At 39.5% G+C, this 144,179-nt stretch overlaps 1 protein-coding gene and 1 pseudogene across 2 annotated transcripts; one reads left to right on the top strand and one right to left on the bottom strand.

Moving 5' to 3' along the window:
• Positions 1-6,139: 6,139 nt before the first annotated feature.
• RAP1A (RAP1A, member of RAS oncogene family) lies at positions 6,140-99,393 on the bottom strand. 2 transcript variants are annotated; one of them, XM_036768072.1, is made up of 8 exons: positions 99,262-99,393; positions 37,847-37,930; positions 22,788-22,856; positions 21,097-21,153; positions 18,944-19,084; positions 15,857-16,000; positions 11,677-11,791; positions 6,140-7,095 (listed from the first exon to the last, which is right to left on the bottom strand). In XM_036768072.1, exons 2-7 carry the CDS (start codon positions 37,901-37,903, stop codon positions 11,705-11,707), a joined length of 555 nt encoding a protein of 184 aa, XP_036623967.1. In that variant the 5' UTR covers positions 37,904-37,930; positions 99,262-99,393; the 3' UTR covers positions 6,140-7,095; positions 11,677-11,704. The 2 variants fall into 2 exon arrangements, with proteins under 2 accessions (XP_036623967.1, XP_036623966.1); XM_036768071.1 differs by lacking the exon at positions 99,262-99,393 and adding an exon at positions 72,895-72,914.
• LOC118857382 lies at positions 51,976-53,031 on the top strand (annotated as a pseudogene).
• Positions 99,394-144,179: the final 44,786 nt, after the last annotated feature.

Genomic DNA, 144,179 nt, shown 5'->3' on the forward strand with positions numbered 1-144,179 from the left:
CATTTCACATATACAGGGTGGTCCAAGAATCTTTGTGCAGTTTTAGGCGTTTATAGCTAAACAGTGCATTCAGACTTTGGGATACCACTTATTAGCCTATTGTATTTACACCCCATGCCTATGAGGTAGGTAGTACAAACAGGATTATCTTTCTTTTACCGATGAGAGAACTAAGGCTCAGAGAAATTAAGTGACTTATTTATGAGCATACAGCTAAGAAGTATCAGAGACCGAGTCCGAACCCAGCTCTGGCCCTCTATTCACTATCACAGGGTGCTTCGCAAGTGTTTGAAGAAATGCCAGTGGAAGATGAATTAGATTAGCTCATCTTGGCTCCAGAGGGCAACGAGGACCTAATAAATGTTTCTTGAATTTTAGTCATTGAACTAGGAGCAAAGGGTGGGACGTTACAAAGACAAGTTCCAGGCTCAATGAGGCTTGATGACATGAAAAACTTACTAACAATTCAAGCTATCCCAGAAAGAAGGGGATTAGGCTGCCTCCAGAAGGGATTGGCTCTCCATTCCTGGAGGCTGGATGACCACTTGTCGGGGTTGTCTCGGAGGGATTGGTTCCACTAGATGACTGCTGAGAGGTCTAAGGTCCTTTCCATCTCTGAGACTGTGAACTGAGGTTCTCCCAAGCTAACAGCTTTATACAGCATTTAGTTGGAAGAGCTTCATTAGCATAACAACAGTGGAGCTGACAGGAGACAACAGGGGTGTGGCCTCCTTTTGCCCCTAAACCAGGCCAAAGGAAGTCTGAATGATGGGGTTTTGGTGGGAATGCTGGCACTTACCCAAAGGAGATGGAGAGAGGGAAGCTTTTTCATCAGCTTCCTCATATACAATAAGGTAGGCCTGCCCCTGGGGAAGCGACTAAAGAGCCCACTCACAAAGGGGCTGCTGCCACATTATAAGAAGTGACGCACACCTGCCAGAGAGATGTGCAAGGGAGGGTGGGAGTGGAGTAAGCCCTGTCAAACCAGTACGGAGAGAGACTCTTGGGCATTAGGGGCACAGAGTTCTCTAATCTAGCCACAGCAGTCCCTTTTAGTGGCAAATGAAGCATTTCATGCATATCCCTCCTCTTCCCTTTCTTCAAACTGGGCTTTCTATTGAGACCTCTTTAACCATGTGCCTTAACGACCACCAGTTTGAAAGGAAGGGGGAAACAGGGAAAAGACATTTAAAAGGAAGGACTCAGAGAGGAAAGCAAACAGAGGAAGGATCAGGAAGTCACTTCCACTTTCCCAGTGATCTCAGTCCTGGCTATTTTGCAAGGCCCTTAGGTAGGCAGAGACCTTTCCTTATTCTGCTGGTACAGATTTCCTAGGCTTAAAAAAAATTAAAAACTACTGATCAAAACAAGACAGTCACAGTACTGCTTAAACATGGAAGGTTTATTAAGGGCTCCCCCCAGGAGAGCGGCAGCCAATCTCCTGCCTCTTAAGAAAAGCAATTAGCACAAGATGCATGTCACACCTTGAGCCCCAACCCGCTGCAGGAGGCATCTTCTTGACAAGCCCAGAGACTGCAAATCTTCCATTCTCTTTTAAAAGCAACTGTCGGTGTCTGCAAGAACCCATGTTGCCTTCCTAGAAAACTGAACAGTTAGAGACTCAGAGAAGCATCTAGCTGCTTAAGACAGAAAGGAAAATAACCCAGCTCCTGGGACTAGACAATATTTATGCCCTAGACAGGATAACTGGAGGAAAGCTTCAACATCAATGTGGTTCTATATTCAGTTTCCAAGAATAACTTGCTTTCTTTACATTTAGGGAGGATACCTCCTAAAAAGCTTGGATGGTTAGGCCACCTCACAAAGATCACATTCATTTCCCTCCCTGCAAGAAGGGGCCTAACCAGACCCTGGCCAAACACTCCAGCCACCCTGATCTTTAGACTGGGGCTGTCAGTGAGACAGGGACTGTTCTGAAATGAGAAACACCTTGGAAGGAGTAAGACAAGGCTAACATACAACCCTAACGAATGCAAATTCGACTTCCCTGTAATTCTAGTTTTGTCATCGATACCAGCTTATCAGAGCATTTGATCTGACCCACTTTCTCATGTTCCTCTAAGTACAGAGGAAGCAGCATGGGGCAGTAGAAAGAACACCCAGGAACAGGAGTAGGGAGACCTTGCCTTTGCCAGAGACTAGCTGTGTGTGCCTCTCTTTGGTCATCTTTTTTCCATTATCTATGAGATGAGGGGCGTGGACCAGATTAAAGTCCATTCCAGTTCTAAAAGTACATGATTCTATGATTCTTGGCTCCACAATAGGTTTTTTTTGCCTTGTTTCCCTTCTCCACCCCCCCACCCCCCACTTAAGCCCATTCTGAACTTGAATCTGGCCTCAGACACTGACTAGTTGTATCACCCTGGGCAAGTCATTTAACCCTGTTTGCCTCAGTTTCCTCATCTGTAAAATGAGCTGAAGAAGGAAATGGCGAACCGCTCCAGTATCTGTGCCAAGAAAACCCCAAATGGAGTCCCAAAAAGTCAGACATGACTGAAAACAACTCAGCAACAAATTATTATTATACAATAAAACATTTGGATAATCTGTGAAGATGAAATTCAGTGGGGTTAAATGTTAACTTCTTACATTTGGGTTCAAAAAAATCAATTTCACCATTACAAAGTCAGAGAGAGAAATCAGCAATTTATCTTGAAAAAGATCTGGCGGTTTTATGGACTGCAAACTCAACAAGTCAACAGTGTAATATGCCAGTCAAGCTAACGAAATCTTAGGCTGCATTCAGGGAGACAGAGCTTCTAGGAAGGAGTTACGAGTCATATTGCAGCCCGCCCTGCTCAACTGACCACTAGAGCTATGTGTTCTTTTCTAGGCACTTCAGTTTAGAAAGGTCTTGATAAACTGAAGAATTAGCTAGAGAACAATCAGAACTGAGTAGGTCTAATCTAAGGACTAAGGACTAATTGGAGTAAATGGGGATTTTAGCTCAGAGAAGACTTACAATAGTAGCTGTCTTCAGATACTGGAAAGGTTCATAGTGTGGTTGGCTTTGAAGATGCAGGTGGGAATGACGGCTAGAAGTTCAGAGGCAGATCTAGGCTTGATCAGGAAAAACCTCCTAACAATTAGAGCTATTCCAAAGTAGAACAGGCTGCCTTAGGAAGCATTCAGCTCCCTGCTTTTGGATGTCTTCAAACACGCAGGATTACCACTAGTTGGGCGTGTTCCAGTGGGTGGACTCAATGACCTGAGGCTCCTTCTAACTCCGTGATTCTACTTGACTCTGTAGTGGCAGAACAGGTATTGGGGTCCAGGGGTCCTGAGCTCTGGCCTGTGGACAGCTCCTTACTGCGGCTGTAGATAGCTGCTTTCTTACAAGCTCAGATGGGCCCATGTTTACTCAGTCTGGTGCGGACATACTTTCATTTCTTTATAAATGGGGGAGAGGTTCATAGGTCTGGCTCACTGAACAGTTGTGCTAACTTTTTGTGTATAATTAGACTGCAAAGGAGGAAGACTGAATGTTTCTTGGTATTTTCTACCGTCCTTAGGCATCAAAACTGCTACTAAATTTAGTTTCTTTGAAGTGCTTCCATTTGAATTCCTATTGATGTATTAACTAATGCTGAAGCCCCCTCTAGTGGACCTAGTAAGAATCATAAAGCTGAAAGGGACCATCCAGGCCATCTAGTCCAAGTTGGAAGAGACCTCAGAAGCCATGTGGTCCAAACTCCTAACTTTACAGATAAGAAAACCAAGGTGGAGGTTAAGTGACCAAGTCACACAGCTCGCAACTATCAGAGGAAAGATTTGAATGCGGGTCTTCTCACCAAATCCCGTATTTTAATGTTTTGATATATGTTCCTACAGCTGGAGTACCTTCATCTATCTAGAACACTGTTTCTTCAGCGGAAACTACCATGCATACTTCATGTGATCAAAAGCCTACTGCATCGCCTCTGCAGACAGCAGAGCCCCGCTTTGCACCTTGTCATCCCTGTTCCTGTGACCTCAGAATGTTCAGGGTTGAGGGTCCTAAGACGCCGTTTAGCTTACTCCCTACCTGAACAAGAATGCCTTCTACAGTATCCCTAAGCAGTCACTCAGCCTTTGCTTCAAGTTCTTCTGAGGAGACCCTACTAAACAGGGCAGTCCATTCTCTAGCTTTGTTTGGAAATTTTCCCTTTTAACAAGTTTAAATCTGCCCCTTTTTAAAATCTACCTACTGTTCCTAGTTCTGCCCTGAGGTCAGTCTTCCCCCCATGACTACCTTCAAACATTTGACAGAACTATGCTGTTTCTCCAGACTAAACATTTCAAGTTCCTTGAACTTACTTCCTATGACATTACCTTGGATGAACCATCTGGCTCCCCTTTCTCTGGATGCTCTCATACGTCACATTCTTGTAGACTCAGCCAGTGGGGAACAGTTTTTCACATACATACATACATACACACACATACACACACATACATATACACATACACAACAATGACAAAACCTAACTGGTTTTACCCTACAGAAATCTGGATTTCGCAAGCTATTCTTTTAGCCCATTTTGTACACAACTATAGATTCTTCCAAAGATGGCACTGAATGTCTCTGACATGAGTGCATGAGTTGCTTGTGTTTAGTTCTCAATATATGTGCCCTTGGCCCCACAAAGTTCATACTTATACCCAAAAAGATCATAGAAGATGTGACCCAGGGGACCCAACTAATACTACAAATAAAAAATAATACAAATCTGAAAACTATGTAGCCCACTGAGAGCCTTAAATCCATCAGCTCACACTTTGGGTAGGTGGGTAATACAAATATTATGATTCCTTAGCTAAGCTAAGTGGCTCAGCGTGGCTGAGATGTTCCCTGGATGGCTAGTGGGGCCAGGGGGAAAGCCGAAACTCTCACCTTTGAGATGTGGGGCTCTTTCCACCCCTGATACCCTGTGCTTCCCCAAAGGGGCCTGGGGTATGGCATTGGCAGTCAAGCAGGCTGTAACCTCAAGTTATATTCTTTTTATTTAGTTACTTCCATCTAATGTGGAAGCCCATACCACCTCTAAAAAGGCATAGAACAAGGTCATCTCTTAAAAGCTTTACTCGTTTATAAGAAGGTTATTTATATTTGTATATTTAAGAATGAAATCAATAGAAGATTAGTTTTAGATGAAGACATTATGTTTCCAGAGACCTCATAAAAAATACATTCCATGCTAACTAGGAAGAACTACCTACCCCTGCTTTTTCCACTTTCCTTCTTTTGCCCCTCAACCTAAGACAAATGCATAACTGGGTCAGTGAAAGAAAGGTGCTAGGAAACTAAAGTTTTATTAGGAACTTCTGGGAAAACACCAACATTTCCAAATGGTTTTTCTAAGTCACATTTTCTCAGGTTGGTAAGAACTTACATTTCAAACCTGATTGTTACATCAATTTGGTGATCAGCGAGCTAATTACACCCCTAGAAAATACCATTTATTTTTCAGTAAAATTTCTCATAACCACTTTCAATAAAATTATAACTAGATCCCTGAGCAATGTTTTAGGTTTGCTAGGAAGTCTCCTACTGAATGTTTGGGGGATGAGGCACAGGTTGTCCTAACCCTACCCCTTGCTCCCACAGAACACCAAGTACAATTCCAACTCCAATACGCTCTGAGCCTGCTGTTGCTTCATGGAGAACACATAGGTAATACTGACATAAATTCTTATTGCACCTACTCCCTGAATTTTGCAAAACTGAAAAACATTAGGATGGGGGAAAAAGAAAAAAAATTACCTTGCTATACATCACACTAAATTTAAAAATTGGCAAATTTCCAAATGACTGTTTTTTCACCCTAAAAAATAAGAGCAGTTGGCAGTATCCATTCTCCATCTTCTGACCCTGGCCCATTCTCTCTTCCTTTCCCCTCAATAAACTCAAACTGATTACAAAGCAACTTTGAGAAACTTCCCATAACACTTCATTCCTGAGCTGATGGACCTACATATTAACGATGGTAAAAGAGAAGATTCCCCAATGAAATTACAAGTACATAAAATTAAAGATCATAGTAAAAGTCATACCCTGATATAGTATTAAATTTTTTTAACATATAAAAATAATGTACACAGGGATTATTCAGTAGAACACAATCTTTAAGACCCAAGGGAATATACAAAATGGTTTAATGTAGCCCAATGTATTTTACTGTATATTAGGATTAAATACATTAGAACAGTAAGTCTGAATATGTTCCTTGAGAAACCATTACTATTAAGGTATAAAATCAACTATTACATAGGTACTGGGCAAGGAGGGGCTATTGCTACATTTCAAACAAATCAGTCCATATTTTTTAAAAAATCCCTTATCTGTGGAACAGTAACAAAAACACACAAACCAAATGAAAATGTACTAAAATTTAATCATTCATAAAAGCTGTAATTTAATCTGTGACAGTAAAACACAAGAAGCAATATTAGAGTTGGTTTAGTATATTATATATTTTAGCTTTGAAAGCCATAGAAATCAGTTATCCCAGTTTTTTTCCTATAAAAGACCCATTTTTTCCAAAGCATTATGCACAAACAATTTTAATTAGAATATAATGGCAGAATGATATTCCATAATTTTTAAATATAAAATGAAGTCAATGACTCAAAAAAGTTATTTGCTGCAGTGAGTTTGTGGGGAAATTTCATATTCTATATCTATATCATTATAGATATAAAGTATAATGGTTCAACTTTTTAGTGCTTGATGGGGGGGTTATGATAAAAAGGTCAATATGAAATCGTTTAATTAGAGTAGCAATATCTAACATTTGAAATGCATCCATGCTCTTTTGTATAATCATATTAGAGTCAAGTATATTTATTTTCACATCTGTTATAACTGCTATTGCAAAGGAGAAATACTATTGTCTTATTTTTCCAAGAGATATAACACAGAGCAATTTTTTTCTCCAGGGAACTTGTGCAAACCATTATAAGATCTAGATTCTTCACATAATATATAAAACAGGAGAAGCCTCTTCAGGTATGTTGTTAATTAATTAATGTATTTTTTTGAAGTCTGGAATGCTGGCACTTTCCAATTAGGCAACAGTTCTTCATTCCTGTAATCTTGAATAGGAACAAAAGAAAAAGTTAATTTCTTGATACAGAGAACACAAGGACACCCAATAGTGAAACCCAATTGGGGCTGACTACCACTAGAGGGCTATAAGTACTTAGAACACACAAGACATGTGTTGCTTGTGGTAGAAGCAAGAAAACAGTAAAAGGCAAGAAGGTTATTTTAATTTCTCTCCACTATGAGTCCTTTATATGTAAATCAAACACACAGGACCAGACTGACTCCGAGAGGCCTACAAATGGCTTGTGACGTCTGGGCAGGGAGCTTGCTCCCTCCATTCTGTGGGTTGGCACCTTCTCTGAAACTGAAAGTCTTAGGAAATTGCCAGATAACTGAGAAGTTAAGGGACCTGACCAGGGTCACACAGCCAGCAGAGGTGAGAGGCAAAACCTGAACCCAGAGCTTTCTGAATTTGAGACTAGCTATGTCCCCTGGACCACGCTGTCCTCATGTTTACTGCTTCATTTTTATTTTATATCTGATGGCATCATTTGGGGAAAGAAAAAAAAGAACGTTGTTCTATACAAATTTTATTTTTACCATTATCATAGAACAGAAGAGAGAAGAGAGGTCTCCCAATTAAGGAATCCTGCCCAACTGCTAGACTTTTCATGAACAAATTTAAGATTCTGAAAAGTTCTACTAGGCATAATGAGATACAGCATACTCTTGGTAGGAATGTGAGTTTTCTTCTATCCCCACAGACCCACTACAAAAGTAACAGGTTAGACAGATGGGCTACAGCAGAGAACCCTCCCAGTGACCTGTACAAACACCCGATGGAGGGAGGATGGCACTGCTGCCCTCATGAAGTCCTTTCTGACCTAGCGTTCCTACAACCAGCCGACAACAAAAAACCATTTTGTAAACAGTGAAACTCCATTCATTCATGAAGCTTTGTGTCTGTAGATGATAGCACTACACTCTGTACATATGAATAATCAGTTACAGCAAAGCACACAACAAATAAAAGGCTTTATAGCTATGATCTGACCTAATACTTTTGTCACCAACAAGCATCTGTCACAATGTGCCGGGCAGGGTAGGGTGCTAAGTGCTACGGGGAGAAAGAAAAAATAAAAATGATCCCAGCCCCCAAGGAGCTTACATTCTAATGGAAGAGACAACATACACAGACAAGGCACATACAAAGCAGGTGTGTTTCCTGAGCCTCCACTGGGAAGTGAAAGTGGATTAACAGTAGAGTTTTCAGAGCTAAGGAAGGTGTGCCAAAGGATGGGTATCTACTCCCAAAGCTTTGGGCTCAGGTTAAAATCTTCCCTTTACAAAAAAACCAAAACAAAACCCAAAAACAAACAAAAAAAACCCCCCAATCTATGGGATCACAAGAGGCCAGCAGATGGCTCCTCTTCCACTAAAGGAAATTATATCTGCATGAAACAGACTTAAATGGAATTGGCTAATCAACTTTAAATCCACAGGCAAAGAGGGAAGGGGGAACATATATAAATTATGTATAATGTATGCATGTATATGTATGATATATACACACATATAATATATGTACGTATATATAGGAACGAAGGACCCATCCTCAACTTCCAAAAAGAAACCCCAAGATACCCACTTCTAAATGATCAATATTTAAAGTCATTAAGCTATAGTAATATCTAAGCAAGATATCTAAGGAAGAAATTATCTGCTGACTGTTGTCATCATTCAATTACGTCATTCAAAACCAGCTTAATTCTACTTCCAGAGCATCTCTTCATTCACACAGCCACCAGCCCAGTTCAGGTTCTTATCATTTCTTGCCTAGGTACCTTGTTAACAGTCAGTCCCCCAGCTTCTAATCTGCCCTTCCTTAATCCATCCTCTACACAGCCGCAGGTCTGTCTAAACACATAAGCTCCTTCCTCTCTCTCCTGCCATTCAAGAAGTGTCAGTGGCTCCCTACTGACTTTAGAATACAATACAAACTTCCCAACGTGGTAGTGAATCAATCCACAAATATCAGTTAAACATGCCAGGCACTATGCTAAACACTGAGGATATCAGAGGTGCAAAAAATGAAGCAATCTTCACTCAAAACAAACTTATGTTCCAGCTCTTCACAGGTTCACTCTCACAAGTCTGTTCACTTATCTTTTTTTTTCATGTAACAACAATCAGGTAACATTTATATAGCACCCACTATGTGCCAGGCACTGTGCTAAGTGTTTCACAACATCTCATCTGGTCTTCATCACACCCCTGCGGGGTAAATGCTATGATTTCCCCCTATTTTACAGATGAGGAAACTGGAGCAGGCAGCCTGGGGTCACCCAGCTGAGGAGTGCCTGAGGCTGGATTTGAGCTTTGAGCTCTGTGCCCTCTGGCGCCCCCTAGAATCCTTGTATTATTACACAGTACAAAGGTCTAAACGTACATCATCATCACATTTAGTTCTTGTGTACTTGAATGTTCTCATGGATGGCACAGCTAGATGTGAAGTTAGAAAGATCAGGGTCCAAACCAAACTTTGAAACTTGGTAGCTATTTGACTAGGGGGATTTCCTGATCCCTTCAGTTACAGCTTTCTTTCTTTTTATACTGTGTGTTTTATACACACATACACACATACACACTCTCTTTTTCTCTCATGTCTGTTTACATTTTATGTCTCTTAGAATGTAAACTCTCTGAGAAAACTGACCTTTTTTGTTTTTAATCTTTGTGTCACCAGTGCCCAACATACATGTTTAATAGTTATACTCAACATTAACTGAAATAACTTTTATTCGTTTTTAATTCATATGAGATAAGACCTCAGGGTGGAGTGGACAGAAGGCCACTGGGAGTCAGAAGGACCTAGCCTCCAGTTCCTCCTGGGTCGCACGCTGGCTGTGTGATGCTGGGCAAGTCCCTTCACTTTTCAGTGTCCCAGGAGGCTCTTTAAGACTATCAGTGGCCAATCTAAATGACAAAGGAAGTTTCTGCTACCAGTGTGGACAGGCCTGTCCAAAAAAAAATTCAAGCAGTATTAACATTAACTCAGAGAGCTGCTACTTGGGGCCTGAAGCAGGAATCCACTAAAAGCCATACAGTTAAGGTTTTCTGGCTAAATGCTAACTTCTCTAATAAACATGGCTAAGGAAAAGCAGCTACCATCCAGAAGATGTTATTTATTGGCCTTTTCTCCCTCCTATAAGGATTTGTGATTTTTTCTACTGACATTAGTTGAAAACCCTCAACAACTCAGAAGGCATTTTTTAAGACTTGTTGCAGTCAAAATAATCATTAATCTCTGGATAATTTGGTGATGACACTCTTTAAACTCACTGAGATGGCTTCCCTCTTTTACCTACCTCCTACCTGCTACTGGAGTTAACTGTCTACTTTCAGACAAAGGTCCCTAACCCTTTTTGTGCCATGCACCCTTCTAGCAGTCTGGTGAAGCCTACAGACCCCTTCCTTGAAGAATGTTTTTAAATGAATAAAATAAAATACATAGAATTACAATGGAAACTAATTATACCAAAATAAAGATATAATCTCCCCTTCCCACCTCCCACCCCACCAAACTCATGGATCTGAGGTTGAGAACCTGTTTTAGAAGGTTGCTCAGTGCTTAGCACAGTGGCTGGTACATAGTAGGCACTCAATAAATATTTACAGATTGATTCAGGCTTTTAGGGAATCATGTATTATTAGTTAAATTTAATTTAGTGCAGTAGAAAAGGTAATTTGCCAAATGAATCCAAGTGATCTCAAAGAGTTAGTAGAACTCTCCAGAGGGAACAATTTAGTTCCTTCTTATCAAAGAAAAATGAGGCTTAGGTGTTAATTCTCACCAAAACATTACTATTAAAATTTCTTTCCAGGCAGTGGACTTGTTTATAGTATTGATGGTGACAAATAGAATTATTCAGAGAAATGACATAAGCAATTAAAGAAAACAAGTGGGTTCACAAAACCCAAATTCTAGCTGGGTAGGCAGCCTAAATGTTGCTTCTCCTCAGAGGGCTCCCTTAAATTAGTACATGTGATGCTTAAAGTCAGAAGTAGTTCTGATATTCTTGGATAAATTTATTTGAAAGACAAACAAAATAGGCCTAACGAGATGATTTGTATAAAAATGTGTTTGATGGCTGACACTGAATGGAAAGGACTTTCAATGCCCAGGTAGGTAAAATGGTCAATGATAGGGATACTTGGAGATAAAGGGTCTCACTCTGGGGTTCCTTTCCTAATAGACCAATGCCACTGGTAAATGTGTCAATTTTGGAGAAAAGAGAACTTGTCCACTTAAAGAATATTTCAATCAAAGCTGGCTATGGTGCGTGATTCCTGGCAGCTTGTTTCAGCCTTGTCCCACCCCACCCCCCCCCCGGGAGCTACTGCTGTCTCACTTGAATGCTGCTTAATTCTCAGCCTTCCCTCTAGAATAGCAAGAACCTGCCTGAGCCTGGGGGAGATGGGTGAGAGAACCTGATATTATGGAAATCAGAAAAGACCAGCAACCCTTCACTAAGGCAGAAGGGTAGGTGCTTGCAGGTAGGGGAAAAAACAAACATGATGCTATTCACCTGTACCCACTCATCCACCTGAAAGCCCTGTGATCTTACCTGGCTCAGAGCTGCTGCATGGTGGGGTCTAAAGCAGCAGGCAGGATTTCTTTTTAGGTTTCTTCTTTTCCACTGGTGTTTTTCTATTTATTTGTCTGACCAGGTCATAAAATATCTAAAGGAAAAAAAATAAAATGGACATTTAGTCAATTAATACTTGGGAATTCGTTCCACAAAAAGAGATCCCTCTGATACGTCCCTTTCAAGGCTGTACTTTACACCACTGTTATAAAGAGGGTTGTCTCAGAAAGTGCCAAATCTTTCAGGAGACACAGTGCATACATAGCAAAACTTATGCTACAGCACAGAATATAATTCTTTGTTCTCAACGAATAAATAAATTGAGGGAACAAGGTGCTGGGAAACTAGGAAACCATTAAACTTAACTAAATGGACTTACTGAAAATTTAACAATTAAGAAACTTTATGCTATGTGGAATTTGTTAACTTTTTAAACTTCTAACGAGGCACAGGGAAGAGGCACAGAAGGACTACTACCACGTGGTTAAACACCATTTACAATTTGAAATCCTATCCAAAAAAACTCTTGTGAGCCTAATTTTCAGGTATTTCTGGTCCAGAACATAGGACTCTACTGTTTGATTTTAATTATAAAAAGCAAACGGGTGATGAGATACTAGTTAACCATCAGATTTAACGAACTGGACTGAGTTAAATGAATTCAGAAGTCCTGATTTCTTTTTCCACATATGGAATTTTAAAAACCACGACAATATTATAACAGCGTCTCCTCCTTAATTTCACAAAAGCAGAGATTTTAATTCTAATAGGCCTCAATGCCTCACCAGGGAGGGTCACATAGTGGAGAGGGACCAGTCTTGGAGTCAAGGAAGACTACTAGTTCAAGTTCTATCTCTGACACATACAATCTGTGTGACCCTGCACAAGTAATTTAACCTTTCAGTGTTCTAGGTCAGGGCTTCTTAAACCTTTTTCTCATGACCCCTTTTTGAGTTTCTGCATTGTTCCTTGGCGCTGCATGGGTGTGACAACTTGCGCAGTGCAAAGTGAGCATGTCCTGTGTTCAGAACTAAGGCTGCAGCGAAGCTGTGAGATGCAACATGGGCAACTACCAGAAACACCTTGGATTCATTACGCGCTTGATTCTGAATTAATTTTTGGTCACTGCCCATTCAGAAACCTTCTACAATTCCCAAATTTTTCACAATCCCAGTGTGCACTTAGGCAGCTCTTTAAGATGATTTGCAGAGCAGGTGCAGAGATGCATTAGATGAAGGCTTTTCTCATTAAAAGTTTCCTAAGCCAATGAAATCACAAGGCCAGTAACAGAAAAAACCCTCCATGTGGAACACAGAGCAGAGGCTCTGGTAAGTTCCTGAAGCAGCACAAGCTTTAAGTCTGAGCACGGGAATGGCCTGTTACTCCTGCTATCCCAAGGCCAGCAGGGAGAACTTCAGACATGGTCATCACTTAAGGGAGGGAGAATTTCAGCCACAGCAGCACAGGGATATCATCTACTAACAGAAAGAGGTGGGCATCAGGAGGACACATCCACACAGATAAAGTCCTGGATCATGTCAATATATATTTGTACCTGTTTATGAATTCCTCTTAAAAAAAAAATCCAAACCAAATCCAAATAAACCCAAAACCGAGACAGAGAGATAGAGAGAGAGAGAGAGAGAGATAGATAGATAGAGAGAGAGAGAGGGAGAGAGAGAGAGACAGAGACAGAGAGAGAGAGAGAGAGAGAGAGAGAGAGAGAGAGAGAGAGAGAGAGAGAGAACTGACATATCTACTCCATCCCAGGTGACTTTTCATCACACTCCCCCTTTAAATACGATTTGTTCCTTTTCTGCAGGGTTTCTTGAACAAAAAAATAACAGGGTTATTTTGTTATTTGTGTGGAGAATGGACTGGGGAGGTTACAGTTATTTGATTCTTACAACAACTCTGAGGTGGGTGGCTCATATCCAGAGAACAAGTAACAAGCTTTGAAGTATCATTCTTTCTACCTCAATGCAACAGATGGTTCAGAAAATCCATGAAGCTTTACTGGTGGGGAGATGGAGTTGAACGGTCAAGTTTAAAATTAGTGCTTTTGGAAGCATAAAATTACTTGCAATGATTTGAAGTTCCTTCTTATTGCTAATTGAAAGGATAAAAGGAAGACAGAATTGAAGTTTTGCATTTTTTCCTCTATTCCTAAATTGGGATATCTGGATTCTATTGATTATGTCAGCCTTGGGATGAAGCAGTCAGCTCTCCATAAAAGTTAGTGCGCTCCTATTTGTATAAACTGATACTCATAGCATTAGTGATACAGACTAAAAAAACAGTTTAAAGGTGTTCTTGAGGTAACTTCAATCTGCTGCCAATACATCTGTGTAGATAACATGTGAAAGAAACTATTATATGAGTATTTGCAATGTCCTTTTCCAGTTTTTAGGAAACTGGGAAGCCACACAAATTTGCTATGTATCGAATATGAGCAGAAAGCTCCAGCATCAAAGTAAAATACTCAAAACGACTCCTACATAGGATTCTTAAGTTGTAATGAGAGAAAAGAATGATAAATGGTCCAAATGATTACATTGTGAAAAACCATTAGCATGAAATTTGTGTTTCAAACAAGTTAAAATGTTTCTTAGTGTGTTTAACATGGTTAGTTCCAGGTCACATTTATTGACAACTAAAATCACTGGAACCTGAGGGAAGAAAAAATAAAAATGAGTATCAACGTATGGTTATTTGTCCTCAATAACTTTTCAATAGTCATTATATTGTAAAAACATGAGTCTGAAATGGAAGAGACTTCTTGGAGTCCATCTCCACCACTTTAGAGATGAGGAAACTCTGACCTAGGGAGGTTCAGTATCAGTTGGTGGCAGAACCATGATGATATTTTTTCTGAAGATTATTTAATAACCCTCAAGATCTCCAAACCCAAATTATTATTTTACAATAGGGAAAATCAGAGTAAATACTGAGCAGTAAATAGTATACTAGGTACAAATGAAGAAGGTAATGGGCTCCATTAATTTCCTGTTTTTTTAATTTATCATTTGTTAATGCTAGTTTTCTACAAAAGTTAAGTTTTGGTATTCACGACTCAGGAGAGAGGAATAGACAATTGGTAGAAAGCTAACTCCTTTTGCCAGCACTTGAAGAGGTCCAGGAAATTCTGGCAAGAGAAGTTAGAGTAGTAGTTATAAATTAAGGAAATCCTGGAGAGTAAAGGCAAATCAAAAGCAGTATCTAAGGCCAGAAAGAAACAGTAACCTTAACATTGGAGCCTAACCACATAAGTACACCACTCCTTTAAATGGCAATGTCATAAACAGACCCAGACATCTCAGATATCACTTTGGGCTCATTTAGCAGGACTAAGGCACACATGAGCACCACTCAAACCAAGCAGTTTACTTTGAAATCAACAAAGACAAGGAGATTCTCTCAGGTTTTTGCTTTGGTGGCCCAGAATTTACATTTATGGCACCACAGAGACACTTGAATCCATATTCATTTTTCCTGGGCCCTTGTAATTCCTCTCCTAAAGCATTAAGCTGTATCCAAGGCAGCTGTTTTAGAAACTCTTCCAACTCAACCCAGGCAATAGATAATGGACATGGCAGAATCTGGTCCTGGTACAGTATGCCTAACAAGAGCAGTCCAGACAGAGGGCAGGGACTAGAAAAGGGCTTATGCACCTGCTAGAGTCCTCCTGACTCCAGGGCTGGTGCTCTACTCACTGTGCCACCTAGCTGCCCCTCTTTCTGACTTCTTAATCAAAGAATTTATAGATGATATTTGGAAAGGAATTTATTTCAATATAAATCTTGATGGAATGGTTTTGCAGAGCATTCAGTGATAGGCTGTTTAGAGGGCATTTAGAAGAAAGGTAAACGAAAGTTTCTATGTTCTTTTCAACAAAAACTGAACCATAAATTTATGTGTTCATGTTAAGTAAGTCTTAGATAACTTTATATATAAAGGGATCCAAAGCAAAACTAAACTACAAGCACATATCTGTCAGTATGTAGTTTCTAGAAATTTACCTAGATGTTTTAAAAAATTGTTCAAATTCAGATTACTTAGAAAGAGGATTGATATTTTAAAATGCATTTTTATATTTTGGCAGTTAAGGCAAAGGAAAAAGAGAGACAAGTGTTTGCATATCTTAGCAGCTAAAGGTTACCTCGTTAACGTTGATCTTTGACTTTGCAGAAGATTCTAAAAAGGCACAGTTACACCACTGTCTTGCTAAATTCTGACCCTGTTCTTTGCCAACTACTCGCTCATCTTCCAGGTCACATTTATTGCCAACCAAAATCATGGGAACCTGAAGGAAAAAAAAACACTGAAATCAGTATCAACATATTGGCTATTTATCCTAATGCCAGACATTTTGGTAAAATTCGATAAAGCCTTGTGCTTGCCTTTTAATACATGTCAAAAAGAAAAGTGGAAGAGAGATACACACCTATTAGTTCTACACAAGGTATACTAAAATCCTCTCTTATGTGTTGTTATTGGAGTTGTTTCAGTCATATCTGACTCTTCATGACCTCATTTGGGTTTTCTTGGCAGAGGTACTGGAGTGGCTTGCCATTTCCTTCTCCAGCTCATTTTACAGATGAAGACTGAGGCAAACAGGGTGAAGTGACTTGCTCAGAGTCACACAGCTAGTAAGTGTCTGAGACTATATTTGAACTCAGGTCGTCCTGACTCCAGGCCTGGCACTCTATCCACTGTGCCATTGATAATTAAATTCTAAGCAGAAAGTCACAGGAGCTAGAAGCTTTTTTGAATTTCATTTCTTGAGATTCAAATCCCACTACCCAACCTCCACAATGGTTTAGACTCAAAAATCCAACTTTAACTATAGCTCAAAGACAAGCTTTTTGAGGTTACATACATTCACATATAAAAGAGAAAGTTTCAGTGTACTGTTTATTACTCTAGTAATTAGCTCTAATCTAGCATATTAGATCATAACCATATAAACAAATTACATATTAACATCATAAAGGGATCCAAAGCAAAACTAAACTACAAGCATATAGAATGAAAAACATCAATTTACCAAACAAAAATAGCGCTATTTTATTTATACTTTTAGGATAGTGAATGTATGCAGTTCAACATTCCACACAGTACAGTTCTTGGAATAGCTTAGCATTATTCTGGCCCAAATGTTAATTAAAAAAAAAAGCCAGCACTCAGGTTAGAGGAACTACAATCCTCACTAAATGAAGATCAAAGATGATTTAAAATGCTACTAAAATACATACCTAGAATGATGCTCTCAAAAGTAGTAATTTAAATCTTAAACTGATATTAGAAAAAATTCTAGGGATTTATTTTTCTTCCAGAGGCAATACAAACACGTAAGAGGTAAAAAAAAAAGATTAAGTGTTTAGGAATAGTCTAGACTACCCCTGAACTTACATGTGGCACGTTCATAACCTGCACTAAGCTAGATAAACTGCAAGATGACCAGCTGCAAATGCAAGAAAGCTAGAAGTAAGCAGCTCTCTCAAGCTGCTTTAGCAAACAGCCAACTATTGCTGACAAGGAGGGGAAAACACTATTAATGAAGACAGTTTAACCCCCGGGGGTTTGCGTGAATAAACAGAGAAGAAATAAATTTAATATCTACAATCAGAAATAAGCCTGACTGGGGATTAGGAACAATGTCCCACCCACTGTTCCAAGTTCTGCTCTCTGGGAACAGGCAGACCAAGTCCAACCCCATTTCCCCATGACAGCAATCATATAAATCCTCCACTAAGTCTTGTCTTATCCACGTAAATGTCCCCAGCTCAAGCATGAAGCTGTAGAAAGTGCTTAATTTGGAGTCAGAGGAATTCAACTCTAGCTTTCTTACTACTGGTGTCATCTTGGGTTCACCTAATCATTCTGGGCCTCAGTTTTCTGATCTGTAAAATGGCATTAAACGAGATTTCCTCTGGGGTCTCTTCTAATTCTAACTATGGAATTCGTCTGGCAGCCCAAATTTAAAGGCCAGATTGGGAAGATCTGCTTGTATGCAGCCTTGAGTCCCTTGTTCTTTTTACTTTAAATGACTCAGAACTTTTGATCTATTATAGTACTCACAGAATTATTCTGAGGTTCAAATGAGATAATAAAGGATAAAGCTCTTAGCACAGTACCTGGTAGTATAAGTGCTATAGTAACAATGATGGTGGTGATTATTATTATTATTATTCCTATTGTTAGTGTGAGACACAAGAATGGTATGAGATGATGGAAGCTCCCTTGAGAAAACTCTAGGGAAAAGGTTTCATCAAAAAATAAACACATTTCAGGAAACCACAATTCAACTCTCATTAAAGAAGACAAGATATTTACTCTTTCACTGCGGGACAGAGGAACAATGTTTCTAGCTTTTAACATAAGCAATGCTAATAGTGACATCTTTATATCACTACCTTATGTCAGTATAAAAACACAGGCTTGTTAAACTGCTTATGTGAATTAGCCATGAGAAAGAAGATAACTTATTCATTAGGTCATGGTTGGTTATGAGTCATATAAATTTTTTCCTCATGCAACATTACCCAAGGTTAAAGATCTGAGTAGACACATGGGGATCCTATTAATAATTACACAACATAAAACCATGGAATATAAAAAGCAAAGGTACAAACAGATTTTTATTTTCTAATTTATACCAAAGAGAAATTCTCTGTTGCTCAAAAGAGAGTTAACCTGACATGAATTTCCCTTCTGCTAAGATCTAACCAATTTATATGACAATGTGCTTAGCTATCTACCTAAAAGTTTCATTAACAGACAAAACAGCTAAAATAGTTATCATTCTGATTATAGAAAAGATAGCATGTTTAAAATTTTAAAATCTAGTTAATTAAAACCCTCAAATAACTGAGGGAGAAAGAAAAAAATAAAAATTATTCCATTACTATTAAGAGGCATTAATTATTCATCTAGTTTTGGGATTTAAACATTGACCCTTTTCATGAAACCTTCCTCAATAACTCTCGCTTATAGTAATATCTCTTTTATTCAACTGCTTTTTGTGCCCTTTAGAAGACCTATCAATTACACTAGTGCAATTATCTGCCCAGTACAATTAAGCACCTTACATAGGATGTCATCCTTCACTGCTGTGAAGGAGGGAGTCTATACTTTACACTCTTCAGAGCACCTAATACTCTGTACAATCTATTGATAGAAAGAAATTTGCTTATCTGACATGGAAGAATTTTATTGCTAAGAGGGGATATAAAGTATTACTTACGTCTTCTGTATCTTTAACTCGCAGAATCTGTTCCCTCAAGTCCTGTAAGTCATTAAACGTGGACTGAGCTGTAATAGAATATACTAGTGCAAACCCTTGGCCATTCTTCATATACAGATCTCTCATTGCTGTAAATTGCTCCTATAATAAAAAATGAAAGTGAAGACAATTAAAAAATTTGATTTATGTTAATTAACTGGAATCTTTTTCAAAATAAAAGAATTTAAGAATCATTCGGTTATTTCATGGCAAAGAAAATAAAATTTAACATACAGATTTTATAAACAAATCTTTACCTAAGTGAAAGAAATGCTTCTGTTTCCATCCATGGGACAAATCATATAACTCTAGAGACAGAAGAGTTATGTAAGATAATCCACTTCAGTCTTCCTGCTCTTACACAAGAAGTGTCAGCCAGTGATGGTTTTTTATTTTAAAAGAACAGTGCATCTCCCCATCTATACCTTCTAACCCATGCTATATAAATTCAGATCATGAACTACATTCTAAAAAATGAATTAACAATGTTTGTGAAAGTCACAGTATTTTCTGGACTGGGTCACCTTCTGAGAACTTTTCCAACTGCTGAGCTATAATCCTATGATCAATCTAAACCTTTCAAGAGAGAAGGCTATATATTCTTTTCTGTAAATCTCCATGGAGAACTGACAACCTCCTTTGGTGGCCCATACCGATGTTGAGTACCTCAACAGAGAAGAGGCTCTTACATTAAACTAAAATATCTTCTGTTTTACTTAATACCTATTTAGTTTTGTTTAGGAACAGTTTGTTAGGAACAGAGATTACAACTAGCCATATGTAAAATGAGCTAGAAAATTTTTTTTTTTAAAATAGAGATCTGTACAAAAGATATACAGGTATGTACTGCAGAATATTTGAAAATCTACATGACCTGGGAATAAGTAGTGTGGAAGTACTGCTTCGTATGTATGAACCATATGCCTTGGTGTAAGCATCACCTGTTTCTCAGATGCTCTGGCCCTTTATTTCTATATAGCTCCTTCCTTCTCAAGCCTTCCTGGGCCATCACCCTATCTCAGTTCCTATGTACTTGATTCCAGTTGGCTCTGCTTATGCCTTCTTCTCCTATACTGCCCCCCCCCCACCCCAGCCTCTGCTCTTCCTAACTCAAACATCCATTTGCTGCTCATTCTCAATCTTCAGGATTCTATAGTGTTCACTGCTTCTTTGGCTGCCACCACAGTGCATTTGTGGAAGGCACAGGTAGGAAGTACAAATTTTCTATCTTCATATTTTCTGGGTATAGATTTTTTTAAATTATATTTTATAAACTGCTGTGATATTAAAGTCAGTCAGCTTCCAACTTATTTATCATCTGGTTAACATGAAATAATTTGGTGGAAGTAATCAGTTTATTTAATTACAAATGTTAAATACTTACACCACTATGACTGAATCTTCCCTGCTATCTGGCCACAAGGCATTATTTATTTCACCACACTACTAATAGAAATTTCACCAGTACCTATAACATTATTTCTGTGGAAAAATGCATTCTGAATTCTAAGCAATTAACTCACAAAGCGCAGCAACACAAACTATTAGTAAGTTGGGGAAGTATGTGTATATGAAAAATGAACTACTGTATGAGTGGTTTGGTGATGCAAACAATACAACTAAAACTCTCTAGTTAATGCTGAAATAAAATAATTTTTCACTCAAATCCTAAAATGTTTTTGCTTTACTTGTAAATAGTTCATTGGAATTTTTTTTTGGAAATGAAGATGCTGATATTTAAAAAACAAAATTATCACCTCTTAATAAAGATGAATGATTGTGTTTCCAAGTTAGGTCTCTCTTTAAACTCATAGTAAATGTTTTCCATCTAAAGAGAAGCTCTTAGCACAATCCTCTCACATTTAACTCAATTAAACGGAAAGGAAACAACACACACATATGAGCACAACATAAAATAATATGGTGTTATATAGGAATTAAATATACCACAGAGGACTTGATAGCTTAAGAAAATTTAATCAGTCATAAATTAGGAAGATTCATTTTTAATCATAACAATGATTTTTTTCATGGTGGGATTAATCTAATGACAACTTTTATTCAACATCCAAGTTATTAATTCAAAGCTTCATAGAAAGATAAAACATCCTTACTGTCCCTGCTGTATCGAGGATTTCAAGCATACACTGTTGGCAATCAACTTCAACTTGCTAGACAGGGGAAAAAAAAAGGATGGGATGAGAATCAAGAAGCAACATCCAACTTTCCCTCCCTCCTTTACAGAGTATCTTGTTTAATTATAATTTACTAGTGGCTTAAGAGCCCCTTAAAATAAACCTCCTGTTCAGATCTATTTGACAGGTTTCATTTAAAACTGTGTGACATTATACATATCCCATCCTATTACTTTAATGACTTATAATTTACCTGTACATAAAGCATTATCCTAAATGTGCAATGGAAAGATCATTGGGCCTGGAGTCACAGAAGCTGGGTTCAGGGCCCAGTTTTACTATTTACTACTTATGGGATTTTGGGCAAGTTCACTTAACCTTTCTGGTCTCAGTTCCCTTCTCTGTAAAACAAAGGGCTGGATCAGAGGACATAAAACATCTTTTCCCAGTTCTAATTTGTGCTCTTGTAATTCTGAGATGAGGCTAATATGGGAACAGGTCTTGTGATACTCTAGACACTGCAGTACTTCAAGTAATGATGTTTCTGGGGAATTGCAGGTATTCCAGTAGCTTACTTTGCAGTCCTAAAAAAGCTTTATTATCTCCAAACACATACATACACACACAAAAATCACCAAACCTTCAGAAGTACCTACTTGCTGCCATTTTTATAGTTGGTTTTGGATCACAGCAGATCAGCGACGGATGGAAATTTAACAACACTAGCTGTTACAGGAACCCTAATGTGAATTTTGGAACCTCCTTCTTGTGGTGCTGGTGACAGGAAAGATAGCACCACAATGACCCAAGAAAGGTTCAAGTAATATATAATTAATTTATGACAGTGTGGAATTATTCCATAATTTTATCAATTTAGTGTAAAGCTTCACATATATTTTATTTTTAATGACAGATATCTACATATTGTTGTCAATTCCACTCATGGAAGATTTCATTCAGCAAAAATTATGGCACTCCACAACCATATCATGACAACTTCCCAAGGAACTTCTCCTTCTCACTTGTAGAAAAATGGTCTCTTATTTGAGCGCCGCTCTTTCTAACGATCTTTTAACACATTCTCTTTTCCCTCCTCATATTAACATGAAAACAGGAGGAAAATTGGTAAAGCTTGCCACACGACTTTATAGCTACACAGTACGGCCATTTGCCAAGACCAAACTCATAGTTCTTTGCATTTGAAAGAGGACAAGGTGATACTTCTATACTTAAGCAACAAAATAAATAAAAGGCAGTTTTATAGCCACTTAATGATTTCAAGCATGACCATTATGGAAATTTTGAACCATGAAGAAACAGGTGAAAATCAAAAGCAGATATATTGTAAAGATGCTGAAGTACTTTTTCTTCCACATAAAAATTTCTTCCAGAAAAAATGTGAATATTACCATAGTTTTAAGTTTTATCAATCTACTTAATATTTAGTTATAAGAACTTTAAAATAGGAATGGACCATTGAGAAATTGTAAGAGGGCATAGATCTATGAATTTTAGAAATGTTTAAGTATTTAAAAATATACTTATGACTCATGCAGAGAATTTGTATCTAGTTTAAAAATAACTTGTTTTTCTGTAGCAATTTTGTGTAACGAGATTTCAAGTTATAAGAAAACACTAGTGAAAATGTTGAGACAAGTTCCATAGCTTACCTTTCTGTAGGAGTCTTCTATTGTAGGGTCATATTTTTCAACAAAGATTCCTTGGACAAACTGCACTGTCTAGAAAAATTGAAGTGAAGGAAAGTTAAGCATCCAAGAATCAAACCCCTTGACAAAAGTTAATAGCTAAAAGACCACAGTGCAATTAAATCACAATTTTTGTAGTTTTTGTAGCTCTTTAAACTTCTATACTATGGCATAAATCATAATATTAGAGTAAGGCAAATCTAGTTCAAAATACAGCATGTTTCAAAAAGAGGACCATATATAAGTATTCAATGAAATCATTTAAGTCAACATATTAAATCAGGGAACTAATAATCTATTTCTTAGGAGAGAAAATTCTGGGCAAGGAGTATAGATAATTATGTACCAAACTGGACATCTATACCATCCTTAAACTCATACCTCTGCAGTACAACTCTGAATGACCAAAGGGCATCTCTGAAAATCAGAATACAGAGGGATGATAGTTACCTTCAAGCTGAATACACATCCCATAGTAAATTTAACTCGGTTTAATTCTGACCATAAAAACTAAACATCACTTCACTATTTAACAGCAGTGAAATGGTGGAAAGCCATTTAAATGATCAACAATACTGCCACATCTATTTGTGGAAACGTCTTATAGTAAAAATTTTTTTTAATATTACATGAATGAGTACATACTAGGTACATATCCAAGAAAAATGAAAAGTCACTTTTACAAATTCTCTTCCTATCACCTTATTCTTAATACACACCTATAGGACCGTCTTATCTGCTAATTTCAAAACTATTTCTCAATGAGTTAAAACCAGGGCAAAGAAGCCAATAGCCCTGTGTAAAGTGTTAGAAATATTGTGGTTTAAAAGTGAACTGCATTGCTCTTAGATTTTGCTGAAATTTCCTTTATAAGAATTATCTAGGCTGGAAACAAGGTACCTTATATCTTTTAAGTAAATGAAAAAATATATAGATTACATAAATTTCCTTAGGTAGGTTTAAGAAACTTTCCTTTTTTGAATAGGTTAGATATACTCATACCCCACCTCACCCAGAAGAATATTAACTTTCTCTTGAGGAACCATTACTTTTCAAAGGAATCTCATATATAAAATGGAAATGTCAAATAAATCTTCTTCTACCTTTCTTTGTAGCTATCTGATCATTCTTTCTCACACTCCTTCCAGGGATCATTATCCATCTCCCACCTCTTGGCATGGGTATCTTTCAAGGCTCAATTCTGGGACCTCTTCTCTCCTCTCTCTATATACTCTCTGCCTTGGTGAGCAAACAAAGTTTTACTACCTTTTTCTCTTCCAATCTGTGTGATACTGAATTGCTAGATCTCTAAGAGTAAACCACTCTTGTACTCACTCCAGATACTTTGATCTACCATGTCCCACTGAAACTCTGCCCATTGTACCTTTTGGAACTTCTGTCCCAGTTACATACTTCTCTTCATTTGAGACCTCTTTTGCTAGGGCTCTTATCATCTTTACCTGTCAGGCATACATGGCTCCCTCCAAAATGACACCACATCCTTAGCCACTCTCTCTAGCTTTCTCTGCTAAGTCCTGGAAAGTGAGTCAGTATACTCCTTGGTCCCCCAATATCACTGCCATACTTTCTTTGCTCCCACTACTCAACAATCTCTTTTGAGGTTCACTCCATTGAAATCTATCACAAAATCCAGATTTTAGTAACAGGTATCTACTGGTTCCTAAATCATTCTCCTTTCCTTCTCAAGGACTTAGGTACTTGGCTCAGTTTCCCTTTACAGCCTGCCTCCATATAATCTGATATCTGCTCAAAGACCCTAACTAACCTCTCAATCTCATACAACTCAAACTCCTACAACTTATTCTCCTGTACTTTGTCTCAGTTCCACACAGGGACAGTTAACATCCTTGACCTAGCCACGACACACAAGATCAAAAACTCCAATCACTTTATGAGATACTATTTTCTAGGATTCCCCTTCTCCCTATGTCTTTCCCTCTCTCTAAACTTGTTCTCTCTCACTAAGATCACTAATCCCTCCATCCCTCAGTACTCTCCTAGGCCATGAACCTGCTCTACGCTCACTTGTCTCTATGCTCAATCTTGTCCTTATAGTTCAATTCTGTAATGTCTTTTACTCTTGAATCCCTTGCTCTATTGTTCTATTGAGGCATACTGCAAGTGGCCTTTCTTGATGGTGAGCTGTCATCCCATCCCCCCTGCCCTCCTTTTTGCTTGAGCCTTACCCCTCAGATCACCTTAATTTACACTGCAAATATCTTGTTAGCATGTAGTTTCCCCCATCAGAACGTTTCTGCCTTTCTTTGTGCTTAGCACAGTGTCTTGTACTTAAAGCACTTAATAAATACTTGCTGACTAAGAATCCTGCCAAACCCCAACCAAACTTCCACTTTTCACCTTCCCTCCTACTCATATATTGCTGAATGGAGCTAGAAGAAATCATGAAACCAAGAGGAATAAGATCATTACAAATTTATTATTAATTTCATCTGGGACCTCACTAAAGAAAGACAATCTTTAACTCCTCCTTAATTGAGTTCTTCTTACTCCTAGGAGGTCATTCCAAACCTTTTCTTCTCTCCTCAAGCCTCCAGTTCCCCAAACTTCTGAGCTGAAGATCAAGCCTCATCCATTACTGAGAAAAGAGAGACCATTCTCTGTGGAATCTCCCTCCTCCTCATGAAAACCTCTTGACAAAATATCCCATTATCCCCTTCTTTACTTTTGTCTCTAGTAAAGAGCTGACCTTTCTCACCAGGGTCAATTTCTCCGCATTCATCTATTCTCCTTGCCCCACAAACTTTAGGTTTTTTTTTTCCTATCAACTGGCTTTTTCCCTGCTTGCTCACAAACATGCTCTAGTCTCTCCCAACCTTAAAAAACCTTCAGCAGAGTCTACCATCCCCTCAACCTATTATAGCTCTCCTTTCCTTCCCTGCTAAACTTCTGGAGAAAAGAATCAATATTCAGTGGTTCTACCACTGCTTCTCAACCCTTTGCCACCTGGTTTCAGACTTCATCATTCAACTGCTAGTGCTCTCTATACCTTACTGATGATTTAACTGCCAAGTCTGATAGCCTATCTTATCTTCAATCCTCAGCCTGCTTGACCTCTCTGCAGCATCTGACTCTAGTGACCACACTCTTCTACAAGGGAAAGGAAAAGATTAAGAGAGAAGGGTTGAGGGGAGGAGAAAATAGAGAGGGAAGAGAAAAATAATTCTTTCCTTGCTTTATTTTAAAATAATTCTTTAAAAAATTTAAAATTTAAAATTTAAAGAATTTAAAAATTCTTTAAAAATAATTCTTTTCCTTGCAGTTTCACAGCTTCCTCAGTTTCCTTGGTTGATTCATCACCCACATCATGCCCCTAACTCTAAGTGTTCCTCAAGGCATTGCCTTGGGCTCTGCTCTCTTCTTTACTCTTTCATTTGGTGCAGCAATCAACTCGCACTGGTTTAGTTATCATCTCTATCTACCGTATATTTATCCAAATACCAAATCTACTAAATCTACCGTATATTTATCCAGTCCTACTCTGGCTCAAGTTATCTACAACTGCCATCAAACTGGCTGCCCTATAGGCATTTTCAACTCAACACATTCAAAACAGAACTCATTATCTTTCTCCTTAAACCCATTTCTATTCTAAACTTCCCTATCAAGCAACATCATCCTTCAAGTCACCCAGGCTGGCAACCTTGTCATTCTATTGTCAACTACCCATTTTACCTCTTCTAACATGGCCGATCAGTTGCAAAATCCTGTTGTTTATGCCCCACAGTATATCTCACTCAACCTCTTCCCCCTACTCACACTTTCAGGTTCAGTCCTCTGGTAGTTTATGCCCTTATCACCTCTCACCCTATTTGGTGTCCTTGTTTCAAATCTCTCCCATCTCAAATCCATCTTCCACATAGATGCCAAAGTAAATTTGCTAAAATACAGGTCTAAACATTTCATTCTCCTCCTTAATAAACTCCAATAGCCCCCAAGTGTCTCTAGGATATCTTTACCACTTCATTATGTATTATTCTACTTTCTGTACTCTGTAAGTCCAGCCATACTGACATACTTATTGTTCCTCACATAACACTATCTCTGGCCTTCACGCCCTTCTCTCTTCTGCCTCTGCCTCTTGGAATCCATTTCTTTCAGGACTCTATTCAAGTGCCTCACTTTCTACACGAAACGATTCCTAATCACCCTATGTGTTAGTGCCCCCTTCAATTAACCTTGTATTTATTTATTTATACATGTGCTGTCTCTCTAACATACGCAAGCTCCTTGGCAGCAAAGACTTTCATTTTTGGCTTTCAATGCCTGATGCTTAGCCCAGTTTGGCATGTGTAGATAGGAACTTAAATGTCTGCTGATTGATGATCTCATCTATTCCTATATTTTCAACGATCAACTCTATACTGATGACTCCCCAAATTTCTTTATTCAACAGTAATGCCTCTGTAGAACTTGATTCTTACTCTTTATCTGGATATCCTTAGACATTTGGGGCCAAAACTGTTAAACACGTCCTCCCAACATCTCTATTTCCTAAGTGGTCATCTAAACTCCCCTTCCTTCTCAATGACAATGTTTAAGGCTGTCCTCTCCTAATTCACTCTCTCCCTTTACTGATACCACCAATGCCCTGAATACCTCATCCAGTCTTGTTTCCCACTTCTTCACTTTGGTGAAGAAGTTCCAGTGTAGTGTGGGATCTATAGCAGTGCTACAGTACTATGAAATGGAAAAAGAGGGAGGAGAGGAAGACACATTCTATTAATTTCTTAGCTTGTTACTCTCTCTTCTCTGGCATTCCTCTGGTTCTCCTCTCTCTATCCCCCGAGCAGTTCTGGTACAAGCAGTAGTGTCTCTATCCTCTTCTCATCAGTTCAATTCGACATAATGTATTAAGTATCTATGCATGCTTGGCACCGTGCTAGAGACACAAAGGCAAAAATGAAAGTCCTTGCCACCAAGTAGCTCATGATCTACTGGGTTATAACTATCATTTATATAGTTCTTGAAAGTTTACAAAGGACTTTACAAAACTTTTCTAATTTGATCCTCATAACAACCTTCTGAGCTAAGTGCTACAGACATTACCTTATTTTACAGATGAGGACTCAGAAGGAGAGGGGTTAAGTGACTTGTCCACGGTCACACAGAGATTTTCAGTGTCTCTGATGAGATACATTTGAGGAGTCTTTCTGGCGCTAAGTCTAGTATTCTTCCACTATGCCATGAGGTCTCTCAAACTACTTCTCCACCCCAGGCCTCTTGTGGTAAAATGCTTGGTACAACCTCCCTTTAGGAAAAAGGGAGATAGAGTCTGTTTTCCTCTGAGATATAGATAAATCTTACTTTAGAACCTGCTGTACTAAATGACTTCCCAAAACCACTTAGTGTAAGAACTAGGACAGACCCTTAAGAGATCATTTAGTCCAGTTTCCTCATTTTACAAATGAGAAAACAGAGCAAATAAGTGAAATGACTTGCCCAAGTTACTATGGTATCAAGACTGGAATTGGAGCCCAGGTCCCATGAGTCCGAATCTAGGGCTCTTTCGTACTACATAATATTATCCTTTGTCTTTCTTATGGAGTCTGAATAAAAAAACGGGAAAAGGTGGGCAAATGGGATAAAGGTGAAGATGTAATTGTAAAGAAAAATATGAAAGATGAGGGCCCAAATACAAGAGAAAGATCAAGGCTTAAATCCATTTGAGATCTAACAAACATAAGGAATAACTTTTATTACGATAGTTTGAGGTTTCTTGAAACTTTGTGACTTTTCCCCTCTGTTATTTTTAATCATTTGTTTCTCCCTAGTAGCTAGTTACAATATCCCTTAGAAAACCTCAGAATGGTTGTGTTTCTACTTCAAGGACAGGAAGCTATGGGACAAGGAATGAGAACATGTTCTAGTTCAGAAGTATCAAAGTTGCATTCTCTCGAACCACATTAAAATGTAACTGGGAAATATGTAACAAAACAAAAATACAATAGATATTAAAATAGATAATGCTAATGTGGTTTTCTAAGTCATTATATGGTCTGCAGGGATCCTTATACATGGTTTAGTGGCCCCATTTCCATTTGAGTTGGAGGCCACTGTGGTTCTAGTCCATGGTTAGCCAAAGGAGGAAAGAAAATTTGTCCAGAAGCAACATATGGTAGTAGTACGGAACGATGTAAACAGGTTAATTCTTAGACCCCCCCCAGTAAAGAAGGGTAATGATGGGAATAAACACTTAATTAAGCACGTAATATGTGCCAGGCACTGTGCTAAGCACTGTACAGATTTTTGTTTTTCAGTTGTGTCCAACTCTTTGTGACCCCATTTGGGGTTTTCTTGGCAGAAATATTGAAGTGGTTTGCCCTTCCTTCTCCAGCTCATTTTACAGATGAGGAAACTGAGGGCAAGTGACTTGCCCAGGGTCACATAGCTGTCTGAGGCCAGATCTGAACTCACGAAGATGAGTCTTCCTGACTCCAGGCCCAACACTCTATCCACGGTGCCACCTAGCAGCCCCTGTATAGATAGTACCTCAGAAGAGAAAGAGGGTGCCTAAAGGGCCTTCTTGGATCAAAAAATGTGAGGCATTAAATTAAAACAATTCTGAGGTACGACTCACACCTATCAGATTGGCTAACAATGACAGAAAGGGAAAATGACAAATGCTGGAGGGGATGTGGAAAAATCAGGACATTAATGCATTCATTGTTGGTGGAGTTGTGAACTAGTCTAACCATTCTGAAGAACAATTTGGAACTGTACCCCAAGAATTATAAAACTGCGCATACCCTTTGACTCAGCAATACCACTACTAGTCTATATCCCAAAGACGTCAAAGAAATGGGAAAAGGACCTATGTTTACAAAAATCTTTACAGTAGCTCTTTTTTGTGGTGGCAAAGAAATGGAAACTGAGGGGATGCCCATTAACTGGGGAATGGCTGAACAAACTGTGGTATATGATTGTGATGGAATACCACTGTGCTATAAGAAACGACAAGAAGGATGCTTTCAGAAAAACCTGGGAAGACTTGTATGAGCTGATGCAAAGTGAAGTGAGCAAAACCAAGAGAAACTTGTACACAGTAACAGCAATATTGTAAGTATGATCAACTGTGAAAGACTCAGCTACTCTGATCAAGCCAATGATCCAATATTGCTTGCCTTCTCAATGAGGAAGGGGAGAGCGGAAGAGAGAGAATTTGGAGCTCAAAGTTTTAAAAACAAATGTTAAAAGGCTACCCATCTCCAGAAAGAGAACTGTTGAACTGAGTGCAGATTAAAGCCTACTTTTCTTCACTTTCTTTACTTATCTTGTTTTTGTGTGCATGTGTGTTTTCTTTTGCAACATGGCTAATATGGAAATGTTTTGCTTGTATAATCCATATATTGCTTGCTTTCCCAAGGGGAGGAGGAGGGGAGGGAAAGAGGGAGAGAATTTGGAACAGAAAAATTTTTTAAAAATGAATGTTAAATTTTTTTTTACATGTAATTGGTAAAAAATAAAATAAATAAAATATATCTTTTAAAAAGAAAGAAATGTGAGGCATTATACCCAAAAATGATATCCTGATACATCCCACCACAGCTCCTCACTACTACCATTCTTGAATTTCAGACTTCCAGACTTGGAATTGACCTTGGAGCTTTTCTAGTCCAAATCATAAATGAGTAAGAACCCTCTCTACAACATACCCACATCATCTACCTTCTCTGCTTAGACTCCTGAGCTATGAATGTCAATGACAACAGTGATACCACATTGATACTTTGTTACCAAATTTCAACCGAGACTTTGCTACAGTACTGCTATTTGTTTTTTCTTGATTTTCTATCCTAATTTATCTTAGCTGTTACAAGTCTTATCAAACCCCCAAATACTTTCTCTACCCCACTTGGAAGATATTTTTAATCTCCTAATTTATTGAGAAAAGGGACATATTGACTGTCCTTCAAACACCCTAAACTTCTAGTTCCTCAGCTTACCCATTTTCCATGACCTTCTCTTCCTCTACCTCACCTCAGCCATATATACAGTCATATCCTTGATCTTGCCATCACAGATGAAGATCCCACCTCTATGTTCAAGAATTCTAAAATCCCCTATTCCAACAATAATCTATTGGCTTTTCACCTCTCCTTCTACCTTGCCCTATAAAACCCTAGTTTTTGTTTATATCAGGACCTTTAATTCTTTGACCCTTCAATTCTCTCCCAAGCTACCTGCCTGGTACTAACCACTTTCTCTTTTCTTAATCTTGACCCCATGGTGAACCAATTTAACTCTTCACTGTCTTCCTCTCTTGAATCCCTAACCCCCTATCATATTGCCAATTACGTACAGTCAAGCCTCAGTCTTGGAACACTCATCGCTCCCGCCATTTCCCACCTTCACTCCTACATACATGCTGTTAAGAAAAGATGGGAAAAAAAAATCACTCACCTGTTCTGACTGGGTCCACTACAAATTTATGTTATACAGCCTCAAGACTGGGCCCTCACTGCTGCTAGGCAATCCTACTATACCTTCCTTATCAACTCATATCCCACTCTCAAAGCAGCTCTTCCAAACCTTTTCATCCCTCCTCAAACCTTCTTTGGCTCCCCATCACCACCTTACTGAGAACCTGGCTTCATGCTTTACAGAAAAAAACTGAATGCATTAGCCATGAATTCCCTCTTCTTTCATCTATCACTTAGGTACCTTCTCTGCCACTCTTTCTTCCTTCATCCCATCTCACATGATAAAGTGATCTTACTCCTATCAAGGCTAACCCCTCTACTTGTTCAAATGATTTCATTCCCACCTGTCTCCTCTAACAGATTGCCCCCTTTGTCATACCCACTCTTGATTTATTTTCAATCTCTCCCTGTCTCCTGGCTCATTTCCTACTGCTTTTAAACATGCTCATGACTCGCCCAGCCTGCAAAAAACTCATTTGATCCTCACTGTCATCCTACATCTTTTCTGCCCATTGTAGCTAAACTTAAAAAGGTTGTCTATGATAGATGCCTCCACTTTCTCTCCTCCCAATATCTTCTTAACCCCGTATAATTCAGCTTCTAACCTCATTTCACCTAACTGCCCTCTGCAAAGTTACTAATGATCTCTTAATTGCTAAATCCAATGGCCTTTTCTCAATTCCCATTCTCTTTTACCTCTTCTGCAGTCTCTGACACTGCTGATGACTCTCTTTTCCATGATACTATCTTCTGTCTAGATTTTCAGGACACTACTCTCTCTTGGTTCTCATCCTACCTATCTGATTGCTCCTTTTCTGTCTCCTTTGCTGGATCCTCTTCCAGATCATACCCTCTAACATGAGGTATTCCACATGTTCAGTCCTCGGCCCTCTTCTCTTCTCCTATACCACTTTACTCGGTGATCTCACAAGCTCCCATGGATTTAATTATCATCTCTATGCTGATGATTCTCAAATCTAGCCATTCTGTCCCAATCTCTTTCCTGACCTCCGATCTCACATCTCTAAATTGCCTTTCAGACAACTCAAACAGGATATCCAGATATCCAGTAGACATCTTAAACTCAATATGTCTAAAAATGAATTCATTATCTTTCCAGCTAACTCCCTGCATTATCAAACCCCTTTTAATTCTAGGGCCTTTCCTCTGTTTATTATTTCCTACTTATCCTGTATAAGGCTTGCTTTTCCTGGCACACAGTAGGCACTTAATGAAAGTTTATTAATTGGGTCCTTTTCTTTTCCCCCATTCCTTAACTAAAAACCAAGCTAATTTCTACCTATCCTTTCCTGCTAACTGATGAAGTGGCCCTTCTTGCTAAGGTCGATTTCTCTACCTATGCCCTCAATTTTAATCTTTCCTCTTTATTCCAGCAACTTGTCTCACCCATCTATCATTTCACTCCCTCTAATCATCAATTTCTTACTACCGACTGGCTTTAAAGCATGCATTTTACAGATTTTTTAAAGCAGTCATTTTACAGATGAAGAAAACAGCAGAGGTAAGTGACTTGCCCAAAGTAATGAGGTAATGGAATTTGAATTTGAGCCCAGATCTATTCTCTAAAAAACAAACAAAAAATAACCTTTACTTGACCCTACCCTCCCTTCAAGCTATTTCCTCTTTCTTCCTTTCATTGTCAAACTCCTAGAAAGGATTCTCTATGCTTCTTGCACCCACTTCTTCAAGCCCAACTTCTCAACTCCTTGAGATCTGGTTTCTGGACCCACCAATTGATAGAAACTTGTCTCTAAGGTTACCAACATTCTCCTAAATATTAAATCTTATCACCTTTTTTCATTAGTCCTCATTCTCCTTGATCTATTTGTAGCTTTTTGATACTGCTGATCACTTCCTCCTTCTGACACTTTCTCTTCCTGCTTTAATGCCAATGTTCTTTCCTACTTCACCTATTTGCCTGACTTTTCCTTTTCAGGCTCTGTATTATCACCCATCTCCTCCTGCCCTTTAGGGCAGGTATATTATCAGCTCCTACTGGTTCAAGTATCACTTCAATGAAAATGACACCCACATTTATGTGGCCAGTCTTGATTCCTCCACTGAAGTCCTAAGTTCCACATCCACAGCACGTTGGCTGTCTTCCTCCCAGATGACTTAAAAGCACTTCAATCTCAATAAAACAGAAGCTATCATCTTTCCTCCTAATCTAACTGCTCCTCTTCCAAATGTCCGTATTTCTCGAGGGCATTACCATCCTCCTAATTACTTAGATTCATAACTCTGGAGTCATCCATGACCTCCTTCCTCTGCCTTATACTCACCTCAAATCTACTTCTGCAATCTATCACAGCCTTCTCTATCCTCACAAAGCCATCACTGTAACAGCCTAGGTGAGAGGTGGCAAGCCTGCGGTACGATATAATGCCTGTGTCTGTGTAGAGAAGATGATGGATGAGTGAGTCTGCTTTCTCTTTTACCTATCGTGCTCCTTCTGAATTGAATTTACTATTCTGGAACACTATTTTAGTCACATTGTTATCCCATCAATGTTCAATGGTACCTATAGGGTCACACTTGCTTCTTTCTGTTAGGATCAACAGTTCACCTTACTTATTACCCACACTCTGTGCATTATGTACAGGTATTTGCTGGCTCCCTTCTTGTAATTTACTAGCACTAGTACCATTCTGCCTCCTACATTGTAGTTATTCCATACGATATCTCACTGGTGGACATAAATGGGATTTTTTCTTCCTTCTCACTTTAAAATCTGATTATGAGTGCATCTGATAGACTTTTAGATTTGGAATCAGAAGTCCTGGATTCAAATCTCAGACACTTACTAGGTGTGTGACTCCATGAAAGTTATTTAGCCTCTCTGTGTCTCACATTCCTCATCTGAATTGAAAAGGCTGGACTTGATAACCACTAAGATCACTTTCAGCTCTCAGTCTAAGATTTTATGTTTAGATTTTTTTAGGACTACAGGCCTTAAATACTCTTAGCAGCCACTGCTGAGTCTGTCATAAACTGCTGAGAAGTTTATCATTGCTATCTTTTAAATCAAAACCACAGGTTCACAAATCTAGAGCTAAAAGGGCTTCAGAGACCACAGAGAAGGAAACTGAGGCCCAGGGAGGTTAAGAGACTTTTCTCACAGGTAGTAGGCATTAGAGATGGAATTTGAATCCAGGTCCTCACACACCAGAGTGAGTGTTCCTTCTCCTCTTGCAGCCAAGGCCAAAGAAACTGGGAGTTGAGAGTTAGGGGAAGACCTACACTTATTTGTTCAAGTTCATGGAAACAGGAGTGAAGTGGAAAGCGAACTACTGGCCCTACTACCTGGGTGTGTGGGGGGAGGGAAAGGGAAGAGCATGTTCCAGAGGTACTTTTTGGGTTAAATAGGCTAATTGTAAGTTAGCCTAAGAACCTAACTAGTAACTATCACTTATTTCTACAGGGAAATGTTTTTGAATTCCAAGCAATAGACTTCAGACAAACTTTTAGAACACAACCCATTTTGAGTTGGACTATAAATGAATGCAACACTCTCCCAGTGGAATGTCTCTAGAATAGCATTGTGATGCAGTACAAGAGGCTATGCCTCCCAAAACACATAGTAGAAGTGTCCTATGCCTTCAAGGATGCCAGAATTGAGGTAAAGGTAGCAACTTATCACCCCCAACTGCCAAGCTTTTCTATCTTTCAGTCAAAATTTTATCAAGAGTATATACTATATGTAAGACATGGTGCATAGTGCTGGATATGCAAAAACAAAAATGAAATAGTTCCTGTCCTCATCCTTGCATTCTTCAGTCTTTCTGGCATGGCTTTTCTTCTTTCCTGTGTCATGGACAATCTACTAATCTCACTTATTTTCTCTAGGCTTCTCTTCATTGCTGTCCTCTCTTCAGTCTCCTGCGGCTTCTTCCACGTTTGCAGACTTCAGTTTAAGAATGAATCGTAGACATTACCAGACAAGTGGAAACTTGCTTATTTCCATGTGATAAACTGACCAATCACACTGCATCAAGGCATCCTCCTCAGGTCTCTGGCTTTCTTCCGTGGTGCTCCTTTAGTTGCTCCAGATGTTTGGGTGTCAACTCTTTGCTATAAAAGAAGTTCTCTCTACTACACGCCAAGCCATTGAAAATATTTCAACATCCAGGTATTCCTTCCATCCTGCCTGTTCCCTAAAGATAACATACTTATTTTAAGGAAATTTTTTATGTATATACCAGATTTTAACCTATGAAGAATGAAGGTATAAAAGCAGCAATCTACTTTCTAGGACATATAACATCCTTTTTATAAAATGCCACAAAGATCATCTACTAGAACTTAATCACACTTAGGAAGAGGAAAGCAGTGCAAAACAAAAGTAGGAGACTTTCAAGGCCTTCAATTCCCATTTCTTCTACTTTAAGTTCCTATTCTGTCTTGGGACTGGAGGGCTGACCACATTCCCATGCACAATACAGAAACTCCCACTCTCTGTTGCACAAACAGTGTGAGCTCAATTGATTTCCATCACTTACTGTACTATCAGAAACGGTTACATAAAACTAATATATTTTATATAGGTGCCACTACAATCTCACCTCAAATCTATGTTGTTCATGTTCCAAGAATGATTACTAGGCATAGGGAACCTCCCACTCAAAAAACTGATCCATCATTCAGTTTAATTTATCTAGGTCTACTTGGCAAGTACCAAGAGGTAATACACCATTTATGACTACAGTTGTGAAAATGCAAAATAGCTTTCAATACCTTTATGAGTTTGTACTATATAGGAATAAAATGAGGATGTTGCTCCATAAAAACCCCAATCCCTAACTCTAACCTCATGGTTTTGTCTTTCCCTGTTTGCCTCTATGTGTTTCTCTCCCACCCCCAGTAGAGCACAGTAACATGAATTCTCTTGCAACATCACTACCTAGAATACAGCCAAGAACCAGAAAACAAGTGAAAAAGGCCTCGAGGCAGCCAAAATAAATTGAGAGGCAGCAAGGAATACTGGAAAGGGTGAATTTAAGTAAGGAAGACCAGAACTCAAATCTAGGCATGGGCCCTAACTAGCTATATGCCCTGGCAAGTTATGCCACATCTCTGAGCCTCAGTTTTCTTCCCTGTAAGATGAGCAAAATATACTGCCTATCTCATAGTTTCCTATGAAAAACATCTTATAATCTTACAACAGTATACAAAGGCCAACCACTACTGTTATGTTACAAAGTCTATGAACTAAATAGAATGTATTTTACTCACAAGGAACCCCCCCCCGCCCCCCGCCAACTCCACGGTCTATTTATTCAAACACATTTCAGATGAGCTTAGCTACCTAATTTTCCAGCCTATAGTGGGTGTCAGTCAGAAAGAGCAAAACAGCAAGATGGTGGAGAAAGATGCACTAACAGCAACAAGACATGACAGCTGACAACAAGGAAGGGAAAAACTATTTAGAAAGCCAAAAAAGGCTTTAACAATGTCAGTACTTAAAGCAATAAGCACCATGACCTTTATTTAAGCATACCTGATTCCCTAATAACACTAGTGAGCTATGCAGCATTATTGTATAGAACTGGTGTATCCATTATCTTGTTATTCTTATCGACTAGAATGTCTCACTGTATTGCTTCGCACAACAGACTCAGTCATGGAAGACTTAAACTTCTCAGCAGCTCCAGAGTTCTCCCCAGGCATGGAGCCCTGCTACCCTGATGGTGAGTGCCTCACAGGGCAGCTCCAAGCAAGCTCCATTCTAACTCTCTCACCCCCACGGATGTCTTCTAGCCAGCTGCACTGCTGCACCGCACATCCTCTCTGTCCAACCTTGCCTCTTCAAGTTCTAAACAAAACTCAAATCAATATTGCCACCGTGTCAGCTTACTCTCGACGGTTCCCTTCACCAGTCCCTGCAACTTTCCAAACCAATATGCACATCCACGACAACCGATTCCCTCTATGTGTAACATGTCTCTCTCTAGTAATAGCAGTTAGCATTTAAATAGCACTTTAAGGTTTACAAAGCACTTTGTGTGATCTCATTTGATCCTCACAACAACCCTGTTAGATAGGTCCTATTACTATCTCCATTTTACAAAAGAAGACACTGAGGCTCAAAGAGGTTAAGAGACTTGTCCCCTAATCACACAGTTAGTGTCTGAGGCAGAATTCAAATCCCAGTCTTCCAGGCTCCAAGACCCATGCTAGCTTCTGTCCCACTAGATGCTGCCATTATTAGAATGTAAGCTCCTTGAGGACAGGAACTCTTTTGCCTTTGTGCTTAGCACAGTGTTTGGCACATAAAGGTTAAACATGCTTTTTGTTCATTCATTTATTCAATAGAGATATGTGTCCCTAGCTCTTAATTTGAATTCATTTTTAAAAACTGTTATAGTGTTTGAATCATTTAGTCTACTGTAAGGTAAGAGCTCTTGGTTAAAACAACAAACAAAAACATCTTTCCCTCTTGCTTTATGGTGATCATTGTTATATAGCTATCATATATCAATGTGCATTTATAAAACTTATTTATTACCAGGGTTATGCTTTCTAGTTAGATGATTAACTCACCAAAGCAGACTTCCCCACGCCTCCTGAACCAAGGACCACTAGCTTGTACTCACGCATGATGTGGTCTGTTCAAATGCTGACAATCTGAAAAACAGGAGGAATACCTAGAATGAGCAATAAATTACAAACGGATTACTAACACATTAAGTAATGGTGCTTTCTCTTAGCAGACTAAGGGGAGAGAGAATGTGGAAGACTACACCTAGGCAGCCAGGTAGCACAGTGACTAGAGTGCTAGGACTGAAGTCAATAAGTCCTAAGTTCAAATTATGGCCTCACACTTACTAGCTGTGTGACCTTGGGCAGGTCATTTAACACATCTGCTTGGGTTTCTTCAACTGTAAAATGGGAATATTAATAATAGCACCTACCACCCAGGCTTGGGTAAGGATTAAGTGAAATAATACTTGTAAGGTGCTAAGCACAGTGCCTGGCAGACAGTAGGTGCTATATAAATGCACACTGTTATTATTATTATTGTTATATCCTTAGAACATTATGGTTAACATTAATTCATAAGAGGCCTATGAGTTACTGTTTTAAAGATCATCCATCTAACTGAAGATCATTAGTCAATTTAGCTTGTGACATGTGCAAAAATGCTCTGTCAAGCAGGACGATAAAAACCAACAAGGCCTCATCATTAACCATAGATCTAATTCTATCTAAGATAGTCACACATTTAATACATAATACAAATTATTTTTTAAATAAGTTATTCACATAACCTAGTATTTGCTAAAAATATAATCTACCAGCTTTATTTAGGATTCCTTGAAACGACTGGAAGATTATTTTGGAACTGAAATTGGAGATTGGGCAATGTAAGTGACCACTAATCAAGGCTGTTATATAGGTAATTCCTTTTGTGTATAGGTCGGAACACTTCAGCCCTGACTCTCAAATTTTGCAATTCTGTGAGATTATAGGAGATTACACTAAACTCCACTGGTAGTTATTTGTAAACTAAATAGTTGAATACATTACATCTGTTCAAAACATGAAGAAGAAAAAAAAACTACTCCAGTATGGAAAATAGTTAATATTATAATTAAGAGATTTTGGAATAGAGATTTTTAAGAAAAGCTTTCAAAAAGGGGAAAGATAACAAGAAAATTTATCATAATGTCACTTATATAGAGAAAAGCAGGATAGAATAGATTACTGGGTATGTGAACAAAGCATTATGAATGGCACCCCTTGCCAATCATCTCAATATCTAATACTATGAATGAGGCTGAAATATTTACTGATAAATGTTAACCATTTAAAGTGGAGTCTGTTATTTTGATATAGCTCTTAAACTTTCCCCAAATATTGACATATATAACATAGTGGGTAAAATGTTGGAAGATCTGAGTTTGAATTCTGTCTCAGATACTTAATAGCCGTGTAACCCTGGGCAACTCACTTAATCTGAGCCTCAGTTTCCTCATCTGTAAAGATGGGACAGTAACAGCACCTACCTTCTAGGGTAGTTGTGAGGATCAAATCAGATACATACATAGATGACAGAAATTCCTTTGCAATTCTTTTTCCCCCCAAGGGAACAGTTACTTATTGTCACACAGCTTCGTACTGTTAAGTAGTAGTATACTGTACAAAGGAGCACATTTTTGATTTACAAGACGTTAACAAAAGTCCAAGTCCAAGGTTTCTTGCAGGGCAATGCAAGCATTTCCTAATGATTGTTCATGGCTCAGCCTAAAACAGTCCCCTTTGATTTCAGAAGGAATGTAGCTAAAGACAATGCCAAATACTGATGCGCATATGGCAATAGGACTTGGTAGTTCCGCATTTCATTTCATTGGTAAGTCTGATATTACCTATAGCAGGATTTTACTGTGTACATAATGAAAAGGCACCCCTCCAGGAGTTTTCTTTTTACTATGCAGTTCTAAGAAACAAGAATTTCATAACACCCAACTTCTATTTCCAAGAAATAATGCTTGATTACATTTCACATATTAATAATCAAAGTTTGAAGGAAAAACAAGTTAAAATCTTGAGGACTAAAAAAGGTATCCTTTGGCTTCTGAAAGGGTATGGAAGATTTATTGTTTTTGGAAAGAGAGTTCATAAGTCTTAAAAAGTATTCTCTCAAGATTATAAAAGTGAAAATCGTTTATAGGAACAATCTCGGACAAGCAAAAATAGCTTTGATTTTGAAGGCCAGCCTTTGCAGCTCTTAAAAGAGTTCTGTAAATAGTAGCTATTATTATTACAACATTGGCAAAAGGTATCTTTTAAACAGTGCTGTTTAAATTATCATTACTATTTTATGAATTTTGTTCATAAATGCACATGACATTTGAGATTCCTATGAGACATTCTGATATGCATTACTGGTAGCTGATAAGGAGAGAGCAGTGGAGTTCACTTGAGTGACTGGAACTAGCTACATATCTGACAGCTGTCAACATAGAAATATTAGTTTAACTGATAAATTTACCAAGATAGTATAGCCTCTAGGCACTAGAATCAGAAGTTCCCAAAGTGGGCAATACACACCCTGGCAGGTACTGCAATGATCCAGGGCGGGTAGTAGTAGCCTTGGGTGCAACTGGGGAGGGGGGCACTGAATAAAAATAAAGCTTAAGGAAAGAAGAGAACAAAATTGAACTAAAAATAAAGCTTAAGGAAAGAATAGAACAAAATTTTGAAAACTCGTTAGTACATGCTTCATCTATCATGTAACAGAATTAAAGTTGTGGTGATTACATTATTTTCCAAATATACACACAAAATGCAAGTTATGACCAATCAGTGGTCAAGTCCTCCAACAGGTCTTAACAAGCAAGGGTTGGCAGGGAGGTTGTCGTGCATTGTCAGGAAGTCCAGCATGCATCTGCAGGAATATATGCCTATAACGACTGTTTACAATATGATACCATACAGTTTTATGACACAATATTGCATCATCAAAATTTCAATGCAGGAAAAAACCCACAAATTAACAATAAATTATTAAATTTAAGACGTCATTTAAAAAATATGTTTTATATTTTTTGAAATGCTGCGAATTTCAAAAAACTGTTGAAGGGTTAAAGAGTTCCAGAGGGGCATTGAGTAATTTTTTTGGGCAATATGCCAAATAAGTTTGCAAACCTCTGCACTAGATGATCCTTGAGGTCACTCTTAGCTCTATCTATTGCATGAGTTCTTAACCCTCTTTTTGTATAATGGATCCCTTTAGCAGTCTGGTAAAATCTATACACCGCTCCTAAGAATAACATATGTAAATGTATAAATTAAAAATACACAGAATTACAAAGAAAAACAATTTTGAGAGAAAGAGTCATCAAATTTTTAAGTTCATAGACCCCTAGATAAGAATCCCTAGACGGGGAACACCAACTCTATAGGATCAGTGTTAGCAATATTTCAGTGAATAAAGATTAAGACAGCCCTTTGGTCAACCTGTAAAGGTATACTTTTTGTATACTTCTAAGGATTATAAAGACCCTATTCTGGATCCACTGTTTCCATATTCATAGAGACTGATAAATTTTGTTTTTCTTGTAAACAAAGCCACAAGCTAAATCTTCAACTATAGCTTAAGCCTGGAAGGGGAAAGAGGAGCAAATATCTAGTCAGAGACACTTAGGGTGACACAAAAACATATAGAAAGGACAAGATAAACTATGAAGCATCAAAACACCAGAGTAGTCTGAACTGCAGAACCAAGGAAGAGAGGAGATCTGAGTCAAATTAAGTAAAGTTCTCTGAGGCCTCTATGTGCTATGAAATTTGATGAGATCTCATATATGTTCCTTAAAATGGCCAGATCTAAAATAACTCTGAAAGACTTAAGAAATCTGGGTCATTAAGACAACTAATTATCTGCCCAAAGGACATATGATGAAGCATGCTGCCCAATTCCTGACGAAAAATGTGATGGACTCAGAGTGCAAAATGAGACATATATTTTTGGACATGGCCAATTTGTTTTGCTTGAATATACATTATTTTTACAGTGGTTTTAGTCTCCCCCTGCCCCTGTTCCATTCCTTCAATGGGGCAGTGTGGGAGAATTGGGGGAAAAAGTGTTTTTTAATGGACACATTTCCCAATGTCAAACAATGTAGCAACATTTCTTAGAATGACTTGGGTACCCTGTATTTCTATGTCTTTTTTTTTTTATTGTGTCAGCTGAGTGAGAAGACCTGCTGCCAACAGATATGAAGGGAAATGTTTAAGACAGGCAGATCATCCTAGGTTCTAATCTCTTTTCAAGACTCCACTAAATCAAGGAATCGACATACTAAGCAATATACAAAAATCTATTCTCTTTAATTCATAAATGTGTATTTTCACAGAGCACACCTTGAAAGAGTTGTATTTGTACTTCTAGGGCAATAATATGTCCTGACAAAACCAATTTATTCTGAGTATTAATCTGCAATAGCAGCTTAACTCTGCCCTTCAAGTTAAATGGCAAAATATTAAGGTACCAGAGTAGTTCTTCTTTAAGAACCTAATATCATACATTTGAAACTGAAAGGAATCTTTAGAGTCTATCAAGTCAGATTCCTTTTTACAGAAGAGGAAACAGTGGCTGAGAGAGCTTACATAACTTGCCCTGGGTCACACAATGTGAGGGGCAACTCCAGACTCAAAAATCGGTAAACTGGGCCCACCTACCTGCTATATGAATGAAAGAGCATTTTAATTCAGAAAAAAACAATCAGTAAGAGCCTAATAATGTAAAGGAACCATAACAGGTTCTAATACAAAAAAAAAAAAACAACAACAACAACAAAAAAAAAAGCCCCTAACTCCCAGAGAATATAGAAGAGGGATGATATGAGGAAGGTAGTATAGTATAGTGCTGTATTTGGAGCTGGAAGACCTGACCTGGAATCTCTGCTTTGCTACTTTTAATACCTATATGACCTTGGACAAGTCACAACTCATCTAAGCCTCAATCTTCACCTATGAAAGCCAGCCAGTCAATAAACATTTATTAAATAAAGACCTACTACGAGTCAGGCACCATGCTAATAAAGGTAGAAGATTGTTCCTGCTCTTGAAAACTTACGAACTAATAGGGGATACAACATGCAAATATATATGTGCAAATAAACTCATCTATAGAATGAACTGAGAATAATCAAGAGAAGGAAGGCACTAGAATGAAGAGGGGACAGGAAAGGCTTCCTGTAGAAGGCAGATTTTAGCTGGGGCTTGAAAGAAGCCAGGAGGCAAAGACAAGGGAGAGAACCATCGGGGAAAGCCATTGAAACTGCCCTGAGTCAGGAGATGGAGTGTCTTGTTTAAGGAAAGAGGAGAGTGTTACTGGATCCAGCAAAGAGACTGATGGGTAGTATCATTAAAACCTAGAGAGAAGAAAGTAGAAGAGGGGGACCAAAAGTGTCAAAGGCTGCACAGGGCAAGAAGGATGAGAATTAAGAACAGATCACTGTATTAGCCAATCAAGAGATTGTTAGCAACTTTGGAGAGAAACTGTAGAGTTAAAAAGTGAGAGGAAAGAAGTGGATGTATTCATCATAGACAGCCTTCTCAAGGAATTCAGCCACAAAAGAAAGGAGAAGTATGGGATAAAGGGGAAAAGAGATATAGGATAGCTAATGGGGATGGATGGGTCAAGGAAGGGTTTTTGAGGATGGAGGAGACAGGTATGTTTGTAGGCAGTAGGGAAGCAACCAGTAGATAATGAGAGATTGAAGACAAATGAGAGAGTGGGAATGCTAGAGCAGGACAATATACTGGAGAAGTTGGGATGGAATAGGATCACTTGCATATATACAGGGACTTGCCTTGGCAAGGAAAGGGGCCACTTTATCATGTGAAACAGGGGCAAAGGTGTTCTAGGATACATGCCTGATTAAATTATGTATCCTAGAACAAGGGGTGAAGTCCCAACTTAATTAATATTACAACAAGGTAAATAAGAAATAACTCACTACAGCATGAAGACAGAATTTATGATTTCAAAGAGAATCATATATATGTCTGAATAGTTTAGAACCGCAGGATATAAGGAATTCTCTAAGTAGAAGGCAGAAGAATTAAAGCATTTATTCAAGCTCCAAAGTAACAGACCCATGAACCAGCGTCCCCATTTTTATATTTTGATCAAAAGCTTCCAGGCCCAATAAGTCTGCCTCACAAGAGTAACCAGGAGGCCACAGAGAAGCATGATGGTATTAAACAAAATCACATACATGCTTCCCCTCTCCGGTAAGATTACCCACTGGCCTCAAGTCCTTGCTCAGCACTCCTTGGTCTACACGTGGGCGGCTCTGCTACCGGCAGTTCCAGCTTCCTCGGCTTTATCTTCAGCTTCGGCTGTAGCTGTCTCTGGCTCTGACAGAAAAGGATCTTCAAGCTGTCTTCTCTCCTCTTACAGAGTTTTTGACATCATCAAGTCTGAATGACCACAGCTTAGGCTCTGGTGATTGGTTCTTGAGTTGGCCCCTCCCCTTAGGACCCTGGGAGGTTCACATCCTGCATAGATTAGGTTAACACCTAATAGGGCACGGCTCAGGAGTTAACACCTCCCCTTAGCCAGCCCCACCTTGAGCCCCACCCCAGTCACCAATTCACACCTACACAGGTTCCACACCTAATAGAGCTTTGGGCCTGGGGCTTAGCACCTAGTAAGGCTTAATGAAATACACTGAAGTTACTCAAAGAAAACAAAGGCCATGTTGCTTACCAACGCAGAAGGAGATGATAGAAGGCGGCATATGAGTGGTGGAGGAAGAGGAGCAGGAGAAGAGAAGTGGGAACTCTTAGCAAAAAGTTTTCTTTTTTTCAGTAAAATATGAGGCAAGGTTCTCAGCTGGGAGTGTGCGAGAAAGGGGAGCATGGAAGGTTTGAAGGATGAAAAGGTCTAGACAAGCTGCTGTGGTGAGTGGGATAGTGAATTAGAGAGGTTTAAACAGCTTGCCTTGCAATAGCTGACATCACAGTACAAAAATTTATAGTGGGCCCAGGCAGCACAGTTTCATGATTTTCTCCATCTTTGTTCAGTAGCACAAGTGTAGGAACAAAGGCAGTGGTTGGTGAGAGTAATCAAAGGCTGACACTTGGCACAACAAAATCAGCAATCTGATAAAAGGCAAGGGACTCAAGAGAAAAGGACAGTGTAGATTTTAACTGGTTCAACAAAGGGTCAAGATGAGGGAAGGAGAATGGATTTAATGCAGGGGTGATGGCCTGAGACAACTGAAGGATGGAGGGACTGAAGGGCATGGTGTGGGTGAAGAATAGAGGGAACAAAGCGGAGGGAAAGATGGAATAACAACAGGGATCAGGTGGAGATGTTACTGAATAATAGCGGTAGAGGGAGAACCTGGAAGTGGCAATGGGGAACAAGGAGTATTTCCAACTCTCCCAACATGGGAGCGGGGGGGTGGGGGGTGGTAGGTTGTGTGTGGAGTGGAATGGAAGAAAGTACAGCTAGGGTACAGATGGCCGCCATGGGGGTCTATGTCATCAAGAGGGAGCCAGGAAGCCATCTAAAGATGGAAGGAGTAGTAAAGGAAAAGACTTAAGATGAAAGCAAATTTGCTGCCTGTGGAGCAGACAAAAAGGGCATAGGTAGCAGACTAGATAGCCACTAAAGTCTCTTTTACCTCTAAGTCTATCTTATGAATCTTGGCTCTGTTACTGGGTGACTAGTCCTTTCTAGGCCTTAAGTAAAAATTGAGGGAGAGACTAAATTTCTAGGGTTCCTTCTAGGGCTAAAGTTTATAATCCTATCATATTTTCTTTCTAAAGGGGTTACTACTAACTCATTACTGCCAAGTTAGAAACCACTATGTTCTTCCAAGTAAATCCTATGCCTTTTTATGGAAATCTCTCTTGATCTCTGTACTCACAATACAGGACCAGAAATTTTCTTTCTGTTCAAGATTTCCCTACAAATAAGGAGAACTACAAAACCAGCAATAAACATTTTACAGTGTTTACATTTTGAGTCGGACTTGGTTCCCCCTACCAAAGCAAACAGCTTTTTCATTTTTCTTTTCAAAAAAGCTATATTCAGAGAAACTATGTATTGAAATATTTACCATCAGAAAACATAAGATGATTCTTTTAAAGACAAATTCCACCCCCAACTTTGCCATTCCTTCAGTTTGCTTAATAGAAAAAAATCACAGTTTGGAAATTTTTGTTTAGAACCAATTCTTACAAATGGACACTGATAAGGTATTTTGGTCATATATAAATGACTAACTATTCAGTCAACAAACAATTATTAAGGCCTTACTATCTGCCAGGCACTGAGCTAAGCACTAGAAATATAAAGAAAGGCAAAAAAGCAGCCCTTGCTCTTGAGGAGCTCACATTCTAATGGGGTAGACAACACGTTAACAGGTACATAAAAGAAATATACAGAGTAGATGGAAGGCTATGTTAGAGAAGGCACCATCAGCTGCAGAATTAAGATAGATAAACCATTAATTTAGCATCTACTACGTGCCAGGCACTGTGCAAAGTACAGATTTCTTAAGTCTGTACGTGTTGTATGCATGCACATGTGTGCATGCTAAGAGTCAGGGAACAGAAAACATGTTTAGCTCTCTTAAAATAACCATTTACTTGATCTAAAGCATGTCAATATAGAAATACAAAATGTTTTTTTGGTAAGGAGAAATCATCTATACAACTATCACTAGAAGATGTCCTCTTTGCCTTCTTACCCCTAAAAAGAGAGAATATCATGCTTTTAGTAGGTTTTTTTATATAAAGTTAAACTAATGGCTTGGTTATAAATAAAAATGTATACATATCTACCCTGAAGTATACTAAATTTTAGAATTATTTAAAATCAATATTGGTCTTAAATATAATAAAGCCAATAAATCCATTACTGAAACTGGATCTTCCTAAAATTGGTATGATCTGATGGTATTTGCCTATCGTTCATAACCAGCTCACTATTAGGCAGCAGAACCATGATACCCAATTCAGCTTATCCTCTTCTCACTCCTCCCTTTCTTTGTCTCTGTCCTCCCTTCTTTATGCAACTACTATGTGTATGCCATATTTCTACTGTTCAATGCTGTCACTCTTCTATAAACATAATTAATTTATATTCTTATTCTCAAGTTCATTTAAGGTCCCTTGCCTAACTGCAAGATTCATTTCATTATATTCATGGCAGGGAGTAAATATGGTCTAAAAGATTTTCATATTGTACACAAAGAATATTGCCAGAATGATTGGGAGTTTCTTGAGGACAGGGACTCTCTTTTGTCTCTTAATGAGTTTAGCACAGAGTCTGGCACTTGGTAAGCACTTAACAAATGTTTACTGACTGACTGGAAAATACAACATTCTGTGTCAAAGATTTAAAGTTAGAAAGCACACTACACAACTCATCTTGGAATACGATTATTTATAATGTCTAATGTCATTAATCTCTGTCTTCACATTTATCTAGCATTATATTTATATGTGGACTTGTAATCATTTTATCATTAATAACTTCTAGAAAGGGTGATATAAGCAAACTAGGGGAGGCATGGAATATTTTACTCGTCAGATCTATGGATAAGGGAAGAATTTATGACCAAACGAGAGAAAAGAGAGAGAGAGAGAGATTGAGGGAATTACAGGATGTCAAATGGGCAATTTTGATTATATTAAGTTAAAAAGTTTTTGCACAAATAAACCAATGCAGCCAACATTAGAGGGAAAGCAGGAAACTGGGGGAAAATTTTTACAGCAAGTTTCTCTGATAAAGGACTCATTCTCAAATATGTAGAGAATTTGGTCAAATTTATAAGAATATAAGTCATTCCCCAATTGATAAATGGTCAAAGGATATGAACAAGAAGTTTTCAGAAGAAAAAAAAAGCTATCCATAGTCATATGAAAAAATGCTCTAAATCACTATTGATTAGAGAAATGCAAAATAAAACAAATGTGAGGTGGTCATGCCTATAAGATTGGCTAATATGACAGAAAAGGAAAATGACAAATTTTGGAGGTGGATGTGTGAAAACTGGGACACTAATGCACTGCTGGTGGAGTTGTGAACTGATCCAACCATTATGGAGAACAATTTGATACTATTCCTAAAGGGCTACAAAACTGCATGTACCCTTTGGCCCAGCAAAACCAGGTCTGGATCCCAAAGAGATCAAAGAAAAAGGAAAAGGACCAATTTGTATAAAAATATTTATATCACTTTTTTTAGTGGTAGCAAAGAACTGGAATTTGAAGGGAGGCCTATCAACTGGGGAATGGCTGAGGAAATTATGGTATATGATTGTGATGGAATATTATTTTGCTATAAGACATGATGAGCAGGCTAATTTCAGAAAAACCTGGAAAGACTTCTATGAACTGGTACAAAGTGAGGTGAGCAGAATCACAACATGGTATACAGTTAACAGCAATATTATATGATGATTGACTGTGAATGACTTAGCTATTCTCAATAATATATTGACCCAGACAATTCCAAAGGACTTATGGAAAATACTATCCACCTCCAGAGAAAGAACTGATGGAGTCTGAAGGCAGATGGAAGCATACTTTTTAAAAAAACTTTCCTTCTTTTTCAGGTTTGTGTTTTCTTGTGTACCATGGCTAAATATGGAAATGTTTTGCATGACTGCATATGTATAATCTATATAAAACTGCTTGCCTTGTCAAGGAGGTGGGGGAAGAATTTGGAATTAAAATTTTAAAAAATTAATATTAAAAATTGTTTTTACATGTAATTGAGGAAAAACAATTAAATAATAAAGTTAATTAGCATGGGGGAAAAAGAAGATCTAGGTATGTTAACACTTCAGGATATAATTCCTGGGACTCACGTAAATTTGTTTTTCTCTGCCAAATCCATCTATTCCGTTCACACAAAGAACCTTGAATAAGACAGACCACAGCCAACATTCTAATCACTTGAATCTGATGTATTTTTTAAAAGCCTGTATTTTTACCTCCTATTAGGTAAACAAGGACAGTCACAATAGGTTCATATCCTGTAAATGATATATACTGGCTGTGTGATCCTGGACAAATCACCCGACTTCTCAGTGTTCCCAGACAAACTTTCTAAGATTATAAGCTACAGAGGAGGTGCTGACCTGTATTCATGGAGAGGGTTTCCTCATCCATGAACTCCCTATATTAATGAAATCACAGGTCTAGTCCTTATATCTTATTGGACAAACTGGTTGATGCCATCAATGACTACCATACTGTTTTAAAAATGTTACTAAAAGAATGAAACAGACAAATCCCAAGACAGCTTTGAAAATAACATGTTGAGTTGATTATATACTTGTCAAAACGCAAGCTATATGTAAGAGGGACTGGCATGGAAAGACCTAAGGCAAAGATACCAATTAGAAGGTTGCTGAAAATAGCCAGAGATAAGAGGTGATGGGGGCATATAATAAGGTGGTAGCTGTATGAGTAGAAAAAAAAGAGTCAAATGTGAGAGATATGGAGGAAGAACCTGCAAGATCTGGTAAATGATTAGCTATGCTAGGTGAAGTTGAGTGAGGAAAGGATGATAATGCCAAGGCTGTTAGCCTGGCTGACTGGAAGAATGGTACTGTCATTTACAGAAACAAAGAAATTTGGAAATTGCGTGGGTCTATGGCAGGGGTGGAAAAATCTGCGGCCTCGAGGCCACATGTAGCCCTCTAGGTCCTCAAGTGCAGCCCTTTGACTGAATCCAAACTTCACAGAAGTTTGTTCTGTAAAACCTGGCCTCAGTCAAAAGGCCTCCCCCCGACCCCCAAGGGCCTAGAAGGTTACACGTGTCCTCAAGGCCTCTGGTCTAGGGGAAAGATATGGACTTTCTAATTTGGACATGCTGAAGTGGAGGTGTCTCTGGGACATCTAAGGTAATAGCTATATAGATCTGTGAGTGATCTGCAAAGAGATGATAATTGCCAGTTAGGGCGTATGGTATGGATAATTCAAGGCAGACTGAGAAGCAATAGTCAAGACAGGTAGAACCAAGGAAGTAGTATAATGACCAGAGAGGAGAGAGTACCCAGGACAATTGGTAAATATGGCAGAGAGGTCAGGCAAATAAGAGTTTATCAGATTTGGCCATTAAAAGATCATTGGTAGTTTTGGAGAGAGTAGCTTCAACTGAGTAATTCAATCAGAAGCCAGATTTCAAATGGTTTTGGAATGAGTGAGAAGGGGAGAAATAGACGTAATGTGTATTAGACAACTTTATCTAGGAATGTGGCTGAGAGATGAAGAAATAGAAGAAATGATATGGGCCTAGAAGAGGGTTCAATTTTAAATTATAACTAGTTTCGGTAAGTATTTGTAGTAGTGAGAAATCAAAGAATGACAAAATTTTAGATTTGGAAAGTACCTCACTGGCAACTTAGTGAAACCGACTGCTATCCAAGTAAGAATTGTCACACTACCACAAACCAAAAAGGTCATCTAGCTTCTCTGCTTGATAGCTTCAAGTGAAAGGGAACTAACTACTTCCTAAATTAGATATTCCACTTTTGAATAGCTCTAAGTGTTAGGAGCTTTTTCTTGACATCAAACCTATACTTGGCTCTTTGTAATCTTCATCCACGTATACCTCATTCTGCCTTCACACGGAATTCTTTGGCTAAAGAGAACTCATCTAATTCTTCCAAATGACAGCCCTTCAACTACCGCTAAAATGCCCCCATGAGTTTTCTTTTCTTTTAGTTCAACACCTCCAGTTGCTTCAAGAGACTGTCATACAGTATGGCCTTGAAGCCCTTCAATATTCTGGCTGCCCTCCTTAAGATGCTCTTAAACTTATTAACGTCCCTCTTAACTTCTCCTGCCCAGAACTTAACACAATATTCCAGATATCATCTGACCAGGGAAGATAAAATTACTTTTTTGGGATATCATGTCACATTTGAGACTCAAATTCAACTTGCAGTCCACTAAAACCCTTTCAAAATCTATCTAATCATGTCTCCCCCAACTTTACCTTGGGTTTAAAAACAGACTTTGCAAGTATAAGAATTTACATCCCTCTCTATTAAATCTTAATGGATTTGTACCAACATTCTAGTCTGTGGAGTTACTTCTGGGTCCTAATTCAGTGGTCCAGTGTTTTAGCTATCCTCCTTTTGCTTCACCTGCAAATAAGACAAGCTTATCCTCTACGTCTTTAGCCAGGTCACTGATAAATATGAGCACAGCGCTAAGCACAGATCCCTGGACACTGCCACTGGAAACTACCAGCCCAGTTAGCATCTGACCCTTAATGAATCCATTGAGTTCAACAAATTCTGAATCCATATTTTGGATTCACATTTTGCCACCTTTTGCACAAAAGAATGAGAAGTTTTATAAAATATCTAGCTAAAATCTGAGCAAAACTACAGCATTATCCTGATCTATTAATTTAATAATCTTATCAATTAAAAAAAGAACAAGCTCAGTTTAACGTGACCTCTTTTTGATGAAACCATGCTGGCTGACTCTTAATCACTGTTTCTTTTACTAGAGGGTCACTAATCACCAATTTGGTAATACATTCTAAAATTAAAGGAAAGCTCATTGGCTGGCTTGCAGCATGTAGATTCTATTCTTTTCCCTTTTCTGAAAACTGGGCAACATATGACCTTGTATTTTCCACAATCACAAAGACCATATGTATTAGTTCTGTCATACCAAAAAGATGTAGTTCTTTTGGGCCAGGCAATCTGAAATCACTAAGGACAGCCACGTACTACCTTACTATCTCTTCATTTATATTGGATAGTAACTCCTTAATTAGCTATTTTTGTTCTTTCCTTTCTATTCCAAAGGTCATTCTTTCTAGGCAACTGCCTAAAATTAAGAACTAAGCATCTCTTCCTTTTCTGGATCGTTAGTTATCAGTTTATCCAGCTGATGCAGGGCTCCTAACCCTTCTTGGATCCCCTTTCTCACAATAGTTTAAAAAACCAACCCAGCACACACTCCTGTTTAGGCCTGTATTCATAGGTCAGCCACAGTCTTCGTCATTTTTGAGTCTCTATTCTAGCTTTTAACTGAAAGACTATTTTGCATTTGTAGAGCATTTTATACTTTGTAAAGCACTTTGCCAACCATACACTCAAGGCTTTTGTTCCTGGACTTACTGCAACTGCCCGGGTTGGACCCCTTCCTTCGAGCATCTTTCCTGAAACATGACCTCCAGCTCTCACTTGCAGCAATGCCAGACCCACGGCCTGAAGGCAATGCTAACTGCCCTTACAACACCTGGATCTCTGCATGTCAGCCGTAGCCATTTAGCTTCCCAAACTCTTACTCTAATTTCCAAATACAAAGTCCAGAAAAGCTCCAGCCAAGCGCAGCAATTTCTCCTGCTCCTCCTTCATCCAAGTACATGTTTATTCAAGATATTCCTGACTCTGCCATTAGCCTGACTTCAAATAACCTTTCCTCCTAGAACAAGCCCAAGATCCACCAGGGAAAAGATCAAAGCCTGGTCGAAAAACCTCAGATGAGGACAGTGTTCTCTCAGGCTCAACTAAATGTACTCAACAGTAGATTCATGGAACAAAAATACCTCAGTCCATAGCAGATCCGAAATGTGGCTGAGAATTTGAACCTTACTTACAAACAGGTCAAGACGTGGTTACAGAACCAGAGAACAAAGTCAAAGAGATGGCAGAAAGACACCATGTGGTCAAAGAATGGCAACAGTATGAGTGTGATTCAGAATGGATCAGCTATTGGGGAGTACATAAGCTTCTACTCTCCATTTCACCAAGACTATATGATGAATCCAGTTCTAGAATGGTGAAGAGGGCACCTATCAACACCCTTACCCTACCGGTGACTTAGGGGTTACCTTTGAAAATAATACTAGTGAGGCCTATTCCATGAAACCACAGACTATGAGTTTTTGTTTGTTTTTTGGAGGGGGAGGGCAGGGCAATTGGGGCTAAGTGACTTACCCAAGGTCACATAGCTAGTAAGTGCATCAAGTGTCTGAGGCCAGATTTGAACTCAGGTCCTCCTGACTCCAGGGCCAGTGCTCTACTCACTTCGCCACCCAGCTGCCCCTCACAGACTATGAGTTTTAATGACCCTCCCACACAGTGGAATATCTCCCATACTACTCCATGAACATGCAGCTGACCCACAGCAAGTCAGAAGAGGACTATGATTATCAGCAGGCCAGTGATGCTCAAACACAATTCTTAGATCCCAGTGGGGTACCTATATTCCAGTCATAATCTGGGCAGTTAATTTTTCCCCCCAGAAAAAGTACTCTTTCCAGGGTTCTTTAGCACTGGTTTCTTTTCCTGCCTTTTTAGTAACCTGACTGTTGGGGTTGGTTGGTTTATGTGTGAAATTCTATCTTACACGCAGAGAGTCACTATCATCTTTAGGTTTTGCTGGCTGGCTCCAGGTTTAGCCACTATTAGATTATATATAGAAAGACCTTAAGCTTTAGAATCCATATTTAAATGACAAGACAAAACCAAATGTCAATTGAAGAAAAAGGCATGAAAAGGCATGTAATGAGAAAAGTCAGGCTGGTGGGATTTGATGCTTTTGTGTTTTAAATTAGGATTTTGGTGAAATCATGGTTAGGATAGTAAGTTAAAGCTAGTTGTCTTTCTGGATTTTTAAATATATTCTTTTCATAGAAATAGATACAAGTTCATACTTTTGCTTTCCCTCTGAGATTACCTCCCAATTTATCCCTGTATACTTTTTATTTGTACATAGTTGTTTGCATATTCTCTCTCCCATTAGATTGAGAGCTCATGTGAGGGCAGGAACCAACCTTTACCTTTATTTGTATCTGAAGTGCTTAGCACAGTGCCTGGCACATAGTAAGCTCCTTCATATATACCTGTTCATGTGAAAGAGACAAACAACCCAAACCCTTCTTGTTGTCCTTTGCTTTCCTTGCCAGTACTAGTCTGTTCTCTGTGTTAGCAATCTACAAATGATATTGACAGTAATATGCTACATTTCTGTATTAGCCTGTTACTTATTCTTCTGTCCCCTGTACATATCTTTCAAAAATCTAAAGGTAACATAAAAACAAAAGATAACAATTTTTAAAATCTAAGTGGATCATTAAGTTTTCTGTGTAGTCACACTGTTTTCTTCAGACAACTCTCATTTTTCTTCATTATCAGAATCCCCTTGTGTCTTCAAAAGTTTCATTCCAGAGAGTTTCTCGCCCTTCCTGGGCCAAATTCCCCTGTAGGATTTTAGTCTATGCAATCCTAGCTCTCTTTCCTCGGAATCCTCTGACATCTGATCTCCCCAAATCTGGAATTCACTAAAGACTCTACCTGACTTTCCTCTTCCATTACAAACTCAAGAAGAAATTGGCCTCTGCTTCCCAAAGTTCTCACCTCAACAACCATTTCTTCTCTGTTAGTGATGATAATGATAAAAGTAATTTTTTTTTTTTTAGCAAACACTTCTACAAAGTTTTACAAAGCATTTTATATATATTTCCTCATTTAAGCCTCATAACACTGACAATTAGGTGCTATTATCATCTCCATTTTGTAGGTGAGGAAACAAGACAGAGAGGTTAAGTGATTTGCCCAAGATGACACAGATAAGTGGCTAAGGGAGCATTCGAATTCAGGTCTTCTTGATTTCAAGTGTGCCTGGAATTCTCTTTGCATCCCCCAAATTTACCTTTTGAAATTTTCATATCCTTCAAGGCCCTACTCAAATGTTTCTTCTTCCAGGAAGCCTCCCATGATTGTCCCATCTAGAAATCTTTCTTTCCTCAAACCTCTCATAACACTTGTAACCTCTCTATGAAAATATATTATTATGAACTATAGCTGTCATATACTCATATTTGGTTGTCATATTCACTAGCATAGCACCTTGCACAAAGTCTTAATAAATGTTATTTAACTGAACTGAATTCCTCCTTACCAACTATAAACTCCATAAGGGAAGGGACAATATATTTTTTTTACACATAGAAAGAAATGTTGATGAATGAATTAATGAATGTTGGAGGCTCAGTAAATCCTTGTTAAATTGAACAATTCACAATAGGCACTCAAATGTCTGTTATGATTTACATAAAAAATACACTTCTGTACACAGTGACTAAGTAACCTCCATAAAATTTACCTATTTCTGTAATTCATGAGATACAGAACTAGAAAAAATTAACCAGTCCAACACTCTTATTTTTTAAAATGAGCAATCATAATATGCTATCAAAAATATACAGGTATGTTATGTGCAAGAACATAAGGTGATGATAATGCTAATAATATAGCATTTATTTAGTGCTTACTATGTGCCAATACTATGCTAAGAGCTTCATGAATATTGTTTCATTTGATCCTCACAACACTACGCAACACTTCAAAACAGGTGCTGTTATCATTCCCATTTTACAGAGGAAACTAAGGCAGAGGCGGCTAACTGACTTGCCCAAGTTAGTGACTCACACAGCTAGTAAGTGTCTGACACCGCTTTTAATTTCAGGTCTTCCCAAATCCAGCATTTGATCCACTGTGCCACCTCCTGACTTTATTTATGTTGTTTCGTTTTCTAGTCGTGTCTGATTCTTTGTGACCCCATGTGGGGTTTTCTTAGCAAAGATACTGAAGTGGTTGGCCATTTCTTTCTCCAGAACATTCTACAGATGAGGACACTGAGGTAAAGAGGGTTAACAGACTTGCCCAGGGTCACATAGGTAGGACATGTCTGAGGCTGGATTTGAACTCATGAAGTTGAGTCTTCCTGCCCTCCAGGCCCAGCACTCCATCTGCTGTGCCATCTAGCTGCCCACTGTACTTCTAAGACATACATATTGATAAATCAGTCTTTACATGGTAAAAAGCAATGAAGAAAATAAATAAGGATGTGGTTCTAGTTAAGGAGTTAAGACAAGTGTGGAAACTGAGACTTATGGTAAAAATCATTTATCTTGGCAAATGAAGACACCCAAAACAAATCCTAAAGCAATTTACGTAAAACTGAGCTTTCTATGAGACTGGACACATATTTTGTTGACAACTCAAAAGAAGTATTTCTAGATAAACAGCTTTAACAGATTACTTACTGTCCCCAAATGGATGATAGTGTATTTATCTGATTGGGCCTGCACTATGTTTCAGATTCTAATTCTTAATAGTTACAATTGTTTCAATGGTTTAATAAGTTGGTGATTGATATGACAATCCTTTCTTAAACCTTTCTTAATGTTAGATGGAAATCAGCACAAACTGGTCTTACTTTTAGTAAATGGCAAAAAGGAAGCTAATTATAGGCAAGTGGTTTTCCATGTCTCAGACAACATTCACCTTTAGTTTATAATTATTTAAAAAAATGCTCCTATACAATGTGTTTCAAACACTACACCACTAGCTTAAACATCAATGAGTTAAATGCGTAAGTGTGAATGTAAATTAGTCCTATCAAACTTTTTTCCACCCATGGCCAAAGGAAGAAAGGAATAATGAAGCTAAATGAATAATTCATATAATAACAAAAATGTTTTGTAGGTGTGGGTTTTTTAAAAGTTTTAATTTCCCATACTAATGAGCTATTTAAGGTGCTAAGCAATTACCACACACCCAGACTTTTTTTCCTCTCCCTTTTTCCTCTAGTGAACCGCTAAAGTAGTAAATGGCCAAAAGACTACAGCAAATCTAACGATGAAGAATTGGGATAATGTGACCTATGGATATAACTTCTCCTTACTCTGTTTACAATGGCAAGGGTTCTTCTAAGAAAAATAACTGGAATCATTAGCCTAGATGAAAACCGTATATACACTGTGGCTAAAATTGTGCTAGTATGAGTTTGAGTGTCTAGAGAGATACACAGTGAGTCAACACTTTCTGGTTGATTTCTCATTAACGCTGCTTTTCTTACGAGACACCTACAGTTTTCCTTTTCCTTATTTATTCTTCCTACCTCTTTCCATATATATATCCCCTTACATGGTCTGCTTGCAAGAACAAAAAAAAAATGCATCCAAATATTCTTAGAAGAAAACTTTAAATAAGAGTTTTTAAAAGTACTATTAACTATGCAAATTACTTTCTGCTGGGAAAATATTTGACTAGAAAGAACATTTACTCAGATAATATGCTTAATAAAATTCCTCAATTTCTATTTTTAAAAGCTATTTAAATTTAAATAAGACATTTCTTAACCATACAAGAACATACTATAGGAAAATAACTTCACATGTGACATTGATTTATTTCAGGGAGACCTCCAATAAGCCACAAATTTAGTCTGATGATTTTATGGAAAGTTCTCTTAGGAATATTAGGTACACAATAAGAGATAGCATGTGCTAATGTAAGCAAATTTTAAAATGGGGGGGGGGGAGGGGGGAAGGGTAGGTACAATGAAAGAGCACTATGGCTGCGGCCTCAGGTAACCAGCCCAAATCCTAAGTCTCAGTTTCTTCACCTATAAGGTAAAGTGCTTGACGGCCTGAGTTCCCTCTTAGCTCTAGATCAGGGGTTCTTAATCTCCCTTTTTCCTTTTACATCCCACCCTCTAGTGAACCGCTAAAGTAGTAAATGGCCAAAAGACTACAGCCAATCTGGGGTCCACAGACTAGTCTATGAATAGATTTCAGGGGAGTATGTGAATTTTAAAATATATTTTGATAATTGTATTTCTTTTGAAATCCTAACAAGATTCTGAGAAGAGGTGGTTCATTGGTTTCACCACACCCCATCCAAAGGGGATCCCTATTGTAGATCTATGACCCTATGGAAAAATCAATTCCTAGCCATCTCCAGGCCATACTGCCTGCAGTCACCTCCCCCGTCACTACCAGAACCTTAAGACACTACCCCCGGTATACTAGGCTGTACTAAGTAAGCTTTTGTTGGTCTTGCCCAGAACCAGGCCTCCCTACCTTTTAGTGACTAGCCCCCCCCTGCACTTTATGTGCTTTTTTTTTTTTGGTAGTTTAAAATGTATTCAATGAAAAGAAAACAATTAGACATCACTGTGGAAACAATACACAAGTACTAGTTGAACAGGCCAGAAGCCAATCCCTGGGTCTCCATCTTTCCGTCCCAGCTCCTTCTTCCTCATTAGAACTCTGGGAGTTTCAAGAGGATTTCCAACTCTTTTTTTCAAATAATTATTTAGTTTTAGTTTTCAACATTCACTTCCATAAGATTTTGAGTTGTAAATTTACTCCCCCTATCTTCCCTTCCCCTCCCCCAAGGTGGCATGCAATCTGATATAGGCTCTACTTATGCATTCATATTAAACATATTTTCACATTAGTCATAAATGTAAAGAAGAATTGGAACTGATGGGAGGAACATGAGAAAGAAGAAGCAAATAGCACCCTTCCCTCTGCATTCAGACCCCAAAGTTCTTTCTCTGGATGTGGAGAGCATTTTCCATGGTGAGTCTTAGAACCTTGGAGTTGTCTTAGAACTTTGAGTTGCTGAGAAGAGCTAAGTCTATCCAAGTCAGTCACAGTTAGGTGCTATTTTCTATCAATAGGGCCTAAGCTACCTGAGTGCTTGCTTGTTATCTATATCCTTAGCACGAAGCACAGTGCCTGGCCCATAGTAAACTCTTAACAAATGCTAAATCTGTCTATTTAGAATGGATGCAAAGGGAACATAGACTACATTGAAATTTCTCTAGATCATGGGTTCAGGTTAACAATTACAACATTTCTGAGAACTTTGGCTGGAACATAGTATGCTTTTCCCTGTTCAGAAGACTTTCCATAACAATGGATTAGTGTTTATAAAAAGAGCTTTACTGTGCCGAAAAAATTTTTAACACACATGTAATGGGAGACGTTTCTCACCCTTTAAAGGTGTTAATCCTTTGTAATAATCTTGAAGGTTCAGAATCACCTTCTGGAATGCAATAAGTTGAAAGTATCTGGTAATGCTTTAATTAGGTGACAGACCTATTAACTCTTCAAAGTATGTTCTAGTCCATGACTAGATACATTTGCTTTGAATCTAGGAGCCAGTCCAAAAAGTTAGATGCCAGAAAAATTAGCAACTTTCAAGGAAAGAAAAAAAAATAAGGGCAATACCTACTTCATATGCTTGTTCAAATCATTGCAACAAGTATTTAAGTGACTACTACATGCCAGATACTATAATAGGAAATGAATTAAAAGACAAACATTAAAGTGCTAAATAAATGTGAGTTATCATTATCAAACGAGATAGCATATTAATAACAGAATCTTAGAATAGGAAGCGAATTTAGCTGTTATACATTACAGCTCTTGCCAGAGTATGATCTGTCTATAACATCCATTTGAAGTGGTCCTTTGACTTCCACTTGAAGACCATAAAAGCACTACATAAATACCTTACTATATATTGTTACCATTTCCATATAGTTCTCAACTTCAGCTCAAGGTCCAAATTAGTTTCTACAAGGAAGATCTGGAAAGATACTCTGGAAAGGCTTCAGAAGGGAGCTGGACACAGCTGATCTCACTTGCTGACACCCACAGGAAGCAGACAGAAATCCCCCATCTAACAAATGAGCTGGTCTTTGAGCTGCCAGATTCCTCCTCCTCAGCTACAGTGAGGCAGGGCCTTTCTCTTTTTAAGCCTCAGTTTTGTCACTAGTAAAAAGGGGAAAGTACCTATTTCACAGGGTCACTGTAAGGAAAGTGCTTTGTAAGCTGTGATTCTATATAAGCATGAGCTACTTTTGAAATTGGCACGAAAATGAGTAGGGAAAACAAAACACACTTCTATAGTTTTAGTTAAGACCATCTGGAGAACATTAAATGACCTGATGAAATTGAGTTGTTTCTCACACTAGACTGTGAGTTCCTTAAGGGCAAGGCCCAGGTTTCTGCTTTTCTTGGTACTGCAGGCTCAGTGTAGAACTTGGCACATAGTAATCATTTAATAATTCTCGCTGACTTGCTAGGCACTATGGCAACCAAAAGACCAAGATTTGTCAAAACCATTTCAATGTCATGCTTTGAAATCACGAATTTAGTCCCCCACCTTCCTCAAAAATGAACTTATCAGAGACTTTCAACATTCTTTCACTACATAAACCATTCTCCAATTCAGCATACTTCACTTAAAAAAAGTTACAACTACCCTCAAAAAAAAAACACAAAAAGCTGAGGCAGAAACATGTTTAAGCTCCTATAAAGTATTTACAACCCAGTCAAAACCACCCCCAAATTGGAGAAACAGTGAAAATGTTTGCCTCAAGTACAGAGTTGCAAGAAGATACGGGAATTAAACATTCCTGACAAGTTGTGCAGGAGGCTTGCAATCTTGACACATATTAGAACTATATTCCTACTCTGGAGAAAGGCTGCCACTGGCAAGCAGCAAATAACTGAAAAAATTAATAGCATGTCCATTTTACAATGCAAACAAAAAATAGAGTAATAAGCATTTCAAAACTAAGATCAGGAAACCTGGATGACACACTCATGTGGCAAAAGACAGATTATTTTAATTGCTTATAACATTATAAAATATCTACCATCTGTGGAAAGAAGGTGTTTGGAGATGAGAGAGAACAAGTCATCAATTCACTCAAATTATAAGCAAGAAAAAAATATTGCAATCCTTCTTATCGCTGAAGTGTTCAATTTGTGAATTAATGCATTCCTCTTTAATGGCACTGGGGCAACAAAATTTTCCATTGGAAAGTAGCAAAATATAGCTTAAAATACACAAGTACCGTATATTCTACAGAAAACTTTGTAATTGTTCTTGCCAGCACTATTCTTTGTAATTATTCTTCAGTAAGAAACAAGTAATGAGGCTGCTTTGCTCCAAAGGGCGTTTTCATTTTTTATTCCCTTGGTTTGCATTTGCTTCAATACTTGTTCACAAACCGGCCAACAAATAAAGAAAAAAAGAAAGACACAAACACATGGTGCTACCACCTCATTTTGAAATGATGTCACTAGCTGTGGCTGGCAGAGTTTCTTTCCCAAATGGACAGATAAATAATAATAGCTGCTGGGAAAAAAATTAAAAAGGAACAGTCTACCAATGCTGGGTTATATTTTGAGGAGGAGGAGTGGAGGAATGAAGTAGTGTGGCATAGTTGAGGCTGGCCTTCAAAAGATCTGAGGTCAAATCTTGCCTCAAACTTACTAGCTGCATGACCCTGGGCAAATCACTTGACTGCTGTTTCCCTCAGTTTCCTCATCTATAAAATGAGGATAACAGTGGCACTACCTCCCAGGGTTGTAAGGATCAAATGGGATAACTGTAAAGCACTTGGCACCATGGCTGGCACATGCGAAATACTACATAAATGTTAGTTGTTGCTGTTATTACTATGTTATTATTATTACTATAATATCCCACTAAAGGGGGGGGACAGAGAAGAAATGTTGCTTTCATACTATCTAGAACTAAAGAAACAGAAGTAAAAGGTATTATGGAGTACAAATAGGTAATAGCCAAAGGTATCGAAAAATAGAAATAATGGTAGCCATGAAAAATGAACAGCATATGTCTGTACTTATATTTTTTTGGTCAGAGATATAAAAAAATTAGATTATTACCATATTAAAAATTTTATTAGAAAAATTAAACAGTTAAACAATGTTTGTCTCCTCGAGAGTTTCCAGTAATAGCTTTCTTTAGGGTCCTGGGAGCCTAAGTCCAGGTTTGTATCTGAAATCAAAAATGAAACTACAATTTGAAACTGTATAGTTTTAGATTTTAAAACACAAACTCTCACACACACACACACACACACACACACACAGAAAAAAAAAGTCATGCTTTTCATAAAAACTTGGTCCAATAATCTTTTTTTTTTTTTTTTTTTTGCAGAGGGAAGGCAGGGCAATTGGGGTTAAGTGACTTGCCCAAGGTCATACAGCTAGTAAATGTGTCAAGTGTCTGAGGCCACATTTGAATTCAGGTCCTCCTGACTCCAGGGCCAGTGCTGGACTCACTGCGCCTAGCTGCCCCCAATAATCTTTTTTTTTTAATTGGGTGCTAAGATCTACATTGTAAATTATTATTCTGTGGGACAAAAGATGACAACTCTGTATCAAAGATTAGACGGTTTGAAAATATGCAAAAAGTAAAGCTATATCAAATGAAGTTGCAATCTTTTTGCTAAGGAGAACAAAAAGAAATGGGGGTGGTGGCTAGGAAAAGGGGAGTTTTTAAGCCCTCAAATGTCACATAGATTCTCTTCAGTGTCTATTTTTTACTAAAGTATCTATTTTTTACTTTTTCATTCCCTTATTTTTCAAAAACAATAGTTTTAACATTGCTATTGCCAAATCTCACTTACTGAACCTTGTCTCTTCATTTTTCTGTATTAATAACTCCGTAAGTTACCAATAGCATCTCCATTACTACTATTTCCTGACAGTTCACTGGCTTTAATGTTGAAAATCATTAAAGGAAAAATTCATTATCTTGAGAAAGATGGAATATTGTATATTTTGACCCAAAAAGGACTTTTGGAAAATCTGATATTCTAATATCTAATAGATTTATCCAATATCTAATAATTTGATAGATCTATTAAAGGTTTTTAAATATAAACAACTCTTAGCTACACTGCAGAACTGCTAATAGTATATGCCACATATAACATTTTGTTGTTTTTTTCAGTCATATCTGACTCTTCATGACCCCTTTTGGGGTTTTCTTGGCAAAGATACTGGAGTATTTTGCCTTTTCCTTCTCCAGCTCATTTTACAGATGAGGAAACTGAGGCAAACAGGGTTAAGGGACTTGCCCAGGGTCACAGTTAGTGTCTAAGGCCAGATTTGAACTCTGGAAGATGAGTTTTCCTTATTCCTGGCCCAGCACTATATCTACTGCACCACCTACCTGCCCCAAACTAGGACATGAAATTGTTTCAAGAATTTGCCAAGCAAACTAAAACAAATAAACCCCCAAACAGCATCTTACTCTTAGAAAATAATAACCAAATGTTACAGTAGTTAGTATTGTTTTAATAAAAGACCAACAGAAAAATTACTTTACTTCTTCTACATATAAATTAAGCCAAGATGAGAAAATTGCTAAAAGATAGCTGTAAACAATGTGGTCCAGTGGAAAGAATGTTCCATTTGGAGTAAGAGGACCTGGGTTCAAATACTTCCTCCCTGGGCCACTTAATTATCTGTGTGATCTCAGGAGAATTAAAAGAGAAAAAGGAAACATGCATTTATTAAGAGCCTGTGTATCAGGCACTGAGCTAAGCACTTTAGAAATATTATCTCATTTGATCCTCACAACAACCCTGTTACATTATCCCAATTTTATAGTTGAGGAAACTGAGGCAGTGGTTAAATGACTTGCCCAGGGTCACACCACTAATTAGTGTCTAAGGACAGATCTGAACTCAAGTTTTCCTGACTCCAGGGCCAACACTCTATCCATTGTGCCTCCTAGCTGCCTCAGTGTCTTTATATGCAAAATTAAAAGGTTAGGGTTCTATGATCCTGTGATCCTATGATATGTTCTACATATTTGAAAGCACTAAAGTAGAATATTTAATAATACACTAAGAGAAACATTCCTAAGTTCTTCCTTTATATTGGAACTAAACTCCATGTCCCTAAAACTTCTACCCATTGGTCCTACTGCTACTGCTTTTAATATTTAATTATTCAGTCCTTATTGAAGCAATTATGTTCCTTTGTAGTTTTTATAGAAGACTTAGACTGTAACCTGTTTTTAGATAGGGAAGGAACCTTATCTGATCTAATGGCCTAACATTACAGATGGGGAAACCAAGGCACACTAAGATCACACTGCTATTAAGCAGCGCCACTGGGGCTGGGCCATCATGAGTCATCTTGACTTATGTCTTGCCACTGGACTCTGATGATTCGAGTGAGGCTGACCACTTTTAGCAGCTCTGTCTCACTTAAATCCAATTTACTCTCAAGTTGCAATATCACCCTTGAGATGTCATTGGTCCAGAAGTAAGGATGAATAACAACAGCTGGGACTCCAACACAGTTTGGGGATGCTCAGCCCAATCAGAGCTCTTTTCCTACACTGCTTTCCTCCTCAAAAAATATGATTCTTTTGAGGGTTAACAAATGACCAGGTTGATGAAGTTTCTGTTCATGTGTTTTGATGTCAAATATAATTTGGATATCTTGTGGATGTGAAATCTATGTGGAAGATAGTCAATTAGAGCATTACCTCAGCGTGGCTAGAGAGAGCTTTGGCAGAGCTTGGGGGTCGTTTAGATGTTGTGTATATGACCTTTATCTTTAGGGCCTAAATTTACAAAACCCTTTATGAAGTTCCCATTGTGTGTGAGAGACAAAATTTAGCCTACCAAGGAATATAATAGATGCACAAATAATTGTAATACAAAATAATGAATAATAAATGCATTAGAATGGTATAAAAATAAAGTGCTATGTAGAGAAGTCATTTAGGCAACTGGGGATGAGAATGAGATAGAGAGATAGATAAACCATTTACTAAGCCTACTATGTAACAGCAACTCTGCCAAGCTCTAGGGATACAAATATAACCAAGCAAGACAATCCCTACTCCCATCAGCTTATATTATAATGGGAGAAGAAAACAATGAAAGGGGAAGTGGAAGGAAGAGGGGAAATGTTAATGCAGCAGGTTAGGAGGATTCTGGAGAGTCCAGGTACAAGGGACGTGAAGCACAGGACTGGGGTCTTTCCTAAAACTGTGATTCTATAGGAGGGGAAGCTTTATGGAGAAAATGCTGAAAAGGATTTTAACTCAAACATACTTACGTAATGGAGGACTGGATGAGCCCAGCCCTTATAAGCATGTACAGAATGCTTGACTGATGCAATCCCCATGTGGACTGTGGGAATACACTTAGATGTACTGCAACTACTTCTACTCTGCTAGTCAAGTGATGAAGAAGAGCCTTTTCGTTTGGCTTCTTGGGGGGTGGGGGTACATCTGAAAGGCACTAGATGAACAGAACTTCACCCTTCTCTTGGCGTGACTCCTTCCTGCCTGATAGTACTTTAGTCAGAGAAGAGAGACGGTGTAAAGGTAGAGGACTTGGGTTCTCTCTCCATTCAAGCCTGACATACTGCTTCTGAACATGGGCCCTGGAACTCTGTCTTGGTATTTATTCTTTCAGTGTTAGATAAAGAAGACTGGAAGCTACAACTTGTGGGCTCCAAAAGGTGAAAGACAAAGAGAAAGAAGGGCGTCTGGCAGTACAGTCCAAGACAGTGTTTGAAGTTTGAGGCCAGTCCATCAGTAGATGAGAAAGGATTCATCCAGCAAGCATGTCACATTTGGACATAAACTTGGTAAAATTAATGCTATGTAGAAACTGTATTAAGCTGAACCCCCTATCTCCCCAGAGATTGAGGAAAGAGGCCCCAAGGTGCTGGGGGATGTTTGTACTTCTGTTCTTGCTACAGTGTTGAGTAAATGTCCCTTTTAATTAAAAGCTAATTGATGTTAATCAGTGTGGGGCATTAGGGGTTAATAAGGTGGGGGGGGGGAGATACAGAAAACTGGGCTTGAGCCAAGACTATTAGAGAAAAACACCCAACCCCTCAGGTGCACCCCTAGAAACTTGAGGAATGTTGTAGCCTGTCCTTCTCTGGGAGAATAAAGTTAGAGTACTCAATAGACTTAGAACTGTGCTTTTTTTTTTCTTGGCCCAGACCTTTTGCTTTCATTTTGGAGCACATAAACACCCTCTACTGACACAATATTGAAACTTTTATACAACTTAAAACTCATAAAGAGTTGCCTGGAATACTGAGAGGTTCGGTGACTTGAAGGAAACTTGAATCCCTATTAAGAATCTTTTAACAATCCACTGCTTGCTATCTTTACCACCTGCACATTAGCCCACTTGAAACAGACCTGCCACCTGTTAGGTAGTCATCAAACGGGGTTGTAAAATTAAAGTTCTGTGCCAAGAGCAAAGGTCCCTAAGGGAGTTTCCCTCACCTGACCTTCACTCTTCACCTTGCTGGGGATAATCTCTCCATTGCCATTTTGACACCTCTTCTTTTCCTTTCCTCCAGTCAGTCCTTCTCACCATTAACAAGAGCAGAAAGATCTGCACATTGCCAATACGATTCTTTGGGCACATCATCTTCCATGAGTAGTCCTTTCTTTTCTTTGTCTCACTTCCACCCACTCATTATCCGTTGGCTCCTTCTTTACAAACTACCAATACGTCCAGCTCACCTCCATCATTAAAAAGCCTTCAGTTTAACACTCCTATTCTCCCAAAATCATCTCACATCTCTTTTCCTTTTGCTAGCCAAACTTAGGAGTTGGTTATGCTCATAGCCTCTATTTCCTCACCTCCCACCCACTTCTCAGGCTATTATAGACTGGCTTCTAACTCCATTATTCAAAGGAAACTATTCTCTCCACATTTCTCAATGGTCTCAATTGCTAAGTCCAATGACCTTTTCTCAGTCCTCATTCTATTTAACTTCTTTGCAACTTCTGACACCATCAACTACTCATCTCCTCCTAGACACACTGTTTTCAGCTTCTTCTATCTATTGGACTGCTTCTATTTCCTTTGGCAGATCATCACCTTCATCCTAGCTACTAAATGTGGGCATCCCGCGAAGCTCTGTTCTGGGTTTTTATATTCTTTGGTGATCTTATCAGCTCCCACAGGCTGCGCTATCCCTATCAAGACAACTCACAAGTTTTTATGTTTATCCCTAATCTCACTTCTGAACTTCAGACTCACATTACCAACTGCTTACTGGCATTATTCAAATAAGATATTTCAAATCTATCATGTCCAAAATGGAATTCAATTTTCTCCAAAACTTTCCATACTTCTTCCTAACTTCCCTACCGAGAGCACCATCACTTTGTATTTACTTGTCTGTACAAATATCTGTCTGTTCTAATCAACAAGCTCTTTAGTGAGCATTTTTACAATACCAGGTGGCACTGCTCTAGGTACTGTGCTTAACACTGAGGATACAAAAAAGAGCAAAACTATGGTCCCTGCCCTCATAGTGCTCTTATTCAATGTGGAAAAAACCTTGCAAAAATTGCATTTTAGATAGATATGCATATATGTGTGTGTATAGACATATAAATACACACACATACACACACACAGTATAAATAGAAAGTAAATCTCATAGGAAAAGGAGTAGAGGGGTACAGGTCAGAGCAGAAGATGGTTTGCACTGAGCTCTGAAGAAAGTCAGAGAAGTCAGGAGGATTAGATGAGGAAAGACAGAAAAACAGATGTGGGGAACAGTGAAAAGGCAGAGTTTGGGGGAAGCAGTATTGTGAGAGGAACAGCAGGCAGGCCAATGTGGCTAACCTGCAGAGTATGGAGAGGGGAGTAAAATGTAACATGGGAAATGTAGGATGGTTGTGAAGGTCTTTAAAAAACAAAGGACTTTATAGGAGTAATAGGGAGCTATAGGAGCTTACTGTAGCAGACTAACGTGGTCAGACTTGCACTTGTAGGAAAATCACTTTGATAGCTCTGTGCAGGATGGATTTGGATAGGGAGAGACTTGAGGCAGGGAGATCAATAAGAAAAGAAGGCTATTTGTGATAGTTCAGACAAGGGGAGATGAGACCACCACTACCACAGGGTGGTCACTGTGTGAATACAGACAAGGTGATGATTAGGAGAAATGTTCTGACAAGATCTGGCAACATTTAGAAAGAATGCAAATGAAGAGTAAAGAATAGCACCAAGGTTATGAGCCTGCATGACTGGAAGGATGGTGGTATCTTTAGAGTAACAGAGGAATCTGGAAGTGAGTGGGGAGGGGGGGGGAGTTTGGGGGAGAAAATAATGAGTTCTGTTTTAAATTGTTGTATTTGAGATGTCTACCAGACATCCAAGAGGCACTTAGTGATGCAAGATGGGAGCTCTGGAGAGAACTTAGGACTGAATGTAAAGACCTGGGAACCATCTGTATAAAAATAACTGAACCAATGGGAGCTGATGAGATTACTAAATGAGCTAGTACAGAAGGAGAAAAGAAAAGGTTTCTGGACAGACCAAGACAAGTTTTTCCTTGAGAAAAGAGAATGTTTCATTTTTATCTTGTATCCCCAGAGCCTTAAACATAGTAGGCACTTAATAGGTTTTCACTGAATTTCTGAAACCTGAGTTCAAGTTATAGTATCGCTAGCTTTTGTGACCTTGAACTCTGAGCCCATTCTCTCATTAATGGAAAGAACAATAAAACTGTAATATCTACATCACAGAGTTGTTCTGATGATCAAATGACATGTATAAAAGCTAAAGAACCATATGAATACTATTACTCATGCCTTCCTTTTATTTTTTGGTTCTGCAAGGTGCTGGTTCAGACTTTATGGACATATTGTCATAATAAAATCTGTCAAGTATTTATTCGTAGTCTTCACTCCAATTGCTGCTAGTACATTCCAGAAGGAAAAACAATCTGATAATCTGGAGTTGGCTTTTTTTAATGTGAACGGTAATTCTATTACATTCATATATCATCATTTTCCACCACTCCCCAATTAATGGACACCTACTTTGTTTCCAGATCCTTCTCACTTCTGTGCCCTAGGAAGTAACAAAATGAGTGGGTTCAAAGAAACCTAAAAGACCTCTATGAACTGATGCAATTTAGTTAGCAGAAGCAAGAAAGCAATTCATCCAACAGCAACATTGTAAAGACAACTCTGAAAGAAAACAAAGGACAAGTGATTCACCATCTATTTGTTATAATAAGCACCAACTTGACCTACACTACTTAAACATAATTCCCCATTTTTATCATTTCCAAAGGCCCAAGTTCTACTCTTTAGGGCCAATTCAACAAACATTCATTAAACACTTACTAAAGTATGTGTAAGAAACTGGGGATATAAAGACAAAAACTAACCAGTCCTTGTTAAAATTCAAGTGTGAGACATAATAAAAATAAATACAAAGCATATGCAAAGCAATACATAAACTCTTTCTTGAAGTTACACTGCTAATAAGTGGAATTAGGGAAGACTTCGTTCATATAGGAGTTAGCACCTCAGCTATGCTTTGAATGAAGCCATGGATTCTACAAAAAAGGCATTCTATACATGGAGGGTCAGTGGTATAAAAGCAAGAGATGGCCTGTCATATTGCAAAGAACTATCAGGCCAGCTTGACTATTTCCTCCCACCTTCATCCCACTCAACACTCAATAAACTATATCACCTCAAATATAAAATCATGTTTGGCATTCAAAGATCTTTATTACCCACTCAGAGGTGGGGAACCTGCGGTCTCAAAGCCACATGTGGCCCCTCAAGTGAGGCCTCATGACTAAATCCAAACTTCACAGAATAAATTCCCTTAATAAAAGGATCTGTTCTGTAAAACTTGGACTCAGTCAAAAGGCTGCACCGAGGACCTAGAGGGTCACATGTGGCCTTAATGCTGCAGGTTCGCTACCCTTGAATCCCTTCCTACCTTTCCAGTCTTCTCACATCTTACTTCTGCCCCATACCCTTCAATTTAGTCACACTGGCCTCTTTGCTGTTTCTCCAACAAGATACTGTTGGCTCTAGGCATTTAATGTAGAAGTATTATTCTCTCAAAGGAAGGCAAGGTCACTATAGGCTGACCTGCCTGGATAAGGAATCATGGAGGGTAAGATGTGTGGTGTGATACACACAGGCATAGAATTAGGGAAAGTATTTTGGGCAAGAAAAAGATAGGAGTGTGATGACAGGGAGGCAAAAGTTTTGTTCTAGGGACAGTGAATTATTCCCTCCAAAAGCCAGGAGAATTGTTCAAAAAAGATAGTGAAAGTTCTTTCCAGTATAATTATAACCTTGGCATAATGTGAAACTTGCAAAAAGTATTGTTAAAATACACCAGAACATTATCTAAGAAAAGATTCTTAGAAGTAAAGCTTCTATCAAATTGTCAATCCTCAAAGCACAGCTTTGAACACCTCCTTCCCCTGCCTGACAGTTTTCAAAGCCTCCCTACTGTCACAGAATAAAGTCTATAATTCTTAGCACCACAGTTCAGGGCTTCCATAATCTGGGTCCAACTTATTTGTATGCCTCAGCTTTTCAGTTTTATCTCACATTCCCCCTGTCCTCCCCCCAAATCCCATATATTATGTTCCAGCCAAACTGGATTACTCATAATTTCCCCTTCCCACTTAAGTTTTGTTCAGGCTACCAATGGAATGGCCCTCCCCACCTTAAAATTCTACCAATTCTTCAAGATCCAGCTCAAGAGACTCTTTCTCCATTCATAATTCATCCCCTAACCTAGAAATAATTTTCCACTCTTTAGAACTTTTAGAGCACTGTGATTTTGGTTAGGTATTTATCATATCCCAATCTAAATTATTATTATTTCAGTCAATTAACACTTACTAAGCACCTGCTGTGTGCCAAGTATTGGGATGAACAAAGGGATGCAAAAAGGGACAAAAGACAGTCCCTGCCCTCAAGGAGCTTACAATCAAACCAGGGAGACAAAATGAAAACAAATACATAGAAAGCAAGCTATATACAGCATAAAAAGGAGATAATTAATAAGGGGAAGACACTGGAATTTAAAAGGGTTTGGGATGGCTTCCTGAACTGAGTACTTAATAACTTTTATTAACATAATATTTTGACACAAATCTTGTGAGGTACATAGTACAGGTATTATTCCCATGATACAAATCAAGAAAACAAGGCCCAGAGAGGTGAAGTGAGCTGCTGTCTACAGTCAAACAGCCAGTAAGTGTCATATGCAGTTCAAGAAGGTCTTCCTGAAAGCAAGTTTGGCACTTTTAATGAGGTTTTGCAAAAGCAGTACTGTATTCTTTATCAAATGTGCCCTGATGTTTATTTTGTCTTTAAAATGTTACCTCAAGTATAACAAGCAGTTCGATCTTAAGTTTCCATGAGGGCTAGAACTCTTTGTCTTGTACTTCCTCCTAGCCTCTACAGCTTGTTGTACTACCATCTTCCCAGCCACCCAGGCTGGCAAGCTCAGCATCATCCTGAACTCTTTCCTCTCATTTAATCGACATGTCCAATTAGTTGCCAATTCTTATCACCTCTATCTTTACGCTATCTCTCTTATGTCCTTTTTTCTCCACTCACGTACCCACAACCCTAGTTCAGGCCCTCACACCGCCTCATTCCAACAATGTAGACCTACTTGAAATTCCTTGAACATGATGTTCCATCTCTGGTCTCTGTGCCTTTGCACCAGCTGCCCCACCTTCCTAGAAGACAACTCACAACCCACCTACTCCAGGAATCCTTCCCAGGCCCCCAGCTACTAATGCTTTTGCCTCTCAGAATGACTTCCATCTCTGTACATACTTTGTATCCACTTAGTGGATCACACTTTGTCTCCCCTTAAGAACATAAGCTTTAGGACAAGGGACTATCTTTTTGCCTATCACTGTATCTCCAGTTCTCAGAACAGTACCTGGCAAATTCTAAGCACTTAATAAATACTTGTTGACTTGGCTCAAAAAAAAAAAAAGGCTCAAAGTAGGACATCAATGAGTTTGAGAATATTAAAATTTGCTAAGCCAGAAACAGCAATAATTGGAATTCAAAATGAAATATACTTTTGATACTGTGTACACTAAGTCCTATCACTTATTTTAAAAAAGCAATGAAACTGTTCTACCATTCTATATGGAACATATGGCTCTTATTTAAGAGAAAAGCAGCACTTTTAAGTGACATTTTGTTTTCTTTTTTGAATGTCTATGTAGAGTTTATAGCTTGCTTTAGTTTGTGGGAATAAGCAAAGGAGTGGGGTAAGGATTTTTAAGAGTTTAAATGACTTTAGAAGGCTTTCCTTAAATATTATGGATAAATTCTATCATTTTTCACTACTAAAATCTCCAGGTGTCATGGACCTAGAAGCCTCCCTTTTAATAGGTCAAATCCCAGAAGATTTTGGCAACATGGTTATGGAAACACTCTAGTTTTAAAGGAACAAAACTGTGATAAATCTAACATACAGGGAGCCTAGGAGCAAATACTTGAATCTAAGCAGAGACAGCTAAGGACATTACAAACTGATGCTTTTCCACACTCAGCATCAAGTGCTTACTATTGCATTCAATCAACTGGCACAGAATAAGTGATACAGTCTGAAGCTTGTTCTATTGAAGACAACAGTCCACAGATAAAAGACAAGGAAAATAATAAGAAAGAATGATGATTATATTATTTACCTAAACTCCTCCATCCCACAGTTTCAACTTCAGGCTTTAACTTAGAAAATTAAAACTGAGCATAAAGAAAACTGCACAACGGAGAAATTATGTATGCAAGTTTTATGTTTTATAACCATAGCTTATGCACAACTGTCAACCCAATAACTCTAAAACTCAGAAAGCACACGGCTAGAATTTAAAGGCACAGCTATGGGGGTGGGAGGAGTGGAGTAGGAAGTGGCAATTTTAAGACTAACATTTCTAGCAAAAGATGCACAAACCACAAATGGACAAAAAAGCATCAACTAATTAGGGACTGATTATCTGTATTAGGAAGAAAAGTCTCTAAAGGATCAGCTCTCCCAAAAGATTTAGATGATTCAATTTACAAAAGTTCTCATCTATTTGGTACACATCTATTGAGTAAATGGGATATGAAAAGACAATAGACATTGATTACATTTAATTCCACACAAAAGTTTAGCCAATCAATTGTCATAATAAGACAAAAGAGCTTCAAAAGCACCTTAAGACATCCTTGACCTACTTGTCAGATAGAGGTGACAAATAATACAATCTATACAATAATACACATCTATATGAGTCTTGAAGAATAACAACTCCACAGTCAGTCACACTTGTCATTTCTCAATTGATCATGAGATCAGAATGGAACCTACCAGGATGTAATAATGGTAAAGCACACTGAAAGTGGTTTTAAATACATGCCTGGTAGAAGAGACATTTGAAGGTTACACAGAATCAAAATATCCAGAACCAAACCAAACCCACAATTTATACAGCTGTCACATTTGAAATCAGAAAAAGAACAAATCTGAAAATGTGCTTGACTGTAAACAACCCGCCTCCCTGAACTGAAATGCAGCTTCAGATATTTACTAGCTGTGTGACTAGCTTGGGCAAGTCACTTAACCTCTCTTTGCCTCAATTTCCTCTGTAAAATGTAAAATGCACCTACCTTAGAAGGAGCTTGTCAGGACGACGTGTTCAAAGTATGTGATCCTGGGTAAGTCACTTAACCTCTGCCTGCCTGTTTTTTCCATCTGTAAAATGGGGATATTATAATTTTACCTACCCCCCAGGGTTGTTTAGAAGATTAAATTAAATAATATTTGTAAAGTGTTTTGCAAACCTCAAATGGTACATAAATGCTGCACAATAACAATAATAATAATACTAATGAATTTTGGGCACCTTATTTTGGAAGGCTACTGACAAGAAGATACAGACACCAGAATAGTTAGGGTACTCAATATCATATAAGTGTCAAAGAAAGACATTTAGACTAGTTGTAGTCAAGTATTTGAAGTGTAATGGAAAAGGGAGTCAATTTGTTTTATTTGGCCCTGGTGGGCAAAACTAAGAGCAATGGGTAGAATTTAGAGAGGCAGATATTGGCTGAATAAAGAAAAATTTCCTAACATGATTGTAAGCCAGGCTTGTCCAAAAGTGAAATGTGTTTCCCTGAGAGGCAGTAATCACTCAAAATCTTCAGAGGCTGGATGTTAGACATGATATGCCTCCTAACCATGGGAATACCCATGGCTGTGTCCGGGGACTTAATTTCTCTATATAATTTCTCTTTAGCTGTCATGGGTTCAATTATATCTATGTAGAGGACAACCAAATCTATACTATGTATTAACTCTAATCTTATTTTAATAATGCCAACAAATGACATATGAAAAAACATAGACACTGATTACATTTAATTCTGCACAGTTTAGCCAATCAATTGTCATAATAAGACAAAAGAGTTTAGAAAGCACCTTAAGACATCCTTGACCTACTTGTCAGATAGAGAGAGATGACAAATAAGACAACTCCAGTTTAGAATAAAAAATAATTGTACAATCTTACCAAAAAAGAAAGGATGGCAGAATATTAGAAGCAGTACACAGAGCTGAAAGAATCAGTAAAGGGTAAAGCAAGTTTCTAGAAACCTTGGTGAGAGACCCAACTAAGTAAAGTCATCCCAAGGGCATTAAATATAACTAATATTTATACAGCACTTTAAGTTCTGTAAAGTGATTTACATACATTATCTCATTTCAAACTGGAAAAGACTGAAAAGATAGGCAAAACACCAAGGACAGTAAAGCCACCACAAAGGACTTAACATTACAAACTTTATAAAGAAGGTAAGTGACAACAGTGAAGGCATTAAGGGTTTCAGTCTCAAAGTATCTGAAGGAGGGGAAAGAGGCTAACAAATACCAATTTATTTTCCCATCTGTACAAAATTTTACATGCATTTAGAGCATCATTAAAGAAGATATTAGCAGGGAAGAGGAAGGCTATTACAAACAACATTCCATAACAGATTGCTTCTTTACCATCACAAAAGTGACTGAAAGGTATAGAGAATACAAAAGATCTCATTGTACTTATTTGTTGATTATAAAAGAGCACTGGAACTACAAGGAGATTTCTTGACCAAAAAGGGATAGAGAAAATCACAAAAGATAAATATTTTTTATTACATGATACTGAAAAGTGTTTGCAGGAACAAAATCAATTAAGACAAGAAACTGTTAACTGAGAAAAAATATCTCTGGTAAGAGTGTGATATCCAAAATAGACAAGAAACTTACACAAATACATTAAGGCCAAGAAGGGCCGTTCCTCAATGGAGGTCAGAGAATATGAAACATATTCTTTGACCTAGAACCTCAATGGAGGTCAGAGAATATGAACCAACAGGTCATACTCTTTGACCTAGACATCTCATGGCTAGGGATTTCCTACCCCACCCCAATCTTCCCAGGAGGTCAAAACCAGCAAGGTTACATTCACATAAAAATATTTATAATAGCACTTATTTGTGGTAGCAAAGAACTGAAAACAAAGTAGATGCCCACGGACTGAGGAATTGCTACAACTGTGGTACATGAATGTAATGGAATACTGCTGTGCCATAAGAAATGATGAAAATTAAGAATCCAGAGAAACATGGGAAGACAAATGCACTATTGCAGAATGAAGCAAGCAGAACAAGGAAAACAACATGCACAATAAATACAATGGAAACAGAAAATACCAACAACTATGTAATTATAATAACCCTGGAAGGGGAACTGGAGTTTAGGCATTATAGAAGTAGAACACTAGACATTGTTGATGTATTCATTAGTTTTAATGAACTGTTTTTTCCTTCTCTTTTTTAAGCTTTGTTACAAGGGATGGCTCACTGGGCAGGAGAGAGGTGAAGTATATATCCATAAGTAAATGTGATGTAAAATCAAACAACATAAAAAAAATACAAAATATTCAAAGAACCATGGAAATTAACTGATACAGAATAAAGAAAGCAGAACCAAACTAATTATACATATGACCACAATAATATAAATAAAAATAACATGAAAGAATATCAGAATTCATATTAAATGTGATAACCCTCTTGGTTTAGAGGACTTCTGGTAGAAACACTTCCCTCTTCTGGGTAAAGGAAGAATGTTAGTATCGGGTTGCTGTAATGATCCTTTTTTTTTTTTTAATATATTGGTTTTGTTATAAGAAAAGATAGGGAGGAGGAAAAAGCAGGTATTCAAAAATCAGATGTACAAAGGTCAGACCTCTGACATATATAACCAATATAGAATTTCCAGTGAGGAAACTCTATCAAAGCACCCATTCTATACTCAATGTTTCAGAGAGTTGACTGAAGCACTGAATGGTTAAATGATTTGCCTAGGGTCACACAACTATTACCTAGTGTTGTCAGAGACAGGACTTTCAAGCAATAAGTTTTCCGAATAGCAAGCCCTGTTTTTTAGTTACTATGTCATGCTGGCGCAATGATATATATTTTTTAAAAGGAGGAGGAGGAAGATGAAGAGGAGTGGAGGAAGAGAAGGAGAAGAAGAAGGAGGAGAAGGAGATGAAGAAGAAGAATCTCAAAAAAGAAATGAACCCGAGTTGGGGAAGGGAGAAGCCAGGGAAAGGCATTTGATTTGATCGCACAAAATGCCTTAAAGGCTTTCTGCCACAGGTGTCTCCTGTGCATACATCAAAGTTACATAAGTTTCCTTTAAATATATAAAAGAAATAGCTTCATTGGTAACTCTCCTATCATTAATAATAGAAGCATAAAATAGGGAACTATATATTATGATTACTAAGTTCTTTGCCACTGTCAGGGAGGAGCTCTAATACAAAGTCTAAGTTAAAGAGGGATTCCTTAGGGTTAATGAGGTCCTCTAGTGCTATTTGCATCAATCTCTACAATCCTGAAAAGCCACCTTGATGAGAGCTGTCACCACTCAAAGATCTGTTCTGATCTGACCATCCACAAAGGAAAAGCCAAGGGGATGAAGAATGCCTATCTTCCAGACTGCAATAAGCTGCTAGATGTACAATCTATACAACTTGTCTACTTGTGCAAATATGTCTAGGACAGGTACTGCAAATGGAATCAAAACTCATTTCTTAAAGAGTTATTGTAAACCAATCACTGGGAATCCCAATGAAAAAGCAAAACAGTTCTTGTCTACAAAGAACCCACAGTCCAAAGGATGAAAACAACACAATAGGAACTGTTTAGCTGCAGGGCAGAAAGAAAGGCCTGGGGTCCTTACCGGGCAACACAAGCAGGGTAGATAATAATGTTGAAGATTCCTGAAGCTCAGTAATAAGGCAGGCCATTTTCCATCTTACCAGAAGAATTACAGTTGGTGATTCCCTGTTCAAATGGATGTGAGCGGCCAAGTGTGTCCCACAGACAGGAATCTCAAGGGAAGGTTCTGGTGAGATCTAAGCAAGTAAGGATCCAGGCTTGGAACCTAGCAGGAAGTGTCCGGTGCCATTCTAGTCAGCTCTGCCTCTGCCTGAGGATGGATAAAGAACTGGGCCCAGAATTAAACAGGAGGAGGAAAATGAGCTAGATTGCCTTTGGGAAATTGCAAATTTCTTTTAATAACCTGAAAGTTTTGCCCCCAAGTAAAGCCCCATTTTAAAAATACCAATATTCTATGGGCAGAGAAGCAGTCTGGCACAGTGGGGAGAAAGCCAAGCTAGGACTCAAGTTCTGCTCGTAACAATTACTGCAAAGAGTATGCCGGGTGTAAGCACAACACAATACATTTTAAACAAGGACCTATGAAAGCAAAAAAAGTAAAGGATGTCAAAGCAACATATGATTGAAAAAGAAACTGGGTTGGTCAGCTGGTGAGCAAGAGATGATATTATATGTTTCCACTGGAATCTTCATAATTCCAAGAGAAAGTAAGGAATCTTCAGGAGAACATAGTACATAGTAGCAGCAATACTGTAATAATGATCAACCATAAAAGACTTAGCTACTCTGATCAAGACAATGATCCACAACAATTCCAAAGGACGCATAATGAAAAAAGCTCTCTACCTCCAGAGAGAGAACTGATGAACTCTGAGTACATATTGGAGCATATTTTTTAAAACTTTATTTTTCTTGCGTGTGTGCGCGCGCGTGTTCTTTGGTAACATGGCTAATATGGAAATATGGGAGCGATAGGAAGTAGAGGATTTGGAATTCAAAATTTTTAAAAAATAAATGTTAAAAAAGTTCACACATAACCAGAAAATGTTTAACAAAATAAAAATATATTTTAAAAAAAGTAAGGAACCTCTTCCCACTCTCCTTACAGGCAAACTTATCTAAGGGAATGGACAGGAATAAAACAGGGTGGACGAGCATACTGGGCTATGATCTCCAGCACTGGAGAGAAAACGTCTATCAATGATATCATAGGTTCATTTGAGTATACTTAACTATTTACATATTTTGTCTCAAAATAATTTGGCCTAACTTTTCATATGGGGAAAAAGCAAATGGATAAAGACTCCCTATTTTTCAGTACCACAATATACAGTTGGATAGAAAACCCAAAGAACCGGTTCATCAGTACACAGACATTGCAAATGCAAAATCAGTACTCAAGCATTGAGGCTGAACCAGGCTCAGAAATGAGTGGTGGTGCTTCTAATAACCTCACAAGTCTCCCTGAAACAGTTACATTTAAAAAAAAAATGTTCTTCTATTAATGCCTTATGACTACAAGTCATAGTATACCACTATCTCCAAATTAAGGTGCTAGTCCCTAGGGTGATGAAGAACTACAGAGTAGGTATGAATAAGCTGTAATATATTGCCAATAAAGAACTACAAAAGAGAAGTCACATAAAGAACACCATTAGAGAGACAGAGTGCAGGAAAATGAGGTGGCCTGGTCTTATAAGAGCCAAGAATAGTAAGATCCTGCTATCTAAGTAATACCAAGTGATCCAAAGGTAGGCCCTGAGAATGCTGAATGGATCTCTTGTGGAGGATTTAAGACAAAAAAATCACACAGGATAAAAAGGCATGGAGGAAAAGGATTGTGAGCTCCATGATTTATGAGAGTACTGGCCTTGCTGACATAATGTATCTACTGTAGTAAGCATCCTTTAACAGAAATTCACTTAACATAATCTCAAAGTTAAGTATTCACAGACTTACCTATATGCTTAAGAAGAAATAACAATCCAATGAATTTATCCATGGCATCATCTCACCACTTGTAACTTTGTCCCTGTGTTTGATGCCAGCTGAACTAGCCAGATTTTCCTACCATATGTGTTAAATTAAATGCCAAACAACAATCAGCTCTTGGTTGACCAAGAATTCTCAAGAATTACTATTTATCACTAATCAAACCCAAATCATTAATAACTAATGATACAACAACCCATCATCAGTCTTAGGCCATTTTTATCATATCAGCCTTTCAAGTTCTATGCCTGTGGCTACGCTAGGGAAATGATGGTACGAACCAAACTTTAATGTTTTATCACCCCTTAGAGACACTGTTGGTTATCCAGTTGTTTTTTCAGCTAGCTTTAAAATCATGGGCAATAATAACACTAGCAAAACAACCTTCAAAAACAGAGGACCCGTACCGACTTATAAAGACATACAGGAACATTTACTTTGTTTACTATTATTTTTGCAAAAGAATAGGGGACACGGTAGAAAAAGCAGATAACAGAGAATACAAAAGAACAGTAGAGTCCTATAAGAATAATGTCCAAAGTGCTCAAGTCTCAAATGAACTAAGGCAGCAATTCTCAGAACTCATGGTCTCAGAACCCCTCTGCTCTCTTAAAAACTGAGGACCTCGAAGACTTTTTGTTTATATGGATTATATCTATTTATATTTACCATTTTAGAAATGTAAATATGTCAATATTATTGTGATTTTTTTTTTACTTGGAAGACCCCCTGAAAGGCTCGAGACCCAAAGAGTACCTAGACCCACCTAACTAAAACTGGAAATGAATGTCAAAAATAATAAAAAGAGCTTTTAAAACAACACTGGGAACAAGAGAATGAGCAAAGAAGAAATCGGACCTCTGCTTGGAATGACTTGGTGATTAAAAACTAATGACAGTAAAAGAATCTCAAACTTTCAGCAAGCATAAGAAAAATAATGCACTAAGTAATGCTAAGGATTTAGTTCACATCGAAAGTAGCAAAGATGACAAAAGACAGAAAGAGCTGATGTTAGAGGGGTTGCGGGCAAATGCCCCAATATTAAGTGCACCCTGTTGGTAGAGCTAAGTATACATGCCCTTTACTGGCATATATCACAAGGAGGACAAAGAAAGGCTTCATACATATAAATATATTAATAGCACCACTTTGTGGTAGCAAAAACGTGGAAATAAAAGTGAATGTTCATCAACTGAGGCACGGCTAAACAAACTACAGCATAGATATGTAGCAGAATGAATGCTATTTGTTATTTCTTACAGAGATCAGGAGGAACTCAGAGAAACATCAGGACTTGTATAAACTGATATAAAATGAATCAAGCAGAACAAGGTGAACAATATATATACCTACGAAACAAAAAACACTAAAAAGCAGCTGAACCGAGTAACTGTAATGATAGCCTCAATCCTGGAGGACAGATGGTGAAACACATACTACAGGTGCAAAATGCTGCATATTCCGTCAGACCTCTTTGCTGTATTACCTGGTTTTGTGTAATTGTTTTTCTTTGCTGCTGAAGATGTTCTATGGGGGGAGGGAAGGAATGAATCCAATATAAAAATAAAAGGTATTCATTCTTACAACTTTTAAAAAAGGTGGTGGCAGATTAATACCATTTCTTCTTCTGACAGGGTGACTAAAAAGTGGTAGAGAAAAAAAGGAGCCAACTCTATAAGCAGAGAACCTGAGTTCAGATTCTACCTCTGTCCCTTATTATCAGCTCTGTAACCCCATCAATTAACCTCTCTGGGCCTCAGTTTCATTATCTACTAAAAGAGGGAGATGGACAAGGTGTCCTTTAAGGTCCCTTCCAGCTCCAAATCTATGCGCCTATAATTAGAGGAATGCCACTGAAGTACATTTAGATTTCAGTGAAACCTCTGACAAAGTCTCTCACACTGTTTTTGTAGACATGGTGGAAAGATAATGGCTAGGTTGTAGTACAACTACAGGGATTTGGAAATGACTGACTGACTGGACCCCAAGAACTGTCATTAACAGTTTGATGTCAACTTATAGGGAAGACTTTGGTGGAGCGCCCCAGTTATCTTTTCTTGGCACTGTGCTGTTCAACATCCTTATCGATGATGTGGATAAAGAGATAAATAGCATGCTTATCCAACACATGGGTTTAAAAAATCAGCTTCATTAGTACAGAATGGATTGAGGAGATACAAAGCTACATAAGTTTGTCTGGAAAAGATCTGTGATTTTTAGTGTTAATCAGAAGTGTGTTATGACAATTTTTAAAAGCTAATAAAATCTTAGGTTGCATTAAGAAAGCTATAATGTCAAATTTATAAGATGTGATAGTTCCATTGTACTTTGCCCTGACCAGACAAATATATATAAAACTCCTGCATGGCAGGCACTATGCTAAGGCACTAAAGATAAGAAACAAAATAAATGTAGACTGCCAGAAGTTTACACTCTATTGGAGGGAAACAAGGCATTCATATATAAATACAAAATATATACAAAGTAATTTCCTGAAGAGAAAGGCATAGAAATGACAAGCAGAGGGGAGAAAGGCTAGAATTTTGAGTAGGAGGTAGCACTTTGCCAAATTCTGAAGGAAACCAGGGATTCTATGAGGTTGTGGTAAGGAGAAGTACATTTCAGACATTGAGGACAAACTGCACTAAAATACTGAGGCAAGACATGGAATGTCTTGCATATGGGAATGTAAAACCATGTCAAACAAGGATAAGATGAAGGATACAGACGTGTTTAGCATGAAGAAGAAACAACTTAACAATTTAGGGTGCAGGGAAGTGTCAGCCAGCATAGTAGCTGACTTACAGTATTTGAAGAGGTGATGTAGAAAGACAAACTAGACTCATGCTTGGACCCAAAGGAGGGGAAGAGGGAAGTGGGAGGGAACAAGCGTAATGACCTAGTAAGCTCAGGCACTGTGCTAAGGGCTTTACATATGGGATCTTGTTTGATCCTCACAACAACCCTGGGAGGTAGGTGCTATTATCCCCACTTTACAGATGAGGCATATAGAGGTTAAAAGACTTGCCCAAGGTCACATGGATAATAAATGTCTGAGCTTCAATTTGAACTCAGGTCTTCCTGATTTCAGACCCAGTCTATCCACTGCACCAGCTAGCTGAAAACAATAGGCAGAAGTTTCAGGGAGGTAGATTTCTGCTTAATTTTAAGAAAACTTAACAATTAGAGCTGTTAAGTTCTAACAGTGGAATGGGCTGCTTTAGAAAGTAGCTCTTTCTCCTGTGCTGGCATTTTTCAAGCAGAGGATGAATGATCAGTGTTTTGGAAGCTATAGCGCGGATTCAAGTTTGGATAGTAGTTGGACTAGATGACTTCTAAAGTTTCTTCCTACTCTTAAGAACCTGTAAATTTATTTTAAAACTCACTCAGAACATACCATTTACTCAAAGGAAAAAGACAGTTTAAAGTAATATTATCTTAAATGTGCAAAATTGTGTTCAATCAAATGGGTTTCAGTTTCCTTTTACTTTAGTCCTAAAGGGTAGAAGGGATTGAAAGTCTGTTCATTTTTCCATGCTTTATGTAACTACTTATGCAAAATAGGAAGTAGGTTCCTTGAGAACAAGGACTATATTCTTTTGATCTTCATATCCCTAGCACCTAGCATATTTGATAAATGCCACAAGATGGTTTCTATTTATGCCAATGTTAATAGTCCTATTGAATATTTTTAAAAAACAAACTGACTTTTGTTTGAGCTACTATAGGCAAGCTAAAGAATATACTAATAGAAATGAAATTTGTTTACGGCTTCACAATTTTCTGACATTAAATCTTAACATACTTTTGAACACCTGAGGTCCTTTCATAGAAAAAACTTACAGCATTCAATTAACCAGGCCTGCATTTTCAAATGTTTTGCATTGGAAATACATACTACTAAGAACAAGTAAAACGTGAACAATTAAATGCCATGTTTGTAAATTAGGAGATATGTTTTAAAGACACACTGACTGGGGGCATATTTAATGAATCTACAAGGTTGTAGGCAATGCGATTCAGAAATTGACTGAAAGGTTTTTATTTCTGTGTAGAATAAATTATCTTTCTAATTCAAGCATACGGAAGAAATGGTACCTAAACTTCAGGAGACTTCAGGCAGGGAGTCTAACTGGAATACTATTGCAATAGGCCAGGCTTGGGGTGATGAGGTATTGGGGTGTATGATGGTAGCAGCTTTGTTTGGAGAGAAGAGGATGTGACAGTAGGCAGTTAGTGAATGCTTGTTGAGTGATGAATAAATGAACACAAAGTTCTTGAAGGCATGGAGTACTTTCCTTTGTATTCCATATTAGACACAAGGTAGACACATACCAACCACTTGATTGATACTCTGCAAATACTGATAAAATCAAAGACTACCGGTTCATTCGAGTTGGTCATTATCTTTTAAAAAGCAAAATTAAAGGCTCAGCTTCATTGACCACAGTATTCTTAATGTATGAGGAGTCTGAGAGCAAAGGAAAAAGGAATCATAGAATCTCAAGGAAACAGGGAGCTCAGAGGATCTTTCCAGTTCAAAGCCCTCCCAAATGGATAAATCTCCATCTCTCACAGCAGCAAATTAGCCTCTATTTTAAAATGTCTATTGACAGAGGACTCCCTAGCTTAGAAGGCAGCTTCCATTGATAGGTTATTAGATTTAGAATTGAGAAGGAACTTTTAGAGGCCATTCTAACGACAATCAGGCAAGCAGCTAGTGTGGCTGTGTAAAACCAACAACAACCAGGATACAGAAGGGCCGCTGACACAAGTTCTTTGATCTGATTTACTAAGGAAAGCAATGTTAAGGGGTAACAATCTTACTTTAATCACACATACAAATATCATTCACAAATATCATCACTCATTAGTTCAGGAAAAGCCAGCAACCTGAGCTTTGGAGCAAATACAAACAAATTACAAACATACACAATATAAACAGACCAGATCACAAGTTACCAGTAAAGCATCAACATCTGAGTTTACAAGCCAGGGGCTCTTAAAATGGCTACCCAGAGTCCCATGCCACTCTTCCAGTGACTGAGAGCCTCAAGAGAAGGCACCAACCTCTTGAGTTTATGTATTCTGTTCGGGGTCAAAGGGCATCACAACATGCGACTGGTGACCTAAAAGTGTCACAAACATGAGACTTAAACCGACATGGCCTAGGTTTTCCCTTGAGGCAAGGATTTAATCAAAGAAACAAAGACCAGACTCTTCAAGGGTACTTGATTAAATAAGTACTAAAAGAGAAAACAGTGAAAAAAAAAAAAGTCCCACCTTAATTACCAATACAGCCATCTATTCCAAGCTCCTTATTTTATAGATGAGAAACTGATTCTCAATAGAGAATGCAGTTTACCCCAGGGTCACACAGTAGTTATTTAAGTAACAGATCTGAACCCAGGTCCTCGGATTCCAAATTCTGTGCTCCTTCATCACAGAATACTTAGAAAATGCTGTTACAAAGTTCTGTTAGAAAGTTCTTCCTTATATTAATCTCTCCCTATCTAGGATTATGCTAGAAGTTACTCAGCTCTTCATATCCTTTGGCCTAGTGGTCCCATTGTTATTCAGTCTACGACAGAAAGGACATTACATGTGAAAGTATTTATGGCAATTTTTTGTGGTAACAAAAAACTGGAAACAACATAACTGCCCATTGACTTAGAAAAGGCTAAACAAATTTGTGGCATATGAACAGAATGCTACTACATCATAAGAAATTGCAAATAATGAGGCTTCACAGAAGCAAGGGAAAACATATGAATTGATGCAGTGAAGTAGAGTCAAGAAAACAATACACAGAGTGACTATAATTCCGTAAATGAAAGCAACATTAAAAGGCAGTTTAACTCGGATTAATCGTAATGACCAATCATGGTTCTAGATGGTCACAGAACATCTGAGTTACAATGGACCTCAGCAGCCATCCAGTCCCATGTAGACACCCAAAGAATACCTTCCAGAACACATCCACAGGGCTGTGCAGATCCTGCTGGACTTAGGGAGGATACATCACCACTTTGGGACAACTCTTAAGTCTCTCCTGATATCAAGTCTCAATGTCTCTTTGCAATTTCCACCCACAGCTCCTAGCTCTGACTTCCCGGGCCCATCAAAACAAGCCCAATCCCACTTCCATCAGATAACTTTTCAAGACTTCAATCATCTTCCCCTCCCCCTCCAGCCTCTACTCTACTCTAGAAGTCAAACACAACAGATGATGAAAAAACACTTCACTCCTTCTCAGTACAGAAGTGCAAGATTAAAGGGGCAGAATGCTATATACTCTGCAACAGAGGGATCAAACACAAGGCCACCTACATGTGGCCTGCTGCACTCCCAAGTGAAGCTAAACCAGGTTAAAATACATTTGAGAAATAGTGAATGAATAAAAAGACAGTAAGACATAGATAATATTCCACTCAAAAACTAAGTCAATATATGGCACAAAAGGATCCTTATGTATGGTTTAATGGCCCTTGTTTCTATTTGAGTTTGGGACCATTGCTCTATAAGACCTGTTTCACTGAGTCAATTGGTTTTGCCTGGGTTTTTGTTACTTTTGTTAAAAAGGGGTGAAGATATCAAGAATAATTGGCATAAAAGCAGAACACATCAGTAAAACCCTTTTAAAAATTGTCTTCACTATAATTTCTACATATTGGTCCCCACTCTACCTAGAACCCCACAGAATATCTCTAATTTCTCCATATGACAAGACATTCAAATAGTTGACAACAGCTAACACACTCCCTCTCTATCTTCTCTAGGCTAAACATCTCCCTCAAATATTCCTCATACTTCAAGTCTACTCATCTTCTTGGCCCTGGACCAGCTCTAGTTCATTATTAAGATCTTCCTAAAATGTGTCACTCATAATTTGAAACAATACCCACATATGTGATCTGACTAGACTAAGAGCGAAACTATCATCTCCCTTCTTCTCAATAGAATGCTTCAGTTAATGGAGCCTGAAAACACAATTTACAAAAACCAAAACCAAAAAACGGAACATACTGCTGACTCTAATTGGGCTCAAGATCAGTTCCACAAATCTCCAAATCAAGTCTTCTTTATATGACCATCTGTCAATCCACATCTCTCCCAACCTGAAGTTATGCAGCTGACTTTTAAATCCTAAGTGCAAGATTTTATATTTATCACTATGAAGTTTCATCTCTTTTATATTTGGCCCTTCATTTGAGCTTATCATATTTCTGAATCTTGTCAACCAAAGAACAAGTTTTCTCTGCAGTTTCAGTTATCTACAGATTTCATAGCATTCATTGGTGTCTTCACTTAAGTCACTGGATAAAGATGCTGAATAAAACATTGTACAAGTATTAAAAAATAGTACTGGACCCAGAGTCAGAAGACCAGTATCTCTTTGGTCACATGTATCTACTTCAGCCCCAGCTCTGTTACTTACTATCTATAAGTAATCAACAGGACAGATATAAAGCTAGAAGAGACCTCACTCCGCAGATGAAGAAATACTCCTCCCATCATATCGTACTGCCACCCACTTAACCATCCTCTGCTAGAAATCTTTTAGAGCCAGAATGGTGCAGGGATGAAAACACTGGACTTAGCATCAGGAAGACCTAGGTTAAAATCCTGCCACATATTTACGAGTCCTAGGCAAATCACTTACCTCTTTATTCCCACCAATTTCTTCACCTGTAAAATGAAGGTTAGACTAAAAGCCTCTAAAGTTCCTTTCCCACTTTAAATCTAAGATCTTATAAGTCCTCTATCCCTGTTAGCTGATCGATGAAATAAAAATAAAAATTTTGTTGTAAGAATTAAAGACAACATATATAAAGAATCTTGTAAACTGTTATTGTTAAGTCATTTTTCAGTCATGTCCAACCGCCATTTGGGGTTTGCTTGGCAAAGATACTGGAGTGGTTTGCCATTTCCTTCTACAGCTCATTTTACAGATACGGAACTGAAGCAAACAGGATTAAGTGACTTACCCAGGGTCACACAGCTAGTACCTGTCTGAGGCCAAATTTGAACTCAGGAAGATGAGTCTTCCTGATTCCAAGCCTAGTGGTCTATCATCCACTGCACCACTGAGCTGCTCATCTTGTTAATTATACAGTACTAAATAAATTTAAGATATTAAAAGAGCAAAAAAGAAAACCTTGTTGTATACCACTAGGGATTTCCCCTAAGACTACCTATTCCATCAGTTCTAAAGTCACTTAATCCCTATTAAACCAGGCTATATTTCTTTATCTTGTCCCAAAAGTCTTTGTTGTCATCATCCTAGTGATGCTTCATTATGACGTGGAGGTGACTACGGATTCTCAAATATGCCAACAAAGCATAAGTTCTGGCAGCTCTCACCATGCTGCAAAGGTTTCTGCAAATTTCCAATTTTTGAGGATCAGTGTAGCTAAATACAAAAGGCTTTACCACCAATGGTCTGGCCACTTAGTGAAGAATTCTTTGGTCACTACAACCTATGAAACAAGTCCTATACAGATCCTTTCCACTTCTTCAGTAATAATGCCAGGGTGGCAGAAATGGAAGTAGAGGGTCCTAATAATCATAGTTTTTAAGCCATCTAAAAAGTTTAATTTGGTATCTGTACTCTAAATTCGAGGTACCTGTCCAGTGATCAACAAGTAGATATATGCTGACCCACAGATATATTCCAGTATCCTTACGCTGTGAAATCAGAAGAAGGCAGTTACAGCTAAGTGAAAGTTTGATATGGAAGTTGCATGTAAATAAGAGGATGGGTCACAGGTACTACCTGGAGAGGCAGATAAAGGAACTGGCATTGTTGCTTTTATTGTAGGTCTAAGGGAAAAGAGAAACATCACTTGGTCATCTTGTGTTGCAATTCTCATGGTATTTGCACTAAGACCACCAATATCTGTTACAGAAAACAAAGAGATTGGCAAATTCAACAAATACTGTGGTAAGGACCCTCCAAATTAATACAACATACATTTTAAACTCAATGCCCAGGTGGAAATAGATGGAATGGCAAGCTATATATTGGAAAACATGAGTCAGGAATAAAGAATGAAAGAAGATGAGGTTTTATAACTTCACGGTTTTACCTTGTGAATACTTTCCTTGAGAAAAGACTGGTGGGCACTGAATATGATGAGCACCAAATAACATAATAAAAAATGAAATTGTTTATATTTTAATGGACAGAAAACAAGCTGTTACTAATGTGGGAATCATTTCTGAGTAAGTATGATCACTGGCTTATTAGAAAATAAAAATTAGCATAAAACTAGAATAAAAATGAGAAAAAGATATGTATGCAATTGAAATAATTCAACCCTGACCAAATAAAACAAGTTACTTAATAAAAAAAATGGTTAATGGAATAGGAAAGGATATTGACACCATCATAACACATACAGGATTGTGATCTATATAAATAAACTACCATAACAAGGACACCACAATGGCACCTCAGTCAACAAATTCCTGAATTACTTGACATTCAGGGAGAGATGGCAGTCAAAGTCACCACATTACATTTGTAAAATCTTACAGAGACAGTGTTGGAATTAAATTAAATTCATCAGGCATTAGTAAATGACTATAATATGGATAAAAGACAAAATAAGGATACAAAAACAAGAATCAAACATTGCTTGACCCCAAGGAACTCATTGAGTGGAGGAGGTTGTGGGCAATATTGCATCAAAGCAGAGAGAAGCAGGGTAAAAATCTGCTTAAAGAAAATACTGCAAGAGGTCCAAATAAGCAAAGTCATTTCAAGGGTATTTATGGATGGAATTGAAAGGACAACAAACAGAAGAAAAATAGAAAATATTTGCAAAGATTTTTATAATGAAGCAATGAAGCCACCACCACAAAACTCAAACATTATAGCCCTGGAGGTAGGTAGAAATGTCACTAACAGGAATAAAGAAGGGGAAAGCAACCAGATTAGACCAAATGTACATTATAGAGATCTATGCTGAAGGCAATAATTATTAGAGCAGTGAATGATCAATTCAGAAACCATCTGAAAGAAAGATATCAAAGGCATAAAAGAATTCTTGGACTTTATTAATACAAAAGAGATAGAGAAAACAAAACTGTTAAAACATCAACTACAAACATATATGCCTACTTTCCCATCAATGTAAAATTTTTATCTCTCAATTACACATGCATCAAATTCATCTATACATACATCAAGAACATCCTTGATAAGAATATTAGAAGGAAACAAGCAGGTCTTCACAAATGATATCCACAGCAGACAATATCTATACCATCACACAAATGATTAAAAATGTAGAGAACATAAGCTTTCACTGGGCTTGCGGGTTATTTTTCAAAAGTATGATCCAATAGAACATAATACTGTCTTCCAACAATGTCCCTCCCATTTACATTTCAAATTCGTTCCTTATTCCTTGAAGGATATAATGGAGAATCTCAAAAAGCAGCTGATCATGAACAGCAGGAGAAGCACAAGATGGGGATGTGCGCTTGCCAAAGGGATTCACCACTGTGATGGGGGATCCAAGACAGACCCCTAGTTAAAGGAGCAGTCTCTGCAGACAGGGAGATCCTCCTCATGTTCCTTGCTTGCTTACTTGTTTATGATATAATGCAGCAAGCCTTGGAGCACTGCAGAGTTTCCTGAAAAAGATCTGCATCCATTCAAGAGACTTGGCTAAACCATCCACACAGGAAAACCTGATGGATGAAATGTATCTATCGTTCAGATTATAACATGGAGCTGCAGGAACAACTAACAGAGGCTGCCCATTAGTGCATGCACATACAACGCCTGAGTATTGCAGAGGAGATGCTGACCTTTACTGGTAGAAGTTCCTCACAGGGAACTCCCATACCAATAAACCATAGGTCTTATGTGTGTGTGATAACATAATGGACAACTAGTTAGGCTCAGTTAACAGAAGAATGGGCTGGATTGTCCTCAGGAAATTGTAAAGCTCCTTTAATGATCACAAACATTTCAGAAACAAAGGCAGAACTTATAAATACAATTTTCTACTGATGCTGTTCTTTAATATGGCCACAAAACTTCTATGAACTCAAAGTAAGTATTGCTCTAAGAGATACAGAGAAGTACATGTTCGACATAAGCATACTGCAATAAAGGAATTTGAAAGAAGATAAGTAAATGATGTCATCAAGAAATATATGACCAAAAAAAAATGGACTGGTCACATGGTAAAGAATAATGGGCAAACAAACCAAGTGTTCAAGTGGTATCCTCGCAAAGTCAGGATAAACTGGTGAAGGCCTATGGCATATTGGAAGCTTCCTGTGATGGGCTTATGGGATCACATGGACAAGAATTGCACAGGATGGGTGGCATGGGTAGATTGCAATCTGTACTGCATAAGGGAACATCCAAACTAAAGAGATCATAGGACTATTTCAAAGTTTTATGAAAAAGTCAATTGTCGTGCAGAAATCCATAAATGCTATAAACATAACATTTCCAATTTAACCCAACATCATTTATTAAGCACCTACTATATGCCAGGAACAAGGGATACAGACAAAACCAATAAATATCTACCCTCAAGAAACCTACACTGTAGGAGAGAGATACATCATGTTTTCAGATAAGTATATATAAGAAGCATAAGTATATACAAGAAGCTCTAACAAGTAAGGGGATCAGCTAGGTCTTATAACAGGAGGTGGCATCAGAGCTAAGCCTTAAAGGAGCTTTTCACATATTTTTAAAATGATTCTACATATTGACTAATGTTAATCTTTTTACTTACTAAAATATCAACAATAGTACATTTACCACATTGCAAGTCAACACAATAGGTTCCCAATAGTCTCCAATAACAAAAAAGTTCACTAAATTATAATCAAAAGTCTAAGTCTGGGGGCAGCTGGGTGGCGCAGTGAGTAGAGCACCAGCCCTCAAGTCAGGAGGACCTGAATTCAAATTCAGCCTCAGACACTTGACACATGTACTAGCTGTGTGACCTTGGTCAAGTCACTTAACCCCAATTGCCCTGCCCCAAAAAAACAAATGTCTAAGTCTTCAGTAAATAGATTTCTTTCCCCTGGGGCAGTGAGGAGGTTCAGTGCATATAGCACTAGGCCTGGAATCAGGAGTTCCAGAGTTCAAATCTGGCCTCAGACACTTTCTAGCTACGTGACCCTGGGCAAGTCACTTAACCCTGTTTGCCTCAGTTCCTCATCTGTAAAATGAGCTGAAGAAGGAAATGGCAAACCATTACAGTATCTCTGCCAAGAAAACCCCTAATGGGGTCATGAAAGAGTCATAAATAGATTTTTACTAAAAACACTTTCCAAAAAATCCATTTCAATTAAAGCTGTTTTTAAAAAAAGACAACGTATTATGACACTTTTTTTTAATAAAGCAGATTTAGTGATAACTCATTAACATGAAAGTTCAATCACTGTCACTTCTGAATGTTGACTGCACTTAGTGACAGCTCACACTCATACAGCACTTTAAGTTTTATTTATTTATACATACACACACACACACACACACACCAACAATAACAATCTTATGAGTAGATAGTACAAGTAACGTTATGTTCATTTCACAGGGGAGGAAAATTAGGATCGGAGAGATTAAGTGACTTGTACAAAATGATACAAAAATAGTTAAGTGCAGAAGGCCTGCTTTACTGATTTCAAGTCAATTTCTTCTTTCCACTCCTGCATACTACCTCTGCTTATAAGGTGAGAAACTATCTTTTCTAGAGTAAAGACAGCAAAGTCAGAACTGGGATTTCAACGTCTAATATGCTTATTAACCTCCAAGTTGTCAAAAAAAAATGCTATGTTCTAAAATTAGAAGCATTCACTAAAACTACAAGTGGATCTCTTCACAATCTGGAAGCAAGTACCACAAAATGTGGTCAACACTGTTCTAACAGAAGGCATCATACAAGAGAACTATTTCACTGCACACATGTTCATAAAGAATAAGAAAAGTTCATATAAACTAAACTGAAAATATATAAAGAAAAGAAAAACTAGAAGCCAACTCTTTATTTTGCAAACTCTCTGCTCTTACCTTATAGGTATATCATAGTCAAGTCTAGGGGGAAAAAAACAACAATTATGAAAGCAGTGTTGGCAAGCTACCAATGCATTTTTGCCCTCATACACACTTTTCTCTTTTTGGAGAATAGTGACATGGGAAGAAGAATTCAAATCAGAGTGGAAAAAAGATTAGAGATGAGCAACTCTACACAGAAAATTATTCATGTTAAACAGAATTACAATGACAAACCAAACAGAGAAAAATCCCGTCTCCATAATGCAGCATATACAGAAAAGCTTAGGCTCAGATTAAGATCATTATTATAGCAAAATTAATTTTTACAATATCACTTTCCAAACAATTAGAAAAAGTTTGTTCTAAGATTAAACATTAGAAAATGAGTCCACAATAATGACTGCTAAACAACAGTGTGGGTGTCCCCCAAGACTCTGTCATTGGCTGGCTTCTCTTTTTATTCTATACCATGTCACTTGGTGACCTCATCAATCCCCATGGGTTCAATTATCACCTCTATGCAGATGATTCTCAGATCTATCCAGCCCTTACCTACCTCCTGACCTTCAGTCTCACATCACCAAGTGCCACTTGGACATCTCAAACTGGATGTCCTGTAAACATCTAAAATTCACCATATACAAAACAATTCATTATTCTTCCTCTAAAGCTCTTCTCTTTTTCCAGCTTCCCAATTATTGTCAAGGTCACTATCGTCTTTACAGTCACCCAGCATCACAACCATATCACCCTTGACTCCTCACTTACACTTACCCCAGATACTTAATTTGTTGCCATATCTTGTCATTTCTACCTTCACAACATCTCTTGTATTTATCAGCCTATCTCTCCACTCACACAACACCCCACCCCAACCCCCACCCCACCACGGTACAGGCCCTCATCACCTTGCACTAGAACTTCTGCAGTAGCCACCGGTGCATCTCCCTGACTCAAGCCTCTCCGCGCTCCAGTCTATCAACCACTCACCTGCCAAGTGATTTTCCGGAAGCACAGGTCTGACCATATTAGCCCTCTACTCAATAAATTCCCAATGTTTCCCTATCACCTCTAGGATCAAATATGAAATCCTATAGCTTTCAATCCTTTTCAAACTCAGTGCCTTCCTACCTTTCCAATCCTCTTACCCTTCCTCTCCTCTGTCTGCCCTCCCATGCAGCCATGCTTGCCTGGCTGCCATTTCTCCCCCACAACATTCCATTTCTCTGTTCCAAGCCTGTGTACTTGTGGTCCCCAATGCCTGAAATCCTCTCTCTCCAAACCTCAGCCTTTTGGTTTCCTTTAGCTCAAATCCAACCTTCCAAAAGAGGCCTTTGCTGGGCCACCCTACTTCTAATGCCTTACATCTACACTGTATATTTTATGTGTAAATAGTCGTTTGTAGAATGTGAGCTCCCAGAGAAAAGGACCACATTGCAGCCTTTCCTTGTATCTCCTGCATTTAAGCACAGTACCTTACACATAATAAGCACAATGCTTATTGGACAAAGAATAAAGGGATTTAACAGGTATCACAGTGGACAGAGGAAGAAAAAAGTTCAAATATGGCCTCAGACATACTTACTAGCTATGTGACCATATCTCGTCACTGAGATAGCGAATGCATAAGCACTTTGTAAACAGGTTCTAGAGAAATTCAGAGTTAACACCAAGTTAATTATTTTAAGTTGAAAATGGATTTTTTAAAAACTATGAAAATGGATCATTCATTAAAAGTAAGTCTAGGTTCTGATACTAACATTACAACTACAGTATCACCTTATCTACAATATTTCAGATTGCCTATAATAAGTACATTTTAGAACTTTAGAAGTATAATTCATGGCAGAAGATTCAATCAGAACATGAAAATTGAAACAATCAGTATTTTCAAATTTCACTTGTTAAAAATAGTTACTGTTTGTTTAATTTTCTACATCAAGGAAGCTAATTTGGAAGAGTATTCCTATTTATACATGAATTTTGAATATTACTGAAATTACAGTGAATAATGGATTTAACTCTCCAGATTACACTCTCAAGAGATCTGAAATAGCATTCTACTATGAAAATAGTGATTGCTAGTAGTAAGCTACAGTCTTACAAACTGTGTTTTGGGTTTTGTTGAAAGTCTTAATAAGTTGTGCCCCATTTTTTTGACCTATTCATTTTTTATAAAGTCTTGCCTACTTAAGCTAAAGCTGCGTTCTATCATATAAGATTATTTTTTACAAACACATGCAGCATAACATTTCCTGTTTTAGTTCCACCTTAAAAACCACTAGATTGTGTGGGTACATACCAGTCACATTTATGTATTCAAAATATTCTTGATAATGACAAAACTGTAGTCTATAGCAATCCCCATTATATAAATTGAATTAGTGATACACACTTATAAGACAAGTATAAGAAAATATAAAATTACATGTTTAATTTACAGATTAACTTTACCATTACACATTACCGACCTCTTCAAATGAACTATACTAAGTAGCTTTACTGGTGACAAATGTTGGAAAATCAGAGTAATTCTAACTAACTTTTTAGGTTTCCAATGCCTGAATATATAATGGAAATGACAAACAGAAAAACACCCCAAATCATTAACTAACTTACTGATGGGAAATCTTAGTCTTATAAAACATCTTCAAATCCCCTGTGTGCATACCACATACCTCTGAAAATTATATGAAATGGATTATTTTTAGAATGCTTATAAAAAGCTCAATATTTCCTGTTTTAACTCCACCTTAACAACAACACACACTTTCCTTTTGATTTTCTCAGCTCCTACCTCTGTTTTCAAGTGGAAAGGATCAGGACAATAGCCATAAGTTTAGGTTGGTTAGCACATGTTACTAAATGAACTCAAGTTCAAAATTTGGGCCAATTAAACCTATGTAAAAGAGGAAAAAATATCCCACAGACACAACCCCTTATCTGATATCTCAAAAACGTATGCCAAGATGAGAATCTAAAGACGGTTTAATGCAAATCCATCACCAAAACTGCAAAAATTTTAAATTCATGTCGAGTGGCTCAGTGGCAACTTTGTAAGAAAAGTTAACACATAAGGAATATTAAGATAATGTTAAAAAAAAAAACAAAATTGATCCCTGTTTTCTAACCAAAAGTCTCATACACTGAGGGAAATAAGGCATACACACATAAGTATATATTTAATATGTTTAATATGTATATAGTTTGTAACATGAATCTTTTTTATGACGAGATGTGAAATTTGGCATTCTCAACGTCAGTACAGCAAGATAATGACATAATACTGTATAAGTATTCAATTCTTAGAAATGTCACATTTACTTTAAAAAAAAAAACCCAGATGAAACCTATTTTTTTTTAAATTGGATTTTAAAAGTGGTTAAAGTGGGCTATGTTAATCCTCAATTTAAAATGCACTATAGCACTCAGATACATTTCTGATGTTGATTACATTTTTCTCTTGCTGGTTGGGAATTTGGATGACTGTTTATAAGGAATGTTATAGAGGGTGCTTCAGGTGAGAGTTAAACTATATGACTCTGAGGCCTCTTACAACTTTTGAATATTATGATTCTATGATTTTTAACTCAAGATTTCAGAACTACAAAAGTTCCTACAATGGTATGATTTTTTAACCAAAGCATAAAACCTGTAACACTTCTATAAACTAAAATTTCAAAGCAGTTGATATTTGACAATATCAACAACAACCATTTGATTTTTTTTCCCCAGCCAACCTGAGATTTCACTGGTATAGAGCAGAGGTGTCAAACACACAGCTGCATGCTGCCCACACTCCAACACTCAGCAATCAATCCAAACAGATTAAAATATAATTTGGAAATATTTAACAAAGTAAATAAGAATACAATAAAACACTGCTAATATTGCATGTTAAAACCAAGTCAATCTGTGGCCTGCAGGGACCCTTAAATGGTATAGTTTAATGTCCTCTCCCCACCTCCTATTTGAGTTTGACACCACTCTTTTAGAGCAAATGCCTAGTGTGAAAACTCTCTCCTACGGATTAGGCAGGAACTGGTGCCTAATCTTTACAACTGCCTACGGCAGTGAGAGGTTAAGTGACTTAGCCAAGGTCATAAAGCTAGTATGTGTCAGAGGCAGGGCTTTAAACTAGATCTTCAGGACTCCAAGGCTGGTGCTATAAAGTACTACCATGGTGCCTCTTAGTGTTTGAATAACTATATGGAACTGCAAAAATTTACAATTCAATTGTGAGTTTCTACAATAGTGGTATAATTTATCTTCAAAAAGAAAAATACAGGGCTGTAACAATCATAAGATTCTAAAGATACAATACAAAAACCCAGAAATTATACAAATTGCAAATGACATTAAAATCTTTCCTTATTTGGAGAAAATACTTACAAACATGAAAAATTAACTAAATATGGAATTTTGTATATAATTTTCTCACATAAAGTAGGTGTTAGTTAGAATTTTAAGTTTCCAATTAGGCAGTATTGCCAATCTCTGTCCACAACAGAGTGGCAATTATGTTTCAATGGCTCCCTATTAACTACTGAATTCAGTTCAAACTTCCCTTTAGCACTCAAGGCCATTCACAAGGTGGAACCACCTTCTCTTATTCCCCTTCACCTACTCTATGCACCTATCAACCTGGACTACTTATTACTGCTCCTCTATTATCCGTACTGCCAAAATTTTGCTTTAACTGCTCGTTTTGCCTGGAATGTCCAACTGACCTTTTTCGCTGGCAGAATTCCTATACATCCTTTAAAGGCTAATTCAGTTCTTACCTCTTCAGGAGGTCTTCAAAGAGCTCCCCAAATGGCAATGGCCATTCCCTCTTGGTCCTCAGAGCTCTTTATTCACCCTTTTATGAGAGCAACAGGATTGTGAACTTGGATTTAAAAAAAAAAAGTCTGAGTCCTGAAATTTTAGAATCCTGAATGACATTTAGTAGCTGTGTGACCAAAGGTAAGTCACATAACTTCTCTCAGTATCGGATCTTTTAGTATTGGCACTAAAGATAATGATGATAACTGCAATATTTCACAGGCTGGTTATAAAGAGTGTATGTCAAAGTGCTTTTGGCAAAGCAGAATGCTGGACTTGGAAGTCACAAAAGACCCAGGTTCAAATCCCACTTACTGGTAAGGTGTGACCACAGAGAAGTCCCATACACATTTTTTTTTTAAACTTTTTTTTTTTTGCTTTTTTTTTTTTTGGCAGGGCAATTGGGGTTAAGTGACTTGCCCAAGGTCACACAGCTAGTACATGTGTCAAGTGTCTGAGGCCGGATTTGAACTCAGGTCCTCCTGACTCCAGGGCCGGTGCTCTACTGACTGTGCCACCTAGCTGCCCCCCCATACACATTTTTTAAAATATACTTTGGGGAAGGGAGAATTCAGCAAGAAAAATGGTAAAGCAGCTAGCGCTTGAATTGAACTAAGGCTAAAAGCAGTAGTGAGGAAGGAGACCATTCTCCAGGTATGGGGGAACACAGCCTATCTATGCAAAGGAGACTGAATAGGGAATTTCTATACAGGGGATAATAACTAGGTCAATTTGGCTGGAAGGGAGTAGGGGGTGGGATATGAAATCAGTCTGGAAAGATAGGTTGAAACCAGAATGTAAAAGATTTTCATCCTTTAAGCAATAAGGGCCGCTAAGGCCTCCTGAGCTGTGACATGGTCAGACTATATTCAACGCTAACAAATTATACCAATCAGTTGAAGCAATATACCAAAAAAGATATCACAGCTTGTCACTAAAACCTTCTATCTGAACAGTGCAGCACCAGGAGCCAGAAGTGTATGTTCTAGTCCTGACGCTAATGCTTACAAGCTGTGTGACCCTGGGAAAGGAACAAACTCTGTCTCAGTTTCCTTATCTGAAAAATAAGGAGACTGAACTACATCACTGCTAAAGTCACTTCCACCTCCAAAATACTATGATTCTAAACATATCTTCAAGTGGAACATGGGTCAAAATTCTGAATCAACAAGTTGAGACTCACCAAAACCTCTTAAGAATAACCAAGTTAAAACAAAGACATTCAGTTATTTTAAAAAAGGAAAAATAAACAACACAGATGAAAAGGAGCTTGGGGCCTAACTTGGTGGTTGTTATAAAATCAAGATAATTCAGGTAGCCATCACAGAAAAAGAAAAGAAAAAAACGACACACATACACCACCCTCACCATTCTGAACAGGAAACCCAAGGAAAGTTTCCAAATCCTATTTGCAGCAGCTCTTTTCCAGAGGACTACTACTCCTCAGCACTCTGAAAGTACAGGCCCTACATTCAGAACTAAGAGCTGGTACTACACGTTTAGGGTGTCACTACAATAAATAACAGGAAAAAATTATATCGTCACACACTACCTATGAGGGTACATAACCCTGTCTTCTATAAAGTCGTGCCTTGTTGACCTCTTACCTCATCTTTTTTCCTCTCTCCCAAGAAGTAAACTTACTTTCTAACATCCAGGGATGAGTCCTGAAAAGGTTCCCTTCACTCCAACCCCAACTCCTTCCCATAGCAGGGGCACAGCATGTTCTGAAATAGTTCCCCACAGGTGTGCAAGTCCCAATCCCCTCTCCCCCTTCCTCCCCATGAAAAAGTATCCTTTGCAGTAGCAGCATATTATAAAACTTCAAGGCCAGTGCCCTCAACCACAAACTTCTTTGGGAGAGGTATATTCGACCTTTCTACCTTCTCAGTTCTGAGGCAAGACAAGAATCCCATTACACACACTTTCCTAACTCTATACCCAAAGAATTAAAAAAAAAAAAAGGTAGTGCCTAAAAAGAGGCTAACAGTATTTGACAGTCATTCCCTTCTCCGTTTTGAGGCAAGACAGCAATCCCATTGCACACACTTCCCTAACTATATACCCAGGGAGTTAAAAAAAAAAATAGTGCCTGAAAAGAAGATAATAGTATTTGACAGTCATGCCCCCCCACCCCGGTTTTGAGGCAAGACAGGAATCCCATTGCACCCACTTTCCTAAGCACATACCCAAGTTTTGGTTTTTTTTTAAGATACTTTCTAAAAGAGAGGCTAATGGCACTCGACAGTCATACCCTCCTCAGTTTTGAGGCAAGACAAGAACCCACTGCACCCTCTTTTCTAACGATACCCTCAAGGAGTTTTTTTTTTTAAAGGTACTGCTTAAAAGCGGGGCTAGTGCGGGCAGGGGCAATGAAATGGGTTTGTAAGAGAACAGGAGCCCCAGAAAGGGGCGCTCCCCAGGTAGCGGAGAGGTGGGCGCCTCAAGGGGCACCGGGACCTCAAGGGAGGCGCTAAGTGCGGGGGACCCGGCACAAGCAAGGCGCCTCCTTTTTCCTGGGGGGGAGGGCAGGAAAGGTGCGCTAGCCCCCAGTGGGCCATCCCCCGGCCCCCACCCCAGGAGGTCTGGGGCACGGGGCCCCTGCCAGGCCAGGTGCGAGGCGGGGACAGGAATGGGGACCTGCCGCCCCGCAGGGTGGGGGCTCGATGTCCGCCCCTTTCCGGGCCCCTCCCGCCGGCCCGGGCCACCCCGCCGGCCCGTCCCGGGCGTGGCTGCCTGTGGCCGCGGCTGTGGCGGCGGCGGCGGTGGGGCCTCCCCGAGCCCCGGCCCCTCCCGCCAGCCTGGGCCCCGCCGCCGCCGCCACCGCCCCGGACACTGAGGGGAAAGGGCGGGGGGGGGGGGGGGGAAGAGCAGGGGACTGACGGACGGACGGACAGACAGGCGGACGGCGGCATCAGCCGCAGCCGGCCCCGCGCCCCCAGCCTCTCACTCACCCCCTGGTCCGGCGCCTCCTCCTCCTCCTCCTCCTCCGCCTCCTCCTCCTCCTCCTCCCCCTCGGCCGCGGGTCCTGCTCGGGCTCTGCGCGGCGGCGGCAGCGGGGCGGCCTCGGGAGCGGCGGCGGCGGCGGCAGCGGCGGCCTCGGGAGCGGCGGCGGCGGCCTCGGGACCGCGCGCGCACGCACGCACGGACGCACGCCCCGCCTCCTCCTTCCTTCTCCTCTCCCGGCTCCGCCCCCTCTGCGAGAGCCCACGCTTCGCCCCGCCCCCGAGCCTCGTTCTGGAGGCCGCCTTAAAAAGAGCCGGCGGAGAGCGCGGGGACCGAGAGAGGCGTGAGAAGTGAGGGCAGTCGGCCTAGTTCCCCGAACTGAACCCCTCACATCCCCACCCCGCCCCCCACCCTCCGCCCCGACTTCCCCATTTTGAGGGGTGCCAGCGCCGGCGTTCCAGTCATCCCGAGGCCGAACGTCCGTGTCATCGTCTCTGACTCTTCCGTCCTCTTCTCAGCCCCCGTGCACTTAGTGGTGCCTCTGCACGATCTCCAGTGTCCGGCTCCCGTCTACACGCAGGGGCCACCACCCTAATCCGGGAGCTTAGCTTTTCTTGCCCAGAGGATCGTTCATAACCTCCCGACTCTCCTTCCTGCTTCCAGTTTAGATACGCGCCTTGGGCGATCTTCCTAATAACGTTCTGTCATGTCACTCCTGAAAAATCTTCAGTGGGTTCTCACTGCCTAATGAATAAATTACAAACCACTGACTGACATTCAAGGCCCTTCACAGCCTGGCTCCAACCTGCCTCTCCAGGCTTATTCTATAAAGCCGGCATGTATATAACACCTACTATGTGCCAAGGAGGCAGATAGGTGGCTCAGTGGAATAAGGAAAACCTGAGTACAAACCTGGCCTCAGACACTTACCTGCTGTGTGACCCTGGACAAGTCACTTAGTTTCTGTTTGCCTTAACCCACTAGAGAAGGAAGTAGCAAACCACTCCAGTATCTTTGGAAGAAAAAAAAAAACCCTTGGACAGAATGGTCCATGGGGTCAGGAAGAGCAGGATGTGACTGAACTGTGCTAAGCGCTTTACAAATGTTATCACATTTGATCTTCACAACAACCCTGGGATGTAGATACTATTACTACCTCCATTTTACGGGTGAAGAAACTGAGGCAAAAAGAGTTTAAGGGACTTGCCTAGAGTCACACAACTAGTAAATGTCTGAGGCTGAATTTGAACTCGGGTCTTCCTGACTCCAGGTCCAGCGGCCTATCCCCTGCACCTAGCTGCCATATATCCTGCATACTGCATTCCGGACAAACAGGACCATTTTCTGTCCTCTTCTCATGTCCACTCTTCCCATTCATCATACTCAAAATAGATTAGCATCACTCCTTTACCATTATCCCTCCAACTTTTAAGTCCTGAAGTCCTTCCCTTCTTTCAAGGTCCTAGTCAGATGCCACCTGCTCTTTGAAGCCTTCCTTGACTCCATCACTGAAATATTATCCCCATTTCTAATGAAAGTCATCAAATCAGTCAACAAGGACTTACAAGCAAAAGGAAAGACAAACCATCTCCACCCTCAAGGAGTTTATAATCAGGATAGTCAATACAAAAAAACAACCTGAAGTCCCAGCCTTTTCTCAAAATTGAGGTTCCGGGAGGAACTCTACAATGGGATCAAGCATCTCTGAGTCACAGGGAGAAGGTCACTAAAATATAGAGGCAAAGTCAGAAGAGGAAGTTCAGCTGGTCTAGAAAGTGAAAGTGAGCTCTTCCCAAATTTCTCAGACCATTTTCTGTTGGACTCTCCTGTACCTAGCTCACTCTCCCTTCTATCACTTTGCACAGAGAACGGAAATGTTTATTGAATGGAATTAAGTTGAATTGAACATTTGGAGGGAAAAGGGAAGATAGGAAGTGAAGGAGAGAGGGAGAGGGCTCTGAAGGAACCTGAAAATGAAAGAAAATAAAAGTAAGCAGTGGGAAGAATGGGAAGGAACTAGCTCTAAGATCTTCTCTGAGTTTTAGTTTCTGTAAAATAAGAGGTTTGGTCTATTCTAGATCATGTCTAAGGACTCCTCCAACTGTACATGATACTGGAAAAGGAAGGTCTTTGAAAGAGATGGTTGAGGCCGGGGGCTCCATATTCTTCTCCATGCCAGATATGGAACTTATGTGTTACTTGGTATATAAGTTCTAGGAAGTTGTCTAAGGCACATAGAGGTTTAAAGGGGCTTCCCTAGAAGCATGCAGCCTACTATCAGAGACAGGATTTGAACCCTCCTCCTGATTCCAAACCCTGTATTCTATCCACTATGTGGACTATGCAGTAAAAAGGATAGTCTGTGAATAGATCACTCTATCTTCTTGCATGTAATAATAGTAACTTTTAACAACTTTTATGTAATGCTCTTATATACCTATCTCAGTCTTCACAATAACCCTCATCAAGTCAGTAATGCAAGTATTATTATCCTCGTTTTACAGATTAAGAAACTGAGGTTCAGAGAAGTTAAGGAAGTTGAATGAGGTTACAACAACTAGTAACTAAACGGCACTCTAAGTCAGGTCTTCTGACTCCTGGTCCCATGCTCTTTCACCTAGAGCACAGCTGCCTCAAACATTTGGTGAGAATATAATCCTAGAAGATGTTTCCTCTGTTAGTCTTTACTAAATGAATAAGTGATTTATTGATACAAAATCTCCTAAGAGTGGGATTAATATGAGGGAAATTGACTCTTGGAGGAGTTAATCCACACCCAAGGATCAAATTAGGTGCCTGGCAAAGGTCCCTTGAAAGTTTTGGGAGGAGCTTCATGCTTCTCCAAGATGCTTGTACCCTTGTGCCCTGGGTTACTTTTACACTATGACACCCCAGTTCCTCTCCCGGCTACCCTGAATATTAGAGCCTTCATCCTTTGTCCCCCCTTCAGTGTCTGGCACACCTCTGACAACTGTAACTTTTTCTTAAGGGCAGAGGAGATCCCAATTCCCACTGTCCTAACACTGACTCCAATAGTAATAAGACACAAAGGGAAGAGGTGAAACCTACAAACAGGCAAGGAAAAAAATCCTAAAACTTAGAGTTGGTTAAAAAGTAGGATGGCTTGCTTTGAGCAATGGTGGGTTCTTTCTCCTTGAAGGTCTACAAACAGGCTGGAGCACCATTTGGTGGGTATAATACAATGGGAGTTCCTTTCATATATGAGTTAGATGAGATACCCTGTAAGGATATCTCAATTTCGAATTCCTATGATCTGGCCTTGGAGAAACTTTCCTTTGCCATAAAACTTGAGCTACTAAAGAGGGCAGACGTTTGGTGTTATTACTTTTCTTCCGGTAGCTTTCTGAGAATTTCTCCCAAATGTTTCCAGATTCTTAGGAGACTTGTCTAACTCGGTATTATTTTTTTATCTTAGGTGAAGCTGACTGGAGTGAAGTGGCAGGGCCCTGGAGCCAGTTTATGGACAAAGTCGTTTTTTAAGCATTAAGGTCGTGACACAAATCAATTTATTTTTAGAAAAGGAGCTCCATGTAATTTTGTTGATATTGTTGTTTAGTCATTTTCAGCCAGGTTCAATTCTTTGTCACTTTTTTTTTTGCAAAGATACTGGAGAGGTTTACCATTTCCTTTTCTAGCTCATTTTATAGATGAGGAAACTGAGGCAAACCGGGTTAAGTGACTTGTCCAAGGTCACGATGCAGATTTTAAAATATTTTCAGAGCTAATAGCTCCATTTCCTCATGTAGAATAAGAATAAAGTTATTTTTCAATGCCAAGCTAGAAACAACGGTCCATTTGGGACACTAGAATATAAGTGTCTGGCAAAGTCAAAACCAGGGTGGGGTGACCGAGTTTTATCCAGGGTGCTGAAATTGAGGGCACACTTTCTCCCTTGGTGGTCTTCTGGCTCACCATTTCTGTGCCACAAAGTCCTCTCCCAGCCCTGTGTTTCAGAATACTGCATCATTCTTGACTGTATCCCAGGACTGAAGAAGAAGCCATTATGCCTGCTCCCACCAGTCTTATCTTGCAATTCCTCCTGGGTGCTGTGGAGTTTGGGGGTGAATCAGGTATAATTAGCTGGGCTAAACAGGTGCAGGCCAGACTCGAGGAGGCAACAGGCTTCCCTTCTTCTCAGCACAACTGCACCTGGCCTTGGGTGGCTCAGAGAAAAGCCATGTGCGGGGGTAACCGAAGGTACAGAATACCAAAGACTTCCCATACCACAGAAGCTCTGTAGCTTCTCTTACGATAGTAATAGCAGTAGGTGACCTTTCTAACCCTAAATCTACGATTCTATGAAAATAATTATTGCACAGGAACTCAGGAAAATATATTAAATAACCCTTGTGACCTAGAATACTCATGCTACCTAATGAATAATACTTATTGATCATAATCCTTGAGTAAAGCAACGATAAGGCTCATGTGACTCTACCTTACATGTAAAACAACCCTTGGACAGTGAAGTTGTTGGCTTTCATGTATAAAAAGGCTGGCAAAACACCAAACAGTAAATTATTGGAGCTCTTTCTATATTTCCCCATGAGAAGAATAACGAGACACTTGACAGGAAGGAGGTTGGAGACAGACTGTGACAGGCTTTAAATGCCGCACAAAGGAATTATATTTTATCCTTGAATCAATAGGAAATATCTTGAGTGAGGAAATATCATGGTCCGAGCCATATTCTAGGACTATATTGGTACTTGATTGGAAGATGACCAGGAAAAGAAGGAGAAACTGGAGGGAGGAGGGGCTACCACATTAGTCCAGGCAAATGGTGTTGAGGGCCTGAGCTAGGATGGTGGCCGTGTGAGTGGAGAGAAATGGACAGACTTTGAGGTATATTGTGGAAGTACAATTGACAATACTTGGTAAATGATCAGATATCAGGAGTAAGAAAATGAGAAGAGTTGAGGATGAGCCGGAGGTTGTGAACCTGAGAGATTAGAAGGATGCTGGTGACCTCAGTAGAAGTAGGTGAATAAAGAAAAGAGGTGGATTTGGGGAGAAAAATACTGAGTTTTATTCTGGGCATGCTGAGTGTGTGCGATGCTTATGGAGCATCCTGCTGGATATGCCCAGCATGCAGTTGATGATGTGGGACTGGAGTTCAGGGCAGATGTTGGTCTAATATGTAAATATGGGAGTCATTTGCAAAGAGATGATAATTAAACCGTTTGAGCTGATGAGATCACTGAGAGATCATAGAGATAAAAGAAAATAAGGCCTAGGTCAAAGCCCTGGGGTACACCCACACATAGAGGGCAGGGTTTGGATGATTATCCACCAAAGGAGACTGAGAAGGGGCATGCAAACAGGGAGAGTATAACCAAGAGAAAGCAATGTCATGAAAACAACGTGGGGGGGAAAGGATATTCAGGAAGAACGGATAGTTAATAGTGTCAAATGCTTCAGAGAGCTTAAGAAGGATGACGCCTGGGGAAAAGACTCACTAGATTTAGCAATCAAGAGAGCTACTTGGTGATCTTTCAGTCAAGTGGTGTGGCCCAGCCCGGAAATTAGATTGCAAAGGGTTTGAGAAGTGAGTGGGAGGTGAAGAAGGAGACGAGTACAAAAGACTTTTTCTAGGAGCTTAACAGAAAGTAAAAGATGCAGACTTTTGAGTCTTTAACTATATATCCTTAAAGGTACAAACACCCGCAATGGTTAATTGAATTCTGGCGTTCAGGGACTGCTACAGACCTAAACGACACCCCCTTGAACTCCTATAAAAGAGAGAAGGCAGAAAAAATCAGAACTAAGAACCAGAGATGAGAGAGCCCACCTCTCTCATAGTTCCTTCTCAGTCTTCTTTGCTGAGATCATCAAGGCAAAGCAAAGCAACATCTCTGCTGGGTATATGTCCTGCCCTCTAAACCATGAGTACACCCTCAAGGCTCTCACCTGGGCTCTCTTCTCTTTTTTCAGTATATCTTCTCACTTAATGATCCCTTTAGCTTCCATGGATCATCATCTCCATGTAGATGACATATATATGTATGTATATGTGCATATATATGTATATGCACATTTACATACATGTGGATAGATGCATGTATACGTATGTATATGTGTGTCGTGTGTGTGTATGTGAATGTATGTATGTATGTATGGTCCTGATTTTTCACCTGACCTCCAATCCAACATCTCCCATTATCTATTGGACATCTCCACCTGAATGTCCCCTCTGGCATCTCAAAGCCAACATGGCCAAAATAGAGCTCATTCCCCCCATCTCCCAAACCATCTCACTTCCTAACTTCATTGGTCAAGGATACCACCACACTTCCAGCCACTGGGTTACACAACCTTGGAATTATTCTTGACTCATCACTCTCCTTCACCCCATATATCCAATAGCTTGCCAAGTCTTAGTGATTTTTACCTCTACCTCCCTATTGATTTTTACCTCTATAAGAAGGATATTTCTTATATCCCTCCCAATTTCTCCACTCACATAGCCACAGTCCCAGTTCAGGGCCTTATCACTTCTGGCCATGTTGGCTTCCGTCCCACAAGTCTCTCTGTTCTTCAATCTATCCTTCATACAGCTGCCAAAATGATCTTCCTCAAGCTTAGATCTGACCATGTCACTGCCCTGTTCAATAAAATCCAGGAGTTCCCCCTTGTCTCTAGGATCAAATTGGAGCTCCTCTGGTTGTCATTTAAAATGCTGTATAATTTGGTTACAATGCACATTTCCAGATTTTTTGAATATTACATATCTTCTATAATCCAGCAAAACTGTCTTTCTAGCTTTTTCTAATTTGAGACATTCCTTCTTCTATCCCTGTGAATTTCCACTGACTCTACTGGTGCCTGGAATACACTCACTCCTCACCTCTATGTCTGAATAGCTCTTCCTTCACAAGTATCACCTGCTACATGAGTCCTTTCCTTATCCTCCCAATTTCTAATGCCTCTCTTTTGAAATTGCCTTGTATTTTCTATTTTGTCCATATATTTGTTTTTTAAATGTTTCCCCTGATAGAATTTAAGTTCCCTGAGAGAGCAAGACTGTTTCAATTGTGTTTTTGAATCCCTGGTGCCTAGCACCATGGGCAGGCAAGTTAGTTGCTTAATTGTTTAATTGCTTGGTTGCTTGATTGAATCAGAGGGTGTGAAGCCTGTTCTTCTACATAGCTCTCTCTAGGCATACAGAGCCCCACTACCCCAAAGATACTAGCCCAGGAGAGGCAGTAGCAGAGCTTCTTGGCTCAAAAGATGACAGCATCAGTTGATAGGTTCCAGGACTCAAGTTCCTATAAGCTATGGAGAGATAGTGGCAGAATGTGACAGAATCCGTATGCTGAACGCATTTGGCCAAGGGACAGTAATAGAACTTTGCTTTTCTTCTCTCGAACCTGTAATTCGAAGGGAAAGATTCCTAAGTTGAGGTACCAGGTAAAGACTAAGGACAATCAAGGAGACAAAGTGGTATATGAAAAGAAGTCCAAATGTTGGCAGCAACCCCAAATGTGCCAACAGAAGATGAAGTCTTTTTCTTATCAGAAGGAAAATACTAGTTGGGAGGAGGGCAGCATTAGACCAACCACACCTTCTATAAATGAGGGAGAGAGAAGTTCAGGGACAACTAGAAGTTGTACCAGGGGCCCCAGTCCCAATCAGCAATATATGATTGAGACTGGGAACAAACTAAATACAAAGGTTTCTCAATTTAGGTAACATGAAATTAGAAAATGTGAAGGCAGTTTGGTGTCTTGGGGAAAATGCTTAATGCGATCCTGCCCTGAAATGCAATTCCCCAAATTTCAACACCTCTGCCTTTGGAAGCTCTTCTCTCTTTTCAAGCCCCTATCATAACTAACCTAGGTCTAGAGCTGAAAGGGACCTTAGAAACCATTAAAGTCTAAAACCCTCATTTTATAGGGAGGAAACTGAGGCCCAGGGAAGCTAAGTAGGTAGTATCAGAAATGAGATTTGAACTCAAGCCCTCCAGCTCTAGAGTGGGAATAACCTTGTGCCTTCATAAGTGCCATTTTTCCCATGACACTAGAGTCTCCCACCCTCTTTGAGTCTCTCAGGCCACACTCTGTCCTATCTCATGCCCTTAAACATTTTCTAACTTGCATGGGAGTTGTTGTTCGGTCATTTTTCGGTTATGCCCTACTCTTTGTGACCCCATTGGGGTTTTCTTGGCAAAGCTCATTTGACAGATGATGAGACTGAGGCAAATAGTGTTAAGGGACTTCCCCAAGATCACGCAGCCAATAATTATATGAGGTCAGATTTGAATGCAAGAAGATGAGTCTTCCTGACCCCAGGCCCGACACTCTTCCCACTGTGCCCCCTAACTGCCCAAAGGTAAGTGAGTTCCCATTAATACACCTCACAGACAAAAGCCTGGATTTGTTCTCATTTGTATTGTAGGATAAGATCAAAGGTTCCCTCTTTCTCTTCCCCTTTCTGTTTCTGACCAGAACCATTAACTTCCAAACAATGATAGAAACTAAGGGGAAATCTAACCAAAGATTTCATATCTGATTATCTCCATCTCCAGTAATTTTGGGGGAGAGAGTGTTGGAAACTCCCTTTTGTATTTTAATAATTAAGTCAGATGCCAAATTTTGAGTATACAGAAACATTAGTGGAAGGTCCAGAACTAGAAGACATATATAGTAAACAGACAAGATTAAGGCTGAATTCAGGGAACCAATCCCAGATTCAAACCAGATTCTGAAATCATGACCTTAGTTTTACCAGAGCTTCCCATTAGAATGCTGGTTATGAATTAACTGGAGACAGAATGTATTTGAGTCATGAAGTACTCTGGACAAAGTTTCACGTCTTAACATTGGCTAGGAAATAGGTGGGAAATTATCTAACCAAGGGAGAAGATGTTTTTGGAAGTGGACATCTCAGGAGTATCTACTCATGGGGCAACATAAGGTCCTGGAGACGAAGAGTGGTGATGTGGGTGGGTGGTGGGGAATAATACAGAGAAATGGTTTGCAAATCAATTGTTTTTAAACAAAATTTTATTTGGACGAGTGATTTCATTGCTATAGGGAGCTCCCATTGTGGAAGCCTCCTTCCACCAATGCAGATCACCAAACTTCTTATAACTTACAGTTTTGGAGAGAGGACAGATGAGTGAATTGTTATAATCACATAGGTAATATGTGTCAGATGTGGGAATGTAACTCTCATCTGATTACGAGGTGGGCCCACTATTCAAAATGCCATCTGACTCTGACTCTTAAAAAATCAATTGATAATTACTCACTGAGCATATATCTGTGTGCCTTATGTTGTGCTATGGGGCACAAATAAATAGAAGACAATTGCACAGAATAATGTAGGTAAACCACTTTGTAAAACTTAAAGCCCATATGAATGTCAGCTATCCTTATGATCAAGTCGACAAGCATTTGTTAGGTGCTTGTCATGTATCAAGTACAGGTAGTATTGTTACCAACCCACCAGTGGCTTACAATGTAGTTTCAAAGAAAGGAACAGGGATGTGTGGTGATTTGAAGGGACAGCAGAAAAAAAAAATAGAAGAAAAACTCTAGGACTGGTTGGCTAAGAAATTCTGAAAGCAGCATATGCTGGGAGAAAAAGTAAGAACTAAACAGAGCAATGACTGGTATGATGCCAAAAAAGATTCTTGATTTTAACGAATAGTTGTTAAAACAAAGGGCTTTGGGGACAGATCTACAGCATATTTGGGGGCCCACTTCTGCTTTGAACTTTCCAAAGGATGTTGTTCAAACTCTAGCCCTGCCTCCTGCAGGATAAATGTATCAACTTGGAAAGAAGAAAACACAGGGCCCTACGTGGCTGTGCATTTATTGATACTGTAGACATCCAAAATGAATCATAACCCACCCCTTCCCCTGGGAAGATTGGGGCTTTCCCCCCCTTCTCTCAAAGTTGCAATTGCCCAGTTGGACAAATTATACAATTTCAGCCGATGCAAGCATCTCAGTGAAACTCATTTGCTGACTTAATGAGATCCAGAACCAATTTGTGATCTTACAATCAGCCAAGCTCATCCCTGAAAACCCCGAAGGTCTAGAGGAGAGGGGTCAACTCAGGAAAGCAAATTAGTGATACATGAATATGAAAATGAATTCAAATACATTCTTGGAAGTGAGGAGTGGGGGTGGGGCAAGAGAGGCATTGTATAGACTCTCAAATCCTTAATGCCTTTGGCACAAAAGGGAGGCTTTCTTACTGTTTAGAGAGTGTATAGGAGTTCTATACCTGTCTTGCAGATTGTACTAAATATCACCCCACCTTCTCCTTTTTTTTTCTAATTTCACAGCTTCCTCAACTCTTCCTAAAAAAGGAAAGTGTGCATTTGACAACTGCTGTAATAAAGTTATTGGCAGCCTGTGAAGCGAGAACAAAACCTCACCTTAATTTATTGCACCAGGCAGGCTCATTACACGTGGTGGTGATAATGACAACAATGCAACTTCCTAATAATCACGTATATTGCTCTAGTAACAGTACTGCTGGGAGACCCAGGTATGCTCAGAAGACTCCGTATATGGTGCTAAGAACCTCTGGATGCAGTCTTGGCCTTGTGCCATTAGACAATGCAGGGTTATAGGACTTCGCAATGCTGGGATGTGCTACAGGACTGTGAGAGATACATTGTTTGGAGAGAAGGTGCTGGGAGCTGAGTTCTCTGTGAACTCTTGTTCCATAATACTGTTGGACTATGCTGGTGGAATGGATACTTGGGGACTATGGACTTTAGAGTACAAAGGGACTAGAGATAATTTTAGTGCAATACCCACATTTTGCAAATGAGTCAACAGATTATGTGACTTGCCCAATGTCACTTTGGTGGAAAGTATTGCTTGGGATGAGAACTCAAACCCAGGTTCTCTGACTACAGATTTAGTGCTCTTTCCATCATGTTACCACACTTCCCAGACTGGCATCCAATCATCCTTCCTTACCTCCTTCAAATAAAAAAAAGCTCCTGGATGGAATTCTCTAGGATTGTTAATTTAGAATCTTAGAGATGGAGAAAATTAGGGGCCATGTCATCCATTCGTATTATCATAGGATTATGGGTCTGGAGCTGAAAGGGACCTCAGAAGTTTTTTAGTCCAAATCCCTCCTTTTTTTTTTTAAAGATGGAGAAACATGCCCAGAGATGTGCAGCTACCTGCTCACAGTCTTTAGGTGGGAGAGCCCCTATGATGACCTGGGGCTAATAAAGGTTGAGCAGTTCAAACAGCACGTTCAAGGGGCAGACCCCACAATTCAGGGGTGGAGGAGGTTACTTGCAGCATTTGGTGATTATTCAGGCTATACAGTATGCGGATGAAGCTGCAGAAGAACAGAATCTCTGGACTGGAAAGGATCTTTTAGTCCTGTAACTGTTTCTCAGCCTTTGTGTCCTGCTTCATCAGACTGGTAAGCCAGGAACCACCCAGAGGAGGGCCGTCAGAATGGGGAAGAGCCTTCAGTCCATACTCTATGAGGACCGGGTTGAAGACAACAATGATATTGAACCTGAGGAAGAGAAGACTCAGGAGAGACCTGACAGGTGTGTTCAAGTATTTCAGGGAGTGGAATATGGAGCGTGATGGAGGTCCAGAGGAGAGCAGCAGCTAGTCCAATCCATACCTGACCAAGACTCCCCTCTAAATTACAGAGGACACAGTAAGGAGCTCCTCTCTCTCTCTGGGAGAGTGGCACCCTCCCAGTTGGTGAACAAGAGATGGAGGGACGACTGCAGCCGAAACTCCTGAGATTGGAGTTGTGCCAAGGTGGAGACCTGGTTTTGAATATTGGCTCTGACGCTCCTGGCCTCAGTCATTTCATTTGCAGTTGGGGGATAATACTTGAAATTCTCATAGAATGGTTATGAGGAGAGTGCTATGTAAATGTAAGTTCTTATTTATTATTCCTAGGATGCCAGCCAGGCTTCCAGGCTACTCCTTTGGCTGTCTTTCAAGGCTGCCAATACTTGGCTGATTGCAGGGGTGATGCTCTGAGGAACTAGGGGCCACTGATGATGGCTGTGACATTCACACAGAGGTCAGCATCCATCCTGGGTGCCTTCCTGACACTCTGCTTGGCCTGGAAGCTGCTCATTAAGGCCAGCGGGGATTCTCATTTTTAGGATAATGGGAACTTAATGGAGCTTATTTTGCTTTCCCTCTACCAGCCAATGCTTTCATGGCAAAAGCTCTGCAGCCCCAGGCTCTGCTGCCAGAACAAATTGCATTCTGAGCAAAGGAAAGCTGTGACCCAGGAGACTGCCCCACAAGACTGCAGCACAGCTCAGCTCAGGTCACCCGGCTTCCATAAACCCCATCCCAACATCCTCGACTGGTAGGAAGGTTTCAGGTTGGCTTCTGGGCTCCTTAGTGGCTGTATATTGCCGTGCTCTCTGAATACCACACCCCACCAAGTACCAGAGTGAAATGACCTTCGTGAAGCAGGATACACAAATCCCCAGGATCTGGGGGGATGCATTTCTAGACATGTAGGTCACTGTTGCTCACCTGTCCCACTCACTTCTTTTTTTAATTAATCAATTAATGGAAGAAAACAAGCATTTCCATGACATAGTATAATAAAAAGATGATTGCACATGAAACTGTACATCTGTTATGTACAATTTGCTATTCCTTTTAAATATATAATAAAGTTATTGTGTAAATTTCTTTATTTTCTTCATCCTTTTTGTCTTCCCTCTTCTCCTTTCCATTCACTTCTACAAAGTGCAGGGAGTGCAAGTAATCCTGTGGTCCCATAGGTATCTACTGGATTGTTATATAATAACAACAAAAGTAAAACAGAGCTTATATAATGACTGACAATTTACAAAGCACTTTCATCCCAACTACCTTTTGAGGTACATGTTACAAGTAGCTTTATTGTTAGATCAGTTTTCATAAATCGGAATGGTGGAATAGGATGTCAGTGGCCTTCTAATTCAAGTAATTACCCACTCCCCCCAACATACCTGAAAGGTTCTAATGCCAATGAGGGAGAACTTGCTACCTTTACATGCTACCTCCTGAGATAGCCCATGTTACTTTGGGACATGGGCTATTGTTAGGAACTTTTTTCCTGACCTCAAGCCTAAATTTTTCACATTAGAACTCCCACACATAATGGTTTCCAGTTTTGTCCTCTGGGGCCAAAGAGAACAAGTATTTTCTCTTTAATCAGTCAGTCAGTTAATTAACAAGAGTGCCCAACCCTGTGCTAGGTCAAAACTGAAACAATTTCTGCCTTCAGGGAGTTTACATTCTGCCAGAAGAGATAACACCTCTCCTCCCCATCCTTGAGAGGCATTCTCCTCATCGTGCAGGATCAGATCAGCCCTGGAGCTCACAGCAGCCTCTGCCCCCTGGGCCCTTCCCTCCTTCTGATGACATTTAAGAACTGACATTTCAGGAAGAAGAAGCCCGGGTCAGCCATCCCTTCATGTCCCAGCTGGCTGCTCTCCTCTGGACCTCCATCACGCTCCGTATTCCACTCCCTGAAATACTTGAACACACCTGTCAGGTCTCTCCTAAGTCTTCTCTTCCTCAGGTTCAATATCATTGTTGTCTTCAACCCAGTCCTCACAGAGTATGGACTGAAGGCTCTTCCCCATTCCGATGGCCCTCCTCTGGGTGGTTCCCGGCTTACCAGTCTGATGAAGCAGGACACAAAGGCTGAGAAACAGTTAAAGGACTTGCCCATACCTGCTACGCGGCAGAGCTAAGACCTGAGCTTGGGTCTTTTGACATTAATTGGTTTTTCATTCTGTCATGGTGCCTCTAAAGAGCAATGGTTTTCCACATGCAGAGGGTTTCAAATTGCTCACATCTGTCTGGTGTTTTCAGGTTTATAAAGTACTTTTCTCATAAATCTGTGGGGTAGGTCATGTGAGTAGTATTGGATCCATTTTACAGATGAGGAAAAACAGAGCCTCAGGAAGGTCAAATGACTTATCTGCAGCCATACAAGTGGTAAGTGTTGGAACAAAGATTTGAATGGAAGCCTCGACTCCAAGTCCAGGCACTTTCCACTATGTCACCCTGACTCTCTATGTAAATATTTAAAATAGGCATCTATTCTTCTGTTTCTGACCACAGATGTCCCAGTAAGAGAAGCTCCATTTTCTTCATTGGCTCACATTCATCTCCTTTAAACATATATGTGTGTGTGTGTGTGTATACACTTATACACATATGTACAGTATGCTTATATAGTCCATGTAGCTTATATCTCATATATGTGTGTGTATGTGTATGCATACACACATATACACATATATACGGTATACTTACATAGTACGTGTAGCTTATATCTCATCTATAGCACACATATAACATCTATAGCATATAGCATAAATAGCACATATGTAGCATATGTATATTTTTTTCCAAGGGAAGCAAATGGGATAGGTAGTCCTTAGAGCTGTTTCTCAGTAGATGAAAGAAATGTATGAACTGCTGTTCTAAACCAGAAGTGTCAAACTCAAATAGAAATGGGGGCCAAAAAACTAGCATGTAACACCTACCTCTCAGAGGCTTAAATGAGATAATAATTGTAAATTATTTAGCACAGTGCCTGGCACAAAGTAAGCACTATATAAATATTAGCTATTATTATATAAGGATCTCTGTGGCCTAGTTATTGACTTAGAAAACCACATGTCATTATTATCTGTGTTTTATTATATTTTTATTTATTTTGTTAAATATTTCCCAATTATATTTTAATCTTGCTCTCACTCCCCCCTCTGGAGTGATATGACCTATGATTTGACAGTTCTGCTCTAGAATAAGCCAATCCTATGCAAAATGGTCAGCAATTAACTTTTGACCTGCCCTTTTCTTATCACATGTTTGGATTGCTCCAGAAAATTCTGAATTTCAGAAATCCATTCAGTCCTTTTGCTGCTGATCCAGTGGCTAGGAGCCCTTATCTATCCTATATCTGAGAACCAATTCTACAACCCATTGAACCATTGGCAAAATTTCTGACTTGATTGTTGTAGTGTGCTTCATGCATAGCACCATAGACATTCTGTAGCTGACTCTCTCAGTATTATAAAGGACAGCATAGAGCAAAGGTGAGCAGGTCACTGAAATAGAGATAAACCATATATATATATGTGTGTGTGTGTGTGTGTGTGTGTGTGTGTGTGTCTGTGTGTGTGTCTGTGTGTCTGTGTGTCTGTGTGTCTGTGTGTATGTGTGTGTGTACACATATATACACATATACATATATGTATACATACAGATATATCTATATATATACACACAGGATGGTTGGAGAGAGACAGGAAGATAGATATAAGTAGATAGAGACAGACAGGTGGATAGATAGAGATAGGTGGATAGATAGATAGGTGGATGGATGGATGGATGGATGGATGGATAGAAAGAAAGAAAGATAGAGTGGTGGGATTCAGCTGGTTCACACTGCTTTGGTAGAATCGGTACCTAATTTTAGGTTGAGTTCTGTGAATTGGCTGTTAGTGAGGGCAGGGCCTGCACCTGCCACATTAGTGGTGGCGGCACCTTGGCTCGGTTCCGTGGAGAATAGGTTGTTAATTTATTTGAATCGCACCACTGGATAGATAGATAGATAGAGATGGGTGGATAGATAGAGAGATGGATTGATAGATGTATATGTACATATATAAATATACATATGTATATTGTATGGCACATAGGAGGCAGTTAATAAATGTTCATTAATACTGACCACTAGTCATCTATACAAGAAAGTCCACAAAACTCTCTGTGGCTTAAGCATGTTTTAGGTATGAATTTTTAAGAGGAAGGAGTAGTCATCTAGTCATTTTGGTGGGGAGCTCATTTGAGCTCTGTGGGATGACACAGGGGAGAGAACTGAGAACAGGGAACTAAAGGGGAAAGCTCTAAGAGTGAAAGTAGGAAAAACTGTAACAATGTCTCTCCCCAAGAAGTCAAGAACCAGAGCTCATTTATATCAAAATATTTTTATAATGGCAATCATGAAATGTAAGAGCTAGAAGGGGCTTGGATATCATGTTATTCCAAATCCTCATTTTACAGATGATTAGAATGATTGATTAGGCCCAGAGCTGAGACAAGAACCCAGGCATTTGGCTTTCCCAGTTGAGGCAACTAGGATGCACCATATTGTACAAAGTACTGGGCCTGGAATCCAGAAGACCTGAGTTCAAATCCAGTCTCAGATACTTACTAGCTGTGTGACCTTGGGCAAGTCACTTAATCCTGTTTGCCTCAGTTACCTCAACTGCAAAATGGGGATAGTAACAGCTTAGTGAGGTAATGTTTGTTAAGTGCTTAGCACAATACCTGGCAAATAGTAGGCATTTTTAAAAAATGCTCATTCCCTTCCCATCCCCCCTGGTGCAATCTAGCAGTCTTTCTACTATGTTACAATGCTTCCAATGATGAGAATAACCAGAGTCAGAAGCTGTATGGCAGATATCCTGGCTGACATGCATGAGTTTTAAGAAAAAATATTAGAGAAAATCATCAGGGCAAAAATGTATTTTAGGAGAGGGTGAGAATGATGATGATGGTGGTGGTGATGGCGATGATGAGGATGATGATAGCTAACATTTCTCTAGCACTTCAAGGTTTGCAAATGCTTTACACATGTTATTTCCTTTGATGGGAGCAGATAAAAAGGTGCCTTTACTCTGTAAGATGCAGTATCTATTGCATGAACATGATACAAAGTAAAATGAACAGAAGCAGGAGAACTTTTTACAGAGTATCATCAACATTGTAAAAATGAATAATTTTGAAAGATTCAGTGCTGAACACTGATCAATTCTGGTTGCAGAGTATTGATGATGAAGCATGCTATGCCCCTCCTAAGAGAAGTAATGGACTAAATTGCAGAATGAGACACATTTTTGGATGTGGCCGATAGAGCAGTTTTTATTGCTTGACTAGGCATATTTGCTACAAGGTTTTTTTTTCCCCAGTAGAAAGAGATGAGAGGGAGGAAAAAAATGTTGGGGAATTGAAAAAAATAAAATTTGATTAAAAAAAGATGAATGTCCAAAGATTTGTAGCAAACTCACATGATTTGGTGAAACCCTGGTGATGTTTGTCCACGTTCACAGGGGCTTAGCTTCTCAGTCACACTGATGCTATCGCATGGGACATGAAGCCTAGGTTCTTTCTACACTCATCCCTCCCCAGGTCCTGACTTTTCTGGTAAAAAGGCAACAGGGACTGAAGGCAGCAGCCACCCCAGCCACAAGGCCTCAGCTCCTCCTACCCACTTCCTGTTCACAGTATACTCCTTGCCAAACAGAAGTTATCACTTCACATTTCTTACATCTGATGTACTATGGCCTATATTTCACTTTGGATTCTTACAGCATAAGCCTAGAGGAAATAACCTCCTGGGTGGTCTCTCTGCCTCAGGTCTTTCTTCCCACCCCAGTCCATCATCCACTCAGTTGCCAAAGTGATCTTCCAAAAGTGCAGATCTGACCTTGTCATGGCCCTAACTCAATAAACTCCAATGGATCCCTATCACCTTCAGGATCAAATATAAAATCCTTTGTTTGACATTCAAAGCCCTTCCTACCTTTGCAGTCTTCTTATACCTTATACCCTGCCCCAATGCCCACCACGTACTCTGTCATCCAGTAATACTGGCTTCTTTTTCGTTCCTCCATCGCCTGAATACAGGCATTTTCTTGAGCTGTCCCCCGTGTTCTCCCTCCTCATCTCTGTCTCCTGGCTTCCTTCAAGTCCCTGCTAAAATTTCCACTTCCACAGGAAGCCTTCGTTCTAATGCCCTCCCTGTGTTGATCATCTCCAAATTGTCCTGTACACATTCTGTTTGTACGTAGTCATTTGTATATTGTCTCCCCTATTAGACATAGAGAGCAGGGACTGTCTTTTGTCTTTTTTTTTTTAATCCCAGCATTTAGCGTAGTACCTGGTACATACTAGGTACTTAATAAATGTTTATCTACTGACTGGCTCATGCATTTCTAGAAGGGGAGGACCACCCAGTAGGAATGGAGCCCTGGCTGCTTCTGAAAGAAAAGTCCATAGTATCTCAGGTCTTAATTATACATTATAATTATAATTCAGACAGTGTGCTAAACTTGGAATCATAAAGGCCTGAATTCAAATCCAGACTCAGATACTTACTAGTTATGTAACTTAACCTCTACCTGAATCAGTTTCCTCTTCTGTAAAATGGGGATAATAACAGCACCTACCTTGAAGGGTTGTTGCAAGTATCAAAAGAGATAATATTTGTAAAGTGTAAAGCCCTATGCCAGATGTCATTATCCAGACAGAGATTTGGCCATAGGGTCAGAGATTTTGAGCTGGGATTGTGGATTCAACTCTGCATTTTCCCACAGAGGAAGAAGAGGTAAATAAGTGGCAGCAGGAGGATTTGATGAGGATCAGTCTTTCTGATTCTAAATTCAGCACTTTCTCCTCCACACCTCATTGCCTCACTCAACATAGCCTGGAGGGCAGTTTAAACCTGGTCCAGGTTTGGACTTCACCAGAGACAATATCCTGGGCCCTTCATTATCAGGCAGGGATTTACCCACATAACAATCTTCAGAGCTAGAGAGGAAGGAAATGTTTTACAAGGGGAAAATAGACTAACAATGAGTTCCAAAGGCTTTTTTTGCTTTGAAAGAAATTAAAGTACAACTTCTAATCTAAACTTGAGGCTATATTGGGTCCTGACCTGACCCCAACCAGTCTACCCAGCCTCTTAATGATGGTCTTCACCCTGCCTTGTGCTGGCTCTAGTCATCATCTTTGAACACTGTATAAATATTCATTAATTTTCACGGAGTCCTGAGGGAGGTCAAGCGCCTAGTTGGGCCTGATGATGACAGAGAATTACTGGGCTGCCATAATCCCTCACTGTCATTATTTTCCTTAGAAACAGGGAAACTGAGGCATAGAGGGAGACAAAGTAAAAAGGTTGGGCTTATGGCAAGATGCTGAGTCAGTGGGGAAACCAGTAACCTGGACCTAAGCATTTTTCTATGATCTCCAGGAAGTGGGATATGAGTCGATTCAGCCAGGGTGCTTTCCGCTGCCCACACTCTTGCACGTCAGCAGATAAGGCTCTGGCAGAAGTGCCCTTGAATTGTCAACCTTTGACACAAGCTCATTTTTCTCTCAAGGGAGAGGTAGGGGGTGGGGACCTGGGGGTCGGATTTGGAAGAGAGACATCAGTGATCTGAGCCCTGGCAATGAATCCTTATTTGATGTTGACAAGGTATCTATGACTAAGAGCATACAAGGACAGGATTGAGTTAATAATACAGCCCGTGATGATTGCATCCAGCAGGCCAGTTGTGCCTTTATAACTATAATAAGAACTGGGCAGGATTTACTTTGCCCCTGGCCTTGATAACCATCAGCAACACAGTGGCCCAGCCTAACCACAATTATTTAACTCAATCTGTCCTCTCAGGTGTTGAACACAGCTGCTAGTCATTGGAAAGAGGCTGCGGGGTGGGGGGTGGTGAGGGGGAGGCTGGAGGTGGGGAGGGAGGTTTCACAGGGCTTTGGTTTGCTTGTTTCCATTACCAATGGTGATGAAAAGAATTCTCTGCAAGATAGTTATAGACCATTCTGTCCAGCTCCCTCATTTTACAGTTAAAGAAACTGAGGCCTGGGGAGGGTAAGCCTATCAGACATGGGATACATAGGTAGTATCTGAGATGCTTTGACTCCAAAGCCAATTACCCATCCCCTCTACCAAACTATCTATTGGCTGGGATAATTCCTGGCCTGTTTAAATACTTTCATGTCAGTTGGGATTTGATTGTAATTTTTAAAGAGTGAATTGAAATAAGGCAGGATAATAAATCACATTTATAATGTGGAATTAGGCAGGATAATAACTAACATTTATATAATGCTTTAAGTTTGTGAAGTGAGTGTTATATTATTTTCTGGGTTTTTTTTTAAATGAGGAAACTGAGGTCCACAAATATAAAGTGACTTGTTCAAGGTCCCATAGCAGCTGATAAGTAGCAGAGCTAGGAACTGAAATAAGGTCTCCTAGGGTCACCTCCCTCCCAGAGTTATTGTGAGGCTCAAATGAGGTAATACTTGTAAAGCATCAGCACAGTGCCTAGCACATAGTAGGTGCCCTATAAACACTTGTTTCCCTTCCTTCCTTCCCTCCTTCCCTCCCTCCCTCCCTTCTTCCTTCCTTCCTTCCTTCCTTTCTCCCTTCCTCCCTTCTCTCCCTCCCTCCTCCCTCCCTCCTTCCTTCCTTCCTTCCTTCCTTCCTTCCTTCCTTCCTTCCTTCCTTCCTTCCTATCACTTAGATCTAACCCCCTTTCCATTAGATTGTGAGATCCTTGATAGCAGCGACTGTCTTTTGCCTCTTTTTGTATCCCCAGTGCTTAGTGCAGTGCCTGGCACCTAGTAAGTGCTTAATAAATGTATTTTGATCGGTTTCTATGGAACAATGCTGCCCCTCTTCTTTTCTACACCCTCTCTAAATCAAGACAAATCCCCATGATGCCAAGGAAGTAAACAGTTTTATTTTTGCCTTTAAAAAAATTACGGACTAGAACAGGGCTGTCCAACCTTAGGTTTTTATTGAAACAATATACAATATATTTTGATTTGCTGTTTTAGTGAGAGCTTTGTGGTAGTTCGGCTTCATTTACTAAAGCATTCATGTAAATTTCTATGCTTGTAGGTGTGCCGCATAAATTGAACTACAAGCTGCATGTGGCCACATTTTGGACAGCCCTGAATGAGAAAATCACCACCAAACATAAATATTTTATGTACAAAGAAGGGGAGAAAATGGGGATTATATGTGAAACAATGAATCTATCATGTATACCTTGGTTCTTTTAAAAAACATATATTTTAAAAGTAATGAGATAATGTCAACACTGCCCTGCTTGTCTGTGTCCATTTCAAATTTCCTTCTGTTCTTTTATATGTATTTTAAAATTGTTTTGTTGATTCTATTTCTTCTTTTCTTTTTGCATCCCTATTACTACCTCCTACACTCTCCTTCTCAAATGAAAGAACGTTCTTGTATCAAAAATATAGGCAAGTGAAACAACATTATGTTGTGAAGGTTGTGTCTGAGCTGGGATTCATATCCAAGGCTGGCTTGATGCCCAGTCCAGTGCTCTTTCTAATATGTCATATTGCCTTCTATATGCTGATCATGCTTCTTTCCTAGTCTCTTTCAACCAAAACCAAAACAAAAAAACCTTATACTTACCCACACAGCTTTATTCACAAAGGATTGTATTTACCTGAGATGTAAGTAGTGTGTTTTTAGTATTACTAATAAAAATTTAAAAATTCTTAACAGAGAGTCAATAAACATTTATTTAGCACCTTCTACATGCCAGGCATTGTGCTAATCTCTGAGAGGATATAAAAAGAGGCAAAAGACAATCCTTGCCCTCAAGGAGCTCACAATATAAGGGAGAGACAAGCAAATACACACGCACATACATACACACACATATATACATACACATACACATATACACATGTACATACATACATACATATATACATGCACATACATCTCCCCCCTCAAAATGCTATATACAAGATAAACAGGAAATAATTAGCAGAGGGAAGGTGCTAGAAGTAAGAGGGGTTGGGAAAGGCTTCTTGTAGAAGATGGGGTTTTAGTTAGGATTTAAATAAAACCAGAGAATCCAGTAAGGGAAAATGAGGAGGGAGAACATTCCAGGATGGAAGAGAGCCAGAAGAAATTAATAGAACCAGGAGATGATGGAGTGTCTTGTATTAGGAACAGCCAGGAGGCCAACATCACTGGATTGAGTAGTACATGGCAGAGAATAAGGTGTAAGAAGACTGGAAAGGTAGGAGAGTTCTGGGTTCTGAAGGGCTGTGAACGACATGCAGAGGATTTTGTACTTGCTTCTGGAGGCTAAAGAAATACATTGGAGTATATTGAGTGTTTTGCGGGGGGGGGGGGGGGGGGGCTGCCGGGGCGGGGGGAGGTGGTACAATAAAATGATCAGACCTGCACTTTAGGAAAATCACTGACTGAAAGGCAGTTGGAGATGTGAGATTGAGGGTCAATGGAGAGGTTAAAACAGGTTAGGTAGATTTGAGAATCACCAGCATAAAGATGGTAATTAAATCCGTGGGAGCTGATGAGATCACCAAGTGATGTAGTATAGAGACAGCAGAGAAGAGTGTCCAGGACGGAGCCCTAAGGGACACCAGCATTTAGAGGAGGATCCAGCAAAGGAGACTGAGAAGAAGCAGTCAGATAGGTAGAAGGAGAAGCAGGAGAAAGAGTGATCTCAAAAATCTAGAGAGAAATGAGTTTTAAGTCGAAGAGAGTGAGGTATAGGGAAGAGGTCAAGAAGAATGAGGATTGAGAAAGTGCCATTGGATTTGGCAATTAAGAGATCATTGGTAGCTTTGGAAAGAACAGTTTCACTGAAATGATGAGGTTGGAAGCCAGATTGTAAAGAGTTAAGGAATGACATAAACCCTAAATAAAATGGGCATTTCCATATACATAATAGAACAGAAAAAGATTCTACAAGGTGTCCCCAAATCCTCAGTGCACTTTTAAGCTTATATAGCACCAAAGCTTTTGTAATATCCTGTATATGAAACTGAGAACGTCTGTTTCATATAGCTTAATGCTTGAAGCATTGTCAGACAATGGGATTCATCCTCCTCCTCCCTAGACTACTGAAATAACTTTCTAATGCATTCCTGGACTCCTGTGTCTTTTTAGTCTGAACTAGCTCCTTCATATTCCTGCCAGATTAATGTTTCTTATTCATAGATCTAATTATTTCAATTCTTTCCTCAAAATCCTTCCATGGCTCCCCATTGTCTATGGAAGAAAGTACAAACACCTTCGACTGGCATTGAAGCCCTCCGCAATCTAGGATCAGCTGTCCTAGATATTAGAACGGAGGTTGGCAACCTTTTTCTGTCAAGGGCAAGATAAAAGTATTGTAGGCTTTCTGGGCTAAGAAGCAAAATCAAGGATATTGTATAAGTAATTATATAATGAGAGAGAAAATAAATTTCTACAACTTTTATGGACAAAATTCAAAACATATTAAAAACTTGGTACAATTTTTTATGATACTGGTCTACTAGTGAGAAAAATGGAATTCTTTCTGGAGGAGATAACAACTGTGTTTAATTGGGGTACAAAGCTAGTGTTCCCTATCATAAAATTTTATTGCAAATGTTCCTATGTTGATTTTGAAATATAGAAATTTCTTTTGTACTTGCACTGAGGTTTGAAAAATGCTATTCAACTATAGTTTGAGCTTGGGAAACATATCCACTGCAAATTTGTATAGGAATGGAGTTCTTTTTCTTATTTTAACTGCATGAGAAGGCCATAAAGCAGATTGGCTCAACTTGTGATAATTGTCAAATTGAGTTTATGCTTTTTATATTTAACAGCACGAGAAGGGTATGAAGCAACTTGACCTGACTTGTGATTGTCATCAAACTGACTTCATCACATTGTAAGTTTTGCATATTAGTGCTGTTCTGTCTTGTAATTTTAGGTTGAATTCATTTTGAAACATTGCCGCAAAAGATAATTTCCAAAGTCATTCAGTGTTCAATAATAGTGGTTGGGAGTAGTTCTTCTTATTCAGAAAAATTTTAGTCTTGGCCCTAAGCACACAAAAAAAGTTATCTCACACACACACACACACACACACACACACACACACACACACAGAGTCTCTCTCTCTCTCTCTCTCTCTTTCTGTGTCTGTGTCTTTATATCTGTCTCTCTCTCTCTCTCTCCTCTTTTTCTCTCTCTTTCTCGCCCCTCCCTCCTTCCTTTCTCTCCTCTCCTTCCCTCCTACCCTCTCTGTCTGTCTGTCTCTGGCAAAATGAGTATGTGCTGCACTGGTACTAAAATAAATAAAATGTTGTGGTATGGCAATGCATGTAGCAACTGAAACTGTAGAATTATATCTGCATTACTATGATTTGTAGTGAGCTGAGCAACAGTGGGAAGCAATAAGTGGGCCACATATACTCTATGATAATTCTTCAACTCTGCTGTTGTATTGGGAAAGCAGCCATACAGAATATAGAAATGAAGGAGAATGACTGTGTTCCAATAAAATTTTATTTTAAAAAGTGAAAACCATTCTTAAGTCTTGGACCATACACAACCAGGGTGCAGGTTGAACTTGCCGCCCTCCCCCCTTCCCTCTGACACCCTCCCCATCCCTGTGGTGGTTTACTGACCCTGTTCCTCAAGGCTATGTTGGCATCTGTTGCAATAAATCATTCAGAGCTCAAGGGTTCAAACAAATAATCCTTTTCTTATAATCATATTCCAATGCTCTTAGGTAAAAGCAGCTTCCAAGGTAATTTTTAAAAAGTTCAGGATGATGAAAACAGATAAAAGCTTGTGGCAAGAAAATTCTCTGGGGCTTCAGGATGCTTCCCCTATAGTCAGAGTTGGTATGTTGGTAAATATTTCACAATAGGCTTTCAAAAAAAAAAAGTACATTGGACACACTTTTAAGTTTTATCTGTGTCATTAACATTTCTCCACCTAAACTTTCTTAATTATAGACAATTTACAAAACAATAAACCAAGCCCTGATTTGTAGTATTTGCTGATTTCTCAGATACTCATAGCCCTGTCTATAGGGCTATGTAAATACGATCTATTGTTATTACTCGCATGCTTGCTTCTCTAGTTTTAGAGACACCCCACTCTCCTGGTTCCATCACTATCTCTCTAAGGATACCTTATCTCTTTTACCAACTAGATCTACTTCCTGTTTCCTTTAAAGCGGGAGTTCCATGAAGTTCTGTTCTTGACCCTCTTCTCTCTCTCCCTTGACAATTTCATTCAATCCTGTTATTTCAACTAGTACCTCTATCAGAAGGTCCCCAAATATAGGTATTCAACCCTGACTTCACTTCAGAACTGCAGACCTGCATTTCCAGTTTATCTGCAGGACATCTCTCTTGGAGAGTCCATCGGTGACTCAAAACTTAGAATTTCTAAAATTAAGCTTCTCATTCTCCCTGAACCTCCTTTTCCAGATTTCCCTGGTTCTTTTTTAATGATCCACATCATTTTCAATATCTCCGTGGTATTCTTCCCTCTTCTTCATCCCAAATTCCATTAGAGACCAAGTCCTGATGATTGAATCTTTGTAATGTTTCTCATATCTGTCCCCTCTTTCCCATTCTCGCTGATATCACACTAGCACAGGCACGCATTCCCATCTGCCCAGACTACTGAAATAGTCTCCCAAAGGTCATCTCGTTTTGCTTTTCTCTCCCTCTAACTCATCCTCCATATCAATGTCAGACTAATCTTTATCCAAAGATCTGTTTGTGCCACTCTCCTGCCCCAGAAATCTTTGGTAGCCTCCCAAGGGGAATAAAAGAAAAAGAAGGAATTAAGCACTTATTAAGCTCCTATTATATGCCAGACACTGTCAAATGTTAGAAATTCTACCTCCTTCTCCTGACATCCACAGCTCTTCATAATTTTGCTTCAACACACCTTCCCAGTGTTGTCTCATTTTACCCAATACTCCAGCAAACCCAGATTACCCTCTCTGCCTTAAACATGCTGTCTCCAATGTCCTGTCTCCCTAGCTTTGCTCCCACAGCGTTCTATTCTCAGGTCTTCCTGCTTCTTCTTCATTCAGTTCCAATGCTGCCTCTTCCAGCGTGCTTTCCATAATTTTCACAACTAGTGATTTTGTGGTTTCCCTCTCACACCTCCTATAATACTTTATATTGTACCTATCTAATATGGTTAGAAGGTAATTAAGTGCAGTAGATAGAGGGCTGGCTTTGGGAGTCCCACCTCTGATATATTATTCCCGTGTTTCCGGCAACTTTTTAAGACTATAGGTTGTAAAGAAGGTCCTGACCAGCCTAGGTAGCGGGATTTTTTTTTTTTTGGTCTGGGAGTTCCCTGTACTAAATGTCTAATCCTCTATTCCTAATATATTTATCCTGAATCATTCTGCTATCTATCTGCTTTGTCCTTTCAAGAGGGCAGGGGCTAGCTTTGACTTAATCTTTGTTTCTTACCTAGCACTTTGTCTTCTGCATTTATAGATAGTACAGTGGGTCGAGAGTTAGGTCTGGAGGCAGGGAGACCTGAGTTCAAATCCAGCCTCAGACATTTACTAGGTGTGTGACCCTTGGCAAGTCACTTAAATTCTATTTGCCTCAGTTTCCTCAACTACAAAAAGGAGATAATAATACCACCTATCTCCCTGGGTTGTTGTGAGGATCAAAGGAGATAATATTTGTGATGCCTTTAGCGCTGAGACTGGCACAAAGTATATGCTATACGAATGCTGGTTATTAAGCACACAGTAGGTGCTTAATAACTGTTTGTTGAACTGAACTGGAATTAGTTTTCCCAAGTTTCTGGATAGGGGTTGAACCATGTGAAAAACAAATTTGAGATGCCACATCTGATTGGAGGACTTCTCTGAGCCTACCTCTCTCTATATTTTGTATTTGCTTCTGTGTGTGTGCTTTTCCACAATATAACATAAGCTCTTTGAAGGCAGGAGCTGCCTGTGAAAAGTCTTTGTAGTTGGTCAGCCAGTCTTTTAGTTGGTCAAGATTGTGAAGTCCTTGAAAGCAGGGACTGTCTTTTGCCTCTTTTTGTATCCCTAGCACTTAGCACAGTGCTGGCACATAGTAGGTGCTTAATAAGTGTTTATTGACTGAAGCCTTTATTAAGCTGTTGCTATGTGCCAGGCACTGTGTTAAGTGCTGGGATAACAATGAAGGTCAAAAAATAATTCTTTAAAGGGGGAGATAAATGTCAATAATTAGGTTCACACAAGCTATGGATATAGAATAGATAGAAGGCAATATAAGAGGGGGAAGGCATGGGAAGGGAGGGGAGATGGAAGGGACTTGGAAACACCTCCTACAGAGGATGGGACTTGAGATAAATCTTGAAGGAAGTCAGAAAAGCCAAGAGATAGAAATGAAGAGGCAGAGAATTCCAAGCATGGGAGACAGCCAGGGCAAAGTCACTGTGCCTAGCACACAGTAATTGTTCAATATTTGTGAGATTGAACTGACCTGGAAAAAATACAGAAATTAACCTGGGCTTTGGTGCCTTGGTTTTGTGTTTAGCATGTCCAATACCATGTTATATAGTTTTTTGCTTGAAGATTTCTGTATCCTGCTAACTTATAAGCTTGTTGAGGGCAGTTAGTCTTCACTTGTTCATCATCTTCTGTGCCTCACACAGTACTTTTCACTCAGTAAATACTTAATAAAAGTATGCTGAATTTGAATCAGAATTCTTTCTCTTCATATTCAACTCCCATTTCTCTTTATTTCTCTGGCTTAGCCCCACTATGACCCTTTGAAGACATTTGTTTCTCTGCTTTTCCTCAACACACACTTAGCTAGAAATGTGTTTGCATAAATACTAGCAGATGAATTTTTAAAATATCACTTTTTTCCCTCCTGGCACTTAGTGAGAGAATCCAGCAAAGATAAACAGAGGAGTATCACATTAGAAACACAACAGATGGGCTCCTGCTGGGGGCCTGGACTTCCCCAGAGTTTCACATTTTGGGGATGTAGGATTATGGCAAAACCTCCTTGTGATGTTCTCACTCAGTGTTTCTTGGGTACAATATTAATTGCTTAAAGGCTGGGTTTAATGCATACTTTCAGCCAAATTTTTCCTCTGGGGAAAGACAACCACTTCATGCTAGTGATTTTCTTCCCCAACTGATCAGAAATTCAGTTTAATTGTAGAATCTGGGAAAACAGAGGAAGGAAGATGTGGGCCTCCCGCCCAACTCAAGGTTCCAGGTCAGAGGGGAAATGAATCAATTGCTTGTCCAATTGAGGTAGAATTTGAAAAAAAAAGAAAAAAGAAAAACTGAAGTGATTCATTTGGTTGCTCTCCGTGGTAGTCTTTGCTGCTCCCCTTTCAATCCTGACTATACTTCCCAGAAGCACACCCAAACTCCTGGGAGCTAATCTTGGCCCACTACCCAATCCTAGCTCCCAGCCCTATCCATGGCCTTGAATGAGTAAGGCATTGCGTCCTCTATGGGTCAGTTGCCGACTCCCCACCTCCAAGCGGGATGGGACAGCTATGTTGAGTATTAGGAGTGATTAACAGAGTCCAAGGAAAAGAGCTCTCCTGGGGAAAGAGGGTGTGGTAAGAGGAATGAAAATAAATAGGATGCTGTGCCTGGTTAAACCAGAGTTCATTTAGCAAACAAATCCAAGAGGATAGGCAGGTGGCAGGGGTTAAAAAAAAAAAAAAACTTTTCCCCAGCAGTACAAAGCTGGGTAAATCCATAGGATGATATATAGAGATGGAAGGGACCCGTAAGATCACTCTTTGTTTTATAGTTAAGGAAATTGATTTTAATGTAGTACTTTAATGTTTATAAAGCACTTAACATGCATTATCTTATTTGAGAATCACAACCTGTGAGTTAGATAGTAAAATACGATTATTCCCATTTTATAGATAAAGAAACTGAGGCTCAGAGACACTATGTTTTTTTACTCATGGTCTCACAAGCTAGGAGCAGGATTTGAACCTAGGTCTTTTTTTATTCCAAGGCTAACACTCTTTCCATTATACCACACTGCCCAGGATGACCATCTATTCAATAAACCAAAGATTTTTTTTAAAATAGATCTCATTCTATTTGACCTTCCTGCAGCTTTTGATGCTGTTATCCCACCTCCTAGGATATTTTCTCTTCTCTTGGCTTCAAAGATGGTACATTTATCTAGTTCTCCTTTCACCATTTTAATCATCCCTTCATTGGTTCTTGATCCTCTTCTAGATCCCTTAGCGTAGGTGTTCCCCCAATGGCCTCTTCTTGACTTGATTCTCTTCAGTTTCATTGATTCTTTTGGCTTCAACTATCCCTTCTGTGCAAATATTACCAAAATCTATCTTTATTTATCTCTCTTTGTCTCTGTCTCTGTCTGTCTGTCTGTCTCTCTCTTTCTCTCTCCTCCCCCTTTTATCTGAACATGTTCTTTGAGCTCCAGGCCTACATTTCCGAATGCCTATGGATCACTCCCACCTAGATGTACCACCATTATCTTCTGTATGCTACTCTTTATTTTCATCCCTAAACCTTCTCCTTATCTGTCTTCACTGTCTCTGTCTGTGGCATATCCCTCCCCGCCAGGTTCCCATGTTAGTAACCTTGGGACTATCTTTGATGACTCACTCTGCTTGACCTTAAATCAGATCATAGCTCTAGAGCTGGAAGGGACCTGAGTCCATCTATTTCAGCCCCTTCATTTTACACATGAGGAACCGAGGATTCAGTGAAGTGATTTAAGGTTGAATGGCTCTGGGCCACATGGCTTGTACTTGTTAGAAGGAGGACTTTGAGAGCAGGTTTTCCTGACTCTGAGGCCAGCCCTTTATCCTTTGCCAAGCTGCCTTTCACTCTAACCTAGTCAGTTACCAGGTCTATGAGACTGTAGTTAGTGCATTTCATCACCATCTCTAGCAGCCCTCCCTTCTCTCTGTTCCCACCATCACCAACCTAGCTCAGGCCCATATTGCTATCTGTTTAGACTACTCTAATAGCTTTCTCATAGGTCTTCCCACTTAGACTCTTCCTTACTCCCATCCACCCTTCTCCCTGTTGCCAAAATAACCTGCCTAAATCTGTTCATGTTACTCCTCTGCTAAAATACTGTACTGGCTCCCTGTTGCCTTTGGGTAAAGTTCATACTCTTCGTTGAACTCAAGGGCCTCCTCAGTCTATAATCACTTAATTTTTTAGCCTTATGCTTGTGTGACCTTGGACAAACATCTTGATACCTCTCTTGATATTTCAATTTTCTCATTTGTAAAATGAGAGGGTTGAATTAGTTGATCAGTAAGCACCATTCCAGATCATTATCTACTGTCCCAAGATACTATGTTACTCCTTTCCACATACTCTATGTCTAGCCCAGGGATGGAGAACCTGCAGCCTCAAGGCCACATGTGGCCCTCTAGGTCCTCAAGTGCAGCCCTTTGATGGAATCCAAACTTCACAGAACAAATCAAAGGGCCGCACTTGAGGACCTAGAGAGCTACATGTGGCCTCGAGGCCACAGATCCCCCACCCCTGTTCTAGTCAAACTGCCCTCTACACATGCCTTATGTTGTCATGCTTTAATGATTCCTCATGCCAGGGTGCCTCGCCATCTTTGCCTGTTGAACTCTTATCTATCTTCTTAAGGCAAACTCAAACACCATTTCCTCCAGGAAGCTTTCCCTAATTACCCTGGTTGATGATGACTTTCTCTCTCAGATCTCACATATTTTTTGTAAATCATTAATGTAATTATCATGTCATATTGCATATTATAACTATCCCCTTCTGGAATGTATTGGGATAGTGTTTTAGCTAAACCTTTATTTGTGTTTTTTTGTTGTTGTTGTTGTTGGGGGGAAGGTTTCAGATCTGTAATTTGTTGGTAGAGGGAACACGCAGTGTGTAAAATCTCCTTTCACAGAAGAAAATTCAAGCTCCTATACAATTCATCATCTTAGAGAGTAACCTGGAGGCATTGAGAGGTTAAATGATTTTCTCATAGTCATACACCTAATATAAGTCAAAGTTGAATGTGGGTCTTTTTGACTTTTGACCAACCTTCCCTCTCCTCTGCAACACTGCCTCTCCCATAGGGGTGGGGATGGGGCAGGGCATTACATTACTCGATTGCTGAAGAATTGATTGAGAGACTTGGGGAATCTCTCAAAGCTGAATAATGATCCTATGGGGGAAGGTGAAGGAAAGAGAATAAGCATTTATATTGATAGTATTATATTTATAGTATATTCCAGTCATTGTCCTAAGTATTTTTTTCCCTCTCTTTCTTTCTAATATTATTCATTTGAACCTCATGACAACTCTGCAATGTAGGTGCTACCAGGTGGTAGATGGCTCTCATCAAAAACGTAGGCCCTGCCTTGACATTTGTTGTCCACCTGTTTTTGCCTCGAAGGCTCTATGTCCGGTACTGAAATCATGAACTTTTCTGGGGAGGAAATGAGGAGCTACCAAAGATTTTTGAGGAGAGGAGCATCATGAACAGATTTATCCATAAGGAAGATTCATACTAATCCATACATGAGTAGGGTTTGCAGCAATAGGGCAAAATCATGGGAAAATTCTTAACATTTTCAAGTTCTGACGTTCACTTGTGATTTAAGGGCATGCGAGGCCAGGAACAGGGACTTTCAATAATAGCCAGCCATCATTTTCAAAGAGTATTTTAGGTTGTTTACAATGCTATGGCAATCCAGCAGTAGTTTGCCCCTTTTCAAGGAACCTCTTGGAAACCAGAAGGCTAGCCTTCATTAAGTCCTGTACCGGGCTCTTTCTCTCTGTATCACTGGGTTGTTTTTTTCCTATCTACTGAAGTTTTAGTATGTAAAATATTCAACTTCCTCTTAAACCAGGTTTTTCACTTTCCAAATCACTAGCATCTGGTTTTATGCCTGTGAATGATAGGGGTGGGAGAGCAGAGGGAGGAAGATCAAACCAAAAGGTCAAGTTCAAATTCATGGACTGCAGGCAGCTGCAGCATTGGATTAGAGCTGCCAGGGTAAACCACTCAAATTAACTTGCTTTGTTTATCACTATTTTAAAACTTGCCCCTGAACTTCCTGGTTTTGGCCGGAAGGAGCCACAGAAAAGCAGCGTGAGAAAAGTTGGCTCACTGGCAGTCTGATTCAAACATAGCCTTTCTGAAAGGATTATCATCTTCCTGTTCCCCCCAAAATGCCCAGTTTAGAATACCACAATAATAGTATCGGGCATTTAGAGCCCTTCACTATCTCGTCCTAGTCTATCTTTCTCGGCTTATGACGCATTACTCACCTCCATGCCCTCCACATTTTAACCAAACTGGCTTAGAGGATCATTTACATATTCACATATTTAGAGGTGGAAGTGATTTGAGAATCTGATCCAACTCCCTCATTTCACAGATAAGGAAACAGAGGTCAAGAGAGTGATTTACCCAAATTTATGCTAGTAGTAAGTGCAAAGATGAAATTCGAATTGTTTCTAGAATCTTAGTGCCTTTGGCACAAGCTTAGAAAACCCTTTTTCCTCATGTCCATCTCTTAAAATCTTTAGCTTCCTTTTGGTCTCAGCTCTCAGGCACCTATCAGACACCTTTCTGTATTTTCCTAATTGGTTATGCTTTCTCCTTTCTTAAATGGTCATTTATATACTAACAAGGTGCCATATTGTATCTTCTCCCACCCCAGGGGAATGTAAGCTCCTTGTGGGTAGGGACTATTTTTAAAAAATTGTCTTTGTATCTCCAGCATCTCATCTTCCTCATCTTTGTCTTGCCTCTGGACCCAGATGACTCCCGAGGAGAGTGAGGCTGGTGACTTTGCACAGCCCTCCTTTCCTTAAATCCAATTCACTTGCAAATCATGGCATCACCTTCCTGATGTCATGGTCCTCTTCGAGAACAAGGACAAACAACAATTTATCTGGCACAGTGCTCATAAGCAGGCATTTAATAAATATTTGTTGGATTGGATTGGGTTAGGTACATATCAGACACTTAATAAATAATTGTTATTTGACAAGTTGTTGAAAAGCAGTGGAATGAGAAATGTATACTAGACGTGAAAATCTGCAGGACATGTCCTGTAGCTCTGTGCGCCTGTTTTTGTCCTACAGGTTCTGTGTCTACACCAGGCTGTTATTGACTCTCAATAAATAAACATTTTTTAAGCAAATAGTATTTTCCAAACACTGTGCTAAAAAGAGCCAAAAACCATTCCTTGCTCTAAAGGAGCTCACACTCTAATAAGGGAGACAACAAACAAATATATACAACAAGCTCTGTCTCTAGCTGTGTGACCAAAGACACTTCTCCTCACTTCTCCCCGACTCAGCATCCTCATCTGTAAAATGGGGAATTATAGTACTTGCACCGGTTTGTGGTGAGCAAAGAGCCTTGCCAATTCTTAACAGGCTATAGAAATGGAAATTAAGGCTTCTGGAGAAATTGTTGTTGTTGTGACAGGTGAGTGGCAAAACAAGGAGGGGGGAAAATCCACGTGAAGCCAGTGCAGTAGGCAGATTCTTCTAGGGCAGAGGCTGCTGAAATCTCCCTCCCCACGCAGAAAAGTACAAAAAGTACCCGTCATCTGGCCGGGGAGGCACCAGTTGCCCCTGTTGGGGTGGCCCCTAAATTCTCGTGGAGGAACAGTCACCTTTTCTTTTCAGGCGTGTCTCAGGGCCAGGGAGGGTCCGTCCCTGTAGACGGCTCGGCTCGCCCTGTTCCATTTTCAGCATCTTAAAGGAGGGGGGAGTGGAGCTGGCCCCAGGACAGAACCGCTGCCAAGTTCTCTGGGTAACGGCCTTTTGAAAGAGCACTTCAAGCCTGAGAAGTCAGAACTAGTAAACAAAGGAGGATGGCAGTCAGGTGACTTCTCCAGCTGAGCCTTCTTAGACAGCCAGGCTTTTGTAGTTCCCGAGGGGGCCTCCCCATCGCCTGAGTCAGATGGGGCGGGACGGACCACAGCTCCAAGTTCACCTTTGCATGCTGCCCGCCTCCTAGCTCCCCTGCGCTCCCGCCCTCTCTCTAACCCACTCAGATGCTGTCAGCCTCCTCGGCCAACTTGCTCTTTTGAAAGTCTATTTTTCTCCCTCTCCTCTCTCTGGGCAGCCAGCTCCTCTGCTATTTACCCCTAAACACACCCAGCACTCATCAGAGCCCGGGCCTGGGGAAGTTTTGTGACTCATTTGGTACTTGGGTATTTCGGGTTTGTTGCTGTTCAGCAGTCTCTCTGGGAAGAGCGATGCTGAGCCAAAACAGAAAGGAGAGGGGAGAACTGGGGTGGGGGTGGGGACGGGGAGGGGGAGGGCTAATCCAAGCTATGGAAAAACACCACGGAGGTGCTGCTGTCAAAGCTGCGACCCAGGGAGTGCGGAGGTTCCAAAAGCAACGGGAAGACGAAATAATCCCCTTATTAGAACATCAGCGAGAGCCCCCGCATGCACACGTCTCAGCCTGCTGAGGCTGCCTGAGAGGCAGCTTCCAGGAACCCAATGGGAATGTGGCTGTGGGGGAATATTTGGGAGCAGCAGCTGAACCCAAGCTGTGTCTGGAAGGCCAAGGTCAGGTGGAAGGGGGTGTAGTTTGGGGATGAATTGGGGATGGGCCATCCAAAACAACGGAGACCTTTTGCATCTTTCCCATTTCTGCCCTTCCCCAAACAGCTGCCTTTCATGGGACTTACCAGATCATAGCATCAAAGTTCTGGAGCTGGAAGGGACCTCGGAGGCCATCTAAACCAACTCCCTTGACTTTACAGAAGGGGAAAGTGAGGTTCAGGGAGGCCGTGATTTGCCCACTTGTAGGTGGGTTCGGAGGAGACAGTGTTCTCTTCTCTCTGTAGCACCCTTTGCCAGTATCCCACGTAGGTTGGGAGGGGCAGTAAGCTTTGTAGGTCAGCGTACTGAAGGCGTAAGGAAGGCTTCTTGGGAGAGACTTGTACAATGGAACGCAATATAGTACTGTAACAAACATTTATTAGAAGCTTCTCGTGTGCAGAGCACAGTATTAGGTGATGAGGTTAGGAGAATATAAAGTTTAGATAACTTTAAAGTTTAGACATAGTCCTTGACTTCAAGGAATTTACAGACGTGCACAAGATCAGACACCAACCTGGAGAAGGCAACATACAATAACACACACATTAGATGAATTTCAAATCAAAGTGCTCTGTGATGTCTGAAGGAGAGAAGACGTGGTAGGAAGAACACTGACCTTGGAACTAGAAGATCTGAATTTACTAGCCCTGGAACTGTGGGCGGGTCACTTTGCTTCCCTGAGACTTCTGAGACTCACCTGCAGAATGGGGAGAATAGTACCACCACCATCCACCTTGCAAGGCTCTTTACCGTGAGGAAAGCACTAAACCATTATGCAAATGAGAGTGGTTATTGGATTTGGGAGACTAATCATCTGGCAGCCAATTGAGCCCCCCCACCCCCATACTCCTGCCACCTTCCTTGTGTTTCTATTTATTCTCCTCTGAAAGGTCTACTATACTAGACTCTAAGTTACATTAGGGCAGGGGCTCTTGTGTTATCCAAACTTTGAATTTCCCCTAGTGCCTAACACATAGCAAGTGTCTGTAGAATTGCATTGAATTTTTGGACGGTGACCTCTATTTTTTTTACTGACTTTAAAAAACAAAACGATGATTACAGACTGTGACATTTGTAGGTCACTCTCTAAGTTTGGGCTTGTTTTTCAGAGGCTATTTTATTTCCTCCTAAATATCATTCATTCCAAAAACACTTATTGGACAACTACCATGTGGAAAGCACTCTGCTAGGCAGTGTGTGTGTGTGTGTGTGTGTGTGTGTGTATGCGCAACTGAATAAAACATAATCTTCACCCACACACAGCTTACTGATAGTTTACTTAGGGGCTAGGATATGGACCAAAAGAACTACATTAAGAAGTAAAATATAAAAATGATCCTATAAGTGTTAGTAAATGCTACCATAGTTCAGGTGGAGGAGAGATCACTTTCAGTTTCAGAAGTCGACTTTCTTCATGGAGTAGAAAAATATTTGAGGTGGGTAGGATTTTGGTTCAGGATTAGAAGAGTGGATTTTTTTTAACTTAAGCCTGGAAGGCCAACCAGGGTCAAATTAGGCACTGATTGACACTCCCGTAAGTATCGATCGCTGCCTAACCTAGCAGCTGAACATCAGTGAAAAGACTCTGAAAGGTCTATAGCGATTTCTGTTTCTTTAACATGTGTTGTCCTCTAAAACAGGTTTTGGCAACATTAGTTGGTTGCTTATGCTCAAATTCTCCAACAACAAATTCTATTTTTATATATAAATATGGAAATATAGTATATATTATGTATCTCTCTCTCTCTCCATATATATATATATATATATATATATATATATATGACTATACATACACATTCACATATATCAAGTTTAGAGTGTCTATATATAGATATAGAATACATTTCTATCTGTATCTATCTGTCTGTACACTCTATCTAAACTTTATCTAAATCAGCTAGACAGTAGGGCTTAGCCTAATTTCTGAAAGACCAGCCTTCCTTTAGATGTGATTAACTGGGAACAAAGATCAATATGTATATCCGTTAAATGTTCATAGGATTTAAAGGTGAAAGAGACTAGTTCTACTCCCTTATTTTCTTTTTTCAATTAAGCATTTATTTTCTCTCTCTCCCACCCTCCTTCAACTCCCTTATTGTATAAATGGAGAAATTGAGACCCACTAGAGGTTAGATTTGTAGCAAATAGTGGAGCAACAAAATGATCTCAGGTTCTCTGATGCTATAGACTATGCTCTTTCCACCACAAGAAGACTTAAGTCTTTTTCCAACCAGAAACATCTGAAACTTAGTAACTCCTAAGTTCCCCTGTTCTTCTCCTTGTTTTTTGCCCTGTAACTAAATGTAACCAGTTTCCGTCAGACCTGGGACTCTAGGTTTCATTGCTTGGCTTTTGATATGTTCAGCCACCTTGGGGGAAGTTCCCCTTTCTGTCTTTGACTTTGTCTCTGTCTCTGTCTCTGTCTCTCCCTCCTCCATACTTAAATGGAATACCATAGGGTTTTAAAAAACACATTATAAAGTGCTTTCCTAACATGGTTCAAGAGTATTAAGTACTGATAGAGAACAAGTTAATCTTGGCTCCTCCTATTAAAGAACTAATCAGAGAAAACAAGGAAGCCAAGTTGGAAGGGGAAGGATAGGGTAGCAGTGGAATCATGACCATCTAATTCGGGGCTTCTCTTTTTTGTGTGTCATAGACTCCCTTGGAAGTCTGAAGAAGCCGAAATAAAATAAAATACATAGGATTACAAAGGAAACCAATTATATTAAAATGTTATGAAAATATTTTTTAAATAAGTTCATGGGCTCCAGGTTAAAAACCTCTGAATTCTAGAGAGACTTGGGGTTGAAATATTCACTGAATAACTGGAATCAACTGCCTTTGTCCTTCCTGCTTTACTTAGAATGAAACAGCAAATCTACTTCCTATCTATCCTTATGTCCCCAAGACATAAGAAAAATCCAGCCCAAAGCAAGACTGTTGATGCTTTCTTTTGTAACCACTTGCTGGGCAGTTACAGTCCCAGGGGAGAGAATTTTGTCTGACCATCAATTTTTATTCTCTTCCTTTAGGCACCATAAAGGGACCAGAGGCAGAGCTGGGTTTTTTCCTTGTGGCAGAAGTTGCAGCTACCACTAGTAAATAATGCTGCACTGTATGCTCTTAAGTTATAAATTGTCCCTTTTTAATAAATGAAGCCTCCTGGAGTGGGATGGGACCAATAATGGCCTCTTCCAGGCCTCTCAGGTGCTCTTTCATATATACTGAGACAGTCATTTACTGAAGAGGGCCTTAATGGCCTGAAAAAAATTAATACACCTGTCAAAGTGCTTCGTTTATAAAGCAGAAATAACTTATATGTTCACTGTGTACACTTACTTATCCATCTTATCTCTAGGGGTGGACTCCCACGGGGAACTACTGGGCACATACCCAGAAGTTTGCAAGTTACACAAACCTCCAATAGCCTATGGAATGGCTTATGATTTTCTAGGAGAGGTATTACTTGTTGGGGAAAAGGGAGAAAACAGGTTCTTCCTTGTCCCAGAGCACTCAGTTGGGAGATTTTTTTTAACCTTCTCACTTGCCACCCGCCTCCCCCAATCACTTTTTATTTTTCATTATGCTTGTTTGTATACTGACTGATTGACATCGCCTATCTATGCCATTAGATCATAAGCTTTTTGAGGGCAGAGACTGAATTTCTCATCTTTCTAACCTTGGTACCTTAGACAGAGTAAATGCTTAATAAATATATTGTTAAATTGAATGAAAGCTGGGTGATTACTTGTAACATGAATCACAGGAAGGACCCATGCCTTGGGCAGGGATTAATTTAGATGACCTTTGTGGTCCCATCTGACTCTGCAATTCTATAATGCTTATGAATTGAGAATGGTGGCAGCGCCTTAACCAGGGCTGTGTCTCAATGAGAATGCAAACAGTACTTGTGATCTTGCCACACTGTAGAAAGGAAGAGAGCAAAGTACTTACTTAGCAAGATTAATTAATCAAAATAGGAAGTGACCAAATGGTTGGCCAGGGAAGTTCCTCCCCATACCCTGACCTGTTCCCCATCCTCTTCAATGAAACTTCATGCTTTTGCTTCATTTTTTGGCCCAGAGTCAGTTGGTGATATGTCCCTAGTTACAGCTACAGCAGTGGCCTGTGTCCTTGGAACTTAGAGCCTGGAATTTGAGGACTCTACTCTGGTGGCAGCTTTGTTTCCACATGCCATTTCATCCATCTTGCATTTTTCTCTTGTTAAGCTCCTCCAGGGTGGAGTGGATCTGAGACCTTTTCATGTTCCCCTTTGCAGTGACACATTGCCTCACTTCTTATTGTGACAGCCTCGGATTCCAAGGGGAAAAATTCAGGAACAGAGACCTGACCCTGGACTGAGTAATCTCGGAGTTGATGGGTCAGTTTCCTGTGAGATTGCAGATTTAGAGCTGGAAGGGTCCTTAGAGATTATTGAGTGCATTTCATTTGACAGATGAGGAAACTGGGACCCAGAGAATAATGGCTTGTCCAAAGTCACCCTGAAAGTAAATTATGGTCTCAGATTCAAAACCAGGTCCTCCCATCCAAATCTGGCACTCGTCCCATCACTGTATTCCCCTTCTCCATTTCCCTTGATAGTCCTTCAGATATTAATTTCCAAAGACAAATGATCAGAAACCCCCTAAGCCTCAATTAGTCTCGATTTCCAATACAGCTGCTTAGAACTCACTCTCTGTAAACAGGAAACGCCTTGGGAAGCACTGATGAGAATTTATTTTTCACTTCTTTTGAACCTTTAAAAAACCTAAGCATTTGAGTTGACATTTGTTCAGCAATACAGCTAATGAGTTTGAGCTTCACCCTGAAGGTACTGGCTTTACATGACCCACATTGGTGTGCCCTGTGCTGCCTAGCAGGTGCTCACTTATTGCAGAATTAATCTATAACTCATTTTGCCTTGTAAAATGCTTGTCCCAATCAAGGGAGTTGTAAGTTAAACAGTGTGTATTTGCTGTCATGGAAAAGGAAGGTATTTACTCAGTCCTAAACCAATATTTAGACACTGCTCTGCTCGGGGAATATGGAAAATTTAGCACTGGGCAGGAGAAAGACAGTGTGAGAACAGAAGGTTAGGGAGGTGGAGGTTTAATGATATCAGGAAGGGGCTAGGTGTCAGGATGGCTCAATTCTAAATCTGACATTGCTACATACATGCTTTGGGCTGAGACCATCCCAATGCCAATAGCCTCTTCATCCCTATGTCCTGCCTACCTTGTCCATTCTGTCTAGAAATGTAGTTCCTTTGGAGGTATTTCCACTTGTTGGTCAACATCCAAAGATCTCACAAGTAGAGTTCCGACAGCTAAGTAAATGTTTGTAAGCTGCCTAAAACCTGTGATTCTCAGCAACTTCACCCTCTTCCTTCACTCTGAAGAATCTGAAAGGAGATGCACAGGACAGAAGGTCATTTTGTATTGTTTCATGAGTTGCTATGTCAAATAGCTCATCTCCTGGTGGTAAAAAGCCTGTCCTTACTTAAGGTGATTCTTAGAAAACAGACACAATTGTCTGCTGCAAGGACCAAGCTTGACTCCATTCGAGCCTCATAGAAGCTTCTAGAATCTTGTGTTCGGTCCTCTGACAGAGACAGAGGGTGGGTCACCTCCACAGTATGATGAGGTGTTGGAGTAGGACTTTGTGGAGATGCAGCTCTCAGTGTTTGACAAATTCAATCATAAAGTTGGAGAGGTAATTTTATCCATTCCTCAGCTTCTATGGTGGTGACTCATTGTCCTCTCCCTTTACCCAATAAACTCCCATGACTTCCTATCACCTCCAGGATATAATATGTTATATAATATAAAATATAATATATCATATATAGCATATATTCTCTTCCCTTTTCCTCTTTGCTGTTCCTCACCCATGACACTCTATCTCTAGACTCCGGGCATTTTCTGTGGCTGGCTTCCCATGCCTGAAATTCTCTCCCTCTTCATCGCTTTCTCTTGGCTTCTCTGGCTTCCTTCACATCCAATCCCACCTCTCACAGGAAGCCTTTTCTTATCCCTCTTAATTCTTGTGCCTTCCCCCGGCAGATTATCTGCAACTTATTCTGTAGATAGCTTGTTTGTACAAAGTTGTTTGCATGCTGTCTTCCCATTAGCCTGTGAGCTCCTTGAGGGCAGGGATGGTCTCTTGCCTTTGTTTGTAGCCCCAGTGCTTAGCACAGCACCTGGCACATGATAGGTGCTCAATAAATGTTCGTTGACCAACTGCCTGCCCTAGGAGTTTCTATAGAGCTTTATGTTTCTCAGTGCACTTTCTACATTCTATGTCATTTTATGGGCATTTGTGTTCATGTGTTATCTTTACCTATACAAGTAAGTTTCCAGTATCCAGGAATGGTTTCTTCTTTGAACCTCCATGACAATTAGCAGAATAAATAATAATGATGATAATAATAAAATGACATTTCTCTGACTTTTTGAGGTTTGTAAAGTGCTTTATTTGCATGTTCTTGCTTGATCAGCACAACACTTTGAGTTTAGTAGTACAGGTACTATTTCCTCATTTCATGAATGGGTAAACAGAGTCTCAGGGACATGAAGGGATGTTTTTATATTTGCCAGATCTGGGATTTAAACCCAGCTTATCCTTACTTCGAATCTAGTACTTTCTACTGGACCTTGCATGTAGAAAGTACTCAGTGAGTGGATGCTCAACCTGATGACCATCTTCCTTGTTCTTTGGTCTCTCATGCAATGTCCATCATATTCCTTAAAGAGTCTCCCTAGTCAGGAAGTTTGTTCCTGCCCAATATAGGTTCACCTTATTTTTGTCCCAACTCCAATAAGAACAGCTAGCATTTACACAGCAATCCTGGGACACAGAAGAAGAGAATCTCTGAGTTGGAAAGAACCTTATATCATTTGGTGCAGACCCCTGATTTCATAGATGAAGGAATTAAGGCCAAGGAATGGAACTTGACTTGCCTAAGGTCATATAATCAGTTAGTGGAAGAGCCAGGATGAGAGCTCACATCTTTTGACTGCTGCTTCAGATTGGGAACTACTGGGATAGTGGTTACAGACTCCTGGGACACCACAGAGTCATTGCAAAAATACAAGGGGACACTGTGATAAATAAGCAAATGTACCTTCTGTAGACTGATTAATAATATACCACACACATATGCATTAACTATTTTCAAGTGTATGTGGGTGCTATTGTGATGAATAAAAATAATTTTAAAGGGTTCTTGAAGTATTTTCTCAATTGGTATCACTAATAACACTACTGTCTTGTGGGTGTTTGTAAAGTTTTTTGGCATTAAAAATAGTCCTGATGCTAAAGGGGTTAGAAACCTCTGCACTATAGCCTGCTGTCTCTCAAGAGCAGGTTTAGATAGCACAGGTGTTACTATAACCTTTTTACAGATGAGAAAATTGAGGCTGTGAGTGGATAAGGGATTTTTCTCATGATCAAAAAATTAGTAAGGCAAGAATTAAACTCTTTTGACCCTAAGCCCTCCTGGAAATAGAGTCGATATTCTTCACTATGTACTTAGAGACTATTATTTTATCTCCTCCTTTGTCTTCTCTTCACCAGTCTAAGTTATATGTTACCTTCATTTTAAAAGCCGCTGAACTATCCTTAGAAGGACATGCATAGGGCCAGCCTTATAATCAGGTGGAGTAGGCAGCTGCCTGTGTCGTACAATTTGAAGAGTGTCCAGAAGACCTAGTACCCTAAAATATCTCCCAGCTATCTATTACGATACTGGAAATTCTGCCATTGGAGTGTCATTCTTTTGGGACTTGAAAGCTTTCAGGATTTAAGACCCTTAGCAGTAATGACTTGACAATGAACTGAGACTAAGTTTGGGGCAGGAGGAAGGTCAGTCAATCAGTCAATAATAGTTTATTAAGTGCATACTATGCGTCAATCACTGGGCTCAGTGCTAGGGATAAAAAGAAAGGCAAAAGGCAATCCCTGTCCTTAAAGGAGCTTATAGGCTAATGGGGGAAGCACCTTACAAAAGGAAACAGAAAAGTGGGGGTGGGGTAGAGAGGGTGGAGAAGGTACACCCAAAGGACCAGAAATAGAAAATGAAGAAAATGCTGAGTTGGGCTCCAGAAATGTGAAATGAAGAAAGAGCTAACTTGGGCTTGGACCTTAAATGGTGGTTCTGGGAGGAGAGGTCTACTCCTTCTAGTCAGGGGAAGGGAAGGACCCTCCAGGGCAGGAGATCTCCATGAGGTGGGAGTTCCTGGGCTGAAGTGATCTTGCAGAATGAAGAGATCTCTGAGGCAAGACCCTAGAATGGCAAATGAAGAAGTTGAGAGAAGGCACTTCAGGCTTGTGCACATGGGGAGATCCCTGAAAAAGAAGGCAAGAGAAGGCCAGATCATGTCTAGGAAGTAAGTCTCTCTTAGGCTCTACCTCCATTCATTACATCAGTGGACATTATTCTTCATGACAGTTGGCTGCCTGATTTCACTCAGCAATAATGAAGCTAAGCAATACCTGTGTGGTAAGGAAGAATTTTTTCCTATTTGAATCTCAAGGGCAAATGGAAGGAGGGGATGGGTGACCAGTCTGCTAGGCTCACAAACTGCTTAGTCACAGCTCTGCTCTCCCACATGGCCTTTTGCCCCAGAGCAAGCCCATGGTCCCCAAGAACTAGAAAAATGGCGCCAGTCAAAGACCAGACTCTCAACGAGAAGGGGGAGGAATGATCCATAGAGGTGTTCTGTCAGTTCAGTTACTTTTCTTTCCCTCTCTTTCCCTCTCCTTAAATTAAATTGCCTTGGGCCCTGGAATAAATCTGACCCGGAGAGCAGATACGGGATCTTGGTGGGAGCATCCTGTTATAAATGTCTTAACTTGGACACTGGTCACACATCATTATCAATGGTCACAGAGTTTGTTACCTTCTAGTTGTTTGGAATGGGGTAGGGGTGGAGGAACCTGATGATTTGCCTTTCCTCAAGTCTGCTCCAGCCAGAAAGTGGGCCCCAGTGAGTCATGAGACTGGACTAAGGAGGCTGCTTTCTGTTGTTTACTGGGCAGGCTCTCCTCAGTTCAAGACTGACTTGGCTGCTGGGGGGACAACTCCACCGTCCCTCAGACATGGTCTAGAGCTTGGAATTTGGAAGGTGTGAAACTGCTTTCAACACTCAAGGAATCCTCTGACCAGTAAGAAACCTGGCAAGGAACTGAGGCATAACCTGACTCAACTGGAAGTGGGTGGGCCTTAACAACATCGAGGTCTCCTAAGGAGCCTCTTTTTCCTTTCTTGGCTCTCCTTTTTGGCCCCCTTCCTGATGGGTGGAGCTGAAAGTAGCTGGCAGAAGTACTTTACTTGTAGGCAGAGGAAAACCCAGAAGCAGCTTTTTTCTCTGTCTCTGTCTCTGTATCCATCTGCCTATCTGTCTCTCTCCCCTCTGTTAGAAAGCCTAGAGAGTCTCTTAACAAAGCAGGCCAAAAGGTAATCTAATATCATCCTTAGTCAGTCGATCAATAAGCATTCATTAAGTGCATACTGTGTGACTGGCACTTGGCTAAATAGTAGGGATGCAAAGTAAGGCAAATAGACTCCCTGCCCTCAAGAAACTCACATACTAATGGAGGAGGGAGCATGCAAATATAAAAAGATATGTAGAGTATTGATGGAAGATAATCTCTGAGGGGAAGGCACTGGAGGGTGATGGGATTGTGAGGGGGGGAATCAACAAATACCTCCGGGGAAAACTGGGATTTGGGCTGAGGATGGGAGGTAACATGGAGAGAGGGAGGGAGAGATGAGGAGGGAAAGGATCCCAGGTACAGAGGACAGCCTGTGAATAAGCACAGAGAGGGAGATGAAGTATTACAGGAGAGGAACAGCAAGTAAGCCAGTTTAGCTGAATAACATAGCATGAAGGGGGCTATTTAAAGAGCTTTAAAAGGCCAGAGGACACTATACTTAATCATAGAGGTAATAGGAAGCCACTAGTTTATTGAGTAAGGGGTGTGACACGGACCTATGCTTTAGGAAAAATCACTTTGGCGGTTGATGGAGGATAGATTGAAATGGGAAGAGACTTGAGGCTGGGAGATCAATCAGAAGTTATTGCAGTAGTCCAGATGTGAGGTGATGAGGACCTGACCAAGGATGGTGGCTGTATGACATATACACAGTAGATGCACATTGTATTGTATATGTAGAAATGACAAAATTTGACAGCAGACTGAATATGTGAGGTAAGTGCAAATGAAGAATTTTGGAAGGATGTAATGAGTTCAGTTTTAGACCTTTTGAGAATGAGGTGCCAAGGAAACATCCGGTTTGAGATATGCAAAGGGCAGTTGGTAATGTAGGTGTTAACTGGACCGGAGCTGTACTTTAACCTCTAGGTGGCTGGAGCTAAAACAGAGCAGGCTAGAAACAGGTGTGTCAGGACACAAATGGAAGTTTAATTAATTTCAGAGTGAGGAAGATGATGCCTACAGGTGGAAGCCCCCCTCCAAAGAAGGAGGGCTTAACATGCTGGACCAAAGGCAGGTCTTATGTATACTTTTTAAAAATGGGCTGGACCATGACAAAATCATTTTTACTTCTTAATACAGGCATACTTGGGTCCAGTGAGAACAGTCATTGTTTCAAGTTTTGGGGGTCGTGACCATCCTGTGGGGTACAGAACCAGAGTTCTATGACAGGAACAGCAGTACAGTATAAGGAACAGGGATTGTGAACATGTGATGGATGGC

The sequence above is a fragment of the Trichosurus vulpecula genome, chromosome 7 (assembly GCF_011100635.1).
Source record: "Trichosurus vulpecula isolate mTriVul1 chromosome 7, mTriVul1.pri, whole genome shotgun sequence".
NCBI classification, from domain to species: domain Eukaryota; kingdom Metazoa; phylum Chordata; class Mammalia; order Diprotodontia; family Phalangeridae; genus Trichosurus; species Trichosurus vulpecula.

What these genes read in the sequence shown, in the direction of transcription:
- RAP1A (XM_036768072.1), bottom strand. Translation starts at nt 37,903, where the DNA reads ATGCGTGAGTACAAGCTAGTGGTCCTTGGTTCAGGAGGCGTGGGGAAG. An exon ending in TAGAAGACTCCTACAGAAAG is followed by an intron (nt 21,154 to 22,787) that starts GTAAGCTATGGA and finishes TCCCCTGTCTAG; the next exon opens with CAAGTTGAAGTTGATTGCCA. An exon ending in GAGTTAAAGATACAGAAGAC is followed by an intron (nt 16,001 to 18,943) that starts GTAAGTAATACT and finishes TTTTTCCTTCAG; the next exon opens with GTTCCCATGATTTTGGTTGG.